Here is a 144,179-nt window from a genome sequence, read left to right on the forward strand (position 1 = left end):
AACACACGTTCACAAATCAGCTTTGTCAAACCTGTTTGAAGCATTGTGGTTTCGAAAGAACAATATTTCAAGAATGAAGTCCACAATTTGTGGATGCATATTTTATACCGTTTTGCAAATAACCATGTTTAAATACTGATTGATAAAGTAATTAAATGCGCTGTGAAATCCTTCGTTATTCGGGGTTGAGCAAAAATTATGTTTTTCAGTTTATGCAGCCAAACTTTAGACTTTCTAAGCACATATTTCTGCTATCAAGTTGTAAAACGCTAATTTATACGTCCTCCAAATTAGTTTTTAAAAGTTCAATAAATACGTTACCCCAGACTTTCTATACACAAGTATTAACTGTGATTCGACAATACATACTGTTAACATCTTTGAGTATATCATATTATGAATATTTTTATTTTATCATATAATAAACACTTATGAACATATATCATAACATGAACATCTCGGAGTATGTCACACTTTTAACATATAAATCTATGTTATACTGTAAACCTCTTTGAGAATGTCGGTTTCACTCACCTCTGTAATTTTAAGCGTTACCCAGACCTTGTTGTTGTTCAGTTTCTCCACATTTTCTCCATCCCTTTTCAGGGTAGCGGAAACTACCATACTATTGACCTGGTACGTACTGTTCTCCTCGACAAATAATACTGGATTGGTGTGGACGACAAACGAGAGTTTTGTTGTGTAATCTGCACAGGAAAACGCTTGATTTTTTAAAAAACATAATGTAAAAGGACATAGACAAAATTATAGCCCAAACAGATCAAATATACAGTTTGGAATAATTAAATTATGTTGCCTACTTAGTAGTTAATTGGGTTATGTCGGTAAAAAACTGTTTGGTTATTTTTACTTTAAAATTGTATGATATAAAGACAACATACTGACAACAAGAGCCGCATCCAGTTTAATGCCGACGTCAACGTCCGAGTTGTCTTCAGCGGCGAAAGCTCTGACAGTGACAAGGGCGTCGGGGGAAACCTCAGACGCCGATGTCATTCGAATACCAACCACGGAGTTAATACTTCCGGCTTGCTCAACGACGGCAGCAGCCATGGTTTTAGTGGTAATTTTAACCACGTCATTATTCCCAGAAACGTTCAACTGGTCTAAAAGAGTATCTATAACTTGAATTACCCTGTAACAGAAACGAATAAGTAATGTAACGGTCATACTATCTTTGGGGATAAGACCAACAACGTGTGTTGCTCGATGTTCAAGGGATTGTATCAATAAAATCCAAAACATCGCGATGTAAAGCGAGTGAATTAACAACCTGACATAAACAAACGTCGAAACAGTCGTTAGATCACGTATACGCACCTGTTTGATGTTCGTTCCGCCGACTGTGCGGCGGATATAGCTTCTTTCCCGGAATCGAGTACGTTCTCCACAATTGAAAACGCATCTGTTATTGCCTGTAAGACGTGAATAAAAGTAAAATTTGAAAGACGTGAATTATACCAAAAATTGTAAGACGTTTATTACAAGGTATATCAAAATTTGCTAGACATGCATTATATTAAGATTTGTAAGACGGGCATTATATCAAAATGTGTAAGACATGCATTAAATCAAAATTTGCAAGACGAGCCTTATATCAAAATTTGTAAGACCTGCATTACATAATTTTTAAGACATGCATTATATTAATATTTGAACGACATGTATTATATCAAAATTTCTAAGGCCGGGCATGATATCAACATTTGTAAGACGGGCAATATTACAAAACTTGTAAGACGGGCATTATATTTAAAAACATTTAGACATGAATTATATCAATATTTTTAAGACGTGCATTATATCAAAATTTGTCAGACGGGCATAATTTCAAAATTTGTCAGACGGGCATAATTTCAAAATTTGTCAGACGGGCATTATATCAAAATTTGTCAGACGGGCATAATATCATAATTTGTAAAACGGGCATAATATCATAATTTGTAAAACGGGCATAATATCAAAATTGTAAGACATGCATAATATCAAAATTTGTAAGACATGCATAATATCAAAATTGTAAGACATGCATAATATCAAAATTTGTAAGACGGGCATGATATCAAAATTTGTAAGACATGCATAATATCAAAATTGTAAGACATGCATAATATCAAAATTTGTAAGACGTGCATAATATCAAAATTTGTAAGACGGGCATGATAGCAAAATTGTAAGACATGCATAATATCAAAATTTGTAAGACGGGCATGATATCAAAATTTGTTAGACATGTATAATATCAAAATTTGTAAGACGGGCATGATAGCAAAATTGTAAGACATGCATAATATCAAAATTTGTAAGACGGGCATGATATCAAAATTTGTTAGACATGTATAATATCAAAATTTGTAAGACGGGCATGATAGCAAAATTTGTAAGACGGGCATGATAGCAAAATTTGTTAGACATGTATTATATCAAAATAATTTAAAGTTTGCAAGACGAGCCTTCTTTCAAAATTTATCACAACTTGTAAAAAATAAGATGCGCTTTCTATAAAAAAATTACCGTTCAATAACAGTTCCATGTTCAGAAATCTGCGATAATTCTGCGATAACAAATCGGTCAACACAATCCAAAGAATTGGTCTAAAACGTAAAGTAAGCAATATGTTTTGCAGCTTTATTTGTTTAAGGAGTATCATGTTGTCGGTTTGCACAACACTGACTACCATGTAAACACATCCAACATTTGTCTTTACCTCTGTGGTCCATGGAACGCTCAAACTAGCTATAGTTTGCAATATTTCGATAGCAAAAATGATGTCTGCATCTGTCGGCGTTACATCTGATCTTGTCCAATTCTCCGTCTGCTTCAGAACCATGTTGTAGTTCCCGGCGTCGACGATCTGACATCGGATACAATGCGTTTAAGGTAAATGTATGACAGGGCATACTTTTTAAACGCAACCATATTCCATGAAGCGTGTCAAATTTTGAATAAAGATAAAAATTATGATATGAAATAATACGGACACCCTTCATGTAATTTCCATAACACATACTACACGTTTTTCCCCTAATATGTTTTATTAACATTTATTTTCATTTTCAATTTAAATAATTTCTTTTGTGTCTTTTGACGGAACTATTACCTCTTATACTCGCTAACCACTCAATAGTTGTGCTCTTTCGATATGGATTAAACGCACGGTAAATAGTGGATACAACCAAACAGAACAAAAGACCGACATACTATTTCCTAATGATACAAATGCTTGCCAATGAACTAAGCAAAGCGTGCTTGTTAATTAACGTCACTTTCAAACGAAAGACAGTAGATTTGTACCGCCTAAAAGGCTATTTGGAACAATAAGTTTTTGGCACTTCAAAGATATTCGATTGTAACCGTGCAGCTATTGTGAGCGTTATTTTAAATCTACGATTTAATTGACTGGTTGGTGTAGAAACAATGCAAACTGCCATTTCATGGCTGTTCACGACGGTATGAGCTCGCCTCTTTAGAAATCAGTTCATGGTTATACGTGAAAGTATATGCAAAATCGCTGAAGACTGCAGTTTGTGTCCTTTTGATGATGGAAGTCCATTGGCTATAGATGTTGATTTGAAATTCGATTTAAAGGAAGGCCATGGTCAATCAATGCATCAAATTCTTGACATACCAAGTTCTTTCACAAACAGTAGAACGAAATCCTACACTAGTGTTATTACATAGAAGTCAAATGCCAATGAATGAAGAACAAACCTGGGTCAGGTTTTTGAGTGCCTCACTACTGGAAGAATTCGTCAGAGCTGAAACACGAGGAAACATATAAAAGCGTTTGGCATATTAACAGAAAAAAAGATAAATCTAAATAGGTTCACTGGCAGAAAGATTAAACTAAAACGTCTATCGGGTTATAGGCTTGCAGTTGGCGCCTGCGAAAAGCACCGGGCATGTGCACGAGGACACTGGGCTTTATATTGAAAATATATATAAGTCATAAGAAAAAAGATACACCTAATTTATTCCAGTAGCAGAAAGAATAAACTAAACAAACGGCTAAAGGGTTACCGTACCAGCCTGGCAGTTGACGCCAGCGAAAAGCTCCGGGCAGGTGCATATGTAATGATTAATGAAGTCATTGCAAGATGCGCCGTTCTTGCACGGATCTGAGGCGCATTCGTCAATAGCGTTGCCGTCCTGACAATACGTCCCTATGAAGCCCTCTGCACACGCGCATGTGTAGCCGTCAACCTGGTCCATACACGTGGCTCCATTCAGGCATTGGTGGTCAACACATTCGTCTATGTCTGTTTTTAGTATTAAAATTCGGAACAGTATTTTTTTTTAAACATTGCGCAATAATTAATAAGAAATCATTGTCGAAATACTAATAAGCTTGATACATCGATCCTATTATAAAACAATGTTAAATGCCTAGTTTAAGGAAGCTTTGCAAGATAATTTCCTGCTGTGCATCCCTTTTTTATTGAACTAATGTCACAGCAGGGCTCGATTTGTCTGTATATTTGTTTATAGTCTAAATGCCATTTAGAAGTCGACTCTTTTAGAGTTTATATTTCATTACATCATTAATACATAAACAGTTTAATCAATATGCATAGCCTATGTATTTATTAACTTGGTCGATTTGAAACAAATAATAAAGAAACAACAAAAGTAAAAACCGTTTTCCTAGTTATGCTTCAATCCATTCTAAATACATGGTCACTATTGTTATATCCGAATTTCGAAACATCATGATTTCATGAACATTCATTTCCACGTGTGGCCCATGTACGTTTTATTTTTACTTTTATTCTTATCGAAAACATTGTAATAAGTAATTTTTAATATTTTTTTGAAAAAGTAAACAAATTAAAACTATTAGATTGGATGTTTTTGTTCATTTTGATAAAACATCTAGTATACTGTATGGCAGGACGCTCAGATCTGAGATCTGATAGATAGCAAAGGAAAATACAGATTAAGGTCAATACACAAAAGTTGTGTACTATACACGGATTGGGGGAGAAGGGGGGATGGCTTACTAGGCCTTAAATGTACAAAGAAAGCTTACTTATTTCGCACTTTAATCCCTCAAAGCCCTGGACACACGTGCATGTGTAATTATTGACTAAATCTACACACGAGGCACCGTTTAGGCACGGGGAGGAGGCACAATCGTCCTTATCTGTGGTGATAACAGGCGAAGATAATGCATCAATTTAGCAACCGTTAATGTTTAAAGCTGCACCTTCACAGATTGAACGTTTTGGCAACTTTTTTATTTTTTGTCTTGGAATAAGCCATTTTTTTGCAAAAATGCACAGAAACTAGTTATATAAGACTGCTGACAAAAAATTACATCGCATATATATATATATATATGCTTTTAAGTTCAAAAATTGATGTTTTATGCATTTTTCTTAAACCGCTAGTAACGTTTTAAGCTATAAACCATTTATTTTCGAACAGAAATATGAAAATCTGCGATCTGGTCTTTTGTCAGCAATCTTTTATCATTGGTTTGCAGATATTTACGCAAAAATTTGCTCTTTCCAAGACAAAAAATAAAAAAGTTGTAGAAACGGTAAATCTGCGAGAGTTCAGCTTTGAAACACACCCACAATAAATCAAAAAGTCAATATAAATATATGAGAAGTTCATGAAACAAACTTTATTTTAACCTGATTTTGTTTTTTGCTAGAAAAGGAATGTCAATTACTCGATCGAGTTTAGAATATAGTTGTTTACAATTTATAAAACGTACATGTCATTTTCTTTGAAAAAAAAACGACAGGTGTTTCTATCCTGAATGTCAGATGTGTAGCAAACGATAAAAGACATGATTAAAATGACAAAAGCATGTTGCGGGAATAATTCATGATTACCTATATCACAATTTGTCCCCTCGTATCCTGATTCACACGTGCACAAGTATTTACCGATTTCGTTGATGCACGTGCCATGTTGGCATGGAGACGACAAACATTCGTCGATCTCTGAAAAGCAACGAAATTAAACCAGTCAATAGAGTTTATGATAGTGGATGAATAAGTTCTGTAAAAGTTTTTACTTCTATTTCACGAAATATCCGTTGTTGTCACTTCCAAATCGTGGTTATATTTACCGAAAGATTGGGTGAGATTTAGCTTTATAAAATTAAGATCTGCCAAAAATGGAGCAGTCTTCAACAAGGGAGATAATTACAATGTGATGACCATTAAAAAGGAGTTCCATACGGGTATTTTATCTTCACCCGTGGGCAAGATAAGAATTTCTAGCATGATTAAATTATTGGATCTACTTATCTGAGGTGTGAGAAAACTATTATCTAATCAGCACCTTTAAAGCACAAATGCGCAAAGTTGTTATCATAAGCGTACTTTACCTTGTTTGCTATTAACCTAGCTTGCTATTTAGATCATTTGAAAGTACTTTTGAAATTAATGGGTTGCTAAGGTGTTATCTTCGACATACTACTAACCGAATCCAGAGGCCTTATTTACAGAAGCATCTTAAGTTAAAATTGTACATTTTTCTTAAAATAAATTCAAATATTTAAAATATACACTGAATTTAAAATGTGTTTAAATTTAAGATGGTTCTGTTTATAATAGGATGTGATGGATATAAGTCTGGTTTATTTTATGGCGATTACGGTGTGGAATTTAGTCTTTAGAAAATGAGCAATAACAGAACCAGCCAGCAACAAGTTAGGTTACGATTATCTGACCATTTTCACAGTGTGTCCCTTGGTACCCAGGCATACACGTGCACGAGTACCCCGCTATGACGTCATTGCACGTGCCACCGTTTGAACAGGGGTTTGACGAACACTCGTAAACTTCTGAAAACAGAATTAATCAGTCCTTATTTCAGGTGACAGTGCCGATTTACTTAAATGACATCGGCATTTCTCACTTGTAAATTACCGCTTAGATCAGACGTATACTTACAAATCCATTCAGAATTAAATTTGAAGATGCTATACAAAATATTTTTTTTTTTTAAATAATTGAAATAAACTCTACAAGTACGAAATAGTAAAACATATATATGACATTAATAAGCCAGTATACAACTTTATTTTACCAAATTGATTTTTTGGACACCTTACGAGTGTGCCTTGTATGAATATGCATTAATCTTTCTATTTCAAGAATGGCGAACCGATCTCGCAGTTGACGCCATGGTAACCGGCTTTACACGTGCAGGTATACTTGTTGACATTATCAACACACGTGGCCTCGTTCTGGCATGGTGCAGACGAGCACTCGTCGATGTCTGAAAGGCGAAGATAACATGTACACAGATGTACAAAGATCTCAGAAAAGGTTTCAATATGACCTATCTAATTGGCTTCTACAAGACTGACCTGTTTGGCAAGTCTCTCCAGAGTACCCAGAGGAACAGACGCACGTGTAGCCTTCGGTCTGATCCACGCATGTCGCGCCATTCTGACAAGGACTGGATGCACACGTGTCTGAATTAGAGATATAACTATGTGTTGTCTGATTCAATGGAAAGGGTTTTGAATGTCGATTTCATTCTCATAAAACAAAATAAAAATGATAAGTTTAATTACGTGGTATTCTTCTCATAGTGGTAAACATTCCTGTAAAGTCTTGTGACTCTGTTTCAAACACTTTGGGAGATGCGCGCAACACAAGATTGTATTCTCTTTAGGCTAACGTACTATGGAGATACGCTCGACAAAATAATGCATGCTCTATACGCTTCTTTTAACTAAATCAAGGGCCATAACTCTGCACTTATATGGCGAAGCAACACAAAATTAAACAGACGCACAATGTACCATCCAGGTGGACATTCCCGCAAAGCTTTGTGACTCTGGTTCATAGTCTTTTGGAGATAAGCACAACACAAGAGTGCATTCCCTGTATGTTTTTTTTACTTTTAAGGGCTATAACTCTGTAAATATTCCGTGCCCGACATATTGTTTAATGACGGACAGACATACGGACGGACGGACGGATGGACGGACAGACGGAGTGGATGGTCGAACGGCCAACCACGCCAAAGCAATATGTCTCTGTTTAGTTAAGGGGGGGGATAATCATGTTAGATACTTTGACTGAAATTAAAAACTATAACAAATCATTATAATACTCATGACCTGAAGAAAACTCATACTCATGAGCTTTGGATAAAAGACAGAAAAACAGATGTGTCGTTGGTGCATCGAAAGTCAGTGGTGCGACAGTCGTGGGACCATCGTGAGTTGTCTTGCATTTTGCAAGGGGCTGTTTTTCACGTGATCAGCTCGTGCGTGCGAATGTCGCGCAACAGCTATGGGTTACTCGTGTGGTGCTCGCACGTTCGTCTCCCGACTTTAAAACGTGGCCAGTGCCATTTGCCCTCGAGATTTTTTCTGTTGGAACATCGAAGTTCTGTCCTGTTTCTTAAGATTTGTCACACTATTTTATTAGAACCAGCGCCGACAGACAATATTTATTTCGCGCGAGCAGCTTTATACCCCTCAGAAAAAAATATATTGCAAGATTTACGCGCGACAGATTGCAATGTTGTGCGAGGCTCTTACGAAATTTAATCTTCGTGAGACAATCGCTCTCAACTGTCTGACGACTGTCCTGCGACAGTCGTAGGACAGTGGTGCGGCAGTCGTAACACTATTTTACTAAAAATATTCTTCAGGTACCCATAACAAAAGAATTAACGCTCGTCAGTCGCAATGGTGTCGTGAGATATACTCGCAACAGCCACAAGACAAAGAAACGACAAAAACAGTGTGTGCATACTACGTCATAAATTGCGTCATAAATGCTACCTCGGAAGGAAACATTTTGCTTCGAATGAAGACTTTAAATAAAGATATCTTTCCTATTTCTTCACCATTTTAAATGAAACAAAGCGCAGTCTACGCCTCTTACGGAGCCACGCCTTCGGTCTTTACCAGGGTTTGATTGAGTGTTTAGTTTCTTAAAACACTTCGACAAACCATTTCACAATACGGCCGTCTGACGGAGCATGTCAAAACATTACTTTGGAAACAGGTTTGTCGAAGTGTTTGATAAAACTAATCACCTTATCAAACTCCAGTAATAAAACGAAGGTGGGGCTCTTCAAACGGCATAAACTGCCCTTTGTTTCATTTAAATGGTATAGTAAAAGAAAAGTTATCTTTGATTTAAGGCTTCATTTTAAGCAAACTTTTGCCTCCGACGTAGCATATATGACGTAATTTATCACATGGTGTACACACACTGAAAAACGAGGAACAAAAAAGGTGCATGTCCAATTTTTGACTCACTACGGCAATTCGATGCAACGTTGCTTAAAATCTGGTAGTACTGTCTAGCGACGACCTCCAATGACTCAAGACTTTCCCAAATTTTCTGTCGTGTTGTTGCACAGTTGCGTTGTCGATTCGATGAGACCAGACCTTTTTAGTTTACATATACAATACATTTACGTTTAAAAAGAGATTAATATAGCAGCTTACCATCTCCTACAGCGGTTGAAACATCCCGAAAACAAAATATAAAGCACAGAAATGCGAGTCTTAAGTCCATTTCATAAAAGTTAAATATATAAAAAGGTTTACTAGTATGCCTTTTGAGGCATTCAGAATAAAATTGGCATCTACCGCAGTCACTGGAAAATTGCCACTTATCATTTACATTATAAATATTGTCTTCGATAATTCAATATGATAGATAAATCATACGCACTTGTTCTTAAAACAATACATTTGAATAACGCTTATACGTATAACAGCTGATTAAAGATTAATCAACAATGCCAGCGTGTCTGTGGTAACAATGAAAAGGTCGAGTTCGATCTTCAGATGAATCGTCGCAGTGACACCAGATGTATGCCTCATATGTATACATTGGTTTATTTTGTGAAGACTAGTATGCATTAATTACGCACTTAGGAAATAAATGTCTGTAAGAATTATACTTTAATACATGCAAAATTATAGTCGCACTAGCTACTTCTTAAATATTTTTTTTTCTATTAATAATTTGATATACAGTCGTATCCCGTTGGCTCGAACTCGCTTGGCTCGAATTAAGCGTTGGCTCGAACTAGATGTAAGGGACTGATTTCTTTATACTGAAGGTAAACATTCCCGCTTATTATGTCGGTTAAAAGCTAAATATAGCTTATGTTTTAAATGTTACATGGAGTCCGACAATAAACAAATATTGACTTGACTTGCTTGGCTCGAATTTTCTGATGGTCACCTTAATTTACACAACTCGAGAGCACATCGCGGGGTGATGAAGGGGAACAAGAAAAGGGACCAGACAAATCGGGGCTGACTGGATGTTTAAACCTTATTGAAGCAGGTCGCGTGCATGCAGTCACAGATGTTTAAATGAAGAATGCAAACTCTGGACCCTGCTGGGTATAGTACTGTCAAATTCATGTGTGTCTTAAAAAAAATTTTTTAAATGAAGAACCACATTTTATTTGCTGTTTATCATACTATAAGTCAAAATAGAGGCGCGTAGCTGACTGTATACAAATACGCAGTAGCGTAATGACATTTCGACAGGTCGAAGTTTTTGTCATACCAAAGTCCCCGAATTCGAAATAAAAACCGAAGGGGTTAATATGTTGTCCGTCATCGTTCTGCGTATTCCCAAATTGGCCCTAGCTACGCGCCTGAAATACAGCGATATATCACCATACTTTTACAATAATTACACACGCTCACAAAGTTAAATATCCTCTAGGGCTACACCCGAGTATTCCCGCAGGAGTTTGGTTGTCCTGATAGCGCAGTGGTAAACGCACTCTCTTCTCACCTAGGCGACCCGGGTTTGATTCCCGGCTTGGGCCCACGAGAGTAATTAATATAATGTTGTAAAAACTTGTTTCACAATCGTTGTAAAAAGAAATATGTTCAAACTAAAGGAGTTTGACTCCGACAACCGTAACATATCGGCCATCTCCGGCAAGCTTCAATTCTGTTGCATCGGAACACCTTGGCCATTTTCCATCGAAAACAACCTCGGATATATGCCGGTACATCAGTAGAAGTAGTGCGTAAAATTCTAAATGATAGTATTAATGAATTGCAATGTTTTAACGTGTATTTTGTATTAATAAAGTTAAATTGATTGCAACTGAAGTGTATTATTGCATTAATAATTAAGATTCCCAAGAGTAAAGTCATTAAGTTTAGCCGCTATATTGATATTACTACGCGATCTTCTTGCAGCGTAGTTGAATGAAAAGAATTCTGACATAAGTTAACCGTCCATGTACATCCGAGGTTGTTTTCTATAGGAAATGGCAGAGGAGTTCCGATTGTACTATACCCAGCAGAGGCCACAATCAACTCGTGACACAGTATTTAAAGTGAGCAAGGGACAGCTACATGTATAGGGGAAGCTGATCTGCATCATATAGTCATGTGTGGGTTCATGCAGTCCGTCCTGAGAAATCAGACTTCTATATGTTTATTTAAAGCAGAAAACCGTCCATGCTGAAAACAGTCAAAAAGAACGTTTATTTACGTGCACAGCCGGTTCAAGTGTATATTAGCTAGGAGTTTCTAAAAATAAATGCTTTAATATTATGGCTTTTACTAAATTGCTCAAAAGTTGCAATATGACAACAGTGACGTGTAAATTATATAGCTACAGCTATGGTTTGTGTCTTAAGTACTTTTGCTGAGAGTACAGCTTTGACGGCAACTAGTAAGTCATGTTATGGGAGTAAGTGTTGTTGAGCCCCTTACGATCTCAGTTAATGGTGAACATTATTTTTTTATATTTTGAACGAAGGAAAAACAACATAAATTGAAACAAATAGAAAATTGCGTGCGTGTGTGTGTTATAATCATGTATCATCATTTTTTATTGAAACATATGTCATAGCATTACTTGAAAGTAAACAACAGAAAAATAGCAACAGTTCAATGTAACATTGCCTACATGTACGTTCATATAAAAAGGTGATGCACATAGCATATCATATAACTTGTTTATTCTACATGTACCAGGTATATTGTGTATTCACATTACTTTATCTATATGTCTGTGTATGCTATGAAAATTGTTTTATATCTAAATAAATGCTCTGTCCTGTTCTGTAAGCGTCAGGCTTTATAGTTTTGCGTCCACGCTCTGAAACAATCTCACTTAAATAATATCATGACGTTCACTTCATTTCAGTACGTTGTGTATATCGTTTTCCACGTCGTGATAAAGCGAGTCTTTGGGATAGGATTCTAATGCGATTTAAATACATCTGAGTCATTCGGAACTCCTCGGCCATTTTTTCAAAAACAACCTCGGATGTATGCCGGTACATCTGTTGAAGTTGTCCGTATTTTTTGGAATAAAAGCATTAATTAAAGGTAGTGTTTAAGAGTTGTATTCATTGCTCTCAGTTTAAATTGATTGCCAGTGAAGTGTATTATTGCAAACATAATTACGATTCCCAAGAGTTAAGTCATAAATTTTAACTACTAAATAAGATTACTACGCGATCTATTTGCAGCGGACTTAAACGTACCACTTTTTAAGTATGTAAACCGTCCATATACATCCGAGGTTGTTTTTGAAAAAAAATGGCCGAGGAGCTCCGAATGCATCTGAGTTAGACAAACAATATCGGTACTCAAGTGTAAAGGTGACCGTTTCCAGTGTACCGTTTTGATTAAGTCTTTTGATTACATGGACGTGGCAATGAATCGTGTACTAGTTGTTTCCGTGCAGTTTTTGCTCATTGTAAGTGCTGTCATGTGTTTTAAACGCATATTATTAGATTTCCAGTATGTTTTGAATATTTTGCAATTTCATTCGAAAGAATTTCATTTATCTTTCTATGATAACTTTGCAAGCTATTGGCTATGGAAAGTGGGTGGGGTTCTGGAATTTGAGTATTTTTTTAGTAAACAAAAAGTAAACAATTGAGTAAACAATGCTTTTCAGTAGTTTGTTTCTGGTTTATTGCCACTAAATTTAAGGTACTCATTTTACACTAGATAAAAATTGATTACTTTGTTCTGGTTGTCTTAAAGATGCACAATTGATTAGGATTGAAAATCAATCAAACATCATACAGCTTATTTGAAATCAAAACACAAGACTACTACTACTATTCACAGCTTCAGATAAGATGCATAAGTGTGTTAAAACACATTGAAAATAATAAAATCCCCAATTATCTTTAACATGGATTCTGTCTAAATATCTTTATAATCGGCCGAAGTACATGTATGTAACAAGTACAAGCTTGAAACCAATTTTATTCGGCCGAGTGGATGGTAACCATATACAACACAGTACTCGCTTCCTTTTGAAGAATAGTTCTATTTACTTTCATTTTATACTGATGTCATTTATGACTTAAACTGGTTTAGATCATTTTTATGCCCATCAAACGTGAAATAACAAAGATGAAAACTTAGAAAAATAGCCATTGATGTTAATTCTAATGTTTCAATAAGAATCAGGTGGGCCATTATGGACAGCGGGCACACCTATGCAATTTTTTAACCTTTTTTGTGCGCATATTTTAGCAAGAAAACAATGATACTGCCATTTAAATTACCTATCTATTGGTTAAGTATGAAGGTGAAGGGAAACCACTGCGTAGGATTAGGAGATTGAATATGTCTATAAAAAAAAAACAGTTGCCCGAGTTTAAAATGTAGATTCAAAGAGATTTCCTTTGTTGAAAAAAATTGTTGTTTTGTTGCTGACAGTTTCATACAGTGAAACTGGTCTGTTTCCGATACAAGTGAACTTTATCAGAAGTATGGATTTTTTGCACACAAGCTGGTGTGCCGACTATTGATAATTGGCACACCTGGAATTACGGCAGAGAATCAAAGCCAGTATTGCTGGATTAAAAGCATTAAATGTTACTACATTTAGCACCATTTGTAATAATTTTAAGACATTCATAAAAATGCTTAAAATGTTATTTTAGTATAAATGCAATTTGAATCTCACTAACTTGCGATTAATCAAGCAGTAAAATGCTGTCGATTATTAAAAAAAACACTAGAAAATGCTGGTAATCAGTAAAAGTAGAATATCTTCTTAACGTCTTGTAGGTAGCCCTTGAATTGATCTATAAGCTGACCAAGTGTACTTGTAACAGTATGGTGTCAAAATGGTGAATTTACGGTGTTGTAATTTTTCAGCTTTGTGCTCTGTCAGTGGCAAAGAAGGGCAAATCTCTGATCGATGAGGTGGATGATTTGAAGGAGTTTAAAAAGCTTCTTCGTACCAAGACCAACCTGCTTGTTATATACGCCAAATCAGGTACTGTCAGTTTTTGTGTGTGTGTAATTTCACTGTAATTTGGCTCATTTCCCTTCCTGATAATTTATCCCCTACCCAAGTAAACAGAAATTATTATTTGTTTAAAAGCATTGACCTTAATACAGTTAGCATTGATATAGCAATTTAGTGCCATTCATGAATAAGTCAATATATTTGTTGAAGAAAAGGTTTGACAATAAGATAAACATGATATGAATTACAATTGTATGCTAGTCTGAGTCAACTTTTCCCCATTTTGCCTAAACAACGCTATTTTCCCCCTATCAAAGGGCCCTGCCACCATTCCCTTTAAAATGAAAAATAAATAAACACTGTATAATTACTGGTAATTGTGCTTATCACTACCAATAATAGCTAACGATAACTGTTACAAATTTAATCAATCATAGTTACAACACTAGTTGAGAGGATATTAGTAGCTTGCTTTGACTAAGTCCCATCAACACAGAAAACTAAAATATTGTATGGAATTTTCAATATATCATTGTGCTTATGTATTCTAAATTTCTTTTGCAGGCAATGCAGCTTCTAAGTCAATGTCGCTGTTTGAAAGTGTGGCTGAGGAAGTCAAGGGTAAAGGCACGCTCGCGTTTGTAGACTGCAGGTAAGTGTGAGACGGTTAAGGATTGAATGTTTTAGTATTGCTGTTCATAGGTGTATTAAAATATATTGGGGAATGCAAAATAAGTAATACGTCTGAATTATCTCTTCAGTGACCAAGCGTTTTCATACACAGATGAACTGCAATTCTCAAATGTTCAATGTTTATATTAAAATTTATTGTTTTCAAAATTACTTTTTTCTTTATGGTTTATGTAATGGAAGAATGCACTCCTAATTTTCAATTTATTTTTATTATTTATAAATGCATTGTTTTGCTTATTATTTTTTTCAGTGACGCAAAGAAGCTGTGTAAGAATTTGAAAGCCACCCCATCTCCATTAGAACTCCGGCATTACAAGTAAGAACTATCCCATCTTTTTATAAGAACTGGGCATTACGATGAAAAACTGTCCTATCTCCCAAACTATTAAAACTCCGGCATTAGAAGAAAGAACTGTCCCATCTCCATAAAAAATCAAGGCATCACAATTAAGAAATGCCCCATCTCCATTAGGACATGACCTCAGGCATAACAAGTAAGATATGGGCCCAACTCTGTAAGAACTTAAAAGAAAGAAATCGCTTCATTTCTTACTTTGTCTATATTTCAAATAAAGAAAGTTGAGGTATTGTCACAGCTTTGATGTAGAGTCATTGATGGTTGCACTGGCGTTGTTATGCAAAAATCGTTAACCTTTGCCATAACTAAAATACCTTTCAAGATAATCAAATGAAACTTGGTACACATGTTGCTTGAGACAATGCTCACATGTACATCTATAACAAGGTCCAATAAATATGGCTTTTATGATGGCGGACAGTCATTGGCTTTCAATCAGCTGTGCTCTTGTTATTTTGTATTTATATCTTACTTTCACTGTAGGCATTTGTGTATTTGATCATAACTTTACTATCATTAACTTTGGCATTGATATATCAAGTTACGTTCTTACATTCCTAAGTAAAGCTGTCTTGATGTCTGAAAAGAAAAAGCTTAAGAGTTCGACATTAAAGATAGGGTCAACAAAAGTCTTGCTGCTTCAATGGAAATGAAATAGATAAGAAGAGATATAGATTGCAGCAGGACAAGAATGTACAATACACGTCTTCACTTACCTGATGGCTTAAAATTGACCTAATGTGTTTGGTGACTCTCTTTCAGAGATGGGGATTTCAACAAAAACTATGATAGAAAAATGGTGCAGAAGGTAAGAAGCAATTGTCTCAGGCATCTGATACACAAATATGAGAAGTTTGGATTCCTCAGGTGACCCCATTTTAACTTGAATCATTTGAAGGGCTTAATTTTTAAGATTAAAATATTGGTAACATTGCTACCGATTTTAATTGAAATAAAAATAAATAAATCCATAACTGATAGATTTTGTTGGGACAGCAGTAGAGGGGAAGAAGGGTCTCAGACGCGGTAGATTTCGTCTACCGCTGGTAGAGTTCACATGTCTGAAAATATAAACTTAAATAATTTTATCTATAATGTACTTTTAATAACTTTTAATAACTTATTTTACATATTATTAATCAGCAACCAATATTTATTTAAATGATATCACTATAATAAGGGGTCATTAGACATCTGAATGTTACATTTTCCAATTGGCTTGATGAAATGACGAGCCTATTTGCACATCAAAAACCTTTAAGAGAGTTTAAGAAAAGCATGGGAAATATATGCCTGAAAAGATGAGTAATGAAATACACACACGGATAGTACCGGGTGTTGTGACTTGTAAGGATTTTAAAATATTTACTTCGCAAAAAATAAACTTATTTGTTAAACACCACTTTTACTAGTAGCAGATATATTGATTTGCATGCACATGATTTACAAAAAAAATGAATTCATGTTATAAATTTGCTAAACTGATAGTTCCCACTTAAATCTAAGATGGTAACCTATTTAGTTCCCACTTAAATCTAAGATGGTAACCTATTTAGTTCCCACTTAAATCTAAGATGGTAACCTATTTAGTTCCCACTTAAATCTAAGATGGTAACCTATTTAATTAACCCACCAAATGCCCCTTTTTGGATAAAGGGACCCTTTTATCAACAGCCTTTTTTTATAACCGAATTTTTCGAATCAGATATCCCAAGTTGTAATTTGATTTAAAAAAGAAAGAAAAAAGAATGGTCACGTAAGACACAGCTAATTTGCAAATAAGTAACACTTTAAAATCAATTTGTTACTTTAAATCAATCTTGAATTATTATTTTTATGATCTTAAGATATTTTGTCAAACACTATTTGATAGGATTTTTACCACAATATGGTTGTACAGTGGTTGCATTTAATAAAACTTTTTGCATTTTTGTTTAGTCACTGGTCAACTTCATGCTGGATCCGACTGGAGACATCCCGTGGGAGGAGGAGCCAGACGCAGGAGATGTCCTTCATTTTGACAGCCCTCAGGTACGTACACGGATATATACATGTACAGTAGTGTTATAGCATGTAGATGGAGGAAGGGAGCCAGGGAGGTGTCTCATCAAAACCCTTCAGTAGATAACAACAATAATCATATGAAGGAAGTGACATCACTGTCATACAATGTCTAATGACCAGTGATCGAACTTAACACAAGTCCACAAGCCATGCACTGGTATAGTGACTCCTGGGCTTGCTCAAATTCTGAATTTTATATAGCAGGGCTTGTTGACATATTTGATGCCAAGCAAAAGTATAAGATTTTGGGCTTGTTAATTCAAAAGTCTAATTTCAATGACTGAATGACGGCATGTTGTAAGCGGCAAAACCAATGAAGTTTATAGAAACAGAAATATGACATAGACACATATCAACATAAAATTATTACGGATCATATTAAGAGATTAAAAGAAAAATGTAAATTTATTTGTTCAGTTACATATATATATTTTATTTTCCAGGCATTCCAGAAAACTCTTAGAAAAGATAAGAAGCCCATGCTGGTCATGTTTTATGCCCCTTGTAAGTATGGCTTACTTAAGAATTTATTAAAGGGGCACAGTACAGGTTGATGAAAAAAAAATTGAGTTTTTAATTAAGATGCATTATTATGTTTAAATCATTTGACTTTAACGATCAAAACAAAAAAAACATACGATGGAAAAATATTAGGCCTAAAAAAATAATTGTTTGGTTAGGGTTACCGGTACATCCTTTTCAAAAATAGGTAAGGTAGGTAGGCTTTTTTTATTTTTTTATTTTTTTTTTTTATTAGGCTTTATATAAGAATATCATTTTCATCATTGGAGAATGGTGTTAAATCTTCTGTATAAGCATTTAAGGTTTAAACTACATATTGAAAAGCAACTTAAAAAAAAAACAAAAAAAATAAAAAAAAAATATTTTTTTTAGTTTTTCAATTTTTTTTCAAACTGACTATAAAAACGGTAGGGTTGGCACCTATTCCGTAGGTAGGGTCGGGTAACCCGAACCAAATGTATTTTTTTTAGGCCTTAGCGCTACTTTTGGCCTTTTTTTAACTTGGAAATGTGTGTCCACTTAGCTTTCAATTGAAAAAAACAACAATATTTATATCAATAGCAGCAGATATTTTTTATCTGTTACAGTAAACATTTCATATGCTTTTGGGGGTTTTGATTAAAGGCAATTGAAATAAACATTGAAATGATTTAAAAAAATAATTTAAATTTGGGCTTTAACCTGTTTTGTGCCCCCTTAACCTTTAGCAAAATGACAGTGAATATTTGATAGTGTCCTTTGTAAACAGAACTTTAATTGAGAATCGGTTCACCTTTAGAAAATTGCAATTGATTTTTTTTTCTTAATAAAAGACCATGGCATGAATTATTTATTACTAAGACTGATTTAAGTTCTATATTTGATCTTCTTTAAATTCATTCTTCCAGCTTTGTTAAAGTGTATTGATCATTCAGAAAAATACTTTTTGCATACCTACAATGTAATAATGTATTGTCACTGTAAATAGTGCAATTATCTCACAAATGTCTAATATATACCTTAACTGTGACATGCAGAAATAAATTTGATGGTTGATTTTTTATACGCCCATCTTACGATGGCCATATTATGGGAACACCCATGGCAGGCGGGCGGCGGGCGGGCGGGCGGCTCTACAATGTTGTCCGCTCTCTAACTTGAACATTTCTCATCCAATTTCCACCAAACTTCATGAAAGTGTTTGTTGGTGAAATATCTAGGTCAAGTTCGATAACCAGCCAAATCGCTCTAGGCACTCCAGAGTTATGGCCCCCTGAATTTGTCAAAATTGGGCGGGCGGCGGGAGGGCGGGCGGCTCCACAATGTTGTCCGCTCTCTAACTTGAACATTTCTCATCCAATTTCCACCAAACTTCATGAAAGTGTTTGTTGGTGAAATATCTAGGTCAAGTTCGATAACCAGCCAAATCGCTTAAGGCACTCCAGAGTTATGGCCCCCTGAATTTGTCAAAATTGGCCATTTTAGCTTTGTCCGCTCTCTAACTTGATCATTTCTCATCCAATTTCCACCAAACGTCATGAAAGTGTTTGTTGGTGAAATATCTCGGTCAAGTTCAATAACCAGCCAAATCGCTTTAGGCACTCCAGAGTTATGGCCCCCTGAATTTATCAAAATTGTCCATTTTAGCTTTGTCCGCTCTCTAACTTGAACATTTCTCATCCAATTTCCACCAAACTTCATGAAAGTGTTTGTTGGTGAAATATCTAGGTCAAGTTCGATAACCAGCCTAATCGCTTTAGGCACTCCAGAGTTATGGCCCCCTGAATTTATCAAAATTGGCCATTTTAGCTTTGTCTACTCTCAAACTTGAACAGTTTTTATCCGAATTTCACCAAACTTGCTACTATAAATGTTTGTTGGTATATATTCTTGGCAAAGTTCTATAACCAGCCAGGCTCTTCAGGATTATGGCCCTTGAATTGGTCAAAATTTGCCATTTTTTCTTTGTCCACTGTCTAATTTGAACAGTTATCATCTGATCTTCACCAAACTTGCTGAAAATATTTGTTGGTAAAATAAATCGGTCAAGTATGATAATCAGCCAAATGCCCCTAAGCACTTCAGGATTACTGCCCTTGCCATTTAAGCTTTGTCTACTCTCTAACTTCAACAATTCTCATCTGACCTTCACCAAACTTGCTGAAAATGTTTGTAGCTATAAAATCTTTACCAAGAATGTTTGCCGGTATAAATGCTTTGCCAAGTACACACTGATTGTCTCTTGGGTACGATTAAGGATGAATCATCTCTTGGAGACGATTTTTACATGAATGTTGTTTTTCATATCTCGAACACGTTGATTGTCTTTGGGCATGATTTGGGATTAATCGTCTATATCTATAGACACGATTTTCAGGAGCCTTTTCTGACTTTGACAGATTAAGGTACTGAATTTGGTATCACGGAACAGTGTAAATAATGTTGTATAAAATAAAACAAGACTTTAGGTTTGATGCAATGGTATGAAGAATATTTCCTGAGACCACAGTGTGACTGAATATTTGCTGAAGTATACACCATAGTTTGACAGAACAATTGCTATAGATAACTGAAGAATGTGCCATAGTTCCCTGAAATACAGAAGTACTTGGTAAATACAATTTTGCATGAAACCCTCAGTAAATATCAAGGGCTTGGTCCCCAAAGGTTCTAAGTGCCTATGAAAATTACAGACATTTTAGCACCTTTTGACTCGAAACCCTCGAATTAAAATAAATATTTTCTACTGTTAATGCCATATTGTGCCAAATCATTTGCTTCTTGAAAAGCTTGCTTCTCAAAGGGCCAATGTGACAGTAAGTTGTCTTAGAATCCAAGAAATTATTGATGGGCGTATTTTGTGAGTGTCACTCTTGTTTAAAGATTTGTTTTTTAAACTTTTTAGCACTATGAAAAAATAAAGAAATTAAACTAGAATGTAGCCATGACTAAATACATTCCAGAACATATTCAGGCTGTTCTTTTTGAAAGGAAAGGTTGCGACGATGTCTGTTTTCCCTGTTGCATAATTTTTATACCCCTCAACAGTCTAGTTTAAAGGGGGTATATTGGAGTCACCCTGTGGTCAGTCAGTTGGTCTGCTGCAAATTTACTTGTCCGGAGAATAACTTGAAAACTACTTGCTGGAATTTATTCAAACAATGAAAGAACATTATAATAAGAGGAAGTGTAGTGTACAGGAACCATAACTCAGCTTAAGCTTATTACAGAGTTACTGCCAGTTTTTACTTTTTCTGTGTTTTTTTTTCAGACCTATTTTTGTTTTTGGGGTTTGTTTGAAAGGTTGTTAAGGTGCCTTATGTTTTGATTTGTACACAAATCACTTTTTTTGGTTTTGATCATTTAAGTTCAGTGAGTTAAACATTATACTTTAAAATAAAAAAAAAATAAAAAAAATGTTGCATCTATAAAGAGTAAACCTATCTTGTGCCTTTTTAGCAAAGGTATAAGGCTTTTTATAGACTTTTCCAGTACTTGAAAACTCCAGGGTCTCATATTATGCTGTGTCCAAAATTAATATTGTTAACACCCATTGAACATAGAGTTTGGGAGTATATGAGGGATGCAAGATTATATCAAAATGTGAGTCCCAAGCCTGAAAATTCAGTCAGGGACTCAGGTTTTCCGTTTAAAAGAAATCTGTGGGTATGGGCACTAATATTTTCATATCAAATTCAGCATACTATCATGTTTGTCTCTTCCAGGGTGTGGTTTCTGTAAGAGGCTGAAGCCGGACTATTCTGCTGCAGCCACGGAGCTGAAGGGAGAAGTGGTTCGTATTTTACAAAAGATTGGCAATTAGAAGTATTATTGTAGATACTCCGTAGTTCAAATTGTTTTGTTATTCTTTGTATTAAAACTCTTTAGTATGAAAGAAGAAAGAAGGTTTTGTTTGCAAGACTTCACTCCAGCAGTTACAGTAAAGTCCCAGTGCATTTAAAGATGAAATATAAAAAGCTCAACATTGCTAGCCCCATCTTCTGAAAAGTTCTTAAGTGTAGCAAACTTGGGAAATTGTGGTCAAATGAAAAAAACCTAACTGTTCTTTTTTCTGTACACTAATCATATGCTTTTTCCTGTTTTGATCACTGAAGTGAAATGAGTTCAACAAAATAATGTCCCTTTGATAGTTGTCAAGAAATGCCTCATTTTCTACTGTAAAGCAACAGGGGCGTAAATCACTTCATGTTGCTCCAGTTATACTTACATATTTTCCACTCCCTTACAGAACATGGTCGGTATTGACGTAGACAAGCCTCACATGATGGCTCTTAGGACCGAGTTCAATATCACCGGATTCCCCACTCTCTACTACTTTGAGTAAGTTGCTTTGCTTGTTTAGATTTTAAATGAAAGTACATGTACATGTGTATTAAATACATTTCCCCCTGATATCAACAAGTCCCTTATGATGGCCCTGAATTCAGTATTACCTGATTCCCTATTAAACCTGTACTACTTTGAGACAATTGCTTGAATTTGGCAATTTTAAAACATAATTATATATCAAGTTGATCATTATTTATTCCACTTTACAACTAACTCATGATTAAGGTAGGTTTTTGATTGATGAGTTATTTCCCTTGGACTACTCCATTTAGTGGAGGTAGGTTTTTGTCTGATGAGTTATTTCCCTTGAACTATTCCATTTGCAGGAGGAAGGTTTCTGTCATATTGCCGTTTTGTATGCATTGTTCTTCTTTTTACAGAAATGGGGAGATGAAATATAAATATGGTGGAGAAAATAATAAAGAGGGTTTAATAAAGTGGCTTAGAAAGTAAGTGCTTGACATTCTTTCTTTGAGTGATCCTAAATTAAACAATGCTCTATATAAAACAATGCTCTATATTTATGGAATATTTTTTCAGAATTTTAATTATTTATCTTTCATATGTCTTTACATAACAAGAGCTATCCTACAATGATTTATTAATAAAAGTATGTTTGTGTGGTAAATATTACTTTAACAAAGTTATTGCAATAGTAAAAAATTAAAAACTGATACGCCCTGCCTACAGCCCAGGTCCACCGGAGGAACCCAAGCCGGAGTCAACGTGGGAGGATGAAGCTCCGGAGATTACTCATCTCCATGACGACACGTTTGCCAACTTCCTCGCAACACATTCTTCCGTTTTAGTAATGTTTTATGCTCCGTGTAAGTTTGATATTTTTTATCAATAAATCAATCACTTATTGAATTTATAGTGCTTTGTGAATAAAAACAAAGCAATATGTAAAAAAGTAAACAACTTGAATTGATGTGGAATGAATTGGATAACAGTTAACAGCACTAAACCATCGGATGTTTTCTTACCATCTTTTGAAGGACTGATGGATGCACAGTTTCCTTTTTTTGCTGATACATAATAATATGAGACTGTGTGTATTGAATGTATGATGTATTCACAGGGTGTGGACATTGTAAGAAAATGAAGCCAGAGTACCAGGAGGCTGCACAGACTTTACAAACAGAAAATGTGAGTTTGTTGAAAAAGGTTTAAAAATTATTTTTAGACGTTCACAAAAGTTTTATTTGTATCTGGTGGGGTTTGAACCCATGACCCCTTGCTCTGAAAGATGCTCACTGTAAAATTTAGATCAATCTTAGCTTGACAACTTAAAGTGCCGCTATAAATCCAATGATATGCTGTTATGTCCCTTTGTGCAAGATTCATGAAATTTGCAAAACAAAAATGAAACTGCATATATTCTATCTGTGTTTTTAATGTGCCAGGTTTTAAAGGGACTAGAAACCAGATGAAACAATTGAAGACAAAAGAAAAACTGTCAAAAACTTACATAAAATTGATAATGTGTGTACAATGCATTGGATCTTACTTACTGATGTATCACATCGCTAACAACACATGCATCTTTTGCTCAGTTTTCCAATTCAAAATAAACTTGGGTTGTCTACCACATAAATCCCAGTATGTTTAAAAATAGCATCCATATATTTATCTGTACTCATAAACAGATAAGATTTAAAATGAGAAACCATTATGCGCAATTTAAAACATGGAAACACAGATGGGACAGCAACATGATTGTTGTGTTTATTTTGTTTAAAAAATGTAAAATGATTGATGTATTATCGGCCTCCTACTAGTTTGCATTGACAATTCTTAGCTTGTTTGTATTTACTGATTTTTGGACCATCTGGTGTCTAGTCCCTTTAATGTGGCTTTTAGTCAAAGAATATATTTTGTTATGAAGAAACAGTATCTTTAAGATTTGTTATGAGTTTTGAGCTTGTCTGCTTCTCAAACGAAAAATATGTCGCATCCTTTGTGTTGTTTTGTTGCACTGCCGTGCATAAGCTTTTCCTTCCCCATAACTCAGAACCGTTTTTGATATTCAAAACGAGGCTTGGTACACATGTTGCGATGTATAACCCATGTACAGCCAGGCCCATTACTCTGGCTTTAATAGTTGTTGAGTTATGCCCCTTGTTTGACTGAAAAAAGAACAGACGGGTGATGGCTTCTCTCTGCAGTACTCTTATTCATACAATTTGAAACTTGTTTTTTTCCTGTAGATTGATGGAGTTTTAGCAGCTGTTGATTCCACAGTAGACAAACAGCTGGGAGATGAGTTTAAAGTTCAGGGCTTTCCAACAGGTAACATTCCCTTAGAAATGATTTGTTATTGAATAGGGGATCAGTTTAAAGTTCAGTGATTTCCAACAGGTTAAGTTATCACATGGAAATGATTAGTTATAGAACTTGGGGTCTGAGTTTAAAGTTCAGTGATTTCCAACAGGTAACATTCCCCTATATATGTGATTAGTTTTTGAAGTTGGGATCTAGGTAGCATTCTCCCTTAGAAATGTTTTATTGAATCCTTTTGATCACTAATCAAATTTCACAAAGTCAAGCAAGTTACATTAAATTAGTGTTCATTTCTTAGGATTAAAAAGGTAAAAAAAACATCAGAATTCATATGTTAGTGTAGAATGATTCAATACTTTTACCAATTTTCACTTCGGACTTATATTATTTTTACTTCTTTTTCAGTTAAATATTTCAAGTAAGTACAAAACTTATCAAGTTTAAGTTAATGTATTTTTGATGACACCAAAGGTGGCATATAGTAATCGGACCAACTGTCTGTCAGTCAGTCAGTCTCCATTGGTTCGGATCAATAACTTAGGAACACTTCATCATAGGAACTTGAAACTTGGCATATGACATCTCATGATGTTGACGTCAAAGGTTAAGGTTGTTGTGACCTTGGTTGCGATATTTATTGTAAATCAAAATTGATAATTTCTGACTCTGAAAGGAAATGATTAATTTTCAACAATACTTCATCATCGCTTAGTTCATAAAATTTACTATGACTAGCTTACAATATAGATTGAAGTTTAAAGGTTGGTATTTTTATTTTAATATCAATTTTCTATTATAGAGATGGAGAGTTCCAGTTTGACTTCAACGAAAGGACAGCAGATAAAATTGTAGAATTTATGAAGGAGTAAGTATTGACATGCCAACTAAAACATGTTATATTTAACACAGGTATCAATATAGAGTATGTAGCAATGGAGAAACAGTTATAATCGATATTTCAAGGAAATTTGCTGGGATCTTAATTTAGTTTTGTCCCACTCCATGTGAAGCCATTATCTTTTTTACAAGGAAAGAAGTCTGGCTATTGTGATAGCCTTTGTCATTATTGTAGGCGGTGTGCAATAAGTTTAACCTTGGCCATTATTCAAAAACCTTTCAGGATATTGTACTGCAACTTGGTACACATGTCTCCAGAGACAATACGTCCATGAAGGTCAAGGCACAACTCTGTGTTTTTCAATAATAAGAGTATAACCATTTTGTATCTATGTATCTACCTCGTGTTAAGCAGGGTAAAATGAGCGGCTAAATGAATTTATTAAGTTATCAAAGTAGCAGTGTCAGATTTCAAAGCATATACATGTATAAAGTTGGAATTTACACGCATGTACCGGTATTCAGAAATAAGAATGTTTCTAGCCTGATTTTACATGTAAACAGTCAAATTGTACATACAGATTATAAATTATACAGTCAGAATGTACATGTATACAGTCAGATTATACATGTGCTCAGTCAGATTGTACATGGCTATACAGTCAGATAACATGCGTATACGATCATATTATTCATTGATACAATCAGATTATAAGTGCAAGTCCTCACTGATCATTTTTTTCCCTTTCTTCTGACCAGTGAATGTATAATATTATATAAAGAGTCACTACTCTTTTTTGCACTGGGCACCAATAATAAAAACATGTTCTACCCTCAGTCCTAAGGAACCCCCACCGCCCCCACCCCCAGAGGCATCATGGGAAGACATGCCCAGCGAAGTGACCCACCTTACAGACGAGACATTTAAGTCATTCCTGAAAAAGAAGAAACATGCACTCATTATGTTTTACGCCCCTTGTAAGTACTATTGATTTACACATTGTCCTGGCACCTGTTTCAATAAATATATTAGTCATAAAATGAAAGTACCACGGTGTCATGTTAATATTGTTTAAGAAATCTTGGCCGGAAGTTTGCTGTTTTATTCTTCCGAAAAAACACATGTTGAATGAAATACATCAGTTACAGTGTTCTTGTATGCAGATTTTGTATAAATTTACAAATAAGTCATGTGTTATTGAATATTGAAATTATAAACAAAGTATTATGTTATTATGTATGTTATACTTAACCAGGGTGCGGACATTGCAAGAAAGCCAAACCAGAGTTTATGCAAGCAGCTGAAAAATTAAAAGATGATACCAAAGTAAGTATATAAGTCACACAGTGACATCAATATTAAATGTGTATAAATCCCAATAAGAAGGGGGGAAAATCTCAAAATTTGGTTTCAAAATTCACATTCCTTAACAAGTAAAACTTGTACAGAAAGTAAATCTCAACCAGAAGGTAAATCTCAAACAGATAGGCTGAAATGCAGTCTAATTCTCTTAAAAACTTGACTTGGAGGTTGGGCCTGGCCAGAAGATGGTCCCTATTGATTTTAGGGGTCATTGGGCTAAAGGTCAAGGTCACAGTGACCTGGAATGGTAAAAGGTTATCCGAGTGATAACTCGACAATGCCTGCACCCATGGCCCTCAAACTTGACTTGGAGGTTGGGCCTGGCCAGAAGATGGTCCCTATTGATTTTAGGGGTCAAAGGTCAAGGTCACAGTGACCTTGAAAGCGAACTCGACAATTCCTGGACCTATGGTCATCAAACTTGACATGAAGGTTGGGCCTGCCCAGTAGATGACCCCTATCGACTTTGGGGGTCATCAGGCCAAGGTCAATGTCACAGTAACCTTTAACGCAAAAAAGTTAACAAATCTTCTCCCACTGATATCTTAACAATGCCTGAACCTATGATCATTAAACTTGACATGGATGTTAAGCCTGACCAGTAGATCACCCTTATTGATTTTAGGATTCATAGAGCCAAAGGTCAAGGTCACAGTGATCTTGAATGGTAAAAGGTTGTCCGAGTGATAACTCAACAATGCCTGAACCCATGGCCTTCAAACTTGACTTGGAGTTGCATCTGACTTGTAGATGACCCCTTATGATTTAAGGGGTCATTGAGTCAAAGGTCAAGGTCACAGTGACCTTGAATGAAAAAAACTTGTCTGTGTGATAACTTGACAATGCCTGCACCCATGGCCCTCGAACTTGACATTTAGGTTTCTGGTGACCAGCTGATGACTCTGGATTTTGAGTTCATAGAGTCAAAGGTCATGGTCATAACACACTCTATCCTTACACTTTAATGGTCATAATCTTAAAACTGCCTTAACGGCAACAAATCAGCTGTCATTTCGGTCCATGCATATTTCATTCAATTGTCCATATAATCCTGACAACATGGCGCTCAGGGGGTGGCATAATGTTTGACAAACATCTCTTGTTGTGATAGACTTAATCAGTTCATAAACTATTAATCAATTTTTTCAGGTTGCCCTTTGTGCCATAGACTGCACCGTCCAGAAGGCTAGTTGTGCCGCCCACGATGTCAATGGTTACCCTACATTCAAATACTTCAATTACGGCAAAAACTCACAGAAATATATGGGCGGTAGAGAGGTAAATACATAGTTTAGTTTATATTAATTTCTTGAATCAAATAGTCCTCCTGTATTTGAATAATTAGTAAATAGTCCTGTTGTGTAAGAATATTGAGTAATTAGTCTTGCTGTGTATGAATATTGAGTAAATAGTCTTGCTGTGTATGAATATTGAGTAAATAGTCTTGCTGTGTATGAATAATGAGTAAATAGTCTTGCTGTGTATGAATAATGAGCAAATAGTCCTGCTGTGTGTATGAATAGTGGGTAAATAGTCCTGCTGTGTATATGAATAATGAGTAAACAGTCCAAAGTGTATGCATAATGAGTAAATAGTCCTGCTGTGTGTATGAATAATGAGTAAATAGTCTTGCTGTGTATGAATATTGAGTAAATAGTCTTGCTGTGTATGAATAATGAGTAAATAGTCCTGCTGTGTGTATGAATAATAAGTTAATAGTCTTGCTGTGTATGAATAATGAGAAAATAGTCCTGCTATATGTATGAATATTGAGTAAATAGTCCTGCTGTGTATGAATAATGGTTGAACAGTCCAAAGTGTATGAATAATGAGTTAATATTCCAAAGGGTATTGATAATGAGTAAATAGTGCAAAGTGGACAAGTAGAAACTTTCTTTAAGCTGAATTGTGACAAAATAAAAGGCTGATAGTTTGTAGAAACCCAGTCAAATCTGTTTCCTGGGAACAAACCAGTACATATGGTGTCCATAAGATAGTTTACATGGTGAGGTTTAAACTCTAAACCGGTCAGGTAAGAGGCAGACACCTTTACCACAAGACCTCTCTGACCCTGCTGGGGATTGAACCCTCACCCCCTTTGATGAGAGGCGGACAGCTGTATCACACGCACCTTCACTATTTGTAAATCTGGGTGAATACTTAACGATGAAGTTGAACCCAAAACCTCTTTGACGAGAGGCTGACACATATCACACTCACCTATTTATAAATGATGTTTTTTCTACATCATAAGTGCATAACACAAATAATCACACTTCTTATGTTTTATTTACCAGGAGGCAGATTTTATCAAGTTCATGAGGGACCCTCTGAACACTGACCCTGAGCCCAGCAAACCTCCAGCTCCCAGCCAAGAAGAACACTGGAATGATGTTGCTGGCTATGAGAATATTCACTTCCTCGGAGAGGCTACATTTGACACGTTTATTCAGGAACATAGCTCAGTTTTGGTTATGTTTTATGCACCATGTAAGTTGTCTTTACGAGTACTGTAAATTTAGGACTTAACACAATTGAGACAGGGAGTTGTATTACAGTCTTGCATTTAGCCCTCAAATTTTTTTATTGTTTAATATTGCTTTTGTTAAGCAAAAAGGTTATATCTTTATTTTTGGTCTCAATATCTGTTGATTCGTAACAGGTAGCTGCGAAGGTCAGATATTCTCGATTTTTACATTGGTAATATATATTTTTACATGGTGTTAATGACACATGTATCTTTTTTGGTGTATTTTTCCAATACAAAGTTTACCGGGATTGTCTCCCATGTAAATAATATTTAATTTAAAAAAAAAGATTCGGTTTATATATCTGTACCAATCACAGGTCTTAAACAAGCTAAAAATTTTGATATACTTACTAATCACTGGGAAACCAATATGCGCTATTTTTAAACGGGAAAACTCTACTGAGACAGTGACAAATTATTCTTTGAATGTAAATTGATTTATTCTTGACCTTTTACTAGCTTACATTGACAATTCTAGGCTGGTTTTAAGGAAATACTGTATTTGCTAATTTTGGGACCATCTGATATCTAGTCTCTTTAAGGCCAAAAAACCTTGCTTGAAAATAACAAAAAAATAACATTTACTTAAAAAAACACTTTCAAACCATTCAAAATAATATGTGGTCACCAGGCATAAAATAATCCCATTGTACTTGATTGAAGTTCAGAGTCCCTGACTTTTGACCTGTATTTTCTGCCTTCAGGGTGCGGCCATTGTAAGGCTATGAAACCAGCCTACAGTGAGGCGGCTACTAAACTGAAGGAAGAAGGAGTAAGTTTTGTATAAATATTCCATGTACAATAGTCATATCAACTGTTCTTTGATTGGCTGGCATATGCAAGTCGCAAAATATTGTACTTTTAAAGTGATACTCGTATTTAAAATCAATATAACAAACATCAATTTTGAGTGATCAACTTTTCACTAATTACTAAATAATGCATTTATGGAAAATATCAATTACTGATAACAAAATTGTAACTGTGTGTTTAATAGCTGAAAACACACAAATATTAGATTACTGGTTGGTTCTAAAAGATTTACTGAAATCAACGTTCACTTATAAGATGGAAATACCGTGTTTTATGAACCCTTCTTTCAAATTAAACACTTTTATAATCTTCATAAGAACCACTTTGATATTCATTCATCCCTTTTGGTAAATTAAACAATTGTATTAAATTAATTGTGGCACTGTTTATTTGGGAGTAAGAGAGAATCTTTAAAAAGCAGTTTTTAATATAAAAAAAACAGTTGTACATTTTGATTTTTGATATCATCTTTAAGGAGAAAATGGTAGTTTATATTAGAAAATGACATGTTCTCGAATGAAGCCATCTAATATCAATAAAGATCAAGAATTTTAGGTCCATGTTCTCAATTGAAGTATTACATTGAATGTATCATGTGTATATTACAAAATATTACAAAATGCTGTACTGCAATCTGATGTCTGATATATATATATATATAAATTAAAAATATGTTTTGAAAGTTTAACTTGCAAAATCAATTGGCCCTAAACTGGCTTCGAAATAGGTATCTAAACTACAATCAAAACCAGTTGGATCGATATCCCTTGGCCTGATTTCCTCGTTGGCTCGAACTTGATGTAAAGGACCAATTTTTTTTTTATCTAAGTAAGCATTCCCACTTTGCTTGATAAATGTGAAGGCCTTAAGTATTTTGGCTGGTCCCTGCACTATTGTTCCAACAGGTTTTGACTGGACTCAACAATATCGATTCTCAAAAGTGATTTTACGATACGTGAGTTGGTAAGATGACACTTACATGTTTCTACATTATTTTCAGTTCCCTGGAGTTATAGCGGCCGTTGATGCTACAGTAGATAATGCTGTGTCTTCCAAGTATGAAGTTAGAGGCTTTCCTACATGTAAGTCAACTTGTCTATTAAAATATTTTAATCTCATAACCATACTTTCATATAGGCCAAGCAAAAGTATTTCTGCGGTTCCGGTTACCTGAACGACCCTATTATTAAGCCCTGGGGTGGTATTCAATAAACAACTTCAGCAATCCTTAGGGTCATACATCCTTGACTTAGTTAACTCCATTAGTCTGTTATAAATAACAAGTTATCCGATGATGTACATTGTTCTTAGTTTCAATTAAGATCAGTTTTGACCAGCCCTGACAGCCCTGACTTTTTTTCTTTTCTTTTTTTCATTTTTATATAAAATAAGTCATGTGTTACTATTATTTGTGCAAGAGGATACAGGTCACTTGTATTGGTTTACTTTCTCCGAAAAATTCATGTCAGAATATGTATGCATGTATGTAAACAATACAACTACACATACTTTGTACATAATCAAATAATTTTCTGAGATTAAATGATTTCCCTAGACCTTCCAAAGCCTGTTTTATTTTGTCAGCATGTAACAGGAACCACAACATTATTTTCGTTCTAGCCTTTATAATGCTGGGTGGAATAAATGTAAGGGAATTAGATCTTTATAATGAAGAAGTTTTTACCATGTTAACGTATAACAATTTGTTAATACAGTCAAACACCGTTGACTCAAACTCTCTTGGCTCGAATTCCTCATACATTTTTGGCTCAAACTTGATGTAAAGGACTGATTTATTAAACTGAATGTAAGCATTACTACTTGGCTGGAATTTTCCGAGGCTTGAGGTATTTTTGCGCATCCCTGGTAGTTTGAGCCAGCGGGGTTTGACTGTAGTTTTCACAATATTGTCATCACATCTCAATTTTGGACAATGAGTTCCAGGAAAAAAAACAGTAAAATTTATTTCAAGAAATACAAATGCAGCATTAGTTTTAAGCCCTTAAAGCAACTTGACATGGTCAATAGAGTTTCCACAGTTATGAAAATATCATGTATTAGTTTAAACATATTTATTTTACAACGATTGTGAAACAAGTTATTACAACATTATATTAATCACTCTCGTTGGCACGATTTAACGCGAGAGTGTGGTCTTGTGTTGTGGGGGAAACCGGAGAACCCGGAGGAAACCCACTTGTCCGGCTTGGTGACCACAAACCAAACTCACATGCGCCCAGGCCGGGAATCGAACCCGGGTCGCCTAGGTGAGAAGCGAGTGCGCTAACCACTGCGCTAACCGGACAACCAAATATCATGTATGGACCCTTTCAAGTTATTTTTATGCTTCTGGATATAAATAAAATAATTATTTCTTTATTTTCTTTTTCAGTAAAGTATTTCAAGTAAGTATAATATATTATTTTAAATATTAAAGCATATTATGGATTCACAACAATAAATTTCTTTTTAAATAATAACATAGCTGTGGGAGACAGTCAGCTTTTTGTAGGCCCTTTAATAATGTGAAAAACATACCAATTTCTGAGTATTTAAACCATTTTTTTTTTTAAATCTGAAGATTTAAACAATAGCAGTAGATAGTGTCTGGACAGCAATAGGGCAGGAGAAGGATCTATAAAGCAGTAGATTTTGTCCACCACTGGTAGAGTTCACATGTCTGCCCAAGGTCATGATGAATTACTAGAAAAATGAAGAGGGCTCCAGACAGGCATCGGCAGAATTCTAGTTACAGTGTATTATTACCAGCTTTATAGCTTAATATATAAATATTTGTAGATGAAGAGAATTATTGAAGTAAAAATTAGCTAAACATAAGGCTTGCATATTTTACTTGTAGGGATGGCAAGTTAGCCTTCGACTATGGTTTTCCCAGGACTACCGAAGCACTCATTGCATTTATGAAAGAGTAAGTACAGGGTTTTGTGTTTTTCTCGTCCATTTGTTTGATTCTTTCCCCAATTGTTTTTCTTCCACAAATATTAAATAAAAATTTCCAATCAGAATTACAAAGAAAAAAGAACTAAGGGTATATTTCATTTTTCCCAAAATACCGTAAAAAACACATCTGATTTATGTCAGGTGGAAATTAACACAAGCCCACAAGATCGGCACTGGTAAAATGTCATCTGGGCTTGCTAAAATTCTGAATTTTATATATCAGGGCTTGTTCAAAATTCGATGCTAAGCAAATGTAAAAGAATTCAGGCTTGTTCATACAAAAGTCTCAATGACTGTTAAGTAACTAGCAAAATAAAACAATTCAAAAAGAGAATTAGAAATAATGTTTGAGTGACTATTATAACTATATACTAGTAGAAGTCTTAACATTCCTTGCACCATGTCATTTGGTGTATACTACATATGCAATTAAAAATCGGTTCGCATACAAACGATAGCTCATTACCCAATGTATAACTGGTTACGCATGACTACAAATCAAAGAAATTAGTGATGTTATCCCTGACTGTAACAAGAAATATGTGTAATTAATCTTTCAGTTTACAGAAAAAAAATCCTTAAAGATATCTACATGTAGTTTTGCTGAAAAAGTCTTGACAGTCAAGTAAATGTTCAAACTTTTTTAAATCATAACTGTTAAATAGAATACAACCAATGTTAATTCCGCCCTCATTTTTCAAGTCCCAAGGAACCCCCACCGCCACCTAAACCGGAGGCGGCCTGGAGCACAGTACAAAGTAACGTGAAGCACCTCACAGGGACCGATTTCTCTGATTTTACGGCCGCCAAGCAGGCGGTCCTGGTCATGTTTTATGCCCCTTGGTGTGGGCATTGTAAGAAGTCGAAGCCCGCATACCAGGCTGCTGCCGACAAACTTGCTGATGACTCAAAGGCATTTGCTGCTGTTGATTGCACTGGGACTGAAAATAAGGGTAATGCTTCAAAAATGCTTTCTATATAAGATGGTGAATCAAGACACATTCGGCATTATAGTGTCAAAAAAGCTCGTAACATTATCATTCCCTATGCTGATTGCCTTACTAAGATCTAACATGTGGTAGAGGGTGAGAGTGGTGTAGTGATTCATGTGTCTGCCTCTCACCTGAGAGGACGTGGGTTTGATCCAACCAGTGAGGGAAGTGTTCCAGTTATATAGATGTCTGCCTCTCACCTGAGAGGACGTGGGTTTGATCCAACCAGTGAGGGAAGTGGTCCAGTTATATAGATGTCTGCCTCTCACCTGAGAGGACGTGGGTTTGATCCAACCAGTGAGGGAAGTGGTCCAGTTATATAGATGTCTGCCTCTCACCTGAGAGGACCTGGGTTTCATCCCCATCAGGGTGAGAGTGGTCTAGTAATATAGTTGTCCGCCTCATACCAAAGAGGTTGTGGATTTGATCCCTACTTGGGGTTCTTTCTCATGCTTCTTAAATAGGACATCAGGTCTGCCTCTGACCTGAGACTATGTGGGTTTGATGCTCACCAGTGTGAGAGTGGTCTAGTGGTTTAGGTGTTGGACTCTAACCCAAGAGGTTGTGGGTTTTATCCCAACGAGGGTTCTAGTGGTTTAGTTGTCCGCCTCACACCCAAGAGGTTGTGGGTTTGATCCCTACCAGGGGTTCTTTCTTGTGGCCTGACTTCTGATTTCTTCTTAGGAAACGGACTTGAGTGAAAATGAAAATAATGCCAATGATGTATTTTACTAAGTGAATTTGATTACTTAGATTTAATAAAAATAAAAAAAAGATAAAATAAAAATTAAATCTAAAACTTTTCAATTTCAGAACTATGCGAAAAGGAAGGAGTTCAGGGATTTCCAACAATAAAACTTTACGTGAAGGGGAAGTTCCTTACAGAATACAACGGCGATAGAACGGAAGAAGAATTTTACAAATTTGTATTAAATGCACCCGCTCCAAAGGAAGAATTATAATAGATTATACAATTCTAGGTTTATTAAAATTGGGTGAAAGATATATAGCAATAATATGGGGATATTATAGCATGTATACTATCTTTGTGTCAACTACCAATCTTCTTTTAATTTGTCCATAGTTTTTAATAAAAAAAAAATCTTATTAATATAACCACCCAAAATTATTAATTGGGAAGATTATTCTGTTGTTGTTTTTCATTATTATAATGACCGGTTTATTATAAGCATTGTTATTTAATTTTTCAAAACGGCAGACACCTTATTGACATGTACCTCAGTAATCTCATTATTTAATTTGCCATTTTTCTGAAAGTTGTTAGCTGTTTAATTCTGAAATTTCTGTGTCTTTAAAATAGTGCTTTGTATAAGTCTTACAAATGTTAAGTGAGGCATAAAATACCATAATGTACAAACTGAAAATATTTTGTATTTTTTTTATTGGTGTTGGGGAGACCCTTTTGTGATGAATACTATGATTATGCAATTATTTTTTGTGTCTGATTATATATTTTATGACAGTTATTCAATTTATTTCAATACATGAATCCATTCCAACATTTTTTCAAATATTTTATAATAAAATAATACATAAATCGTTCATTTTTTTAATGTTGTAAAAATAAAAATGATAAGTTTCAAATTATAAGACAGAAGGTTCGCTTAACTTGCATAATTTAAGAAAAAATGTTAAAAAATAAAAGGATATGTGTATTTTTTTAAAAATGAATTACCCTGATATATCAAAAGGGAAATGCTGGTTTATTTGGGTTCTAAAGGGATTTTTTTGGATCACAAAAATGTTTGAAATCCAGGTCAGGGGTCATATTTAAATTGTAGATTTTTTTTGGTTTATTTAGAAATATGGTAGATGGTTTAATTATGTTGTATAATATGCTGATGGTTTTGTAAGAAGGTGAACGTAAAATTACCTACAACTTACATGTACAATGCATATTTATGATTGTTAGTGTGTTAGAATTGTTCTAACAAGCAAAAACATGCCTTATTAATGATTTTTAGTTTGTTAGAACCATAACAAGCAAAAACATGCCTTATTAATGTTTTTTTAGTGTGTTAGAGCAATATCAAGCGAAATCAGGTATTATTATAGCAACTTTATGAAGAGTCAATTTTTAGAATCATATCAAGTACATGTGTTTTTTACAAAAAAGAAATGTCAATCATCTTAAAAATTCCCATGACCTTTGATCTCATCAGAGCGTGGAAACTGCAATTCTATTTTTAGTAAATAGAAACTATGATGTCATAGTGTTGCGTATGTCATGGCTATTAGTAACACCAATTGATACACATCTAAACATGGGAACCGCAGTTCTATTTTTAGTAACAATAAACTAAGATGTCATATTATTGCTGATGACATATTTACTAGTAATATTTATTAATACACATCTCACCATGGAAACCGCAGTTTTATTTTTAGTAACAAAAAATGATGATGTAATATAATTTACTTAACAAAATGAGATAATGGACCATATTCAACATCAAACCAAGATTGAACTGAAATTTGAGATCAGAATCCAAGTGCTTTGCGGACAGTAAAAATAGTCCATAAATAGATTGCATGAAATCAATGAGCCATGTCTTAGGGTAATTAGGCTTAGAATTATATTGAATACAGGCTCAGCTGTTGTTTTTTTGTTATAGAATTCTCTTGCTGTGGTTCACTTTGAAAAAGAAAAAAAACATGTTAATGTTTCTTTTTAAGTTTAAATTTTTGTCCGAAATAGTTTTTTTGTAGACTTTGCACAGTTTTTGATGTTAGTTTTCTAAGACTGTTTGTTTAACCACCAAGTTACAATTTGTCACCGATTTTTCACTCATCACATTCTTATCTTAACCTTGATACTTTATATTGACACATGTATATTCTGCTTCTAAATATTTAAAGGGTACTGTACACTGTAAAATGACTAAAATAGTTCAACAGCGACTAAATATTCTTAAAGCTGCACTCTCACAGATTGAACGTTTTGACAACTTTTTTATTTTTTGTCTTGGAACGAGCCAATTTTTGTGAAAATCCATGGAAACCAATCATATAAGACTGCTGACAAAAAATTAGATCACAGATCTTTTATTTAAGTTCAAAAATTGTTTTTTATGCATTTTTCTTAAACCGTTAGTAACGGTTTAAGCCATAAAACATTAATTTTCGAACAGAAATATGAAAATCTGCGATCTGATCTTTTGTCAGCAGTCTTATATTATTGGTTAGCAGATATTCACGCAAAAATTTGCCCTTATCAAGACAAAAAATAAAAAAGTTGTAAAAATGGTAAATCTGTGAGAGTGCAGCTTTAAGTGTCCATCCAAATTGATTGTGCCATACGTTGGTTGTTAAACACTGGTGCATTTACATTAAGATAAAAACAACAACAACAAAAACATGTTACGCTTTATGAAGGAGCTGTAAATTGATTAAATTTTGCGAGGGACTTTTTTCCCCGAAATTAGCGTTTCCCTTATGTTGCGATTCCAGAATTTCATATAATGATTATCAAATAAACATTATTTATGCAAAAAATGTTACAAATCATTATAATATGGCAAAACATAACTTCCGAAAAAAGTTAATAAAAGTAAGAATTTGCAAAATAAAGACCTCGCAAATGTATATAACCTACAGCATTAAAGAAATAAAAGATACTCCTTGGAAATTTACTTCACAGTTTGCTTTATGTATGATTTATTGTTTCGTCACCAATATCTTACTATAAATATTTAAAAATGAACTTGCTTTGTTTTTTTTTTCTTCTACAAAAATTTACACGGAAGTTTTGGATGTTGAGTTCCCCTGATTTTCATGGCGAGCTTTAACTGATTGGTTGTTGTTGTCGGTTGGGTTTCAACTTTTTACTGTTGACCACTTAACAGCCCAATTTTCTAACCAATCTTCATGAAACTTGAATGTATCTCTTTATTTTTTTCATCGAGGTCAATTATTGGCCATAAATGAGGTCAAATTGTACATGAAGGTCATAAGGTCAAAGGAAAACCTTGATAGCACTAGAGGTATTATTTTTACCCTATCTTGAACTGTCGTAATGTAATTCTACATATATGATATAAGTTCAAGCATTTTATTTATAGTTTATGCAATATCAGAAGGTTTTTGTCAATTGTTTAAAAAACGTCGGATTTTTTTTACCATAAATAGGTCATACTTGCTACATTATCTTCATGAAATTTGATCTGAAAGTATGCGTCTTAAGCATCTAGTGTTTAATCAAGTGGTTTTGTCTGGTCAAAAGAGGTCACTTGGTCAATAGCCATAATGTGTACCCGTTTGCTTATGACATATATGTTCCACATGTTTAGTTTGAGAATCGAGACATACATGTACATGACATAACAAATGTCGAAATAATTTAAAAGTATCCATGAACGCTCATTATTGTGTCTTGTACGAGTCGTAGGTCAAATATGGGTTATGTCGAGTAAAAAAAAAAATTGTCAACTCTAGACAATATTTCCATTCAATGTAATATAACAACATCCAGCAACTATAGGCAAAGATCGATTATGGATCTTTTTGGAACACTGGGTCCTAAATAAGAAGGAAAAAACATTTTCTCCTAAGAGGCAACATTTTACACTCACTTTCAACATCTTAAAAGTCATTAAAAATCACTAAATAATGGCTTAATTGCGGTCGCAGTACATAGTACCACAGTACCGCAACAATATATTAACACAATTAGGGTAATGGCGGCCATATTGGATTTTGGCGGCCATATTGGATGAATCCAAAGTGGGTCCTGAGCTTTTTTAAATCATATTCACATTTTCTGCATGTATACAAAGTTTCAAGATTTTAACCCAATGTGCACAATTTTCTCACAATATGACTGGACTATATAGGCAAAGTTCGATTATGGATCTAAATAAGAAGGAAAAAACATTTTCACGTAAGAGGCAACATTTTACACTGATTGGCCAGCGTGTCTACCGTTCTGATATCTGGGTCAAACTCTGAGGATTAAGATTAATTATTCTAAAAAACCTTCACGTATGCTACAGCACAGGGCTCTCATTACCCTCTTCTTTGCGGATTTCGACCAATGACCACAAGCGTTTTTCTCCGTATTCATTAAAGGAATTAATTGTGGGGTTGATGTCATTATAGGGGTATGAACGCAATTGGGCTTGTCAAAGTGTGTGGAGTCCGAAGATGTTGCGTTCATCGGATGATAACCGCAATTGCTGAAAGGCAGTTCATTTAAGGAATGGAAGTTGAGGTGTAAATATTATGTGTTGGACGAAAAATGAAACTCCCTATTAAGATAAAGATACAGTGTTTATTAATAAACTGTTTATGTATTTTAAAACATGCAATCGTCACTTGATTCAACTAGAACATTAACAATATTGAAGGTTTACATGTCATTATTACATTTAGCCGAATAAGTTGAAGGCCTCATTTAGATGAATGGTGAACACGAGTTAATGACGTCATTGACGTAATCCTCCACTTGAAAATTGCCCCACGCGACAATGACGACACCTGGAGCGGCCTCGCCGTATGAAGGGAATCCCGCCTGGCCGACCACCACCGGAACCAGTTGTTTCTCCTCCAGCGGAACCATCAGCCTACTGAAGCCGCCGCCGCCTCCACTTCCACCATGACGGCCGCCGGCACCACCTCCGAACATGCCGGCTTTAAAGTAGCGTAAGTAGCAGTTAAAAATTGTATAACAAATATTAGAAATGTGTTTCTGAGAAACTTCCATACTATTTTAGTAGAACTTATTGATTTGCTTGAATGATTCTGAAATTCTACAAGTTTGAAGACATGCCATAAGGTTCCGTGTAGCCGAAACGTTACGCTGCTTACTGCAGACAATCAAAGTATGGATATTATTGAACTTGGTGTTCAAACAAAGCCGTTTCTAAACATATTTCTATCCAAAGCGACAAATACTGTGTAAATGACAATTTTAAATAACTCCCCACCAAAGGACATGGTGCTCTCTACTCCTCCCGGGCCGGCCAGTCTCTCCCTCGTGACGTCACTGGCAGTGCACTCGTACGAGTAGGCGCCCGACCCAGTAAACGGCTCCAGGGAGATGGAACGTGGACTTCAGATAAAACATATTTCACATGTATACCTTATATATCTAATATAGCTACAGGCAATTAAATGTTGATAACATAATTAAGAATACAATCTTATATGTTCAGCCAATGAATTTGCATTTACAATATAGACAATCATCAAGTACTAGACTTTATCATTAAGAACTTTTGCGGATATTTAAAGGTCCACCTACTATCATTCATCCGATATGTACACTTCCTGCGTCATTGACGATGCGTCAGCTAATGAGGTTATATTCTATTTCTAAGTTCGCTACGCTCACTCGGCAAATTCTTAATCATTAGGTTTTACTTAATGTCATCTAAATTCTACTTATTACAATTAATAGACGTTACTTTAAACCCATTTTGCATCCGACAAAAATCAGAGACAGACAATACGAGTATGATAATTAAGTAATAAAATAATACGCATGCATGCATACCCCGGCTGTGCCTGGCCTGCGGTTCCACCAACCCCACAGCTGCCCGTATAGTCGCTACCGTCCCCACCATTAGCGTGACCAAACCCGCCACGACCACCTGTTCATAATTCATTAAGTTGTTAGGACGTAGAAGTTCATATTATACCATAAAATTATATTATATTTATCTATATATTGTATGAACAATCTCAATTTTTGTATACAAATATATCTTGCCGTTGCGAAATCCCCAAAATACATATTTATTTCTCATAGTTTAAGTAAACAATCAAAATCACATTGAATTGAAATGCTTGATTCCCTAATATGTGAAAAATACAACACAACAGCTCCCAATTGTTTAAAATTGGATATTTTAGGAATTCAATTAGGAAAATATTGACCAATCGATAACCAATTTGATGCAACAGGCTGCAGTTGTCTTAAAGGCCTTCTATAAGTGAACCCCCCCCCCCCCCCACCCCCAAACTGTGATCTTAATCTACTTGCATTAGGTCCTCTTGTCATATTTCTGATCTGAGTATCATGCTGTGCAGTTTAGGAAGTTTTATTATAGAAATGGACCCTAAATGTCCCTGAGCCAATAAACGGAAACACAGGAAATTGGCCCCTAATGTGACACCAATGCAATTAGCAGGAGATGCACAGCAGGGGATTATCATGCTAAACATTCCTTAAACTAGGCCTTTAAGTTTGCCATTCGGCATATTCACCGTGAGTTGCACTTCCGCCTTTCCCACCGTATGCGTGCAGGTACCCGCCAAAACTACTGTTTCCGCCATCACCCGCTTTTCCCGTCACGTTCATGACGCGATGATTAGTGACGTCATATCCGCCACCGCCTCCACCGATTAACAACACCTCCACCTAACAAAGGAAAAGCTTGTACTTTTCACAATTGATAATAGTGGCTTTGTTTATGATAGTAGCAATGGTCACATCAACACATTTAATAGGGAAAAAAATGGAATAAAAAATGCGCATTAATCTGATCTGTTTGCATTAAACCTCTCTTGAAAATAATCGATTCATGGGACACCCTACATCGATGACACTATTTTTTTATTTTATTTTTTTTCAGTTTTTCAGCATGATATTAAATGACAGTGAATGAAAATGTCCAAGAATTATGCACAGGTCTTTCTCTACAAGTAGATTATCATCCAATAGTAAGCCAGCCCCACTTCCTCAACATGGTTCGACTTTTATTAAGTTGAATACTAGATACAAGAATGAAGTTGTAAGCCATTCTCGGCAAATTGCTGTAAACGTCCACGCTGAGTAATTGTTTGAAGAACGTCAAATAGATAATGAATTCCATTATAAACAAATATATTACTTTACGTACATTTTTAGGTATGCTGGATTTTATTTGAGGGAAAGAGGATGTTACCTTTGTTGTTTCCGGGTAGACGAAATACGTCCCCGTATCCCTGTATACCTTGTACCCGGTCTGCTTCGTTCCGCAAAAGGTGTAATCTGGCAAAGCAGAAATGATAATAATAATAATAATAATAATAATAATAATAATAATAATAATAATAATAATAATAACTATAACAGTTTAAAAGACATTAATATAAGATTGGACATGTTTTTAATGCCGTCTGCTTGGGGCGCCCAATATGTAACGAAGGTCAAATTTAAAGGTCTCATTGACCACAACCAAATTAAATCACAGTCATTATTTCCGCAGGAATCAGTGATTTCTCTTATTGTATTTATATCTATGTGCGTGAAGTTAGCACCGTAGCACCGTATCACCATATCACCGCGGGGATGCGGTGCTAGCACCGTATCACCATCAAAATCAATACAATAAGAGCATTAATCTCGAGGAAACATGTAAGGCTCGTTCTCGCAGAAACGAGCAAGGGGACCATAGGGACCTATGTCACTGTGTAGCCGAGACCTGGCCCTAGGTGATGGCACATGTGAATACCCTAGGATTTTAGGCAGGCTATGCGGGATAGGGACATGAACTCGATCCCCCATGCCAACTTGGCCCATATTCAGACACTGTTATGGTGCGGATGCCTTAAAAACGAGCAAGGGGACCAATGGCACTGTATCCAAGGGTTACCTGGCGGTGTGATACATTCGGGGAAACTGTTAATACTACGAGGATTTTAGTCTGGCCCCGTCCTTAGCCCAACATTGTGCGTATATGGGCAATATAAGCCCCACTGACCCCTACCATACATGTAAGGCTCGTTCTCGCAGAAACGAGCAAGGGGACCATAGGGACCTATGTCACTGTGTAGCCGAGACCTGGCCCTAGGTGATGGCACATGTGAATACCCTAGGATTTTAGGCAGGCTATGCGGGATAGGGACATGAACTCGATCCCCCATGCCAACATTGGCCCATATTCAGACACTGTTATGGTGCGGATGCCTTAAAAACGAGCAAGGGGGGACCAATGGCACTGTATCCAAGGGTTACCTGGCGGTGTGATACATTCGGGGAAACTGTTAATACTACGAGGATTTTAGTCTGGCCCCGTCCTTAGCCCAACATTGTGCGTATATGGGCAATATAAGCCCCACTGACCCCTACCATACATGTAAGGCTCGATCTCGCAGAAACGAGCAAGGGGACCATAGGGACCTATGTCACTGTGTAGCCGAGACCTGGCCCTAGGTGATGGCACATGTGAATACCCTAGGATTTTAGGCAGGCTATGCGGGATAGGGACATGAACTCGATCCCCCATGCCAACTTGGCCCATATTCAGACACTGTTATGGTGCGGATGCCTTAAAAACGAGCAAGGGGACCAATGGCACTGTATCCAAGGGTTACCTGGCGGTGTTATACATTCGGGGAAACTGTTAATACTACGAGGATTTTAGTCTGGCCCCGTCCTTAGCCCAACATTGTGCGTATATGGGCAATATAAGCCCTACTGACCCCTACCATACATGTAAGGCTCGTTCTCGCAGAAACGAGCAAGGGGACCATAGGGACCTATGTCACTGTGTAGCCGAGACCTGGCCCTAGGTGATGGCACATGTGAATACCCTAGGATGTTAGGCAGGCTATGCGGGATAGGGACATGAACTCGATCCCCCATGCCAACTTGGCCCATATTCAGACACTGTTATGGTGCGGATGCCTTAAAAACGAGCAAGGGGGGACCAATGGCACTGTATCCAAGGGTTACCTGGCGGTGTGATACATTCGGGGAAACTGTTAATACTACGAGGATTTTAGTCTGGCCCCGTCCTTAGCCCAACATTGTGCGTATATGGGCAATATAAGCCCCACTGACCCCTACCATACATGTAAGGCTCGTTCTCGCAGAAACGAGCAAGGGGACCATAGGGACCTATGTCACTGTGTAGCCGAGACCTGGCCCTAGGTGATGGCACATGTGAATACCCTAGGATTTTAGGCAGGCTATGCGGGATAGGGACATGAACTCGATCCCCCATGCCAACTTGGCCCATATTCAGACACTGTTATGGTGCGGATGCCTTAAAAACGAGCAAGGGGGGACCAATGGCACTGTATCCAAGGGTTACCTGGCGGTGTGATACATTCGGGGAAACTGTTAATACTACGAGGATTTTAGTCTGGCCCCGTCCTTAGCCCAACATTGTGCGTATATGGGCAATATAAGCCCCACTGACCCCTACCATACATGTAAGGCTCGATCTCGCAGAAACGAGCAAGGGGACCATAGGGACCTATGTCACTGTGTAGCCGAGACCTGGCCCTAGGTGATGGCACATGTGAATACCCTAGGATTTTAGGCAGGCTATGCGGGATAGGGACATGAACTCGATCCCCCATGCCAACTTGGCCCATATTCAGACACTGTTATGGTGCGGATGCCTTAAAAACGAGCAAGGGGACCAATGGCACTGTATCCAAGGGTTACCTGGCGGTGTTATACATTCGGGGAAACTGTTAATACTACGAGGATTTTAGTCTGGCCCCGTCCTTAGCCCAACATTGTGCGTATATGGGCAATATAAGCCCCACTGACCCCTACCATACATGTAAGGCTCGTTCTCGCAGAAACGAGCAAGGGGACCATAGGGACCTATGTCACTGTGTAGCCGAGACCTGGCCCTAGGTGATGGCACATGTGAATACCCTAGGATTTTAGGCAGGCTATGCGGGATAGGGACAAACTGACCCAAAAATTTTACCTAGTGGACATAACGATAAGTGTAGGGATGAACTAGGCCACGAGGCCTACTTTATGATCAATTTATTTCGCTGGAGCTGTTGTACTGAATAGCCGAAAATAGAGCTCGAAAATTGAACTTTGCTGCTGCAAACGCCATTTTTGGGACGGACTGACCCGATTATTCGACTAAGAGGTCCTTAACAGAAAGTTTAATGATAACTAGGTTCAGGGCCTATAATGTGAACTATAGATAATAATAATACTCTTTCATGGCTCATGTTCTAGGCATTGATGCGTTTGCTTAAAATTATCATGGCTTTTGCCACTATGCTAGAGTGGTCGGCATTTGGAATTTCTTCAACCTCAAATATACCATTGTATTCGGAAAAGTCTGGTTCGAGCACATTAACATGTGAGCATTGCCTTATGCCTCAATATGCTGTGATGGCTCATGTTCGAGGCATTCACGAGTTTATGTTCAATTAACATGAATATTGCCAGAGTGGTAGGAATTTGGAATCACTTCAACCTCACATAGGCCATTGATCTGGGGAATCTCTTGTCTGAGCATAATGAACGAACACATGAATATACTTCGCTAAGGTGTTTGAGCACACAACATGAAAATCCCGTTTCAATAGAAAAAAAACGTTATTTTGGTAAATGAAATGTAAATTATTGAGAACACTGCGTTGGAGATTGATTAACACCGGGTTGCAGACATCAGGTTTAAAGCTGCCCTCTCACAGATTTACCGTTTTTCCAATTTTTTTATTTTTTTTTTGTCTTGGAATTGGAAAATATTGCGTAAATATCTGCTTACCAGTGAAGACTGCTGACAAAAAATCAGATCGCAGATCTTCATATTTCCATTCCGAATTTAATGTTTTATGGCTTAAACCGTTACTAACGGTTTAAGAAAAATGCATAAAAAATAAATTTTGGGACGGAAATATATAAAGCTGCGATCTGATCTTTAGTCAGCAGTCTTTTACCATTGGTTTGCAGATATTTACGCAAAAATATTCTCGTTCCAAGACAAAAAAAGGTGTCAAAACGTTCAATCTGTGAGATTACAGCTTTAAAGCTTAGCTTCAGATTTGAAATGTAGGGTGTTTCTAGCACAGTTTCGAATTTAAATTGGCCCTATATAAGAAACAGTCGTAACATAGTACCTGTAACAAAAACAATAGCTTTATATTTTTTAGAGACATATATTGCCGAAATTTACCTTCAATGCCTTATAGAAAGAAATTTGGGATCCCCGATTCGCATCTTACGATGAACAATCGAATGATGACTAAACGATTGACTGCTACCGAACATCCGTATTCACGGAGGGTACACAGGGGTAACATTTTGGATGGTATAAGAGGTGCAGGAGAGAAAACAGTGATTACTTACAGGGGAAAAGAGGGCTTTTCGTTTAGCAGTGTTGTTGAGTATCCAATATGTTTACTTTTAGATAAAGATAAGTAGCATTATCATTATGTTTAGGTCTATAAACGTATGCTACATATATACAATATATTTCTTGAATGAATTATATTTAAAAATATGGTAACATTTTGTAAACTTATGAATGTGTTAGTATCCTTTCCTGAACGTGGCCATTTGAAGCGGTAATTTATCAAAGCCTGTCATTAATAAGCATACATCAAGTATATAAATATGCATTTATCACAAATCAGCATTGCTCTCCGGGATACGACATTATGTAACGGCAAACATCTTCACCGTATTCCGGGATAGTTCCAAGCCTCTGTCATGTGTATGTATTACAAAATGCACAGTTTTAGAATTATTTTAGCCGCGCATTTGTTTAGGTGTTAACATATTTTCAGCTAACATGGAAGACGTCACATTCCCAATGTGACGCCATAAAATTAATGTTTTATGTCCATATAAATAAACAAATATTACACCAAAGTGCACAGTTCAAGACTGAATTTAGACATAGCGATATTATAGCGTAAGAACCCTCAAATCTCCTTATTTATTTATGCCCCATATTCTATGCTTCAAGGGGAAGACGGATCAAGACTTAGTTGTGATCCCTAGGAAATATCAAATCGTGGACCGCCCCTTACTGCAATAGCGAATCTTATTAGGGTACCCTAGGCCTCAACCCCCTTTTGGCTTTATAAGTTTAACAACATATTTTGGGATTCCATGAAAGACGGTGCACACCCAAAGGTGTTATGTCAATGTTATGATCGATATGACAGTGTATTTATGTTAATTATACAGCAGAGTCCACAGTTTCGGGCTTCACACACTTTGCCAAGCCCAATTGCGTTCATACCCCGATAATGACATCAACCCAGCAATTCATTTCTTAAGTAAATACTAAAGTCCACTGTTGTTTACGGCCATCACACAATAAGGTGTAGACATCGTAATAACCCTAAATACAAATAAAAGCTGGACCTTTTTATTTATTTAATTGCCTATGACAGGCACATTTATATACACACATTAAACACGCATTAAGAACCAAATGTATTTCCCTATCTCGAATAGCCTTTCGAAAAAGTTATTCACATAAGGCCTCACCAAGAGCCAGGTCTCAGTTACACTGTGATATTGGTCGATATGGTACCCTTGTTCGTTGTAAGGATTCCGCAACATAAACGGTATGTATGTGGGTCAGGTAGGTGTTGGGAGCTTATTTCATGTCCCTATCCCGCATTATCACCCTACAATCCTAAGTGATTCACATATGCCATAAACTTAAACCAGTCTCGGCTATACAGTGGCAATGGTCCCTATGGTTCGCTTGCTTGTTTTAAGGTTATCGCACCATAACAGTTGTATATTGGATATTAGGTATTGGGAGTCTTATCATGTCCTATCCTGCATAACTTGCCTAAAATCCTAGGTTATTCAAATATATGCCATCATTTAGTGCAAGGTCTCGGCTGAACAGTGACATATGTCCATATTGTCGCAGTGCACGTTTTAATGTTTCCACACAATAATAAACAATAACGCTGCAAGAATATCGGGTAAATTACTAATATGCATAATGGGCATATTTTATGTCCCTATCCCGCATAGCATAGGATATTTTCATGTTTCAACACCGAGTATGGCCAGGTCTCGGCTAAACGGTGACATAGGTCGCTATGGTCTCCTTTCTCGTTTAAAGGTTTCCACACCATAACATGTTAGTAATGCCAGGTAGGCATTGGAAGTACTTTTCATGTCCCTATCTATCTATAAGTTGCCTAGGTTGATCCATATACCATCACTTCAAGCCAAATATTGGCTACAAAGTGCCATAGGTTACTACTCATTGTAATGTTATCGCACCATAAAAGTTTTATATTGGCTAAATAGTACTTGGGATTCCTTTAAATGCCCCTTTCCCGCAAAATCTGCCTTAAATCCTACTAATTCACATATGGAATCATCTGGGGTAAAGTCTCGGCTACACAGTGACTAAGGTCGCTATGATCTCTTTGATTGTTGAAAGGTTTTCGCACCATAACAATGCCAGAATATAAATAACTAAATATCCATTAGGAGCAAATTTCATGTCCCTATCCCGCATAGCCTGCATAAATTCCTATGATATTCATATGTTCACTCACCGTGTATGGCCAGGTCGCGATTTGGGACGCTATGGTATATGTGTTCGTGTTCATGTTTTCGCTGTTTGCTATTAATGCAATGAAGGCATTTGGAGCTTATTTCATGCCCCTTTCCCTCGAAGCCTGCCTAAAATTCTTGGTAATTCATGGATGTTATCACTTAAAGCGAGGTCTGGGCTACAAAGTGCCATAGGTCCCTTCGTGCGCTTGCTCGTGTTAAGGGTTTCGCACCGTTTTAGTTGTTTATTGTGTAAATAGGAATTGGGAGTCATGTTCATTTCCCTATCCCACATAACCTGCCTATATAATCACATAAACCATCATCTGGGAAAGGTCAAGTCTACTTAGTAACGTAAGTCACTATGTCCCCTTACTCGTTTTAAGGTTTCCGCGCAATGCCAGATTATGAGGGAAATAGACATTGGTAGCCTTTCCATGTCCCTTTCCTGCATAGCCTGCCTAGGACTAGGTCTTAGCTACACGCTGACATAGGTCGTTATGGTCCACTTGCTCGTTGTAATGTTTCCGCACCATAAATGAATATGTGGCAAATAGGCATTGGGAGCATTTTCCATGTCTCTATCTCGCATAGCATGCCTACAATACGAGGTTATTCATATAAAGTATCACATAGAACAAGATCTCGTCTATAAGGTGACATAGGTTGCTATGGTCCCGTTTGTCGTTTTAAGGTTTCTGAACCATAACATGTAACGAATATGTGTCAAATAGACATTGGGAGCCTTTTCCATGTCCCCATCACACATAGCCTAACTAAAATCCTGTTATATCACCTAAGACTAGGTTTCGGCTAAAAGATGACATAGGTCGCTTTGGTCCCGTTTCTCGTTTGTTTTAAGTTTTCTGCACCATAATATGTAATGAATATAGGTCAAAAGCCATTGGGAGCATTTTCCTAGTCCCCAACTCGCATAGCATGCCTAATATCCTAGGTTATTCATATGCACTATGTCCTAGGACTTGGTCTCGACTACATTATGGTATAGGTCGATATGGTACCCTTGATCGTTTTAATTTTTCCGCGCCATTACCAGTTAATGACTATGCCGCAAATAGGAATATGGAGCCTTTTCCATGTCCCTATCACCCATAGTCTGCCTAAAATCATAGGTTACTCATATGTTCTATCACCTACGACTAGGTCTCGTCTATGAGGTGAAATAGGTCGATATGGTCCCGTTTCTCGTTTTCAGGTTTCTGCATCATAGCATATAATGAATATGAGTCAAATAGACATTGGGAGCCTTTTCCGCGTCACCATACCACATAGCCGGCCTAAAATCCTAGGTTATTCATATCTAAGATTAGGTTTCTGCTAAACAATGACATAGGTCGCTTTGGTCCCGTTTCTTGTTTTAAGTTTTCTGCATCATAACATGTAATGAATATGAAGCAAATGAGCATTGGGACCCTTTTTCCATATCCCCATCTCGCATAGCCTGCCTAAAATCCTAGGTAATTTAAATGAATTATCACCTAGGACTAGGTCTAAGATACACGCTGACATAGGTCGGTATGGTCTCTTTGTCTGTTTCAAGGTTTCTGCACCATAACCTTTAATGAGTATGAGGTAAAATAGGCATTGTGAGCCTTTTCCATGTCCCAAACTCGCATAGCCTGCCTAAAATCCTGTGTAAATCATATGCACCAACATATAGGATTAGGTCTAAGCAACGAGCTGACATCAGTCGCTGTGGTCCCCTGGCTCGTTTTAAGGTTTCTGCATCATAACCTTTAATGAATATGAGGTAAAAATAGGCATTGGGAGACTTTTCCATGTCTCTATCTCGCACAATCTGCCTAAAATCCTAGGTAATTCATAAATACTATCACCTAGGACTAGGTCTAAGATACAAGCTGACATAGGTCGCTATGGTCCCCTTGCTCGTTTTAAAGTTTCTGCACCATAACATGTAATGAATATTAGACAAATTGAAAATGGGAGCCTTTTCCATGTCCCTATCTTGCATAGCCTGCCTAAAATCCTAGGTAATTAATATATACTATCACCTAGGACTAGGACTACGCAACGAACTGTCATAGGGCGCTATGGTCCACTTGATCGTTTTAAGGTTTTTTCACCATAACATTTAATAAATATGAGGCAAATAGGCATAAGGGGCCATTTTCCATGTCCCTATATCGCATAGCCTGCTTTAAATTATAGGTAATTCATATGTACTATCACCTAGGATTAGGTCTAATCAACAAGCTGACAAAGGTCGCTTTGGTCCCCTAGCTCGTTTGAGGTTTTTGCACAATAACATTTAATGAATTTGGCATTGAGAGCATTGACCATGTCCCTATCACGCATAGCCTGCCGAAAATCTTACGTTATTCATATGTACTATCACCTAGGACTCGGTCTCTGCTACATGGTGACATAGGTCGCTATTGTCCCCTTGCTTGTTTTAAGGTTTCTGCACCAAAACATGTATAGAATATGAATCAAATATACATTGGGAGCCTTTTCCACGTTCCTATCTCGCATAGCATACCTAAAATCCTAGGTTATTCATATGTACTATCACCTAGGACTAGGTCTTGGCTACATGATGACAAAGGGCGATATGATCCCCATGCTCTTTTAAGGTTTCCGCACCATAACATGCAATGAATATGAGACAAATAGGCGTTGGGAGCATTTTCCATGTCCCTATCTCGCATAGTCTGCCTTAAATCTTAAATATTCATATGTACTATCACCTAGGACGAGGTTTAAGATACACGCTGACATAGGTCGGTATGGTCTCCTTGCTCGTTTGAAGGTTTTTGCACCATATTATTTAATGAATATGAGGTAAAAATAGGCATCGTGAGCCTTTATCATGTCCTTATCTCGCACACCCTGCCTAAAATCCTAGGTAGTTCATATGTACTTTCACCTAGGATAAGGTTTATACACGCTGATATAGGTCGCTGTGGTCCCCTTGCTGGTTTTAAGGTTTCTGCACCATAACATGTAATGAATATGAGGCAAATAGGGATTGGGACCCTTTTCTGCCTAAAATCTTAAATATTCATATGTACTATCACCTAGGACTAGGTTTAAGATACACGCTGACATAGGTCGGTATGGTCTCCTTGCTCGTTTGTAGGTTTTTGCACCATAACATTTAATGAATATGAGGTAAAAATAGGCATCGTGAGCCTTTATCATGTCCTTATCTCGCACACCCTGCCTAAAATCCTAGGTAGTTCATATGTACTTTCACCTAGGATAAGGTCTATACACGCTGATATAGGTCGCTGTGGTTCCCTTGCTGGTTTTAAGTTTTCCGCACCATAACATGTAATGAATATGAGGCAAATAGGGATTGGGATCCTTTTCTGCCTAAAATCTTAAATATTCATAATTATGTACTATCACCTAGGACTAGGTTTAAGATACACGCTGACATAGGTCGGTATGGTCTCCTTGCTCGTTTGAAGGTTTTTGCACCATAACATTTAATTAATATGAGGTAAAAATAGGCATCGTGAGCCTTTATCATGTCCTTATCTCGCACACCCTGCCTAAAATCCTAGGTAGTTCATATGTACTTTCACCTAGGATAAGGTCTATACACGCTGATATAGGTCGCTGTGGTCCCCTTGCTGGTTTTAAGGTTTCTGCACCATAACATGTAATGAATATGAGGCAAATAGGGATTGGGACCCTTTTCCTTGTCCCTATCTCGTATTGCCTGCCTTAAATCCTAGGTAATTCATATGTACTATCACCTAGGACTAGGTCTCGGCTACACGCTGACATAGTTCGCTATGGCCCCCTTGCTTGTTTTAAGGTTAATGCATCATAACATGTAATAATATGAGGCAAATAGGGATTTGGAGCCTTTTCCATGTCCCTATCTCGCATAGCCTGCCTAAAATCCTGGTAATACATATATACTATCACATAAGACTAGGTTTATTCCACGAGCTGACATAGGTCGCTATTGTCCCTTTGCACGTTTTAAGGTTTCTGCACCGTAACATTTAATAAATATGAGTTAAAAATAGGCATTTGGGGCCTTTTCCATATCACTTTCTCGCACAATCTGCCTTAAATCCTAGGTAATTCATATGTACTATCACCTAGGACTAGGTTTAAGCAACGACCTGCCATAGATCGCTATGGTGCCTTTGCTCGTTTTAAGGTTTTTGCACCATAACATGTAATGAATATGAGGGAAATAGGCATTGGGAGTCTTTTCCATGTCCCTATCACCCATAGTCTACCTAAAATCCTAGGTAATTAATATGTACTATCACCTAGGTCTTTGTCTAAGCTACACGCCGACATAGGGCGGTATGGTCCCCTTGCTCGTTTGAAGGTTTTTGCACAATAACATGTAATGAATATTAGGACAATGGACGTTGAGAGCATTATCCATGTCCCTATCTCGCATAGACTGCCTAAAATCTAGATAATTCATATGTACTATCATCTAGTACTAGGTCTGTCCTACATGGTGACATAGGTCGCTTTGGTCACCTTGCTCGTTATAAGGTTTCCGCACCAAAACATGTATATAATATGAATCAAACATGCATTGGGAGCCTTTTCCATGTCCCGATCTTGCATAGCATGCCTAAAATCCTAGGTTATTCATATGTACTATTACCTAGGACTATGTCTCGGCTGCATGATGACAAAGGTCGATATGGTCCCGATGCTCGTTTTAAGGTTTCCGCACCATAACATGTAATGAATATTACACAATTATACATTGGGAGCCTTTTCCATGTCCCTATCTCGCGTAGCCTGCCAAAAATCTTAGGTTATACATATGTACTATCACCTAGGACTAGGTCTGAGAAACAAGCTGACATAGGTCGGTATGGTCTCCTTGCTCGTTTAAAGGTTTCTGCACCGTAACATTTAGTGAATATGAGGTAAAAATAGGCACAGCGAGCCTTTTCCATGTCCATATCTCGCATAGCCTGCCTTAAATCCTAGGTGATTCATATGTACTATCACATAGGACTAGGTCTAAGCTACATCTTGACATAGGTCACTTTGGTCCCCTTAATTGTTTTAAGGTTTTTGCACAATAACATGTAATAAATGTGAGGCAAATTGGCATTGGCAGCATTTTTCATGTCCCTATATCGCATAGCCTGCCTAAAATCCTAGGTTATTCATATGTACTATCATCTAGGACTAGGTTCAAGCAACGAGCTGACAAAGGTCGCTATGGTCCCCTTGTTTTTTTATGGGTTCTACACCATAACATTTAATAAATATGAGGTAAAAATAGGCATTTGGAGCCTTTTCCATGTCACTTTCTAGTACAATCTGCCTAAAATCCTAGGTAATCCATATGTACTATCACCTAGGACTAGGTCTAAGCAACAAACTGTCATAGGTCTCTATGGTCCCCTTGCTCGTTTTAAGTTTTATTCACCATAACATGTAATGAAAATAAGGCAAATAGGTATAGGAGGCCATTTTTCATGTCCCTATCTCGCATAGACTGCCTAATATCCTAGGTAATTTGTATGTACTATGATCTAGGACTAGGTTCAAGCAACGAGCTGACATAGGTCGCTATGGTCCCCGTGCTCGTTTTAAGGTTTCTGCACCATAACATTTAATAAATAAGAGGTAAATATAGGCATTTGGAGTCTTTTCCATGTCTTTATCTCGCACAATCTGCCTAAAATCCTTGATAATTCATATGTACTATCACCTAGGACTAGGTCCAAGCAACGAACTTACATAGGTCGCTATGGTCCCCTTACTACTGTTAAGGTTTCTTCACCATAACATTTAATGAATATGAGGTAAAAATAGGTTTTTGGTGTCTTTTCCATGTCTCTATCTCGCACAATCTGCGCTATGGTCCCTTGCTCGTTTTAAGGTTTCTGAACCATAACGTGTAATGAATATGAGGCAAATAGGAATGTGGACCCTTTTCCAAGTCCCTATCTCGTATAGCCTGCCTAAATTCCTAGGTTATTCATATGTACTATCACCTAGGACTAGGTCTAAGATACACGCTGACATAGGGCGCTATGGTCCCCTTGCTTGTTTAAAGGTTAATGCAACATAACATGTAATGCATATGAGACAAATAGGGATTGGGATCCTTTTCCATGTTCCTATATCGCATAGCATGCCCAAAATCCTAGGTAATTCATATGTACCATCACCTAGGGCTAGGTCTAAGCAACGAGTTGACATAGGTCGCTATGGTTCCCTTAATTATTTGCGCCAGAACATGTAATAAATGTGAGGCAAATTGGCATTTGGAACATTTTTCATGTCCCTATCTCGCATAGCCTACCTAATATACTAGGTAATTTGTATGTACTATGATCTAGGACTAGGTTCAAGCAACGAACTGACATAGGTCGCAATGGTCCCCGTGCTCGTTTTAAGGTTTCTGCACCATAACATTTAATGAATAAGATGTAATTATAGGCATTCAGAGTCTTTTCCATGTCCCTATCTCGCACAATCTGCCTAAAATCCTAGGTAATTTATACATACTATCACCTAGGACTAGGTCTAAGCTACACGTTGACATAAACCGCTATGGTCCCCTTGCTCGTTTTAAGGTTTTTGAACCATAACATGTAATGAATATGAGGCAAATAGGTATAAGGGGCCTTTTCCATGTCCCTATATCGCATAGCCTGCCTAAAACCCTAGATAATTCATATGTACTATCACCTAGGACTAGGTCTAAGCAACGAGCTGACATAGGTCGCTTTGGTCCCCTTGCTTGTTAAAGGTTTTTGCAACATAACATGTAATGAATATGAGGTAAAAATAGGCATTTTGAGTCTTTCCCATGTCCCTATCACGCACAATCTGCCTAAAATCCTAGATAATTCATATGTACTATCACCTAAGACTAGGTCTAAGCTACACGCTGACATAGATCGCTGTGGTCCCCTTGCTCGTTTTAAGGATTCTGAACCATAACGTGTAATGAATATGAGTCAAATAGGCATGTAGAGCATTTTCCATGTCCCTATCTCGTATAGCCTGCCTAAAATCCTTGGTTATTTATATGTACTATCACCTAGGAATAGGTCTAAGCTACACGCTGACATAGGTCGCTGTGGTCCCCTTGCTCGTTTTAAGGTTTCTGCACCATAACATGTAATGAATATGAGGCAAAAAGGGATTGGGAGCCGTTTCCATGTCCCTATCTCGTATAGCCTGCCTAAAATCCTAGGTAATTCATATGAACTATCACCTAGGACTAGGTCTAAGCCACACGCTGACATAGTTCGCTATTGTCCCCTTGCTCGTTTTAAGGTTAATGCACCATAACATGTAATAATAAGAGGCAAATAGGTATTGGGAGCCTTTTTCATGTCCCTAAATCGCATAGCCTGCCAAAAACCCTAGGTAATTCATATGTACTATCACCTAGGACTTGGTCTAAGCAACGAGCTGACAAAGGTTGCTATGGTGACGTATGGTCCCCTTAATTATTTTAAGGTTTCTGCACCGTACCATGTAAAAAATGTGAGGCAAATTGGCATTGGGGGCATTTTTTATGTCCCTATCTCACATAGCCTGCCTAAAATCCTATATAATTCATATGTACTATCATCTAGGACTAGGTTCAAGCAACGAGCTGACATAGGTCGATATGGTCCCCTTGCTCGTTCTTAGGTTTCTGCACCATAACATTTAATGAATATGAGGTAAAAATAGGCATTTGAAGCCTTTTCCATGTCACTTCCTGTCACAATCTGCCTAAAATCCTAGGTAATTCATATGTACTATCACCTAGGAATGGGTCTAAGCAACGAACTGGCATAGGTCGCTATGGTCCCCTTGCTCGTTTTAAGGTTTCTTCACCATAACATGTAATGAAAATGAGGCAAATAGGCATAAAGGGCCTTTCCCATGTGCCTATATTGCATAGCCTGCCTAAAATCCTAGATAATTCATATGTACTATCACCTAGAAAAAGATCTAAGCAACGAGCTGACATAGGTCGCTTTGGTCCCCTTGCTTGTTTCAAGGTGTTTGCACAATAACATGTAATGAATATGAGGGAAATAGCCATTGGGAGACTTTTCCATGCCCCTATCACTCATAGCCTACCTAAAATCCTAGGTAATTCATATGTACTATCACCTAGGACTAGGTCTAAGATTCACACTGATATAGTGCGCTATGGTCCCCTTGCTTTGTTTGAAGGTTTTTGCACCATAACATGTAATGGATATGAGGAAAATATACATTGGGAGCCTTTTCTAAGTCCCTATCTCGCATAGCCTGCATAAAATCCTAGGTTAGTCATATGTACTTTCACCTAGGACTAGGTCTCTGCTACATGGTGACATAGGTCGCTTTGGTCCCGTTTCTCGTTTTATGGTTTTTGCACCATAACATGTCATTTATAAGAGGCAAATACGCATTGGGAGCCTTTTCCATGTACGTATCTCGCATAGCCTGCTTAAAATCCTAGGTTATTCATATGTTCTATGAACTAGGACTAGGTCTCGGCTACATGGTGACATATGTCGATATGGTCCCCTTGCTTGTTTTAAAGTGTCCGTGCCATAACCAGTTAATGAATATGCGGCAAATAGACATTGGGGGTCTATTGTATGTTCCTCTACCGCAAAGCCTGTCTAAAATCCTAGGTTATTCACAAATACAATTACCTAGGCCTAGTCCTCGGCTACACGATGACATAGGTCGTTATGGTCTCCATGCTCATTTTGAGGTTTCCGCACCATAGTTATACCATTTTATGCGATAAATAGTCATTTGGAACCTATGTCATCTCCTTATTCCGCCTATTCAGCCTGAAATCCTAGGAAATTAACATGTTCTATCACCCATGGCCATGTTTTGGCTACACGGTGACATTGATCGCTATGGTCCCATCGCTGATTTTAAGGTTTCCCCTGTATATGAGTTACTGACTATGTGGTTAATTGAGTAACACAAAAAATAACACGCATACTTTACTTTTAATTATAAACCAACGTTTCGGCGTGTTTTTTTACTGACTATGTGGCAAATAGCCATTATGTGCCTATATTCAAATACGGCATTGCCGGCCTAAAATCCTAGGTTATTCACATGCAACTTTTACCTATGGTTAGGTCTTGCCCCACAGTGTTATAGGTGCATTATCCAGGAATAAGAGACTCTAAATACTACTAGTATACTGATCTGACAATATATGGAGATACGGTGCTAGCACCGCATCACCGCGGTGATATGGTGATACGGTGCTACGGTGCTAACTTCACGCACATTTTATATCTATTGATTTGATTGTTCTTATTTTATTTATATGTATTGATTAAATAAAAAAAAATGATAACACTCCTAATTTCCTATGAATCAATCCAAATTTCAAGTTGAAAATTAAAATCAGTATACCGAGTATACACTTTGGAATTCGTGACCATTCACCGTCACGACATGTGATGACGTCATTGGTCATCATGTGATGCGCGGGGTAGCATTCCACGTGACTTGTGAATCCATTTGGAACCACGTGACCATGTGAATTTCCAACTACGTCACCATTCTCGATCGTAGGAATTCTGCAATGGCCTGGAATTACATAATATTATAGGGAAAAGTTGCAATCAGTTAGATGTTTAAAATGACACTTTTAGTCTGCATCAATACATACACATGTATAACAAACATAATTTCTGTGTGATAAACTTTTAACTATATACTTAATAATACATTAACGGAAAATATTAATTACTGATATTAACAATATTTTACCTGTGTATTTAATAGCCGAAAACTTCGAAATATTAAATGATTGGTGAGTGCTAAAACATTAAGTGCGATCTACTATCGTCTCATAAGGTAGAAGTACGGTGTTTTCTGCACCTTTCTTTCAAATTAAACGCGGTATCGTTCAAAAGAACCATTATATTCGACATTTATTCGTTCTTTTTGGTATAGTAATGCAATTGTATTAATATTAATTGTGGTAAATGTTGTTTGAGAGTAAGAGTGCATCTTAAATGCATGCTATTCAAGGGGTATGTCTGTCAACTTTGTTTCACAATGTGGCCTGTGTCTATTAAGTAGTTTAGCTTATCAAGGCGTTTTGGTTAATTTTAACTTGTGAATGGAAAAAATGCAAACCAATTAAATAAACATGCATATGTTTAATAAAAACTTCATGTTTATTACGAGCGACTGAATTAGAAACTCGATTGGGATTTGTCTTACCAGCGTCCGTGTCGAGGGCGTGTCCGAGGGTGTCCATTGTAACGCGTTCCTCACAGATCGGACCCGACGGCGTCCGCAGACAAATCCCCTGACATGACAGCCGCGAACATGGATTGTCTGGAAAAATTTTTTAGAGCTTATTCGAAAACAATTTTCAGCAAGTTATAAAGTGACATTATGTTGAATGAAAACTCAAAATGAGAAAATTCTTGCTACAATAAGGTACATCGAAATGGTAACATTTTATATCAAAATAGCTTTCTGAATATAAAATTGTTAAATTTCAATGGGGACAAAGTCTTAATTTTTAATAAGCATTTACCGTACATTCTGGCGACATTGTTGGCAAATATGTCAGCTGGCTGGAATAACTGTCGCGCAGGGCCAACATCAATGATAGTTCCTGGACTAGATATCCGAGCCCTGTAAAGTGATCGAATAAATTACATGTTATCCTATTTCTGCCCACATCCTCGCGAACGTTTGCTTTTTCGGCCCGGCATTTAGCTTTTCAGTCACATTTTTGGACAGGCATGTAGCGAGTTTTCGTATTTTTGCCACGCCATGTGACGAGTTTTCGCATTTTCGCCACGCCATATGACGAGTTTTCGCATTATCGTCCCGCCATATGACGAGTTTTCGCATTTTAGCTCCATAATGTAGCGAGTTTTCGCATTGTCGCTCGCCAATTTGCGAGTTTGCGCATCAAGTACCAATATTACCCTTTTTTTACGAAGCCAAACATAGCATTCAAATATTTATTTTACTATTTTCGGTCATGAAATAACAACGAACATAAAAACCATGTATATACATGTATTAAGTTTCTGAACGTGAATACCTCTGAATTCCTCGATTCGTGCTGTTTGTCCAGTAAATGAAATGAGAATCTACGGTAAAGCTTGTTACGAGTCCCGTCAACGTCATCAGAACTGTGACGTTTTCCCCGTCGACGTCACTTTGTAACACTTCCGTGACTGCTTCGTTGTAGGGATATTCAGCCTCCGTTAGGTTCAGGAAATAAACGTCTGCAAGAATGATGATGGTATGAATAGAGGCTTAAAGTTTAAAAAACCCGATTATAAATACATTTGAAACCGCTAGCTCGATATCCCAGTGACCGGCCAAAATACTTCGAGCCTAGCAATTATCGAGCCAAGCGGGGATGCTTATATAGATTCACAGGCGCTAGTCACATAATAAAATATTTTACAAAATCGGCCTATATATGTATTTTTAGATATATTTTATTATAGTATATAGCCGTTTAGAACATTAAAAAAAGTGTGTGTCAAGTACCTGTGTATAGATTGAAAAAAAATATCGGTCTTTTACATAAAGTTCGAGCCAACGAGGATATCGAGCCAAGCGATATCGAGCCAACGAGTTTCGACTGTTCTAGGAAACGTTAATGTTATTAAGTAATTAAGGTAAGAAATCCATCATAAGGATGCAAAGATGTGTTAGTGCATTTAAGATATAAACATTGAGATTATTGCTACATGCTTTTTTTATTTATAATGATAAACCCATAAACACATTACTATTACGATATACTTATATAAAGGGATATGATAAATCAATATGATTCCTACAGAGAAAGTGTATGACAAAAACATGTACAGTGATATTGTACTTACATTCCCCGGCTTTTGTGACGCCGTGTGAAGTGACTCCGCGGACGATGCAGCGAGGGTCGGATCCATTACTGTCCATCCGCCAGATGTCACCTTGCTCTGTGAAGTACACGTGTCTGTAATTGGAAACGCGATGCAATTACATGGGATATATGTAAAAGACGCTGGAAACTTAGCAGATGCCGAGATGGTTGATCATGTTTTGTCACGGTTTGTCATAACATTTCCGTGGGCGATACATATATATATAAGTGGGCGGTACATACATATTTGTTGGCGATCTTGACCATACATCACAAGTTCGTGAATGGTGCAAAATACTCATTCACCAAGTTATGACGTAGAGAAGCGTGAAAAATTAAAATTGTAAATTAATCTTATCTAGATAACATATTCCGTCGTTTCATACGTGATGCAAATAAGACTTTAGGATAAACAAACCCGTTTTCCGAATCCAGCCCCAATCCCCGCGGGTCGTGTAGGCTCTTGTCTAGTATAGTCAGTCCTCGACCTGTGTCAACGTGGTACACGTGCAGCCCACCGATTGTGAACCGGTGCACGTTGTCGCGGGCACGTGTAACGTAATATAGCCCACGTGACCCCGGATCTAATTCCAAATCAGTAACGTCTGGAAATATCAAATGGTATTTTTAATAATGTGATCAACGGGGAGGGGCCAATAAATAATAACACAATCTGGATACAAGTATAAAAAAACATACTTTTAAGGGGTGTGGGGGTGCTTATAAAATATGTATGTGTGTCTATACTTAACGCGCAACGGTTCCTTGATTATTAAGCTTCATGTCGATTATTGTATTATCATACACATTTTCATATAGTAGTATTTCAAGTGTTGAACTTTCATTTATTTGAAAATCAATGGTTTTTGGCATACATGTGTCTGGATCATGGACGATGATCTCTTGTTGACTCCCGTCAAGCCGGGACCGTGATATGGTTGACCCTTCCAGGTCTGACCAGTAAACCTGAAGATTAAAGATAAATTTTCCACTGACATCGGCAAAACAATTCAATATGTTTTTTTAAAGAAAAGTGTCAAGTAACTATTCAAATGTCTTTGTTCATAAACATGTTTACTGGTAATGTCCCCCGTATTGTTTGCCATTTAATAGTCAGCAAAACCCTTTCGAGAACACACAAAGCACCTTGACATTAAATAGCGTTCAAAATAAAAGCTAAATATTTAACAACAACTTCAAAGCTGATAAACCATACCATCTGTTCAACAGGGTCGTACGTGAGGGCGAACGGCTGTTGCACTCCCTGCACAGGAATGCGAACGTACGTCATTTGAACGGCGTTGATCTGGAACAACGCTCCGTTACGCTGGTCTACCAACATCAGAAATGGAACGTATGGCTGCGCTAGCGGGAAGAAATAATGAGGGATAGAGTATCTGTTAGTTTTCTAAATGTTTGATATCTTAATGAGCTCGTCTGCAAAAAACAACAAGATTACTGGATGTGTGTCCAGTGATGTAAATGTTAAACTCGATTTAAAATAAGTTGCAATGAGGTAACCATTTCATGATTTGAGATTAATTATTTAATTGTTATTTGTGAAAAGTGCATTTTGTGTATGAAGCATTATCTCTCATTCCCCTTCCGAATTGGTTTTCGGCTATGAGTATCATCTACGTTCGTACAGTACTGTCAGTGCTTTGATTTTTGTATAAATCGTGAATGCTTTAACAAAAAAGCAACGTATCATACTATTTAAGATATCATGTGTTACAAAAGAAAAATGTCAATAGGTGTCCTTTATATTCGTCCACAATATACATGTATACTTTTATATTGTAGTTTTCTTAAAGTTAATATTGACCTGCACTTAAAAACTCCTCAACACATTGAGGTCAGGGGTGGTATTCAATATCAAACTTAAGTGAAACTTATGGTCATATATCATTGACATCATTTACTGTATTGGTCAGTTATTAATAGCAATGTAATCCGATAAGCTACATCGCTCTAAGCTTCAATTAAGATCAACATTGAAGAGCATCACACGCTTACACGTTAGCTGAACATAAAGCTGAAAGTCTGAATCATTAATTTATGTATTTAAATGGAAACAGAACAGAACTGCGAAGACTTACAAATGTTACAATGGGTCCCATCTCGAACATATCCAAGGCTGCAGGCACATGTGGGCTTTACCGGGGCGGATAGGCACAACTGGTCACATCGGTCCTTAGACATTTCGCACACACCTGGATAATAAAACAACCACTGTGTACTAGTATTCTTTGCTCGATAAAATACGAATACATATGCTGTTGAAAGTTCATTCTCATAAATAGGCTTTAACGGACTGTTATGACAAATCTGGTCGCATCGGCCCGAAGACATCTCGTTCCCCTCTGAATGATATAAAGTTATAAAATAAGGCACTTTTTGCTTGGAAGTGAAAGGTTGCGGTATCAGATGCTTGTCTTAACATTTTATTGTACATAGAGAACGCATAGTTTAGAATTCACAAGTTCACCTACTCCTTCTGTTCGGCTGCGCACTAACATGGTGATATGTGACGTCATACCAGTAGCCATAGCGATAGCCCGAATACCTGCTGCCCATGAACTGGAATTGACGCCCGTCCTGTCCCCGGTCAAACACGTGCACCCCACCAGACTGGAAGTGGGAGTCCGTCACCACCACATAGTCCTGCAGCGTTAAATTTAGACTGGTTTGAAAGTATTTTGTTGTGATATAATACACGAAATGTGTAAACTTGAGTATTCCATATATACAACACATGAGCACCACAACATGATCATTGGCACCACAGCATTCACAAAATCGAGCCTTGTTTCACTTTGTTCAAGTAAACAGCATTGTAAACGTGATCGTTTCAAATCCTTACTTCTTGGAATCTTAACGGATAAACTTGTTATCTGCTGTAGTTCGTATAGGATTTAAGCGTACTGATTAAGCTGTACTTGTTTATATTTAAATATGTAATCACATCACCAAACAGTTCAAGTTTAAAAGTTAACATCGATGTTGATAATCATGTTGTTAACTTTAACAAAGCTCTGAACAATCGGTCCCATGCATAGCAAATAAGATTTTTAATAAAATTTATAACTAGACAACCCTTTGGCAATGAAAAGCTACATTTATGTAAAAAAGTGCAAAACCTTAAGATACGATGATACTTTTGTGAAAATCCCGATATTTACGATGTCAACATTAAGCTCTAGCAGCTTATGCAAGTTCAGATTTTGAGTTGTGTTCAAAGCTTTTAAATTAAAAAATAACACTTAGTCGATCCAATGTGGATCTAAATTTCCGGATGTTTACCTCCAAATATATTAACTACGAAACCATAATCACTGTTTACGTTCGTTTTCCTCTCATTAGCACCATATACAATGGTAGAAGCGTTGGAGCATTTTTCATGTTTTAAATGCACAGGAAAATGTTTTGGCTCCAATGATTGTCCGCCATGATTTATTATATCTTTGGTTACAAATAAACTAATAATTTCTTGAACTTATTTTCTATGTTTCTTAAGTATATATGCAGTTTCTGTTTTTTGACGTAATTTCGCTTAAAATACATATATTTTTTAATTTTCTCTTCAGTACTACCAAAACCCCGTGACTCGTCACAGATGTTAAAACCTAAAGTGTCACTCTTATTCAAAATCAATACATGTATACACAAACATCAATTTAGACTGATAAACCTCTAACTACTCACTAAATAATGCATTTATGGAAAATATTAATTACTGATAACAAGATTGTAACCGTGTATTTAATAGCAGAAAGCACAAAAATATTAAATGATTGGTAAATGCTAAAAGATTTACTGTGGTCTACTATAGTCTCATAAGGTAGAAATGCCGTGTTTAATGCTCATTTACTTCAAAATAAACTCGGTATCCTTTATAGGAACCATTGTTTACAACATTTATTCATCCTTTTTGGAATATTAAAACAATGTTAGTTATTGTGGTAAATCTTATCTGGGAGTAAAAATGCATCTTTAAAATATTTAAAACAATCAAAGTACTGAACGTGCGGTGGGGTGGAGATTTTAATGATGGTTACCGGTGTAGAAAAAAATGGCAAGTGAATGTAATTACCGGTAGAAAGGCATTATAGTATTCCTCTACATAGCAAGTGAATATAAATAAGCATGATGGAATGTAGTAGTGAAAACATAGATTATATTAAGTATCTTCCATGGCCGAGAGTGTATAAAATGTTCATCCCAACCCGAGCGTAGGTTTTTTGCGGAAACGAGGTTTACAAAAGTGTCCGCAGAAGACTATACGCGACGGTCTTAAATGAGCGGCCATAGTAGATGCGAACCTTAGTAAAACAAAATAGAATTAAAAAAAAATGTGCTTGAACTATTTTGTGCGTAATGAAAAAAGAAGATCCATTCGTGTACATTTTATCTTTGCCCGTGTGCAAGATAAGAATTTCAAGCATGGCCAAATATTTGGTTACTTTTCTGGGGTGGGAGAAAAACTATACTGTGTACGTTGTGATGGCAGTCAAGACACTGGGGCACAGTTAAAGATAAGCCCGTCAGAAATGTGGACAGCTATCTTATAGTGGCTTACCTATATTGGAGGGGTACATACGTGGAATAAAGCTATGCCAGTAAAGGCCCGGGGACGACGGGCGTACACTGTTGTGAAGTTAGAACCGTCCAGTTCGCTTGTGTACACACGGACACTGTCACAAAGGTATAATCTGCAAAGTACCAAAACACGTCATTTTCCTCATTAATATGATTTCAAAGAATGTATATAAAGGCTTTTAGTATAATAATGTCATTCATATATTCGTACTTCTTTGTACAAACAAGTATTACGGGTGTATTCAATTACCAATTTATATATACATTAAGTTTTAGGGTAGATTCTAAATGTTTTATTGCATTGTAAAAATCATTACCCAATAAACTGAAAACACAGTTAGCTCTAATATTTAGAAATGTGTCTTTAAATAAAGTTAACAAAATATGTTGTTTCATATTATTTATTTTATTTTACTTAGAGAGTTTGTATTGGCGGTATCTTGGCAGAAAAATGGATACATGTGAACATATTCAAGGGCCATAACTGTGTTAAAATTGGCGAATTAAAAAACAACATAAACAAATAAATACAGTCGAATCCCGTTGGCTAGAACTACCAGATGCCGGCGAAAATACATTGAGCCTAAAAAAATCGAACCAAGCTGGAATGCTAATAGAAAAAGTAAGAAAAGATTTAAAGAAATCGGTCCTTTACATCCAGTTTGAGCCAACGAGGAATACGAGCCAAGCGAGTTCGAGCCAACGGGGTTCGACTGTAATTATTTTCTACTTTGTTATTCTACCTAGAACATACACATTGAATTTGTAGTCTACTGCAATACCCAGGATGTGATATCCCGGGGATGAGATAGCAGACTTTTCAGATCCGTCCAGGTAGGATCTGTAAACAGCCGCGCTATTAAGCTCGCTCCAAAATAACATCCGGTATCTGAAAACAAACAATAAAAAGACACATGAAATTAAAGATGATATTAAACTTGTGTTTGAAAATAAGAAAACAGCACATGAAAGTATAGCTCATGCGCTATTCTCTAAACTAATATTGCCAACAAGTACATTTCTACTCACCGTCTTACTAGTATTCGGTCCTTTTTGTGCCGAAATTCGGCCGATTCCCCTTCTTAAAATCTATATTTTTTCCCTACCCAGGGAAAGAAATCCCCTTATCATTTATTTTTTTTCAGGAGCATTGATCTGATAACTTTTAGCAGATGCAACAATAAAGTGTCATTCATAAATATGTCAATGGGTTTGTTACATAAAATGTTTGAAAATGAGTTGAACATTATATGAATCATTAGTTAGTATTTTCCCCCTTTTTTGCCAAAAAGACGCTGTTACTGTTATTTATTGATAAGGCAGAGAGTGTTTAGATTACTAGAAATATATTATGTTTTAAAATCACATACCTCCTTTTAGGATGAACAGCTAGCGCCCATGGCCGGTTGAGGTCGCTATGCAACATGTGTTGGAACGCTCCGTCCTCACTCGCCACCATGATGTGACCGTACGCCGCGTCCGTCCAGTACACGTTTCCGGTATATGCGTCAACCGCGATCGCTGGAGAAACTTAAGCGTACTTTAACCAACCCAACTGCGTTCATATCCCCGATAATGAAATCAACCACGCAACTCACTACTTATATTTACACCAATAATTCATAATTGATGTTGCGTTCATCGGATGATAATCTAAATTGTCGAAAGTCCGTTTATTTAAGGAATGGAAATTGAGGTTTCAATATTGAAATTATACGTTATGACAAGCCACGGCTGCGTTCGGAGTATTTCTGTTCTCTTACCGCATTATGAGGATGATTTTTTAAAGTGACACTCTAATTCAAAATCAATACATACACATTTAACCAACATCAGTGTAAGAGTAAGAGTGCATCTTTAATAAAAAAGTTTAATACTTCCAAGAAAAAAAATCGGCCGTTGAAATGGTAAGAAAGCAATGTGTACCTGCGATCTCTCCCACCGCTAGACTTATTGTTTCTGGAACGCTGGCGCTTTCAGTGCGGACGGATTTCAGAATCTGGGATAATAAGAACTACATGCTTAGAGTTCTCATGCATTTTGAGACACTTGACAAAAATGATTACATACAATTTGTTTTCAGATAACTCAATCATCCGAACAATACCAGATATAGCGTTTTGTAAAGTATTGATTCAGGGCTGGTATTCAATATTTGTCTTTATTAATTGGATCTAGGAACGATGTAACTAATCGGATTGTTCGATATAGATAACGGACCTATACACTGAATAGAGTAAATAATGTATGACCATAAGATTGACTTAAGTCGCATATTGAATACCACCACAGATCTAGTTTTTATTCAATAATTATTTTAGTTTAAACTTATGTATTTTACAACGACTGTAAAACATGTTATACCAACATTATATTAAACACTCTCGTTGCCACGATGATGCGCGAGAGTGTGGTTGTCGGTTTTGGGGGAATCCGGAATACTCCGCTTAAACCCAATTGTCCGGCTTAATGACCGAAAACAATTCGTTTTATAATAGTTTTTTTTTGCCCTTTTTCATCGTTTGCGTTTGTTAATTGTGTTGATATCAACTCTTGAACAACAATGCATGGATCGTAAAAGTCATTCTCTGACACTTACCTTTGCTCCTGACTCATAGAAGTATATCCTCATCTGCCGGACATTGGAGGCAAGTGCTTTAATCTTGTGGTAGCTGTGGACCAGCCTTTTGGGTGCAAGTTGACGCCACAGTTCCCTCGATTTGTATTCCATAAAGTTGGTCTTCACTGTGTAAATACCGTCACCCTTCGCAAAGAGGAGCCCATTAAATATATCAGCTCCTGAAGAAATGGATACAAAATCGTAAATCGCTATGTCGAACTCTTTTATCTCAATGTTCTTGTAATGCCTAACCTTGTTCGAATACGTTTGGTTAAGTAACACTTTTTGTATTTCGGTTAAATCGAATGCTCGTTATCTCGAAGTACCCGAGCTCCAACCGGCATCGACATAGCGAGTTTTTAGTGTAGTAAACAGAGGATTATTGTTTGTGTCAGTGTAATAACGCAATGTATTTCACCGAGTGGGCACCAAAAGCTATATTTCAAGGCCACGAGTTAGATATTCATTTTGGTGTACACGAGGTGAAATAGTTTCCGATCTTTCACTGAAATCAACATTTTTTCTGTTAATAATATGCTTACAAATAAAATGAAATGACAGCTAATTGTGTTTTAAAAAAACCGCACCAATTTGTATGCGAACGTCAAGTCATTTGGGCAATGACGTCGCTACAATTGTGGCTGAGCCGATAAATTCCTACCCCTTGCAAGATAACCTTCTCCATCTACGGCACTAACCTGGTATTTTTTTCATGATATATTTTGCACTTATCGAAACTTCAAACACCTACCGCAGAAGTTTTCCTTGATGACGTAGTTGACGCGTTCCTTTTCGATGGCGTTACAGAAGCACTGGTCCGTGAAGTTGGTCCTCGTGCACAGGCCCGGACACCGGGACGTCTGGCAAATGTCTACAACAGCCAGATTAGGTGGAATATACATGTAGCAGCAAATTGTAAGAGACGTTGATAAGTTTTCCTTAGAAAAGTTTTGGCTGGTTTGCAAATTAACATGTTTTTGTTTATAATTTGTTAATAGGAATTCTTGGATAAATATTGACCAATCAATGGACATTTTGGCTAAGTAAGCATTGATCCAGATTTCTTTAAGGCTTTGTTATTCATTTGTTTTTTTAATGCAGTCACATCTAGTAAATGAATGGTGTTGTTTCAGTTATATGACATTATATATTATGTTTTTTATGCAAAGAAAAAGATGGTGTATGGATTTATAGAGAAATGTGAGATACGCATATATTTTGTTTGAATAATGAACAAACTTTTTTAACCAGATTATGAGTTGTACTGTAGGAATCTAGGATTATTCAATTATCCAGGTACTTTTTTGCGATTTCCCCACATTTCCCTAAAATTAAGCCATATTGTAATGGCATGTACCAAAAACTATATATGGCATTAGGTTTTTATCGTTTTTTAACGGTTTTTTATATCCCGCTCTGGACATATATAAACTTTGTTGAAGGTTGCCGGCTGTCAATAACTTTGTTTTAAAACGGTTTTCAATACCTTATTTTGTAAAACGGAAATAGTTCTCATAGAAACTGCATTTTACTATAATATGTACGAGTTCCTTAAAGTTGAATGATATGATGTTTCTCTGTAGTGACTTAAGTACTGAGCTTATTTGACCATACTAGAGCGGTAGGGTTGTCGGGCACTGTCCAACACTAGAACGCTAGAGGGCGTCCCTTTAACCGGAAGTCGCAATCCTTTCTTCTTCCGCTCCACGTGGAACAATTCCAGAGAATCGGCACTCATTATTACAAGCTGTCTCTGAAAAAGATGTTTCACTCCACTCAATCATTCCACAAATCTACAACTGGTTTCTCGACAACCATATATCCGGTTTCTCTACCAAACTCAATATTTTAAAAAAATATTTACCTTCAAAAGAAATCTCAAGGTTGCCTTAGATTCCTGATAACAGTTTCAGAATAAAAAAGCAGGAGAATGTTCTAGTGGTTTAGGGTCTAACAAAAGGTGGTTGGTTCGATCCAAACCAGTATAACTTTCTCATGGCGTCTCATAATGGGGTTCAGTACTTGTTCGACATAGCAACGGAATCGAGCATGATGCTAAAAGCTATCAGCTTTCGTCAAAATCGAGCTTAAATGAATAAGAATAAAGTAACCTGTTTAGAAGGAAACCTGTTGTGACTACCATCCAACCTAATGTTTGAAAAAAAAATGATGTCTGTGAGTTCAATTGTAATTATTTTACACGCAACTGCTGTCCTACCATTCGGATAACAAACATGTTTCGTCATTACGTCCAAGGTCAAGGTAATAAGTCACACGCCAGGTCGAATTCGTATAGATGAATGGGAAAACGTAACACAAGCTTTGAAATTGAGAAAACTTATGAAAAATGACGAGCCTAACGGCCGCGCTAAGTGGCTTATCAGTGAATGGCTTTAATTATTTTTAGTAATGGCTTACCAGGCATAACGATTGGCTGTTAAGTATCACGTGAGATTATATACATATGCTCATAGGGATGTATAAACAAGGAAACAAAGACGGTTGAACTAGCCTCATACACAGCGATACCGACGGCATTGGTTGTTTCTGTAATCGTCTGCTCCAATCGGCCGTCTGTTTCCACGAAAGTGACCGCCTGTTGTCCGGTAGCGTCTTCACAGAGGATATATAATCTAAATAAACATCTATAATTAATTCTTGTTGACGATTGTGTTGATTGTTACAGTAACTGTAATCATTCCGCTTTCGTTTTATTGTGCTTGAAAGTAATTTGGTAGATTCTAAATACTTTGAGTCAATTGAAAAATACTGTACCACCCTTTCAAAGCTTCAGAGTCAAACATATTGCAAACTTTATATATATAAATAAAACATTGAATACATACCGTATGCAAACCCCAATGCAACTTTAATGAACTAATAACAGTAAAAAATAAATAGTATGTCGCATTAACTGCTTCTTGGTACTGGTGTAGTCAATAATTTTTCAAACCTTCTGACCTTATGATGTCAACTTCAATGCAAACGTAGGCAACTTATTGAAGCCAACGCTGATGCGAACCTAATGTATGCTACGTTTACACTATGTTCCCGGTGGCCACGGCAGCCCCGTTTGCCCGAAACGTATTGCGCCGTGGAATTTTGGCAATTTTTGTCTCCATAAACAAGTTGTGTTAAATTGTGCTAAGTTTCCACACGTTTTATTAAGGTAACCGTGACAAGCCGTAGTGGCGAAAAAGTGGTTCGTCCAAGGCGCACTAAGGTCCGGGTGCGGTCTACCAGGGATGCATGTTCGTTGCGTCCCGGACCGATATGTTCTGATAGGATCCCTCACGTTGATCACGTCTTCATCCAGGTCTGATGCGTTTTCCACGTTTTGTCAAGGCCTCCTATGCAACGAACGCGAACACCGCAGAGCTTTGGATAACGTTTGTGTCCACGGTATAAAGAAAATCCCACAGGCAACAGCAATCACTGTATCAGCATACTTCGACAAGTAAACATGCGTGTTTTCACCGCAAATGAAACGTAACGAAACGGATATCGTTTACCCTAGCTTGCCGTGAAAACCGTGACAAAACGAAGCACAACGTGACAAAACTAGAAAGGAACTTCAGATGCCAGGGATTACATATGATTCCCGCCCCCCTCCGGACGATTTATAAGTTGTGTAAAGGCCGATTACGTACTGTCACGTGTCATTGCGTTTACCCCGTTTTACTACGACCTACTACGTTTCTCATCCACACCGTGGCTGCCGTTGCTGCCGTGGCAATTTTTTTGACAGTTTAAAATTCTGACGGCATGCACTGCAATAACGGTCTGTCACCTTTGCATATCCCGTTCCCCCGCGCTGTCTCACGTTTATCCCGTTTTCACCACGGTTGTCTGAAACGGGGCTACCGTGGCCACCGGGAACATAGTGTAAACGTAGCATTAGTCAACATTGTAACAAACTGAAAAAAGCCGACCCATTGTAACCCTTATATAGACACCACCTATTACAACCCTAATGTAGCCAGCATCTATTGCAACCCTAATGTAGCCAGCATCTATTGCAACCCTAATGTAGCCAGCACCTATAGCAACCCTAATGTAGCCAGCATCTATTGCAACCCTAATGTAGCCAGCACCTATAGCAACCCTAATGTAGCCAGCATCTATTGCAACCCTAATGTAGCCAGCATCTATTGCAACCCTAATGTAGCAATCACCATTTCAACCCTAATGTAGCAAGCACCTATAGCAATCCTAATGTAGCCAGCACCTATAGCAACCCTAATGTAGCCAGCATCTATTGCAACCCTTATGTAGCCAGCATCTATTGCAACCCTAATGTAGCCAGCATCTATTGCAACCCTAATGCAGCAATCACCATTTAAACCCTAATGTAGCAAGCACCTATAGCAATCCTTATGTAGCCAGCATCTATTGCAACCCTAATGTAGCCAGCATCTATTGCAACCCTAATGTAGCAATCACCATTTCAACCCTAATGTAGCAAGCACCTATAGCAATCCTTATGTAGCCAGCATCTATTGCAACCCTAATGTAGCCAGCATCTATTGCAACCCTAATGTAGCAATCACCATTTTAACCCAAATGTAGCAAGCACCTATAGCAACCCTAATGTAGCCAGCATCTATTGCAACCCTAATGTAGCCAGCATCTATTGCAACCCTAATGTAGCAATCACCATTTCAACCCTAATGTAGCAAGCACCTATAGCAATCCTAATGTAGCCAGCACGTATTGCAAACCTAATGTAGCCAGCAACATTGCAACCCTAATGTAGCCAACATCTATAGCAATCCTAATGTAGCCAGCACCTATAGCAACCCTAATGTAGCGAGCACCTATAGCAATCCTAATGTAGCCAGCACCTATAGCAATCCTAATGTTGCCAGCACCATTGCAACCCTAATGTAGCAAGCACCTATAGCAACCCTAATGTAGCCAGCATCTATTGCAACCCTAATGTAGCCAGCATCTATTGCAACCCTAATGTAGCAATCACCATTTCAACCCTAATGTAGCAAGCACCTATAGCAATCCTAATGTAGCAAGCACCTATAGCAACCCTAATGTAGCCAGCATCTATTGCAACCCTAATGTAGCCAGCATCTATTGCAACCCTAATGTAGCCAGCATCTATTGCAACCCTAATGCAGCAATCACCATTTAAACCCTAATGTAGCAAGCACCTATAGCAATCCTAATGTAGCCAGCACGTATTGCAAACCTAATGTAGCCAGCACCATTGCAACCCTAATGTAGCCAACATCTATAGCAATCCTAATGTAGCCAGCACCTATAGCAATCCTAATGTAGCCAGCACCTATAGCAACCCTAATGTAGCCAGCATCTATTGCAACCCTAATGTAGCCAGCATCTATTGCAACCCTAATGTAGCAAGCACCTATAGCAACCCTAATGTAGCCAGCATCTATTGCAACCCTAATGTAGCCAGCATCTATTGCACCCCTAATGTAGCAATCACCATTTCAACCCTAATGTAGCAAGCACCTATAGCAATCGTAATGTAGCCAGCACCTATAGCAACCCTAATGTAGCCAGCATCTATTGCAACCCTAATGTAGCCAGCATCTATTGCAACCCTAATGTAGCCAGCATCTATTGCAACCCTAATGCAGCAATCACCATTTAAACCCTAATGTAGCAAGCACCTATAGCAATCCTAATGTAGCCAGCATCTATTGCAACCCTAATGTAGCCAGCATCTATTGCAACCCTAATGTAGCAATCACCATTTCAACCCTAATGTAGCAAGCACCTATAGCAATCCTTATGTAGCCAGCATCTATTGCAACCCTAATGTAGCCAGCATCTATTGCAACCCTAATGTAGCAATCACCATTTCAACCCAAATGTAGCAAGCACCTATAGCAACCCTAATGTAGCCAGCATCTATTGCAACCCTAATGTAGCCAGCATCTATTGCAACCCTAATGTAGCAATCACCATTTCAACCCTAATGTAGCAAGCACCTATAGCAATCCTAATGTAGCCAGCACGTATTGCAAACCTAATGTAGCCACAACATTGCAACCCTAATGTAGCCAACATCTATAGCAATCCTAATGTAGCCAGCACCTATAGCAACCCTAATGTAGCGAGCACCTATAGCAATCCTAATGTAGCCAGCACCTATAGCAATCCTAATGTTGCCAGCATTTATTGCAACCCTAATGTTGCCAGCACATATAGCAACCCTAATGTTGCCAGCACCATTGTAACCCTAATGTTGCCAGCACCATTGTAACCCTTATGTTGCCAGCACCATTGTAACCCTAATATAGCCAGCACATATAGCAACCCTAATGTTGCCAGCACTATTGTAACCCTAATGTTGCCAGCACCATTGTAATCCTTATGTTGCCAGCACCATTGTAACCCTAATATAGCCAGCACATATAGCAACCCTAATGTAGCCAGCACCATTGTAACCCTAATGTTGCCAGCACATATAGCAACCCTAATGTAGCCAGCACCATTGTAACCCTAATGTTGCCAGCACCATTGTAACCCTAATATAGCCAGCACATATAGCAACCCTAATGTAGCCAGCACCATTGTAACCCTAATATAGCCAGCACAACTGTAACGCTTATGTGGCCAGCACCATTGCAACCCTAATGTAGCCAGCACCATTGTAACCATTATGTTGCCAGCACCATTGTAACCCTAATGTAGCCATCACCTAAAGCAACCCTAATGTAGCCAGCATCTATTGCAACCCTAATGTTGCCAGCACAATTGTAACCCTTACGTAGCCAGCACAACTGTAGCCCTAATGTAGACAGCACCATTGTGACCATTATGTAGACAGCACCATTGTAACCCTTACGTAGCCAGCACAACTGTAGCCCTAATGTAGACAGCACCATTGTGACCATTATGTAGACAGCACCATTGTAACCCTTACGTAGCCAGCACAACTGTAGCCCTAATGTAGACAGCACCATTGTGACCATTATGTAGACAGCACCATAATAACCCTTATGTTGCCAGCACAACTGTAACGCTTATGTGGCCAGCACCATTGCAACACTAATGTAGACAGCACCATTGTAACCATTATGTAGACAGCACCATTGTAACCCTAATATAGCCAGCACATATAGCAAACCTAATGTAGCCAGCAACATTGCAGCCATTATGTAGACAGCACCATTGTAACCCTAATATAGCCAGCACATATAGCAAACCTAATGTAGCGAGCAACATTGCAACCATTATGTAGACAGCACCATTGTAATTTGTAACCCTAATATAGCCAGCACATATTGCAAACCTAATGTAGCCAGCAACATTGCAACCATTATATAGACAGCACCATTGTAACCCTAATGTTGCAATCAGCATTGCTACCCTTATGTAGCAAGCACCATTGTAACCTCTTTGAAGTAAATAGCATTGTACATAACTCTAAAATAGCCAATACTATTGTTACCCCATGCACGTTGTACTTTCGTGTTTACGGCGCATGTGATTGATAATGACATGGGTCGGCTTGTAAAGGATTTCAACTTTTAATAATAAATTCTATATTTTGTATTTTACATGTATACCCTTTATGGAAATCCCGAAAGAAGATCGCCTGCGTTAAAACAAGACAATTTGGTCGCTTTGGAATTTGATCTCAGATAGCTTTACATGAATTAATACCTCTCGGTGCTGTAGTCGATGGTAAGCGCCAGGGGACGCCTTCTGTGAAGATAGACCATTGTCTTGATGTGGCGGCCGCCGAGGGTGGCTTGCATCAGTCGGGGCCGCTGAACGTCAGCATCCGTCCAATACATGTACCTATTCAGTATAGATACCAGTTTAACTAGGTTCATATTCTAGAACGAGAACGTAGGTACGTCTGTGGAGATTGAACATCTCTCTCACATGAATGCTACTGAGTACCGCGCATGTCAGCCGGGGACATGGCACGTGAGTCTACGTTTAAAACATGTGCCTGGTCAAACGTACAGATATTTGATACTCTCATACAATTTAATATAATAAGGACCAGGGGCAGCTCCAGGATCTGGCGTAAGAGGGGCGTATCGTAGGGGCGTAAGCATTTGGCTTGCGCTTCTCCCTCGGAACCATTTTTTTTTAAAAGGTTGGCAGCGGGGTTTGGGGGTATTCCACAATTAAATTTTAGAACATGCTAGTACGAAATTGTGCATTTTGAGCGTATTTTATTATTTTGTTTTCTCCTATATTGAAATAAATGTAAGCTTGAACGATTACAAGGGGGTGTGCGAACCGGGTGTGGTAGGATTTTTTTTTGATTGGTTGGTTTGTTTGCACCACATGGTGCGTGTCTAAAAAGCTTTTGGGCTCCGAATGGCGATTATTATTTACCCTTTCTGGGGATAAACGACGATCGAAAATGGTTCGTCCAGTTCTGTATCCACAATAACCTCTGCCATGTTTGGCTTCTCCATGGACACGCCCAGTATGACGTCATAAGCGGCATCCGTCCAGTATACAACGTCCGTCGTCCAGTCAACCGCAATACCTGGAAAATATATTTTCGAGTAGCCGGTGGTAGACCCATTAAGTTGTACAAATACAGTTATTCATTTTACCGAAAAATAGAATTTGTATCGTCGGCTGGTAAGCGATTATGTGACAGCGTGTTTTTTGTACGTAAACCGCCATTCTTTTCATTTATGCGGAAAGTATTGTAAAGCACCAAATAACCTCGAAACATCATAGAATTTATCACAACTACGCCATTACTAATAAAAACATCACAATATTGTTGAAAATGCTCGGAGGGTTTGGAATATGTCTACTGTCCTTCTCTTCAATTTTTTTGCACTTCAAATATAATTTCAATGTTAGCGTACCGTTCACTCTATGAGAGATTCCTTCGTACAGTGTCCAAAACGTCGACAGTCCCATCTCGCTAAAGGTCACCGCCTGCAAGAAGTAAATTTAAAGTATTGCATCGATCACAAAGCCAACATCCCGTTATACATATCAATGTTGATGTATTATTGTAAGTTTTAAAAGAGCTCTAGTTGCTGATCAATTGCAAGATATTAAATAATCGAAGACACATTCCAAATAGGGCTTAAAGGGATAAGATGCCAGATGGTAAAAAATCGGCTAATGCAGCATTTTTTCAAAAAAATGCCTAGATTTGTCATTGCAAGCCATTAGGAGGCTGATAATACATCATTTAACATGATAAAACAAATAAACGCAACAATAATGTTGCTATATCATCTGAGTTTTCCCGTTTAGAAATAGCGAATAATGGTTTCCCAGTTAAATTAATATCTCTTTACGAGTACAGATAAATATACCGACTTCATTTTTTAAATTTACTGGGATTTACGTGGTAGACAACCCCAGTAAATTTCGAATGGGAAAAATGCACAAAAACTGTGAATGACAAGTGTGGTAAGCGATGAGATACGTCAGTAAATAAGATTCAATGCGTTGTACACAACGATGTCAATTTTACTTAAATGTTTGACAATTTTCATTTTTTCTTGCAATTATATCATCTGGTGTCTAGTCCCTCTAAGTTCCATCCAATGTTTCAATTACAAAAGCATGGAAAATTCGGTTATTTTTTACCAATTTTACATGTTAATATTGGTTATATTTTTTAACACATAGTTTGGCACTTTCTTTCTCTATGACGTACATGCTTTCAAGCGATATTAGAATTTCGTGGGTTTACCAAGTACGGTGATAATGGGCGGAATGACATGGACCTAATACTCATACAATCTGGGATGTAACTCACAATGATGGACGGAATGACATGGACCTAATACTCGTACAATCTGGGATGTAACTCACAATGATGGACGGAATGATATGGACCTAATACTCATACAATCTGGGATGTAACTCACAATGATGGACGGAATGATATGGACCTAATACTCATACAATCTGGGATGTAACTCACAATGATAAACGGAATGACATGGACCTAATACTCGTACAATCTGGGATGTAACTCACAATGATGGACGGAATGATATGGACCTAATACTCATACAATCTGGGATGTAACTCACAATGATGGACGGAATGATATGGGCCTAATACTCGTACAATCTGGGATGTAACTCACAATGATGGACGGAATGACATGGACCTAATACTCGTACAATCTGGGATGTAACTCACAATGATGGACGGAATGACATGGACCTAATACTCGTACAATCTAGGATGTGACTCACAATGATGGACGGAATGACATAGACCTAATACTCGTACAATCTGGGATGTAACTCACAATGATGGACGGAATGACATGGACCTAATACTCGTACAATCTGGGATGTAACTCACAATGATGGACGGAATGACATGGACCTAATACTCGTACAATCTGGGATGTAACTCACAATGATGGACGGAATGACATGGACCTAATACTCGTACAATCTGGGATGTAACTCACAATGATGGACGGAATGACATGGACCTAATACTCGTACAATCTGGGATGTGACTCACAATGATGGACGGAATGACATGGACCTAATACTCGTACAATCTGGGATGTAACTCACAATGATGGACGGAATGACATGGACCTAATACTCGTACAATCTGGGATGTAACTCACAGTGATGGACGGAATGACATGGACCTAATACTCGTACAATCTGGGATGTAACTCACAATGATGGGGACGGAATGACATGGACCTAATACTCGTACAATCTGGGATGTAACTCACAATGATGGGGACGGAATGACATGGACCTAATACTCATACAATCTGGGATGTAACTCACAATGATGGACGGAATGACATAGACCTAATACTCGTACTATCTGGGATGTAACTCACAATGATGGACGGAATGACATGTACCTAATACTCGTACAATCTGGGATGTAACTCACAATGATGGACGGAATGACATGTACCTAATACTCGTACAATCTGGGATGAAACTCACAATGATGGACGGAATGACATAGACCTAATACTCGTACAATCTGGGATGTAACTCACAATGATGGGGACGGAATGACATGGACCTAATACTCATACAATCTGGGATGTAACTCACAATGATGGGGACGGAATGACATGGACCTAATACTCATACAATCTGGGATGTAACTCACAATGATGGACGGAATGACATGGACCTAATACTCGTACAATCTGGGATGTAACTCACAATGATGGACGGAATGACATAGACCTAATACTCGTACAATCTGGGATGAAACTCACAATGATGGACGGAATGGCATGGACCTAATACTCGTACAATCTGGGATGTGACTCACAATGATGGACGGAATGACATGTACCTAATACTCGTACAATCTGGGATGTGACTCACAATGATGGACGGAATGACATGTACCTAATACTCGTACAATCTGGGATGTAACTCACAATGATGGACGGAATGACATGTACCTAATACTCGTACAATCTGGGATGTAACTCACAGTGATGGACGGAATGACATGGACCTAATACTCGTACAATCTTGGATGAAACTCACAGTGATGGACGGAATGACATGGACCTAATACTCGTACAATCTGGGATGTAACTCACAGTGATGGACGGAATGACATGGACCTAATACTCGTACAATCTAGGATGTAACTCACAATGATGGACGGAATGACATGGACCTAATACTCGTACAATCTGGGATGAAACTCACAGTGATGGACGGAATGACATGGACCTAATACTCGTACAATCTAGGATGTAACTTACAGTGATGGACGGAATGACATAGACCTAATACTCGTACAATCTAGGATGTAACTCACAGTGATGGACGGAATGACATGGACCTAATACTCGTACAATCTGGGATGAAACACACAGTGATGGACGGAATGACATGGTCCTAATACTCATACAATCTGGGATGTAACTCACAATGATGGGGACGGAATGACATCGACCTAATACTCGTACAATCTAGGATGTAACTCACAGTGATGGGCGGAATGACATGGACCTAATACTCGTACAATCTAGGATGTAACTCACAGTGATGGACGGAATGACATGGACCTAATACTCGTACAATCTGGGATGTAACTCACAATGATGGACGGAATGACATGGACCTAATACTCGTACAATCAGGGATGTAACTCACAATGATGGACGGAATGACATGGTCCTAATACTCGTACAATCTGGGATGAAACTCACAGTGATGGACGGAATGACATGGACCTAATACTCGTACAATCTAGGATGTAACTCACAGTGATGGACGGAATGACATGGACCTAATACTCATACAATCTGGGATGTAACTCACAATGATGGACGGAATGACATGGACCTAATACTCGTACAATCTAGGATGTAACTCACAGTGATGGACGGAATGACATGGACCTAATACTCATACAATCTGGGATGAAACTCACAGTGATGGACGGAATGACATGGACCTAATACTCGTACAATCTAGGATGTAACTCACAGTGATGGACGGAATGACATGGACCTAATACTCATACAATCTGGGATGTAACTCACAATGATGGACGGAATGACATGGACCTAATACTCGTACAATCTGGGATGAAACTCACAGTGATGGACGGAATGACATGGACCTAATACTCGTACAATCTAGGATGTAACTCACAGTGATGGACGGAATGACATGGTCCTAATACTCATACAATCTGGGATGTAACTCACAATGATGGACGGAATGACATGTGCCTAATACGCGTACAATCTGGGATGTAACTCACGGTGATGGACGGAATGACATGGACCTAATACTCATACAATCTGGGATGTAACTCACAATGATGGACGGAATGACATGGACCTAATACTCATACAATCTGGGATGTAACTCACAATGATGGTCTTTGTCCTCGGGTCTGTGGTTACAAGCGTCTGATTGTCCGAGTCCACGTGCATGTGTGTAAAGTTGTGCGCTCCATGGCGGCCCTTCGCCACCGTCACTGGTTGCTGAGGTGATATCGGTTACCGGGTAACAAAGGAATATGAGTTTACTTGAAAATTATGTTTCACTCCAAATTAAGTTTAAGTCATTCTATACACGAGTCCGAAACAATGGCTCCAGCTCTTTTCGGAGCTGTATATAAAATAGAGCCAATGACACTTCCGAGCTAGAGCAAAAGAACGGATATCATCATAAAACGTAAGTATGACTCGTTATTTTATCTAATATCACAATTCTGAGGGCTTATTTGAGGAATCGGGGAATGCAGTGCCATATAAATATGTGTAACGTGCGAGCCAAACAAACACCAGAGAGCCGAGCTTTCTGGCGTAATGAAACAAACACCAACAGATCCCTTCAGGGAAAAGCATGCTCGACCCTGACGGGGTCCACTGGTCTTTATATACACTAACTTCTCTATTCTCACATAGCCCGGGCTTTGCTAATTTGCATATTATCAACCAAGTTTACATCCGGTATTATAGCGAATATTATTATGAACGCACCTCCGCCGCTCTAGACCTCTGCCGCCTACAGGGGACCGTTACACTTCAACCATCAAGATAGAGCTTTAAAGATTGTTGAAGTTCGCATACAGCGGACCGTTACATATGTTTCATTTCGGTTAAACATATTGTTTATGGAGTTAGCTCTAAGTGCAATTTCTTTAGTCTGTTCGTGTACAAATGTTCAGAGTTTTTTTTTAACTCAATGTTACTAACCATGACTAACCATGATGTTGTCCGTTCTTTTGCTCTAGCTCGGGTGTCATTGGCTCTTTTTTATATACAGCTCCTAAAAGAGCTGGAGCCACTGTTTTGAACCCGGTTATAAGACTCTAGTTATTTGACTGTCTCCAGAGCGACTGTTGTGCCGTGCGTTTTTAACTATAAACCCGTTATTTGACACCTATGGGGAATTAGCTATTGAAGTCCAAAACAAAATCCTTTTCACGACACCAAGTTCTTTTCACGATTTTATTATGTTGTTCTTTCATTAACAAATACTTGATGTAATAACACAGTGTGTGTAGTCCAAAAATTAACACCAAATATATTGTACAACAGCGACAACGCTATAGTTTGCTGGACTGTGGTAAAACCACCTTCGAGCTCAGACAAATTTCTAGAGTCCGTTTTCTATGAAGACCTACCTTTTTTCTCCTCTCTTTCTTAACAATTAAATAAATCTGTTACCTTATATTGTGCAGCCCGGTCATGCCTACCATAAATTAAACCAATAGAAAAACAGGAAATACTTCATAAAGACTGTCAGCTCAGCTCAAACTAATTACTTCTGATTTCAAATAGTTCTCAATCAAAACATATGTCAAGGTGCTAAATTAGATACAAAGGAACAATAAAACAGTTAGCTTAAGTAAATATGGCTTCGAATGACACCTCCTTTGTTTGGCAATTAGCAACATCCTAATTCGTTGGCGTTTGCCAACCTGTTACAAACACAGTTGCATATTTCAAACAACAGGTGTAAAAAACATCTAACAAATAATTTGTAAATAACCCAACGCTGAATTTATGAAAATGGTTTCAATTAACAAAACAATTTTAACCAAAGTATGGCATGACGTACAGCATAACACGACCACGCGAGCCTTTTATTTTGTCATAAGCATTAAAATGTGGTCACAGTACATGTATCTTGGAATTTGTTTGCTTAAGTAACAAAATGTAGTAAATTATAAGTAAAACTTGCTTGTTGAAATTGCATTTGGCTATCTGGCACTAGCGCCCATGATGTTCATAAATTATATGCTTGTTGATGTATTATAATCTAATCATAAACACGTAATTGCGATGGAACGATTCTAAAAAAACACAGTGATTAACTCTGTACACAAACACTGACCTCCGGAAATGCAGAGAGCGCCCAAGTGTTTGTTGTTATTGGCACGTGCCGGAAGCACATCTCTCCTTCGAGGTTCTCGAGCCATAGCACCCCCGGAGAGTCAAACAGACGCGCGGCACGAGGATAACCGGAAGAGACGTATATCACGTGAAGAAACACGAGAATAGTCCGAAAGCACGTGAAAATTTTTATGTAGGCCATAGCGGAACGTTCTATAGGGACCTATAATGTAAACTAGGTACACAAGTTTTAACAATAACGCTATAATGAGCCATCTTTAAGAGAAAAACACTTATGCCACTTAAGATACATCAACGTTTTTATTTAAGTACTCCCTCGTGCCCTACGCTGTGCTTACATGAGGAATAACTTTAGTTGGATGACTTTTTTGTGATTAATATTACAAAATGATTTCACAAACTCTGACTGATAATATATCAGCTAAAATTATCTCTGATTAAAGTATAAAATGTTTTGGTACCTTTTGTCATTGACCCCACGAATTAGACCCTCAAAGGTGCAGTCCTTTAAAACGCACACGCGCACACGCACGCACGCACGCACGCACACACACACACTGGTTCTATGAATATTTTCACAAATTTCGAAGTCACGTGCGTCTTAGCGCACAACATTGATTCGATTGGACATCGTTTATAGAAAATGTGTTAATAATTATTTTTTTAGTTTTAAATTTATTCAGTTTTAGCTTACGTTATTCGATGTACAATTCTGTCAAACTATGATGCCTGGTTAACCCATATAAGTTTGGAACCATTTGAAAGGCTTTGAAGTATTAATGGTATAACCATGCAAATACTTCATTTTCGCTTTCATTTGAAATAGAATACCAAAAGGACAACTGTCTTAACTTTATCTACAATCGAATGATACCAAAAGTACATGGGGTCCCAAAAATTTAACGTCATTGTCATTGGCTCACTAAAGTGCAAAGCCCATTCATAATTGGCTTCTGAAGTTAGAAAACATAGCGATCAATCACACTAAGGGATGAACAGAGCATAGCATTTGTTAAATGTGGGTCCTTATGCGCATTATATTCCATCAAATTTGCAACCAATTGATTCTCAAAATTTAGTTCATAGGATGATATTCAAATGTTAGAGGAGTGTATGGTAAATGTGCGTTAAACAACCATCTTTCTCATGGACTTTGAAAAAAGAGATTTGCAAAGAAAACGAATCATTTGTTAAGGTTCAAAAGAATTCACCTGTTTTATGTACTAAGTATAAGTCTAGTTTCAATGAAATCTAATTTGGAAGCTCCATGATATATGTCTATCAAAACGTATCCTTTTCAAACGGATTCAACTCTTTTATTTATGGATCTAATTTCATTGAAATCTGATATGGAAGCTCCTTGATATCTGTTTTTCAAAAAGAATCTTATTTTTCTTGTCATCACAGACCTGAATTATTCATAATGAAGACAATAGGCTTAAAGCTGCACTCTCACATATTTACCGTTTTGACAACTTTTTAATTTTTTGTCTTGGAATGAGCAAATTTTTGCGTAAATATCAGCAAATCAGTGATATAAGACTGCTGACATAAGACCAGATAGCAGATTTTCATATTTCCATACGAAAATTAATGTTTTATGGCTTAAACCGTTACTAACGGTATAAGAAAAATGCATAACACATCATTTTTTACCTTAAATATAAAAATCTGCGAACTAATTTTTTGTCAGCAGTCGTATATAACTGGTTTCCATGCATTTTCACAAAAATTGCCTTGTTCCAAGACAAAAAATCAAAAAATTGTGAAAACGTTCAATCTGTGAGAGTTCAGCTTCTGAATAGTCAAACGTCTTTCGAAGATAGAATAGCTTTGACTTAGAGTGTTTTATAAAAACTTGTTTATCTTAGTCCAGATACGTTTTAAGATTCATAGTTAGTGAAATTGAGAATTATTTCAATTAAGTCTTATAGGTCTTTTAACTCTTCATAGTAATATACTTATACCACTTTTTCGTATAATCAATATTTACGCGTATTTATCTTTCCTGCAATTTGAATGCGTAAGTTGATACAAAACGCCATTATGTCCCTTTCTATTTGTTTCCTAGCTTGAGTATTTTTTTTCATAAGATGTAGCAATTAGACCATGCTAAAATGCGATACTGTGTCGTGTATCAATATAACGATTTATAATCGCAAACTAAATTTTAAACTACGAACCAATTTTAGACCTTTTTACTAAATCCCTATACAGCGCTTTACATCATTAACATAGCCATTCAAGTTGTAAAATTTTAAAAACGACTTTAAAAATATTTTTTAGACGCAAGTTATACAGATAATAGGAAATCCATCCAACTGCTACACAGTCGTAAACGTAATGCTAAATTACGAAGTGCTGTAAGAATCGCTAAACTGCTGTTCGCGTCGTATAAAGCAGATATGATCGATACGAAGTTCACATCAAGGTTTGTTAACCAAGTGGCAGTCAGTGGTTTCAGTAGGAGCGTATAGTAATATTTCAAGGTGAAGGAGAGGTGAGTGTTTATTTTGTGTTTTATTGTCATTATGGAACACAATGGGTCGTATTTACTATTGTCTTAACCATTCTGATTTCATAAAATGTTAAAAACGTGTACAACGTTTGAATATGATTTTTATAGACTGGCATGCATATCTACTATTATTAGACGCATTGATTACTGGGAGAGAAGCTGACAGAATTACAATTCATAAGTATTATACATGTATACAGCATTGTTAAAATATTGTGTGGTGTTAAGTTTTGATTCAGTCTTATTGACATGAATGGTATTTAACTGATTTGAATTCTAAAGCAATTGCATTGACTTGTCAATGGGTTTAACAATTATAAAAAATAACACTCATCGTTAAGAATGTGTGTCAAATTCACTTATTGTCTATGGCAGAAATGTTTGTGCGAAAGCATGCTAAATAAAACTTAAAAGTGTGAACAAAAAGGAATGGAGACATTTATAAATATAAATATCTCGCATTGTTTATTCATGATTTAATGGAGTTCGACCGCACCATGGTACGAGCTATAACTATGCAAACATGTATATGATACAACGATACTGTAAGTCGTGCAAAATTGCTAATGATGTAAAACAGTTTTCTGAACCTCAAATGTAGTGTTAATCAATCAATCATTAGAATACGATAAACTCCCGCATTAAAGCTGCCCTGTCACATATTTACCATTGTTACAACTTTTTTGCCTTAGGCCTAAAAAAAAAATACATTTGGTTCGGGTTACCCGACCCTACCTACGGAATAGGCGCCGACCCTACCGTTTTTATAGTCAGTTTGAAAAAAAAATGAAAAACTAAAAAAAAAACTAAAAAAAAAAAAATCGTTTTTTTTTTAATTGCTTTTTAATATTAAGTTTAAACCTTAAATGCTTGTACAGAAGATAGCTTTAACACCATTCTCCAATGATGAAAATTATATTCTTATATAAAACCTAACAAAAAAAATAAATAAAAAAAAAAAAAAAGCCTACCTACCCTACCTATTTTTTTTAAGGATGTAACCCTAACCAAACAATTTTTTTTTTAGGCCCTTAGATTGAACATTTTTTTGCGTAAATATCTGCAAACCAGTGATAAAAGACTGTTGACAAAAGATCAGATGATAGATTGTCATACTTCCATTCCGAAATTAATGTTTTATGGCTTAAGAAATATGCATAAAACATCGTTTTTTGAACTTAAATATAAAAATCATCGATTTAATTTTTTGTCAGCAGCCCTAAATGACTGATTTGCATGCATTTTCGAACAAATTGGGTCGTTCCACGACAAAAAAAGTTGTCAAAACGTTCAATCTGTGAGCGTGCAGCTTTAACGCGTGATAATTTTTGTTGTATATTTAAAGTTTTAAACTGGTTTTCAGCACCATAATCTTAAACTGAAGATAATATAATCAACCATATCAAATTATGATAAGAATTAACTCCAGTAAGTTACAAGTTAATTGAGTTGACCTACAACATATGTCTTAAAGCGTGGTAGTTTTATCGTATATATAAAGTTTTAAACTGATTTTCAGCTCCATAATCGCTAACTGAAGACAATTTAATCAACCATGATTGGCGACCTATATAAGCGTTACCCGTGGGTGTGTACAGTATGGGCTTTTATGGAAGTAGTCCTCTTTGCCGGGGTTCTCTTTGGCTGGGGCTCCCTCGTCTTCATACTGAAGGAAGAGGGCTTCTACTTGGAGGAATGCGCGGCCGTGTTGTCCACGGGGACCGGTGACCCGGTTCTAAACATGGATTTGACGTACAATTCCTCGTTGGTCGAAATGGCAGAAATCACGTCCGTTAATTCAACGAAAGGGACGTATCAAATTGATATGAATAACACAGACGAAGGCCCTATTAAACACTTTATAGACATGGGATGCCAGGCACAAGAATCTAAACTGAACTTGTGGTTTTCCATCGCCGTCAGCATCATGTATCTATCCTTCACTGGGATTGGCTACCTAATACGGCTCGTGGGCACGAGAATCACGCGTCTTATTTTCTTGTAAGTATACATCATAACACGTGTCAGGTACATAATGGTTCTGCAAATATCTGTGTACCTGTGTTCTAGGCTAAACGCTGGTATTCTGAAGGAGGTGGGGATGCTTATCTGCGCATCATCGATTCTGGAATATTCTTTTTCAAGGAATGTTTCTTGATGACGCAATACTCTACTCAATATGCCGCTATCAGAAATTCCATTCACGTTTGTTTCAAGCGATTAGGCTATTTATATGTGAAAACTATATATATTTAGTATTCACAATCAGTGATCGTTTAACGAGGGTTATTGAGTGTTTGCGAATACCAGCGTGATGCCACTCTCTGTAGAATTGCCATATATGCATGATGTATCGTTGAGATAAAAGGCCTAGCAAAATATTTTTGTTTCTGGTTACCCGCCCGATCGTGTGCTTTTTTAATCAGACCGATTTTATTATTATTTTTAAAAATAAAATAAAAAAATAACTAGAGGGTAAAAAAAGAAGAACTAAATTCCAACCTTCAGTTCCTTTTTTTCAGACCAGAAACAAACCGTTTTTAGGCCTAAATGCTATTATATTAAGCATGTTATTTCCAAAGGAATGGCATTTGTTGTCATTTAAGCTAAACTCGTGTTTTTAAGTAATGTTCGTATCAGATCGTCATTATATTGTAGCATATTGTGTTTAAGGTGTCACATCCATCATTATGATGCATGCAACCCGATAATAATAAAAAAAAACATTTACGAATACGCATGATAATTGACAAACAATAGTTTTATGCTATATTGCTTGGCCTTAAATAATGCGAAATGGGATATCATCACCATTGAAAACAAAAGAAATACAGTCCATCATAGGATACTAACGGTATTCAGTAATATAGGGTCAACAGTTTTTTTACATTTTAAAAAGGCCGATTAGATAGATTTTTTCTCACATCCCCGTAAAGTTGATCCGAATCTTTGGCCATAAAGATAAAAAAAAACTATCGTACAGAACTACAGTCAATTGATAGGAATTAACTCCTGCTTTGGTGACATGTGACCTGAAATACATTTAGTGACATTTAACCTAAACTTATTTATTTTTTAAATGTCACTTAACGCAGGAGTTCATACCTATCAAGTGATTGTGTACAGAACCACCTTTTTAACTACACGTATATTTTGTTAAACTAAGTTGGGAAACAACGTTTACCGATCTTTCTCTCTCGGCCAAGGAAGCTACTTCATTCTTATGAGGGGCGAAATAGCTCACATTTTACCGAAACCTTATAAATGAAATTACGGCACTACAGAAGGTTGCATATTTGTAATAAAACTCACAAATGCATGACAAACTCTGAGATTGCATATTAAAATTATATCATTTGCTGTTCAAGCATTACCATTTTCGAGAATGTCTTTGGCTTATTTGAACTTTCAAGTGTTTATTTTCGCTGTTTGTTTATCATTTTCATCTGTAAATTATACCTAGTTCAGCCATCTTGTCACACTGGCCACTTTTTATAAGTAAATTTATGACGCTTTAATACATATCCCTCTGAGGCAATACCATCTCTTTTCTTATTTAAATGTTAAAAGTAATGTGAGAATATAATAATGGTAAACATAGTCCAAATGTATTTTGCACTGGCAGACTAGGTGGAGGGGACCAGCGCCCAACCCCCACCACAACCTTATTTTGTCCGAGCGAACATTTCATGTCAATATGATAAAGAATTTATGCACACATTACACCAAATTGAATCATTTTAGACTTTTCTTGAGGAAAGACCCCCAATCCCCATTGTCGTGCTAAGAGGGTTCCTTGCTTAAACCAGGGCTGTTTTTCAATATTTATTTTAACGTACTTTTATGGTCATACGTCATTTACGTCATTCACGGTAATGGTTAGTTATTGATAACAAGCAATCCGATTAGCTACATCATACTTAGAACCAATTAATACACCCCAGTATTTGTTTCGTACCGAAGTGTATGTATCATAAGCATTGAAAATGCTAAATTACCGAAGTTAATAACATATAGTGAATTCCAAATATAATAAATAATAATGATAACAATAATATACATTGTACAGAATTGAGAAGTAATCCGACCAATTGATAGTCCCAAGTCTCTCTTCCGGGGGTTCCTTGGGAAGGGATGCACCAGGCACCCCGAGGAGAGTTCGTCTCCTTTAACGGCAAACCTCGGGCCGCCCCGTAGCATGTGTCTCGTTATACTAAATTAAACAAGGCTTTAAGTTACATGTGGTATTATTCTCAAGGCCGTTAATTGAATAAACGAGTTACCATAAATAGAATTTGCAAACTGAAGTAGCAAAAACTGTAAATGCACGAAGATGAAATGAAACTGCATACTGTATATCTAATGCAGCGGAATTATTACAGAAGTTAATTTGTGCCTTGTATTAAAATGCTGTCTATTCTTACATACTTCTTTATTTTATTACAAGCAAGTAACAATTATATAACCTGTAAACCATCTAATTGATGCCTTTGCGAGTTGTAATCAAATGGATAGCCGCCACGTTCTTGGGGGATAGACTGATAAGCACAGTCATTGTTGACCTCCAGACGAGAGATGCCAGAACTCATTTGGAAATGGTTAATTCAAGTTTATTTAAATGCCAAAAAAACGTCGAACAAATCAGATGACAGAAAGTTATTTTCCGGTTACCGTAATTTTTATTCACCAAGATGTCAGAACCCGGCCTGAAATATTTAAACGTATGGTTACTTATGAAGTATTTAAAAAAGGGTAAACAATTGAGCTATTGGCTAGAACACTTGCACTCAACATTTAAACAGCACAATAAGAACATGTTATGCACCAGTCATTTGTAACCACGCCCCCCCCCCCCCAGGTCCGGGGAATAGCGTGGACTTTGACTTTCGGTCCAGCCAAGCCCGGGCAAAGTCTCCGCCCTGCGGGGACTATCTGCTGTTAAAACCCCCGCCAAAATTTCCCCGCACCCAAGGGACCCTAGATAAGGCCAATTTCATGCTAAATTTGGCGTGAAGACAAAACCACCGCAGTCACCCGGCACTGCGGGGCCACCTGAAAAGTAAAAACACGGCCCATTTCCCCGGCTATCCCCGGTATACCACCGGACCTGGGGGCCGTGGTTACAATTGACTGGTGCATATTTCATTGAAAATATCAAAACTGTTTGACCAACTTTTGTTAACCTCATAGTTCCTCAAGCGTGATAGCTTCAGATGTGACCTACATTTTGAACTACTTAACCAAATGATAAAGCCTTAAAATTAAGAATTTATAGTATAAACGTGACCAAACAGTTTTTGAGAGTTTTGTTATGTTCAAATGTTAATGAAAAAAATGTTTGAAAAGTTTAGTCACATTGAGCAACATGTTTAGTTCCATGTTTATCGATTGTCGGCTTCCCTTTAACTGGTTTTAGGCGGAACTCTCGTTTCTGTAAGTATTATCGGAAACGATAGCACTTGTAAATTCCCACGCCGCAAGACCAAATGTTAATGCACTACGGATTAAATAAGAACCATAAGAATAACTAAATAAACACCTATAAGCCATTTAAATACTTTCCCTATTATCATTTTCTATTTCATATTGATACCATTTTACCATGATCAACCATTGCAAACATGTTTCATAATTGTATTTATATATATGAACATTAACTAATCTTTAGACTTATGTTTGTCTTTTAAACAGTGTTATATACTTGACTGGAACAATGTGTTTAGCCTTCGCCACCCCAGGTAACTTTTCTTTTTTCCATATTTCTCATTACAGAAAAAAATGTATAAAACATGCATTACTCAGTAGTGTGTGTAAGTTTTAAGGCTAGAATAAATACATTTAGTGTTGAGTATAACAGCGCTGTAAACGAAAATGTGTGCTTACTTAACCAGTTTTTCGATTTGTTTAACATTATCGTATGTATTAATACGTTTACAGCTAGGTTTATTATATGCATTTTATAGATGCAGTGTCTTTTCAGTTTATGAGTAATGACATTACTGTTAGTAAACGCAAATAATTTTTAAAGCATACTGATATTTATCTCTGACTAATTGCCAAATTCTAGATTTTTTACATATTGTCAATACATTTATCTAGGGACTAGACACCAGATGATACCATTGTAAGAAAAAACGAAAATTGTCAAAAAATTACGCAAAATTGATATCATTGTACACAACGCATTTAATCTAACCAACTGATGTATAATATCGCTCACTACACATATAGCTTCCGCAGTTTTTGCGTATTTTCCAATTCGAAATTTACTGTTAAGCTGTTAGGTGTTTTCTAATCGACGTCTTAATAATGTAAATATTAGTATAGGATGCACTTTTATCACCTTTAAATGTCATGACCAGAAATATTGGAGTGTTTTAATGGCTTTTAGTTGAGTGCTTACTTAACAAGCACCACTCTATGAAAACTTGCAATTTGCTAGTGTTTACTAATGCAGTAACGCTTTAAAGCATTTTTATGTGAAATACACTATACATATATACATATTTCAAGAAATCTCCATACCATTTAAAATTTGGTTTGTTCATTATTATACACGACAATATAAATACGCTTCAATAATAGTTCAATATAAGATTCTCAAAATGTTATGCACGATCAATGTTTTGACCAACTGGGGGGAGAAAAGCCCACCTATTTGAGGTATAATAGAATATAAAAAAAACTACCTACCCTATCTAGTAATATTTGGGATGACCACCTCCTCCCTCCCGCACACACACACACACACGCGCGCACGCACGCACGCACGCACGCACGCACGCACGCACGCACGCACGCACGCACACACACACACACACACACACAAAAAAGAAGTATTTTTCTGGAGTTGCGGCCTCACTGGGTCTGTCAACATCCCACCTGCTGGGTTTCACCCACTGTCTAATGTTCCCCACCCATATCCCGGCGGGACAAAACATTGAACGGTGCATTATTTGGTTGTCTATTCTATCTCCCACTGTTCGCTTGCAGCTATTCCGTGGCTGATATTTCCTGGTCTCGCCTGCATCGGCACCGGAGGATTGACCCTACTGGCAACCAATATGCAGGTAGACTACTTTCAAACTACCTTATTTTTTCAACATGAGAGAGTAGCAAAGCTGATAAGATTCAGTTACATTGTAATATAAAATATCGGTGAGAAAATGTTGTAATTCTTATCGTAGAGTTACATGTAAGCGATCTTGGTCCTATATATTTGACATTTCGGGTTTCCAAGATGTTTTCACTTAACTTGGCAAGAGGTACATACGCAGTATTAAGATTACCATTTAAGGTTACCATTTCTTACATTATTTTCCATACAAAAGCTGTAAACGCTTGTTGCCATATATTTAGTCGCTGATTTCCACCTAGATTCCTGAAGGGTGATACGTTGGCGTCAGAGCAAATAGCAGAGCCAAAAAAATACCTCATGGACCTCTAGCAACACCACAAAACAAAATATCACAACCCACAAACACGATATGATGACATTTCAGAAATAAGTCAAATAACGACTTATTCATCACTGCCAATATGATACAGGACATCAATGGATGTGTGAGTGTGGGTGTCTCACTGCCAATATGATACAGGCCACCAATGGGTGTGTGAGTGTGGGTGTCTCACTGCCAATATGATACAGGCCATCAATGGGGATGTGAGTGTGGGTGTCTCACTGCCAATATGATACAGGCCACCAATGGTTGTGTGAGTGTGGGTGTCTCACTGCCAATATGATACAGGCCACCAATGGGTGTGTGAGTGTGGGTGTCTCACTGCCAATATGATACAGGCCACCAATGGGATTGTGAGTGTGGGTGTCTCACTGCCAATATGATACAGGCCATCAATGGGGATGTGAGTTTGGGTGTCTCACTGCCAATATGATACAGGCCACCAATGGGATTGTGAGTGTGGGTGTCTCACTGCCAATATGATACAGGCCACCAACGGGATTGTGAGTGTGGGTGTCTCACTGCCAATATGATACAGGCCACCAATGGGTGTGTGAGTGTGGGTGTCTCACTGCCAATATGATACAGGCCACCAATGGGTGTGTGAGTGTGGGTGTCTCACTGCCAATATGATACAGGCCACCAATGGGTGTGTGAGTGTGGGTGTCTCACTGCCAATATGATACAGGCCATCAATGGATGTGTGAGTGTGGGTGTCTCACTGCCAATATGATACAGGCCATCAATGGGTGTGTGAGTGTGGGTGTCTCACTGCCAATATGATACAGGCCACCAATGGGGGTGTGAGTGTGGGTGTCTCACTGCCAATATGATACAGGCCACCAATGGGATTGTGAGTGTGGGTGTCTCACTGCCAATATGATACAGGCCACCAATGGGTGTGTGAGTGTGGGTGTCTCACTGCCAATATGATACAGGCCACCAATGGCTGTGTGAGTGTGGGTGTCTCACTGCCAATATGATACAGGCCATCAATGGGTGTGTGAGTGTGGGTGTCTCACTGCCAATATGATACAGGCCATCAATGGGTGTGTGAGTGTGGGTGTCTCACTGCCAATATGATACAGGCCACCAATGGGATTGTGAGTGTGGGTGTCTCACTGCCAATATGATACAGGCCACCAATGGGATTGTGAGTGTGGGTGTCTCACTGCCAATATGATACAGGCCACCAATGGGATTGTGAGTGTGGGTGTCTCACTGCCAATATGATACAGGCCACCAATGGCTGTGTGAGTGTGGGTGTTTTACTGCCAATATGATACAGGCCACCAATGGGGGTGTGAGTGTCTCGCTGCCAATATGATACAGGCCACCAATGGGGGTGTGAGTGTGGGTGTCTCACTGCCAATATGATACAGGCCACCAATGGGATTGTGAGTGTGGGTGTCTCACTGCCAATATGATACAGGCCATCAATGGGATTGTGAGTGTGGGTGTCTCACTGCCAATATGATACAGGCCACCAATGGGATTGTGAGTGTGGGTGTCTCACTACCAATATGATACAGGCCATCAATGGGGATGTGAGTGTGGGTCTCTCACTGCCAATATGATACAGGCCATCAATGGGGATGTGAGTGTGGGTGTCTCACTGCCAATATGATACAGGCCACCAATGGGATTGTGAGTGTGGGTGTCTCACTGCCAATATGATACAGGCCATCAATGGGGATGTGAGTGTGGGTGTCTCACTGCCAATATGATACAGGCCACCAATGGGTGTGTGAGTGTGGGTGTCTCACTGCCAATATGATACAGGCCACCAATGGGTGTGTGAGTGTGGGTGTCTCACTGCCAATATGATACAGGCCACCAATGGGTGTGTGAGTGTGGGTGTCTCACTGCCAATATGATACAGGCCACCAATGGGGGTGTGAGTGTGAGTGTCTCGCTGCCAATATGATACAGGCCACCAATGGGGGTGTGAGTGTGGGTGTCTCACTGCCAATATGATACAGGCCACCAATGGGTGTGTGAGTGTGGGTGTCTCACTGCCAATATGATACAGGCCACCAATGGGTGTGTGAGTGTGGGTGTCTCACTGCCAATATGATACAGGCCACCAATGGGTGTGTGAGTGTGGGTGTCTCACTGCCAATATGATACAGGCCACCAATGGGTGTGTGAGTGTGGGTGTCTCACTGCCAATATGATACAGGCCACCAATGGGGATGTGAGTGTGGGTGTCTCACTGCCAATATGATACAGGCCACCAATGGGTGTGTGAGTGTGGGTGTCTCACTGCCAATATGATACAGGCCACCAATGGGTGTGTGAGTGTGGGTGTCAGATTATATATACTCGCACTCGGGCATTCGGCGAGTGCTGCGATACTTTTTAAGTGGTTCGGCGGGAAATCGAATCTGATGAGTTATAACATTGAATGCAATTAAAGTATAAAAAAACCTGGTTTAAGTGGAGACCAAACCCACGACGGTAACGTCCAGAAAAAAAACCGGCAACAAAACCGCTCACCCACAAGGACTCTTATGAAGGCTGAGGGATCATATTACCTTCAAGCCTTTTATTTAAACGTGGACAATATTTGAGAATATATCAACATTTGTCGAAGGGTTCCAGCCGCCAGTTTCTTAGGTTTTTAGACTCCTTATGAAATGCCATACCTCTATTTCGTCATAAAAGGTGCAATTTACAAAACATGAGCGAGCCCCTTTAATGATCTTGAAAAATAAACCTTTACACATAGGCCTTAAAATTTTGAATAATTCTTATGCATGTTGTATCATTTTGAATAACTCCAATTTCACGTTTTTACATTTTACATCTCCATCCCTCGTGCTGTTCCAGGTAGCCGACCTCCACCCGCACCTTCGCTCAACCATTGTGGCCATCTTTACGGGTTTCTTTGATTTCTCCTCCATCAACAAACAACTCATCCGGGTACGTGCCTTTAAAGTGTCGGTCTTTTAGTGCTGGTTAAGGATTGTAATTATGTTCTTACAAATATATGGTTTGATGTTACGCAGTCGCATAACCATTTATTTTGTTTAAATACTTACTTACTATCTTAAAGTTTTTTAGAGGTCTACATTATCTTGTGGATACTACCCACTAACTGGACTAGCCACTGGTTTATATTTACCGCTTCACCTGATTAAAATCAATAACGTCTGATTGCTGATTTACTTGAATAATTGAATATTGGCAAATTTGAATTATACTGCCGGACAAAAGATATTGACCACTGAATTTTATCCAATTGAAGTATTGAAAACTGTATATGATCAGTATTAAAATCAGTCAAAACATTCACACAACGTTGAAATGTATTGAATCCAAGATTTTAGAAAAAATCTAACACTGGTTAATTATTTAAAGAAACTTAGTACCTTGAGATGGTAAAGAAAAAGTTTGCCATTATATACCAACTCTGAATGTTCCAGAGAATTGTTACGATCATGTTCGTGGTTCGTCTAAAATCAAATTAATATGGTCCCTTATGCAACATGAAAGAACACATACTCATCTTCAATGGTGAAACCGTCGTCTTATAAAAAATCGCAACCCCGCCCCCATTAAAATGGATGAAAATCTAGCAATTAATACCCTAAAGATATTGTAAGAGGAACATAGTTTATATTAACGAATCAATATGTCACTGTGCACAGGAAACTAGATTATTGAACAACTTAGTGCTGAATTCAAAATACATATACATGTAACGCTTTCAGTATCTTAGATATAAACAGTTGTATTGTGTTTCAGATTGCATTTGAGGGCGGAATACCTCGGCGTTCCTCGTACATCTTCTATGCCCTGCTTTACGCTGTTATTGTTTCCATAAGTACGTGGTTTTTCCTGCCAAAAAAGAACATGGACGAGGACCACATTGAAAACATCAAAACATATAGAGAGAGTATTCGAAGGAAGTCCCATTTTCAAAAAGGGGATATTGAGACATTCACCCCTCCGACGAGTAATGGATTGGTCCATTCTGAGAAGGACGAGGTTTACCAAAAAGAGGCTTCAGCGAAACTGCTCACTCCCGAGGATCTGCTGAACGGAAATTTAAAAGAGAAGGGGTTGGAAAATGTCGGTAAGAATTGACCGGGCTTGGTTTTACGATTGTATCCATAGTATTTTTCTGCACATATTTATATTGTACTGTATACGCACATATTGAATTTTTCTTTTATACTGTTCTGTGTGTATTTACGTATCTTAATGATTAACAAGGGCTGGGCGAGCGTACTAAGCGGGCCCCTTCTTAGTCATTAGGTTTTCGCTTCTCATGTTTTAAATGTCTTAGAATATAGCTTGTTAACAGCAGGCGAGAAACCGAATAATGACGTCATGTCTGTTAAAGATGTACTCCTACTCCCAAAAAGCATTTACCACATTTGATACAAATGTTTTAACGTACCAGAAAGGATTAAACAGTGTCGAAAACCAATGGTTCTTATAAAAGACACTGAAATTAATTTGAAAAAACGGTGCACAAAACAAGATATTTCTACCTTATGATACGATAGTAGATCACAGTAAATCTTTTAGCACTCTCCAATCATTTAATATTTTTGCGTTTTCAGCTTTAAAATACACGTTTTCAATAAGATTTTTTTCCATAAATGCATTATTTAGTAAGTAATTAAAGGTTTATCAATAAAAATTTATGTTTGTTATACATGTGTATGTATTTATTTTTAATAAGAGTGTCAATTTTTAATGTAAAACTATAACATCTTAAAGATTAGGCCTAAAACGAAAAGAAATAACAACTAGCTTTTCTGTTGCGACCTAATTTTAAAAGTTCTTTACAAAGTAACTAATGCATCTAATTTGTTGCAAATATGTTTTTACAGATTTAAAATAATTAAATGCGTCGGAGCATATTGCTTCAAATAATTATCAGTGCAAATAGCAGAACAGAGTATGTTTTATTGCACATAAACTACACAATTATTGTATGTATTATATATACATATATTATCATTACAATGATACGATATAGCGAGCGACATTAAATAAATAATATTATAATTAACGTATAAAGGATGAATGAACTAGTACCATCTTTAAACTATAAATAATATACTAATTAGACAGTTAGTATTTATTATTATCAAATGCATGTTGGATCAATCGAATTTCAATACATGAATTACTAAAATAAACATAGATAATGTAGAATAACCAATATTGAAAGTTAAATATAAATTTAATATTCTTAATATGATGTAATAATCAACTAAAACAATACTGGTACATGAATGTATGGCATGGCTTATGTATTCAAAACTATTCATCAATCAAGTTGAGCCTGCCTTAAATGCTTCCACTATATATTTGCAAACGTTTCAGATTAGATTTGTGTATTAAAGCTGCGCTCTCATAGATTTACCGTTTTGACAATTTTTTTTGTCTTGTAATGAGCAATTGTTGGTGTAAATGTATGGAAACCAGTGATATATATGACTGCAGATCGCATTTTCATATTACGTTTGAAAATTGATGTTTTATAAAAGCGTTATTACGCTTTATGAAAAATAAAATTTTCAGCAGTTTACCAAACAATTGAGATCTGTTCTATTGTGAGTTATATTGTAAGTTGTAGTATATGAATTGAAGTCTGAACTGAGGTCTGAATCTAGAACAACTTCTAGTATAGGTTGTTTTCCTCTCAGCTGAAAAAGTGGTGTATTCTGACATCATACATTAGTTAAAGGTCGTTGCCCGACTCACTCTATACACACTCATTAAATAAATCTCAAGGCTATCCATTGAGTCGATGCTCTACACTGAACTATATAAACTCAGCTTTGACTGTATTTTATTTTAAGGATTGATATTTTTTTGATCGTTCTAAAAATATTAACACTTTAAAAGTTGGTCCCTTGTTAATATTTCGAAACATGTTCTTATTTGCCTCTTATTAAAGTGAGACTTATTTAAAACCAATACATACACATGTATAACAAACATACATTTTGAGTGATAATCCTTTAATTACTGACTAGGTATATTCTTATTCATCAGAGGATTGATAATGATAAATCCATGGTACGCATAGCATCATCACTCCGGTGAACGAGAATGACTGAATAATGCATTTATGGAAAATAGTTATTACTGATATTTAATAAACAAGATACACAGTGCACAGTGTATTTAATAGCTGAAAACGAACAAATACTAAATTTCTTGTGTGCCGTAAAGATTTACAGTGATCAACTATCGTCTCATAGGGTAGAAATACCGTGTGTGTTTCCCCCTTTATTTCAAATAAAACACGGTATCCTTCATAAGAACCATTGTTTTCGATATTTGTTCCTAATTTTTGGTAAATAAAAACAATTGTATTGTTTGTGGTGCATCTTATTTAGGAGTAAATGTGCACCTTTAAATGTCCATTCGTCGATAACCTACACTTTAAAGGTTTCAAAGGATTCTAAAAGCCATAAAGTTCTTGAAAAGTTTGTCGTAAAAAACCTTAGTTTGATATACTAGTATGCTACTTATACGTAAATGTATATTTTGATCTTAAAGTTCCTGTCTTCAACAGTGCTTATACATATTATCTTAGCCAGTCTGCAATAAAACACATGGTTGAAACCAATGGTATGTTATTCTGATAACTCTATAGAAATCGGCTAGCAAAATTTCGTTAAATAATTAAATATTTGAAAATGAATATTCAATCGTTACTTCTCGGCTATTTCCGTATTGCATGAGGTGTGTCTCAGGCGTCCAACCAAACGTCTAGATTTCTCCTCATTTAATACATTCGGAACTCCTCGGCCATTTTATCAAAAACAACCTCGGATGTATTTGGACGGTTTACACACTCAAAAAGTGGTACGTTTAAGTCCGCTGCAAGTAGATCGCGTAGTAATTTTATTTAGCAGTTAAACTTTGTGACTTAACTCTTGGGATTCTTCATTATGTTTGCTATAATACAATTCAATGACAATAAATTTAAACTTAGATCAATAAATACAACTCTAAAACACTACATTTAACTAATGATATAATTCAAAATTTTACGAACTACTTCAGCAGATGTACCTGCATACATCCGAGGTTGTTTTCGATAAAATGGCCGAGGAGCTCCGAATGCATTTAATATTAATGAGAACTATGCCCAGGGCCAGTAATCAATATTGAGCTTATCCTTATCCTTAGACATGCCTCAGTGATTCCATTCAGCCTATTTTGGTCAGTTAAATATACAGGCCAATCCAACACTTATTTTCTAATCTAAAATTTAAGTTCAAGTTAAGTTGCTTATTGGATACGGTCACTGCAGACACATTGCACAGGGAAATCGACGGAGTTATGAGTTAGGAAAGGAATGGATAAGGAGGATCAATACAGCATGTTACATCACTTTCTTGAAATTGATTTCTTGAAAGGACGATACTGTCTTGTTTAAGAGACCCGACTGAGCCTTTTTTTATTGGCGTCTTATTTCTTAATTTCATATTTTATGGTTAAAAGGGAAGACTAGAGTAGCATTAAATGTTCAAATATTCTACAAGCTTTGATAAAACGTAGCTAATCGTTGGTGTTATTTTCCTCACCAGGTTTGAGCAACAACGCCATCAACGCTGAAATACGAGACGTGCGGCTGGCCAAGGAGAAAAAGCCCGGACTCGCGTCTTCAATCTGCAACTTCACGTTTCTCATGCACCTGTTCTGGCTGCACGTGCACGCGCTCAGATTCGTCACCTTCATCGGCCTGCTCAACGTTTGGCTCGAGAAAATATTCCAGGAGAATGAACACAGAGGTAGGTCACGCCTCGAAGCACATTTGGGGGTTATTTATCCATTCGGAACACCTCTGCCATTTTCCATCGGGAAAAAACTCGGATGTATATATGGACAATTTACAATGTCAGAATTCTTTACATTTGACTACACTGCAAGTAGATCGCGAAGTGATTTCAATGATGTTAAACTTCATGACTTTACTTTTGGGAATCTTTATTAAATTTAAAGTTAGATAACAAATTATACACTTTAAAACACTACAATCAATCAATACTATTATTAAAAAAATACGAACTACTTCTATTGATGTACCGGCATACATCCGACTTTTTTCGATGGGAAATGGCCGATGTGTTTCGAATGAGTATTCATTTTGCTATTAAGTTTGGGGCCGAGTTTGATATAAAAAATGTTTTGCCAATGATAATTATTTATGTTTTAACGTCTTCCAAAGTTCTGAAGGTACTTTGAAACAATCGCATATTCAACGTGATTTCGAAGTACTGTTTTCCGACTGCTACATTGTAAGTATGAACCATGTTGATGTTGAGTTACAGAAGTGGCATTCCAATCACAAGTGTATTGTTTTAAGACTGGTACCCACGTTAATTTTTTGGTAAAAATCTAACGACTCTTTTTTGAGAAAAGTAAATGAGAGTACCAGTCTAATTGTATTCCATCGGAAAACGGCATTAGTCATAACGGCATTTAAAATGATGGAACATATGTTTTGATTTTACAGTTGGTGAGATGTTGTCCACCTTCTCTTATATGACGATGGGGGCAATAGGAACAGCGCTCTTCTGTGGATTCGTCTACGATTATCTTAGAACCAAATACGCAGGTAATATATGTGTTCTAAGCCCATGACTAAATAGCAAGAACTGGACTAAACATATAAATGCCATATATATTTATCCTGGGAGGAGTTTAATTTTAGTTAACGCTTTTTTAATGTTTTGTTATCAGGGATTCGAAGCTTGAATGGGAATTCGATTTCTAAAAACATGACATTAAATGGTATGAATTTACCTAAGTGCTGAAATTAAAATACACTATCATATAAAAAATACAGCTTACAAGACCTACAGTCGAACACCGTTGGCTCGAACTCCTATAACCAGCGAAAATACTTCTAGCCTCGGTAAATTCGAGCCAAGCAGGAATGTCTACCTTCAGTGTAAAAAAAGTTTGACCTTGACATAGAGTTCGAGCCAACGAGGAATTCGAGCCAAGCGAGTTCGAGCCAACGGGGCTAGACTGTAGTAAAAAATCAACAAATTTGCCCAACTGCTTTGTAGCCGTGTATATTACTTTTGTTGGTATTGCTACTTTGTATATCACGCATCAAGTTATCTGTCGGGTTTGGGAGATAGACACACATAGTCATACTACTCAGTAGTAACTCTATGTATCAATTCAAACATGTTGCTCTCATAGATTTATATATGTAATCGTTGTCAAATTTCAATGGAATTTGTTAAACGTGCCGAGGTAAGTAACTTGACACGCAAACGGTCAATCGCCCATTACTGTTGTATAATGCACTTTGCGACTATATTCAACAATAAATTCAGAATACACATGATATAGATTATCATATCATACACTTCATGAGTTTGAGTTCGTCTTTTTATTTGGATAAAAAAAAATCGAGGTATTCTCAAAGCGTTGATGTCGTTGTCGTCGGCGTCGGTGTGCAACACCCGTTTACATTGACCATTACTCAAGACCGTTCGAGCCATTCATTCAGTAGAATGAAACATTGTAAAATTGTTGCTAAAGACAATACGCACCTATATAAAAGTAGCCATTACTCTGGCCTTAGAATTGTCGAGTTATCGACCTTTGCCGACTGTTAAATAACAGACGAGCGTTGGCGTTCGCTCCGCGGCGCTCTTCTTGAAGGTAATGGTTTTGTATGAAACAAAATTGATGCAAATGACTTTCATGCCAAACTCAATTGTTGGCACAAGAATTCTGTCAACCCTTGTCTGGATATAATAGCAATAACACATCGTATTTATATACAAAAGATGAAATGTTTTACATTTATAGAGCAGAAATATACCTCATAAAGGGTTTTAAAAAGCTGTGTATTACCAGAAATGTTCTAACTGACATATTTATTTGACATTGTGGGTATTTGCAGTTTTTTTCTTTCTTTTTCTTAAGACGTATCATGAGTTTGTTTTATATAAGACTTGTCGAACAAGCATAACCGGTAAACCGGTAATATATTAACCGGTCGTCTTGTAAGCCAATAAGTTTCGTTTTTTTGTATTTGTACGTAATATTAACTATCCTTATATCAATGCTTAAAGGGACTAGACACCAGATGGTCCAAACATCGGCAAATCCAGTATTACCTTAAAATAAGCCTAGAATTGTTTATTGTAGGTCGTTAATACATAATTTTACATGGTTAAACAAATAAACGCAACAATTATGTTGCTGTCTTGTCCGAGTTTGCCCGTTTAAAAAAGCACTTATGGTTTCTCAGTTAAAGTCATGTTATGCATATTTTAAACAATTTTATATTTATTCTTGCAATTGTATCATCTGGTGTCTAAGTCCCTTAAAGAATCGAGTATTGATAAATTGTTACCGAAACTTTGTTTAAATTTCAATATCATATCAAGTGCATTTATTGTATTTTATATTTGTTTCATATTTGTTTGATAGTTTAATGGATTTTGCGGCTGTAAGAAAACGGATTGAAATATTAAGTTTTTGAACAAAATACCCACAATATCAATTTTGCTTTAGTAAATAAACCTTTGCTTTTCAGTTTATGATGCAGATTCTTTAATATTTGGGCACATTTGATGCTGTAAAAGTTACTAGTGTCGTACATTGCAGTAATCAAAAGTCTAAATGTTTGTGAATCTCGCAACAAAAACTTAAACTTGTAATTATGGTGGCAAAACAACAAATTTTGAAGTATGTAGCCCAGTTTCATTTGTTTCAGGACGTTTTTTTTTCAATTTGGATTTTTTTTAATTTTTTTTTCAAATGGTTTTAACTAGTTTTTGGCGAGTGTTTGTTTTTCACCTTATTAAAATGCTAATCTTCTCTATACATCGTTGAAAATAAAACCTAACGAAGTGAAAAAAAATTATCTCCACAAAATCTTTTTTGTAGGAACTCTTTTGCTATCATTTCACCCTTGTTTGTACAATGTTTTTGAACATTGGAAAATGCCAAACTACATTTTGCAGAAAGTTCACCGACACAGATTACAGATCGGGCTAGTCAACTCATGGTATTTAAAACATAGCAGAATAGTATATTACTTGTTTACAAAATGGTTTTAAATATTGCCAGGTCTGGCAATAACATGTTATGACATCTATTTTGTCTTTAGTTCTGCATGTTTTTTTTATAACGCGTCTTTAAATGTCAGCTATTTAAACTATCGCGATATTTAAATATTTAAACAGCGTCTGGAGTAGCGCCTTGCCAACGGCTTTAGTTATAACGGCAATTTAAAAGCGGTAGTAAGTAACCGCTAGCACGCAGTAACACTGATGAACAGGAAGTATGTATAAGTATGTCGTTCTTAACGACATTCATCATGTCTCAAAGGAGAAAAAAAGTAAATTTAAAAAAAAAATCATACCATAAATCATATTTATCATATGTGAACTTAATCCGTAACCAGCCTCTTACCACGCCCCTTTTCTTGCTTCTCTTGTAGACTGCAGCCACATCCGACGTGTATATCTTCCCGTGGTGCTCCCTATGGTGCTGGTGATTTTCTACTCCATGGGAACCACAGCCTCGTGCCTCATAGAACACCCGATCGCTCCTTACTTTGCGTTCGGTTTCTTCACGTTCTTTAGATCATCGCTGTTCACGGTCGCAGTGGCGTTCGTTGGCGATGCGTGAGTATACCAGTTTTCTTGTTTCAAAACATATCTGATCATCAACAAAATAATGCTTATACTTTACCAAATCTTTCAGTTCGAACCGTCATAAAAATATATATTAAACCTCTCGACCTTCTGTCGGAATCCGGTTTTGTCAGTGTTCTAGTCTGATCCATTGCTTGATCATTAAATTAAATTATTTTAAATGTTCCATTAATAATGCTTGGTGGGTGTTCATGTAGCTTACGTAATACATCATTTGTACAAAATTCGCTACCCTGAATGGCCAAAACGCCTTATTTAGTCAAAACGTCCCTATTGTGATAGCCATAACGTCCCCGAATTGTTTCTCTCCAAATAACCGAAGGACTTCTTCGATGTTGCATTATGTTCGACCTTCTTCAGTTCTTGGTGCGTGCCGTGCATGATTTTTGGCCGGTGTTTTTATCATCCTTATATGTTAAATTTTAATTATTCATGCGAGACTACACTTAACTTGCAATCAATTTGAACTTAGTAATATAAAACACGTTAAAACACTTCAATTATTTATACTTTTATTTTAATTTTTACGAACTACTTACTACTTTTGATGTAACGGCATAAAGCCGAGGTTGTATTCGATGGAAACTGGCCAAGATGTTCCAAATAGCTCTGCGAGTGCCCAGGTGTTAATTCAGTACCCGCTACATACCTTTACTTGAGCAATGCTCTTTTTACAGATATCCGATGGACCATTTTGCTGTGATGTTCGGGTTTATTCAGTGCTCAGCGGGTGTCGCGGGGCTTATTCAGTACCCAATATTCCAGTGGTACGCGGCGTCCTTGGGCAGTTCCGTCCATGTAAGTGTGTTTGAGTCAATTAATTGAAAGCAAAAAACGGATGGTATTAGTTAGTATTTGGGGCCAAATGGCTGAATGGTTTGTAATATGAAAACCACATAGAACACAAATGGTGTATATATTTGTAATGACATTTCATTAAATGCCCAGATACAAACATAATCGGTATTGTGTTGATTAAGAGATGATCATATTTTAAATATGAAACTGTATGTGCATCGAACATCAATAATCAATCATTGGTTTTTTTTTTAAAGTTGCGATTAATGCACTTTTAACCATAAGAAAATGAAAAGTTGCAACAGTCTTGCATAAGCGTGTCAAGATGGATTGCCTGTGCTGATAAGCCCGTTCAACTTCGTTCGAATAGAAATTCAATTTGTACTATAAAATACACTTTTATATAATTGACATAAAAGCACTCACGTGTTCATACACAATGGGCCGATTGTTCAGAGCTTTGTTTAAGTTAACAACGTGATTAATGTTTAAGTTAACAACGTGATTAATGTTTAAGTTAACAACGTGATTAATGACACCGTTGTTAACTTTTAAACGTGAATAATATGATGATGAACTCAACGTATATTTTAATAAAAACAATTACAGATCAAACCATTGTCTTAAACATCGTTAGAAACACAGCAGATCATAAGTGTATTCATTAAACTTCCAGAGCAGTAACAGTTTGAAAGTTAACAACGATTTCGTTAACGACGTTGTTAACTTTAACGAGGCTCTAAACAATCGGCCCATTTGTTCATATAATGAACACACGTGTTAATACAATTTATACGTTGGCTTACACAATTCAAGCATACAACTTTACTCAATCTTCTTCTAGGTAAACGTGTTCCTGTTGGTTCTTCAAGCGGTGACCCTGATCCATCCTTTTCTGCTATTCTACAAGGGCCGACGGGCCTCCGAGGTGAATAAGGAAGGCGTGTTCCGTTTGGAACTCGTTGTGCCCTCGACTGCTTGAGCGTGTGCGGGCCTCCATAGCAAACTTGAGTGGAAATTTTCCGCAAGGAACTTGTTGTACCCTCGATCGATTTAAACTGTTGCCAGAAAAGGACACTATTTGGACTTGTGAGACATGACCATGACATAACTTGCCACTTCGGCCGACATCTGAGTTCGATCAGTCTGTGACAAGGCTGAGGTCGGTGGCATATATCTGAGTATAGAGACGTGTTTTAATTGTTCCTTTTTAAAGCCATTTTTGTTACTCTGCGCGTTGAGACCATGTCCTGCACTAACTCTGTGCTGGTACATGAAATTGTAAATCCAGGAACAATGTGATATGTAATGCTTTAATTTTTGTGATATGATCGTTACAAACAAAACGCAGTCAGGTTTCAGAAAGGTTCATTTCAATACTAGTAAGATCGTACATGGATTTCAAATGACAAACACATGTCTTGTTTTTGTGTGAGCAGTCATTCCTGCAACGTATCGTTGCTTAAGTAGTTATATACAGTCGTCCCCCCCAGAAAATCGAGCCAAGCGAGTTCGAGCCAACGGGGTTTTATTGTACAAACTCGTGGTAAGTTAATGCATTTTTACATGAATAGATTTGTTTCCGATGAACACGGTTATTAAAACGAGAACTTCATTCCATGTACAATAAACTCAGTGTGTAACAGAAGTTAAAGGGGCTAGACACCAGATGGTCCCAAAATCGGCAAATACATAAATTCCACAAGGCAAGACTAGAATTGTCAATACAGACTAGTATGAGGCCATCATGTTTCATGATTAAAAGAATATTTTGTCGCTGTGTTAGCCGAGTTAACCCGTTTAAAATTAGCGCATAATGGTTTAGCATGTGAAAGTCACGTGATTTGCACAGATACATATACAGACGCTATTTTTAATTAAATAGGAATTTTCATGGTAGACAACCCCAGCATGGCCATAATAGTCTTATTTGACGGTTAGCCATTAACGAAGAAGAAGAAGTAAAAATACGCAAACACTGCTTAAGATGCATGTCTCCTTAGCGATGTGATACATCAGCAAGTAGGATTCAATGCGTTGTACACAAAGATATCAATTTTATTTAAGTGTTTGACATTTTTCAATATATTGTATCATCCGGCCCCAATTTCTCGAAACTTCTTAAGTCCCTTATAACAGGATTAAGCTAATCTCACTATTTTTGTTGTTCTATAAAATGTGTTATATTTACTTCTTCAAGAATTTTTTGAAATTATGTAGGAAAAATCTGTATGATTATCAGAATAAACCATTTTTCATTTATCCAAATCCATTTTCAGTATGTATTTTGGCTAATTGAAATAAGCGACTTAAGCTTGCTAAGCTTAAGAAGTTTCGAGAAATTGGGGCCTGGTGTTTAGTCCCTTTAAAGTCGCATACCATGTCATTTTTGAAGATGTAAGGTTGTGGGAGTGAGCTACCCCATAACGAACGGAGAAGTGAATCCACTTGTTCCGTGTATGTCCTTGTTGTGAAGTGATACATATATTTAGTAAGTTACTGATCTCAAGTAAATGATCGCTCAGATAAGCAAGCATGCACCGCACATACCGGGACTGTGATTACGGTTTGTGCTGACTCTTTTAAAGATCGTGTATATATGTAAATATATATATGTAAATATTGATACTATAACTGAATTGATTTTTATTGATTTGATGTGAATAAAGTTATGTTTTAATAACAATGATTTGTAGTCATTTTGCTGTTTAAGAACCTCTGGCAATAATGGTATGGTAATATATGCCCCGTGCCCCGTTTTCTACCTACGGTGAAATTCTTCCATTTCTGGACATCGGGGGTATTGCATCGGTTTACCACATCCATGTGTAGAGGTAAATTATTCTGCGTGGCCCGTACGGTGCCCTTTGGCGTTTTCTCGACACAGATCGCTAGACGTAAGCCGCAAGGGATGAACATATTAAAAAAACTGCGGACGCCGCATGGCGTTTTTGCGATGTCCCAGCCGCCTTTTTTACCGATGCTGACCCAACGTACCTGTTTTTGTACATTTCGAGACACTCGTACGATCACCTTAGAAATTGGATGGACGCCTTACAATGTGAGGGCCCTGAATGTGCCCAGGCTCGTATGGCATCCGTAGGAATGTTGTTGGGTCCAGGCGGTTGCCCGTGCAATGTCATCTACCTGTCTATGCACTTACGACTAGTAAATGTTTATAAGATACATTGGAAGCTAAAAGCTCCCGAAGCCACCTATGGTGAGTAGAAAACGCCAAGGCGTCCGTATAAATAACCACGGTATTCATGCGGCCGCCGTGAGATTATGCAATTTTTCACCCATATTTGGGATCGTATGATTGCCGTTTCCCAAGTCTAATGATATGTGACCAGGGTTTAAAGAAAATGAGCTCAAGATAATTCCGCGATTGCGTGAAGTTTGCCAGCATTGACAAAACGTTAAACATTTTTTTTTAAATAAAAACACCGAGGAAATGCAGAAAAAAATCTGCTTCACTGGTTGCCATGCTTACAATGTTGTACATAAAAAGTGGAGCTATGGTTTCTCAGCCATGTCTACAGTTTTAACGACAACGTTGAGTGTGCTAGCAGCATAGTTTTATTCAATGACTTTATGTGGACCTACTTCACACAATGCAAAGTACGCAGTTAAACAACAAATAATACAGTTTATACAGATAAAAATAGCTCTAGTTTAATCATGCAATGAAAACTACAGGGACAAGCACAGCAGACGAAAATTCAAAAATAAGCGGTGTTTATAGGCATACGGCAAGGGTCCAAGTGACAATGAACTAGAGACACGAGCATATAAACAGTACATGCACAAATACAAACACCACAGACCACACACGCATTAAAATAGCTTTACCGATAAATGATGGGATTGTATATCACTTTATTTGCGCTAGACAGAGAACTGGCACGTTCAACGTTGGGAGTCCTCTGCGAGAATGAGAGCCTTGTGAAGGTATTTACATGAACGACAATAAACAAAACTTAACCAAATGATATGATTACAAATCATACTTTAAACGCTACTAGTAAATGAATAAAACTGAAATAGAGAACTGTTTAACAATATTGCCATGTAGCCCGCCTGTGACGCTTTAATACTTAGCAACAATATAAATGTCACTTTTCCATGACCAGAGCTCATTTTCGTTGACGTCATCACGATCATCAATAGTAAGAATAAATAGTACTGGCAAGAAAATTTCCTAAAGTTCTTGAATCCACTCGGAATGGCGGGATAAGTATCTTCAAGCATCGAAGGGCACGACTTGTCACAATTATGTCATGTATTATAACAGTATTCAACTATCAGATATTTTCATCCTGCGGGTCCATCGCGTTGCCCTGGTTTGAACGCAGCAGCTTGTAGGATGATAAGATTGTAAAAAGCATTGCCGCTGCCATTGTCGATATCTGTAATAAAAAATAAGATATCATAACTGTAGAAAGGTGTTTTGAAATAAGTATTGTACCTGTACGAGTTACACTGTCGCCTCGGGCAGGCGCGGCGACTCTTCTATGTACTTGTACGCTCTCTCCTGGCGTTTCGCATTATTTTGCTGTATACGTCACAGCTAATACTAGTAGTTGTTGGCATGCGTTTATATTTGTCTCGATAAAGAGGAGGACTTGCAGTCAAGACTCACGCGCCACACCGTTCCTTGAGTACGAGACACCTCTATGAGAGACCCCAATGTACCAACTGATCAGGGTTTACTCCGGAATCCCTTTTTAGAGAAGGGGCATCAATATATTAACCCCCATCCCCGACCCGACCATCTTTGTTTAAGTTTTGCGTTTTTGAAAACTCGTCCAGCGGTACAGACTCACTAAAACAGTGATTAGCACAATTTGTCCAATGTGTTGGGTTAAGTTATACACTTTTTGTATTTTGGTTATAACGAGTGTTGGTTATTTCGAAGTATTTCCAGAGGTCCCAACGATTTCGACATAGCGAGTTATGACTGTATGTTTAGCGATATTACTTTTACTCATCGGTTTAAGTATAAGCTAGTTGATGTATTATTCAATATTGTTCTGTACGAATCAAAAGAAATGAACGACTGAAACACTTTTATCGAGGCTTCTTACTTTGATGAAGATCTGATGTCTGTCCCAAAAATCCAGAATCTGTACTCGCCAGAGTGCGATAGAACACGGGATAAACGCCTCGGATTGGTGAGAGTCGCGGCATCTAGAAATGGAGAAACAATCAAATATCACGCCTCCAACATGAATGACGCAACGCCATTGGTCCAGGACTGGGCCCAATTTCTCGAAACTTCTTAAGTCCCTAATAACAGGATTAAGCTAAGCTCACTATTTTTGTATTTCAATAATTTGCGTTATATTTACTTTTTAAAGTTTTTTTACACTTAAGATAGGTATCATCTTTATGATAATTACAATCAACCATTTTTCGTTAATCAAAATATAATTTAAGTATGTATTTTGGCTAATAGAAGTAAGCTACCTAAGCCTGTTAAACTTAAGAAGTTTCGTGAAATTGGGGCCTGGTTACGCGGTGACGCCATTTTTTCCATATTGGGTCACCAAATTTATATCGTACCAAAATGGCGTCTATTTCCCGATTCTGATGAAAATTTCGATGAATAAATGAAACATTTAAACAGGTTGTCGACGTGATAAATACGTTACAGGGTTAGTAGGTTCGCTCGAACCCGAATATCGGGTCACCTACTAACCCCGTAAATTATATCATGTAAACATAGCTACATGTTTAGAATTCGTTCAAAACCAGCGTGATGTTGTTGTTGCTACATCTCCACATACACTTAATTCGTGATAATCCTATTTGTGACTGTGGACAAGGCACAGAAGATGCAGAACATTATTTCTTTAAATGAAGTAGATACGGCGAAGAACGCGTGTTATTTTTTTTCGAAATACTCAAATATTTCATCTTTTATGTACATCTAAATTGTTATTTGGGATAGAAGATGCAGTCGATAAAAACAGTGTGCTTTTTATTGAAGTTCTAAAGTACATAAAATTAACGAAACGTTTCTTTTGATATCACCCTCAATTACGAAATAAACGGTCTGAGATGTTATTACATTGTACTTTCTTTTGGTAGCAACCAATTCTTTTCTACTTTTTTCTAAAGTAATTAACGTGATCTCATTTTTCTAGTTACGTTTAATCATAATTTTAAACGACATTGACAATATATTGACGCCTGGGAAGGGCTGAAACTAATGTTGTAATAACTTGTAGCCCAACCCATTTGTTCTTTTTGTTTTATTTGATTGTAAATGTACGTGTAAATTGTATGCACAATAATTCTTTACAAAAGAGCAATAAAATATGATTAAACTAAGCTACACACAACGGATCAATGCACATATCGGAGGGTGGATACCAAAAGTAAGACTCATGATCCCATTGACAAGCTCACCTCAGTTTTTGGAACGAATGCATTCAATTAAGTTATTCGTGACCTTTAGTGGGGACATTCGGAACTCCTCGACGATTTTTATGCAAAACAACCTGGTGGTGGTGTTAGTAGTTTATACTCCGGGTCCCGGGGTGAGCACATTGAAGGGTCCCAGAGTGACAGTTCAACCACCGCACACCTATCCTGGGCAGAACCAGTACTAGGTGCCTTCACCTCTGCAAGGAACTGACAACTTCTGTACATGCCAGGGGCAGTGGTACAGTGTGAATGGACGTAGAACGGATTTCATAACCAATCACAACAGAGGTGACCTGGTCCGCCGGGGAATCGAACCCGGGTTGTCCAATTCAGAGTCCAACGCTCTACCGATTGAGCTAACCGGGCGGACCACCAAAACAACCTCGGGATCCTCACCTGTTATAAAGGTATGTGAAAAGCGTCACATTTCCAACATTTGTATCTGCAGGCCTGGGGCACGAACACCGGAAGTGAGACTCACCTCTCTAACAGCAAACCCATGGATGGGACCAGCCATCCTTAATGCTGTTGAATCCTCACCTGTTATAAAGATGTGTGAGCAGCGTCACGTTGTTGCGTCTGAATGCCTGCGGTACATGCACCTCACGAAGAGCAGACGCCGAAAGTGACACACCCTCCTCTACAAGCAGACCCAGGTTGAACAGCGCCTGAGGTGGAGAAACACAATCGCACACATAAATGGCTTTTTACGTTATTCTAAAGAGACTTTTCTATCCACTCAAAATCTTGACACTGTTCTTAAGAGTAGCCAATGGTTATTTTGGCCACAACGTATTAACATGAATATATGTAAAAGGAATCATGATATTTATTAAACTTATGATATACTATTTTAATATTATTATATTTTTATCAAAACAATCAGGGCTTGGGACACACGTTGGGCACCTGCCTTGTTCCTATAACCAGGTTTTCTTTAGTTGACTTCTGCGCTTGTCCCCGTAGATTTCGTTGTGTAATTAACATTTATTGCTCAAGCTTTGTTCAAACATGTACAGTCTGTCTTGTTTCTTGTACGTTTTGTTCAGTGTCAAATAGGCCTAGGCCGTATTAAATAAGCAACTTAGATTGAACTTGAAAATAAGAATAGAAAATGTTTTGATTGGCCTGTATATTAAGCAGACCAATAGGCTGAATGTAATCACTGAGGCATGTCTAAGGATAAGGATAAGATCATTATCGAATATTGGCCCTGTGCCTAAACGAGGCTGTATGTATGTATGTATGTATTTCTTTAGACCTTGTGGTCAAGGATAACCCGTGAAAGTGGAAGCACTTATTTCCAACGGGGTCCTTTGTTTTTGCTGAAGGGACAGCACGCTGAAGAGACAGTGGTGGGATACAAGGAAGTCCGGGTGCGATACCCTAGCTCTTTTTCGAAGAGACCCCTTGGTTCTTTTACGTGCTCGGTGTAAAGCACCGATACACGAGGTACAACTTTCCTGGGTTAAACCAGTACTGAGTACACCACTTTTCCAAGCACTACCCTTTAAATGCCGAGCGCCAGGCAAGGGAGCTACTTGTACCTATTTTTAACGTCTTTTGGTATGACGCGGCCAAGGATCGAACCCACGACCTCCCGCTCCGTAGGCAGACGCTTAACCACTAGGCCACGGAGACGGAGAGGCTTATGCTTATATGTTTTGCTTCTTGGCTTGTTCCTGAAGTTTACGTCGGATAATAAATAATTATATGTTTATCTAGATATTTATTCTTTACCTGTGGATTATGCATTGTAGCGGCCTGTACGTACAAGTCCACGGCCTTAGAGGGATTCCGGTGGCCCTCACAGCCGTACCAGTAGTAGTCGCCCATCTTGACCAATGCTGAAATACATGAAACGATAAATATAAATGGCCCTTACAACAGTTGTAGTTTCCCATCTTAGTGCTAAAATAAAGAATTTGTATGACCTTTACAATTATACGACTAACACGCGCGTGCTATTCGCGTTCGCTTGCATCTCAGACGGTAGATAACGTTTGAAACCATGGGACAGGTAATCTCTCTTGACCCTCAACCCAATACTGACGGTCGAAACGGTGTAAAGATTAACCGCAAACCATTATGTCAATTTAGCCCGGAAGACCAGTCTGACAATTGACATGACGCGACCTGTCAATCAAACCAACCACCCGATAAACTATTGACCAATCAGCGTCCAGATACGACGAGGCTTATCAGCCGATGTTGCTATCCGCCATGACCTCCGACAAGCTCCGACAAAGCAGCAATAGTGAATGTTGTTTTGAACGTTAGTTTCGCTTCTATTTTTACCGTTTATTTGACGATTTAAAATGGTAAAACGATGTCAATGGGGTCTTTGTGACTCCGACAGTAGATATCCTGAAAGCCTAGCCGGGGGAGTGAAATTTATTCCATTTCCGAAACCGAAAAGTAAACTGGAAAAGTGCTTGAGATGGATAAAAGCGTGCGGGCGTCCTCACGATCAGCTGAACACAAACAAAATTAATGGAAATTATCACATGTTTGTTTGTACAAAGGTACGTTGGTACAAATTGGACATATTTCACATCCAAGAAACCGCAAACCAGGATGACTATATATGTCGCTAAAGCTTTAGGATACGTTTAAGGCATTCGAACAGGTATGACTTGCCTAAAACAAGCTTTTCAATCGAAACGGAATGAAGCAAAATCAATACATCTGCCATAACCAGTCTGACAATCAATAAAAACGGTACGGCATTTCTAAACGTTAAACCAAAATGAACATCAGTTATACTTTTAGGACAATTTATGTACTACGTCATCTACGGTCTAGGTATTTGTATAATTTACAAGCATTATTAAAGCGTCTTGCTTTCAAAAGCTACTGCACATACGATATGAGATCCACGTCATAAAGGTTTGAGCAGGATTAGGCCAAGTGAGATAAAATTAGAGCTGTCACAGGAGTGACGAATACCCCCACACGCCGACTAGACATAGAAATGGTGAACTATTTCTATTTGGAAATAATCACATGAACATAATAGTGTTCAAACACATGTACCAAACCCAAAGTCAAACTTGTGTGTAAATTATGGTGTTAAACATGTGCACCAAAACTTAGAGTCATTGTCCGGATACCATACGTTGCATAATTAACCGATTCCGCATGTTCTTGTAAGAACTAAACCAACAACGCAACATGGTGTCAGAAGTTTGTGAACTGATTCTTATGGTTTGAATTGAAATGAAATGGAATAATAAAGTTGTAATTGTGAAGCCCATTCAAAAAACTAGCGAGCGTTAACAATATGCATGGACTAACACCCAAGGTGGACTGGGACAGCAGGGATTTGTTCCAAGCATTGTAGTCGTTCAAGTAACATTCCGACTTTATGTTTAAGGGTTCTCTTAAGGAACAATCACAATAATTGAAGTGTTCCAAATTAAGTCTTCTGGAATAATTAATGAGAGTTTTTCTGGTTAAATGTTTACAGTTTAGATAATGACTAGTATCGTTATCTGAACAAAAAAAGTTATCATTAATTTTCAGCTAAACTCTACTGAAATAATTAATATTAGTTAACATTATTAAGAAAGGAAAGTATTTATTCCCGGATGAACTCTGCTGGAATAAATAATCTGTCACGAAGATTTTCTGTTCAAGGCACCGATGGCAGTAATCAGATTCCCGGCAGGAGAAAAAGAAGAGATATGTTGCATACTGAACCTAAATGTAACTAAGGGACACAACTCTTGATACACTATAACAAAGTTCCACATTGTAGTTATTTACACTGCATTATATGTTTCATATAAAGCTATGTTTGTAGTATTGTTTTTCACTTCAAATTGATGCCTCTGTATGAATAAATAAACATGTAATTCCATTTGAGAGCTTATGAATCTAACCCATTCCGCATGTTGTTGCAAGAACTAAACTAACAACGTAACACCATGTATTTCACAAAGTCTAAATTTGAAACGGGGGAATAACTCCGTCAACAATTGGCAGCATGTAGAACTTTACTTTAGTGTATGGTGTTTAACGTGTATAACAAAACATGCCTAAACCAGTCGTCCCTTTCATGAGTTATCGTCTGGACAAAACAACCGACCGACCGTCCGACAAGCTTACTCCTATACACCTCGCCTTCCAAACATCTTGTTTTGGTGAGTAGAGCGATCATTTTCTAATGGAATGGTAACATGGGAAGTGGAATTAAAACTAAATCCCTAAGAAGGCACTTTTATGATAGCAGAAAAGGTTACATAAATGTTGACTCAAACTGTGACGTCTTCTTGTCCGAGTACTTCTACTCGTACACGTAGAAGAACGGCCAGTGCGTCGTAAACTCCCGAATGTGTATTTGTTTTGTTTTTAAATGATTTTGTAAGTGACATCACATACATTAAAGAACAGCATTTACAAAATAACTTTTTTATTTTAAAAATATGATATGCTCACATTGTAGCTTTGTATAATTTTGTTTAATGAACATACATGTACTGTATAAAATTGTTGTTTTTATGAATCAACGTTTTTTGTGTTTTTTTCCAAAAAGAATAAAAAAGTGATAACTACTTGAAAAATGTTAGATAATTTGTATGGCGCACAAAGATATGTTAACTTCACCCAAACTTACCGTACGAATCCACAAACTGCTTCTCCCTCTGTATAGAGATGTTGTACTGACTCCACACACATTCCTTCTCAATGAAACTTGTCACCCCATCCTAAAAACGTAGGTTTTAGCAGTTTAATATGTCTGGATGCATTCTTAGAATGTGAGAAAAACAGTATGAATGAAAACGCTGAAAGTGTTGCAAGGCTAAAGGCGCGACAAACGCGATTTTCATTATTTTACAATTTTCTTCACAGGCAATGGGGGCTTGAATCCAAATAATATTCTGAGTGGCCCCAAACTGTAACGGATAAGCGTCTGTCGTTATCTAAACAAAGGCAATGTAAATTGATGGATTTTGAAAACAATTAGCTAGTTGCATAACTGTAGCTGATAAACCTGGATTTACTAGGATGTATGAGCATTGCTTTCATCTCGCAAGTGTATTTCTAGTGTAAATTAAATGAAACCCGATATTGGCTGAGGACGTTTTGACTATTTGTACGTCTAGTAAAGTAACGCATGTTTTTTTAGTCAACGCATTTCAATTTTGTATGTAACTATATGTAATTATCTATTCCCCTCGGTTCATCAATAAGATTTATTTCAGATACTACGACTTGCTTTTAGTTCAAATTAACGTCGCAAGCTTGTGAACGGATTTAAAATAAATCAAGTGTTGTTGTTTTTAAGTCGCACTATTTTAAACTGCATGACAACATTCGTCCCATTTTGAAACACCGGTACATTAATTCATCACATGTCAAAAAGTAGATCTGACGATATCTGATTTCGATTTGCGGTACTGAAGTCTGCAGCCTATAAAAACTCATATTCCCTGGTATTTTAAAATATAGTAGTGCTAAAAGATAAAAACCTACAAAATGGATAGCAGTGTTTAGCTATCAAAGCTTTGCTAAAGTGTGTTGAAAACCTACCCTGTTTTCTTCACAGAGCCAGGCGAGATTAAAGGCACCAATTTCTAGACCTGCGTCTGCAGCTAGCGCGTAGTAAAACAGGCTCACATCACTGAAACAAGAAAGATAGTCACATTTTAAAATTGCATTTACTGAGTGCATTCATCCTCCATTATATGTGTTAAGTTTGCTTTTGCAAAACGTCTGTCGATTTCACCTAAGTACCAATACTGAATGGAAAACGTTGCAACGTAGCCAACATGGGATTTTCACGCTCGTCTGTTACGTTTTTTCAGTTAACCAAGGGGCGTTACTCAACAATTATTGAAGCCAAACTTATCGGCCTTATACATATTGTTTCTGGCAGCATGCGTACCATGATTTATTTACATATTTAGAACGGTGTTTGAGTCATGGTCACAATTAAAGATTTTCAACAACGACGCGGACAACAACACCAAGGCTACAACGATACCTTGAATTTTGTCTTCTTGAATAATACGAGTAAACAATAAAACGAGACCCCTCTTAAACGTACACACCAATGTAGATCGTAAAAAGGGAATGCAGCAAACCCCCAAAACCCTGTGTACATACTCAGTAACATATAGGTTAGTTTAAATTTATTTAACAACGGTTGTTATTTTAACTTATATTTATCACTCTCGATGGCACGATGTTGCGCAAGAGTATGGTCCTGTGTTATGGAGGAAACTGGAGAACTCGGAGAAAACCCACTTCTCCGGCTTGGTGACCACAAACCAATCTCACATGCGCCCAGGCATCAGTAACATCTCGAGTCTGGGACTCGGACATGTTACATATTTTATTAAATATGGTTGATCTTGATGAAAAGCATTATTAAATGAATGGCACTGTCAATGTGCTTCTCATCCAGTTTCACAGTAATATCAAGAGTATTAGTTTTCAATCTTTCAGTCTTTAAAGCATACTCAAAACGTTTGTGAATATAACATCCAGGACTTACTGCTTTCCAGCCTTGAACGCTTTGATGCCCTTCCTAAGAACCATGCCAACAGCAGGCGTCTTCTCCGCTATAAAGCGCGACCATCTGTGAACACGCAATAAGAAAAAATACGACTGATAAGTTGAGTTAACAATTATAACAAACAACGGCTACAATAAATTGGCAATAACTGGAGGACACTGGGACCGCCTTAATGCTCGAGTTACCCGACGTTTCCGGTATCCCAGAGATTTGAGGAGTGAGCTTATCGGATGGTTATGTTATATACACAAATTCTTGATTTCAAAGATCCCGTGTCAATACAATTTTAGAATATCATAATAATATGTAGTATGGTTCTAAATGGTATAAATGACATTTCAAAACTGAAAGAATTGTAATAAATGCATATATCTTTCATTTATACATATAATAGTCATTATAGGTAAACGTTTTGACTATATGAAATTTCCCCCCTAAGCAAAAGTTTACTTAAGTGAAGATTATTGTAAGTTCATTATTTTCGAGTGTAAGAACTTGGTTCATATTCACCCATGTTTAAGACTACGACTGAATACAAAGAGGATAACTGCTTCAGTGTAAGAGCGTAATATTGTTGTTTTTTTTTTCATTTCGCTGTAAAATTGCTATTACTTCAGCAAAGATAGTAACAATGGCTGTATCTGTTACAAATCATCCGAACTCGCAATCGCAGGATCAAGACTTAAGTGAATATGGAACGTGATATGGAAAAGGTTAGACTTAAAATAAGCGTACTCGGCAGCGGTATAGACGTTACGTGGTTGACGCCCCGTCCCCTTGGCGCTGATAGCGGCGATGGCGACCCCGGCATCAAGGTGGTTTCTGGTGCCCGCATCGAAAAAGTATCGCAGCGCAAGGTCCTACATAAAGAGAGAGATAGAGTAAAATTTGAAGATTAACTTTATGTTTGTGCTCCAGTTGATACTAACACACCTATCCTTTTAGAGAGTATAAAATGGTTAGTTATAAGACTGATTTTGTTGAAATCGGAAACAGATAAGAGTTAATCTTTGACCAAGTACCTGGCAACTATTATAGTGTAGTTGCATAAGCGAAGCTACAGGAAAGTGAAATAAAAGTCTTCATTTTTTTAAACTATTTCTTTCAAAATTCATCGTTTCTGACAAAGGTTGTATTGCTGGAGAATATGTTACTGGTATTTGTTCATGAGATATGCTACACTTCTATTTCTTCAATCAACGAAATGGTTCACTTTTAACATTTAAATGATAATATTTGATGATAAAAATTATGATTTAATCAACAGGAAGGTAACTCACAACGTCTTTTTCCTTATATGGATATGTGCCATATAAGTGCATGTGTCCAAGATTAAACATGGCGTCCGGGTTACCAAGGCGATGCGCCCTCTCGAAATATTCCGCCGCCTTCCTGTAATTCCTCTCAAAATTCATCGCGTGCCACCCAATCGCGTTCAGAGCCGATGGGTTTTGCTTGAAAGATAATTGTCAATATTTAAATCCTCTGTTTTTAAAGCTACACTCTCACAGATGGACCGTTCTGACAACTTTTTTTTTGTCTTAGAATGAGCCAATTTTTGCGTAAATATCTGGAAAAGTTGTCAAAATGGTCAATCTGTGAGAGTGCAGCTTTAAAAGACGGTATCATAGATATATATTTTTGATTAGTTGCTGGGTTAGGTTATACAATTATTTTATCAATTTTCGGCAATGCGTAAACGCATTCATCCCCCGCTGAACGTGTGACGAAAGGAAGCGAATATAATTGTATTGTAATAACAGATAATCTTTACTTTAATAGCATCTTCTTCGGAGTCCCATGAATTCGTCGTTTGAGACGGATATAAAAGCAATAAAAAGATAATAAAGCGAATTGCATCAGTAAAGAAACGTACAATGCGAGTGAACATTAACTTTGTTATGTTATTTTTTGAAACTCATTTTGTTTGCAAATAAAAGTGCAGCATAATATTGCTGTGAATAAATTGTATTTCAAAACTATTCTACCTGTTCAGCAGCCTTATGAATTTGCTGCAGTCCGGCATCAACATCTCTCTTGGTCCCCTGGCCCTGTAAATTGATAAAACTATACAAATACAATTACCTAAAATGTAAAGATTTTAAGTATCTTCCATGGCCAAGAGTGTAAGATAGGTTCATTCCGACCAGAGCGTAGGGTGTTTTGCAGAAACGAGGTCTACCGATTTTCCCGCAAAACACCCTGCGTGAGGGTCGGGATGAACCTATCTTACACGAGCGGCTATGGTAGATGCTTTTTCTCCCACCTCAATTAAACAAAATTAAGTAAAAATGTATATTTTGCTGGAACTCTTTTGTGCTTAGTGAAAATAATTGCGTATGGATATACGTTAATTCGTGGTTGTCATGGATATGCGCGCAGTGATTCAGATTATGTTAATAGTCAAATCAGTCTTTAAATTCTAAGGAGAGTGAAGCATTATTTCTTGAAAGGTGCGTGAAAACTGTTTTATGGTGACATTTGAAGCGACAAATACTTAATTCGCGTTCTAAATATTTCTACAAGACAAGAATGCCGCTCGGTAAACCTCGTTTCCGCAAAACACCCTTCGCTCGGGACGGAATGAACCTATCTTACACTCTCGGCCATGGAAGATACTTAAAATCTTTACAATTTCTGTCGTACAAAGTGTACGGCTTTTTTTTCAAGTATGTCGGGCGTTTAGATATAACATTCAGCACTATCAATATTGAGTACAAAGTCGATTCCCTGACACAACATTAAGCGCGGCAAATTCAGTTAAAAATAACAGAACGTTATTTTGAAACGTGGTAGCTGAAGGCGCTGTTCTATTACTTATACAATCATGGACAAGACCTTCATGAGGACGACGCCGTAGTCGTACTGTGACTGGGAGTCTCCGGTCTCCGCACTCATTCGGAAGTAATCCACCGCCGCCTCCAAGTTCCGTCGCAGCCCCTGTTGACCCCAGAACAGTGCTCGACCCACGCGGTTCTGAAAATAAGTTTTATGTAGGTTTTGGGATGAAAGTCAAAACCGATTTGTTGGTTTGAAGGACGCATTAGATATATAAGAAATGAATACTGTGGTATTTTTTATTTGAAATGCCGGGCGGGATGTGTTTTGTGCAAAAACGTTCCTAACGAAATTGTATATCTGCATGAGCACATCGTCTTACTGTTGATTCATGTACGCACCAAACTTTCAGAAGTGGTGACATAATTCAACGATTAAAATGATTAAGCATACCTCCCTATTTATCATTTACAATGTAAATTGTGCGTATGTGTCTCTTTTGACTCTCTATCAGTCAATTCGTGCGTAACACACTCGACTCGTTCACTGCACACATATAAATCAAAAGTTTGTACAATTCATGAATTGTTGAGCTCCCTTCTTATCACAAAAGTGTGAAAAAATAAACTATCTACATTATAATGACGAACCTGAGCCGATAAGACGCCCTGCTTTGCCTGGTGAGACAGCCATTGGAACACGTCACCATCTTCGTCCGTCTGTTCGTGCAGTGCTCGCTCGTCCGTCAATCTTACAGACTCCGTAAATACCTACAATACAGGAAATGTGAAGCGCCTGTTTCAAAAAACGATTTTTGAGTATATTGCTGACCCTATTGTTTATATCTTTAGTGCTTTTAAAAATTCCTAAATTTCATTTCATAATTTACTTTAACAATAGAATTCCGTCGGCTTGAACTCCCAAGGACCGGCGAAAATAGTCTCGGAAAATTCAACCCAAGCGGGAATTCTTATCTTAAGTATATAAAAATCGGTTCTTTACATCCAGTTCGAGCCAAAGAGGATTTCGAGCAAAGCGAGTTCGAGCCAGTGAGGTTCGACTGTATTTTAAAAGCTTTAAAGTTTGAAGTGAGTTAAAACCGATTTGAATCACGCTCGACTCCGATTTCTCGGTTAACAAACCTAGAGTTGTGTCCTGTTTCAGAGGCCAGGACTGCAATAGAACGTGCACTCACATCTTGTGTAAGTAACGGACACCTAACCCACTGCCCTAGGGCCGTCTTAACGAATGTTGAGCTTATTTACTATCGTCATCAGGTTAGACTTGTTGGGCCAACATGCTTCCGTTAACAGTGGATTACTCTCAACCGGAATGTATTTTATTTGAATTTAAAACCAAATCCTGGCTTTTCTACTCACATCTGTATCTTTGTGTCGCTCCTTGTCCAATCTTGCAGTGTCTGCCACAAACTTGTAATAGCCTGAAATACAGAACATCTCATGTCGTACGCAGGTTCAAACCATACAATTCATGCATACTTCTTAATCTCATTAGCATAATATGATCATGCATCGATTTATTTGATAAACTAAGCGGTAAGGCATGTTTAGATTCTAACACGGGCATTTTCCAAACTATGGATCTAGACAATTTTCCTTTAAATTATCCTGTTGCAAAATTTCGTTTTCAGCACACGTCAGCGGAAAACCCATAAGTTTGGGGACTCACGGAACCACGGAACTTATCTTCCATGTCAGTGACATAGAAACGGAAGCTGTGTTTAAGGTCAGAGGAGGCGCCATGTATGCCATGTATGAGTTTGTGACTCAGAGCAAGCGCCGCTACCCGCAGATTATATATTCTCCCACCTCAGATAAGTAGATCCAATAATTTAACCATGCTAGATATTCTTATCTTGCCCACGGGCAAAGATAAAATGGAACTCCTTTTTAACTGTCACCACATTATAATAACCCCCATTGTTGAAGACTGTCGTCAGTAGCATCAAGGAAATCTTGTCTTATGGTAATATTTAGAACGCTAATTAATTATTTCTCGCTTCAAATGTCACCATAAAACAGTTTTCACGCACCATTCAAGAAATAATGCTTCATTTTCCTTAGAACTATTTAAAAAGACCGATTTGACTATTAACATTAACTGGATCACTGCGCGCGTATCCATGACAACCACGTGCCATCGCATATCCATACGCAATTATTTTCACTAAGCACAAAAGAGTTCCAGCAAAAAATACATTTTAAATTAATTTTGTTAAACTGAGGTGGGAGAAAAAGCATCTACCATAGCCGCTCGTGTAAGATAGTTTCATCCCGACCCTCACGCAGGGTGTTTTGAGGTAACTCGGTAAACCTCGTTTCCGCAAAACACCCTACGCTCGGGTCGGAATGTCGGAATGAACCTATCTTACATTCTCGGCCATGGAAGATACTTATAGGCTCACCAACATAAGGAAGGCATGAGTCAGGTACAGTAAAAACTGAGGTACTCACGGGAGCTTTGTTCAATGTCGGTGAAGGTGACATGCATGGCTATGTTTGTGGCTAAGTGCGAGAGCCGCTAAACGCTGATTTAATAGGACCTCAAACAATAAATTGACTCAAGTAAGTTATGTTCAAGGTCCGTGGGGCGGCTTGGATACCGTGCCTTTGTTTGTGACCCACGGCATGGAAGCTAGGCACGATGTTTGAAGGACGCCAACACGATACGTCTGTCTTAGTTATATATTAAAATATTATTATAATAGTAATATACTTACGGAAGCTATGCTCCAGGTCGGCGGACGCGCCATGGAGTCCGTTTCTGTGTTTGTGACCAAGAGCAAGGGCAGCTAACCGTTGGTTCTCTAGAGCCGCTAACATAAGGTACGCTTGCGACTGGAAAGGTAATATAGTCAAAATATTAAGTTCATTAGTTTTAGTCGATTGCTGTGGTTAGTTTTCGCACATTTCTAAGAAACTGAATAATGACTGAAATGTGTATACCACTATTTAAGCTCACTACTTTTTACGTAGACACAAAATAATTCCATTACATGAATGTTTAAAAGTATTTAACATGATTGACCTGTTTATGGGCGGCTGCATGATTTGACGTTCGAAGGGCGGAAACACAAAAACCTAAACACATATGGTTTAAATGTGGTAAGTGGATTATGTGGTGTTTTTTTAGCCTTAAAATGTGTATAACGGTGTAATCTTCTATTATAATTATTTTGAAACTGGTTCATTAGAAGACATTTAAGAGGCGCCGACCCGAGGGAAGCACCTTTTCTAATCCGTCTGTAATCAATTCTTACTTGTATCTCGTCAGACTTCACGTGGATCCCGTGATTGAGGAGGACGGCCACTACGTACATAGCATCCACGCTGCCAAGACACGCTGCCTGCTTGAGTACAGGAAATGCCCGCGGAACAGCATCCAGACTCACGTCCTGAAAATATTACACGTATTGGCTATATCTGAGAAAAGCATGCATCATTTAAACAAGCCGTCTGCTTGAGTACAGGAAATGCCCGCGGAACAGCATCCAGACTCACGTCCTGTAAATATAACACGTGTTACCTTTACGAAGAAAAGCATGCATAATTTAAACAAGCCGCCTGCTTGAGTACAGGAAACGCCCGCGACATGGCATCATATCTCACATCCTGCTAATGGCTGTTTTGGAAAAGGTAAGTGTACCCAGTCAGGCATGCCGACAGCTTTGAGATCGGAAATACCTGCAGTATCAGCGCTGGTGGCTTCGAAATACATGTTGCATAAGTTTTGATACTGAAAGAGTCTTAATTTAGATTCAGGTCAATAACCAGTAGTTTGTACCTACTTACATTGGCGTCTGTTGTAAATAAGCCTAATATAATATATTATAACCCCGTCTTACATGTAATTTCCGAGAAGCAAGTTGGAGAACAATATTTGAATCAAACCATTAATATGCGATAAAGCGTTACAATGTGTTATACAAAATATTCAAAATTCAAAAGATATGTTGTTCACCTACCAACCATTCCGAAGCCTTCTTGTATAAATCCTTGGCGACGGTTTTATGATGAACATATCCTCGCGTTTTGACCATTGCGCGAACCAGTTTATCCACATTTTTCCGGTGACGTCCTGTCCGCTCGGCAGGGCACGTGTCTCCAACGGAGTTAGCGTCTGGTTGCTTGGTGACGGACTTTATCAATTCAAGAAACGGCACCGGACATTTGTCTTAACAAGAAAAAAATAAAACATTTACGAGCAATTTTAGTTTACGAAACAAATGTTATAGAAGCGGGATGTCATGTTTTTTTATCTTTCTGTCGTGAAAATGGCATAAACTAAGCTTCATTGTTATTGTAACAAGAGCAGTAATGTCAGGTGCATCCAGGTTTCCTGGGTCTGCGTTTGAGGTGAAAAACGTATTCGATTCGGTGAGTATAATAATTGTTTTCTTTGTGTTAAAAGGATATTTTTAGAAACAACCTTGTGTACCGAATGAAGAGCAATTGCTAATTTTCGATGAAGTTTGTTTTAGATGAAAATCATGTCTGTATTAAAATATCTCATGAAAACAATGCACGTTCTTACTTGGCTTACCGACTCACTCAATGCACTTTATTTTTCAAAACAAAGATGGTATACCGTTCTCTTTCCTGTAATTCTCATTCGATACCGTGATTTGGTCAATGAAAGATATTATTATTTTCCGAGTGCAGATCGCCAGATTTAAAGATAGATCGGTACATTTAAAAAATGCTTATGGTTTCATTTTGGTCATTTTAAGAACCCAGGTTCATCCCAAATTTGGTAAATCTATTAGACATTAAAACGATGAAAAGTCTAAAAACTAACCTGGATGCATGACCCTAGAGGTGACCCGCTTATAGAATTCAATTCTCTTAGCAACCCAGGACAGGAAATCGCTGCATCTCTCCTCCCGCCGCGTTAGCCCCAACCGGAACATTGGCTCATCTGACCCCAACATCGACACCTACAGCGAAGAGATATTGGTACTGTACTCGGTGATGATGAAGTAATGGGCCTCAATCAATACACGATTTACTCAAAGAGTCTGACAGTCGATATATGGACATTGTTTAATGGTTGTTGTTTTTTTTAAAAACGTTGAGATAATTTACAAATCGGCAAAGTTGATTGTGTTATTGAAGTGTTGAATTGATGACCCTTGTAAATGTATCGTTACCTCTTTGTATGAAAGGGCTACATTCCTGTAAAGTGTTGCGTGCCCAATGTATCCCCGGACACTGGGTGTGGTCTCCGCACCTCCAAGTGTGAACAGCCCCTCCGTGTCGTTGTAATATACCGCCCCAAAGGGGTGTCTGAAATGGGCAAACAACAAAGTTGAATGAAGCCTAAATGTAGTAACAGATAAGGGTGCCCGACCGTCCGTATACTTTCTTTACTTAATGTTTATGCCTGAAGTTGTCTAAGTTGAAGTTAGATGACATGAAGTTAATTCTTAATGGTTAAAAATTGGCGGACTAACGCAAAATCAGTTTTTGCATTGTGTATTCAATAAAATGTTTTCATAACTGGTCATATTGACCTTAATCAAAGAAATAACCTGCATATATTTTTTTTTCGATAAATAAATGAATGACCCCTGTACGTAGTCGTTTAAGAAATACATGTTATGATATTTCAGGTTCAACATTCGAAGTAAAAAGAAACAGCTACCGAGATTTCTTGGGGAACTATCTTGGAAACTTACGTATAATCTGATATTGTCGTATCTGATATATTTCTGTTCTTTGTCACGGCTAATGTCCACTGGAAGAAGATACGATTGTTGAAATAAATAACTGAATATGTTTAGATAATAATTAATAAACTTAGAACGTTTCGATCTTTTCATCCGGATCGACCAATGATTTCATTTCAGAGGTAACGGCTCTTTAAAAAGTATTCTAACATTTTATACTCTGAAAAAGGGCGAATTCTGAGGTTTTTTGTTATATTGTATCTGGTCCAAAATTATGCTTCATAATGAATATGAGATATTTCTCGTTTATTCAATAATATATTTGGTCTATAACTGAAATCCATATGAATTTCTGGTATTGATATTCTTATAATATCACTTATTGTATCATCTTTTTACAAACCTTGTTAATTTTGAAGGAGAAGACGACTCTAAGCCACGTGTGTAACGGAACTGCGTCATTTGCGACACCTGCTGAATGCTGTCCATCTGCGTGTTCTACTTGCACATGCAATTGACCTAAAAAGAAAGCAGTGTGTATTTCATCCTCATTTATTTGACTTGAACTTTAGTTCAAGACTTTTGAAATAGACCACAAATTGAGTCAATGTGATGTTGAAAATAATTGTCAGTAATCATATGAATTATTTTGAATATGCAAAAGAAGGAATCATCGTTCATGCCGTTCAGCACTTTCAGTGCTTTGATTCTGTTATTTATTTTTTATATGTCTTGTTAAAATAAGGACATTTACTAAACAACCAGAAGTAAGAAATGTTTCAGACAAACACACATATTTTATTTCATATACTTCTACAAATATCAACGATCAATAGCTTGTTTATGAATAAAACTGCGGTAAATCGTTTTCTTTTAGTCCAACATTTGAGCATAATGATATATATGTTTGAGCAACAATCGAATTATCTCCGTGAAAAGTCAACCATTTCAATCCTTCACCGTTTGAGTTGATGAACAGTAGTGGCGACTTGTATAGAGAATCCCAGGAAAAATGGTGGAACACGGAACACAGGCGGTCATGGGCACACACATCCAACATGTACAGCCACACCACCAGCGTAAATCTGCGATATACACAGATCAACAAAAGAAACGTTAGAAGTCTCATTTGTATAAAGCTTTCTTAACCCATTGTACTGATCTATAAAGTGTACAGCCACACACATACACACACACATAGGCTGTGAAAACGATATTCAAAAATAAGGTCGATAAAAGAGTTTATTGGCTGGACATGTTGATAAGTGATTCTATCTGCATGTCTTTAAAAGACTTCACTGGCTGGAAATGTTTAATAGGTAGTATTATGTATGATGGTCAATAAGCTTTTCCACTGAAAATAAAGGTACATTGTTATATTCTGAAATATGGTCGATAAGCCATTTTATTGGCTGGAAATGTAGGTAGAATTCTAAATGATGGTCAATACGCTATTTCATTGGCTGGAAATGTAGGCAATATTCTGAATGGTTGTCTATACGCTATTTCATTGGCTGGAAATGTAGGTGGAATTCTAAATGATAGTCAACACGCTATATCATTGGCTGGAAATGTAGGCAATATTCTGAATGGTTGTCTATACGCTATTTCATTGGCTGGAAATACAGGTAGTATTCTAAATGGTGGTCAATACGCTATTTCATTGGCTGGAAATGTAGGCAATATTCTGAATGGTGGTCAATACGCTATTTCATTGGCTGGAAATGAAGGTCGTATTCTGAACGTTGGTCAATAAGCCTGTTCATTGGCTGGCAATGTAGGTAGCATTCTGAATGATGGCCAATACGCTATTTCATTGGCTAGAAATGAAGGTCGTATGCTGAATGTTGGTCAATAAGCCTGTTCATTGTCTGGTAATGTATGTAGCATTCTGAATAATTGTCAATAAGCCTTTTCATTGACTGTAAATGTAGGTCGTATTCTAAATGTTGGTCAATAAGCTTTTTCATTGGCTGTAAATGTAGGTCGTATTCTGAATGTTGGTCAATAAGCTTTTTCATTGGCTGTAAATGTAGGCAGTATTCTGAATGATTGTCAATAAACTTTTTCATTGGTTGTAAATGTAGACAGTATTCTGAATGATGGTCAATAAACTTTTTCATTGGCTGTAAATGTAGGCAGTATTCTGAATGATGGTCAATAAGCTATTTCATTGGCTGTAAATGTAGGCAGTATTCTGAATGATGGTCAATAAGCTATTTCATTGGCTGTAAATGTAGGCAGTATTCTGAATGATGGTCAATAAGCTTTTTCATTGGCTGTAAATGTGGGCAGTATTCTGAATGATTGTCAATAAGCCTGTTCATTGGCTGTAAATGTAGGCAGTATTCTAAATGTTGGTCAATAAGCTTTTTCATTGGCTGTAAATGTAGGCAGTATTCTGAATGATTGTCAATAAACTTTTTCATTGGTTGTAAATGTAGGCAGTATTCTGAATGATGGTCAATAAGCTATTTCATTGGCTGTAAATGTAGGCAGTATTCTGAATGATGGTCTATAAGCTATTTCATTGGCTGTAAATATAGGCAGTATTCTGAATGATGGTCAATAAGCTTTTTCATTGCCTGTAAATGTAGGCAGTATTCTGAATGATTGTCAATAAACTTTTTCATTGGCTGTAAATGTAGGCAGTATTCTGAATGATGGTCAATAAACTTTTTCATTGGTTGTAAATGTAGGCAGTATTCTGAATGATGGTTAATAAGCTATTTCATTGGCTGTAAATGTAGGCAGTATTCTGAATGATGGTCAATAAGCTATTTCATTGGCTGTAAATGTAGGCAGTATTCTGAATGATGGTCAATAAGCTATTTCATTGGCTGTAAATGTAGGCAGTATTCTGAATGATTGTCAATAAGTATGAAATGTAGATTGTGTTCTTAATGAACATCAATAAGACATTTCATTGGTTTTAAATGTAGGTTGTATTCTAAACGAAGGGCAGTTGACATAGAATTCGTTGTAAATGAAGGTTGTTTTCTAAATGAAGGGCAATTGAATATATCATTCGCTGTAAATGTAGTGGTATTCCAAAAGAAACGCAATTGACGATACCATTCGCTGTGAATGTAGTTGTGATCTCAATAAAGGACAATTTACGACATCATTCGCTATTAATATAGGTTGTTTTATAAAGGAAAAAAATGACGATATCATTCGCTGTAAATGTAAGTTGCATTCTAAAGGAAAAACTTTAATGATACGTTATAACTAAATACCAGGTAAACGTATGTGGTCCAGGGTACACTCTCTATATTTAAGATTGAAAATGCATCTTCAGACTGATTTTTTTTTATTTTTTAAAGGTTCAGTAATACTTTATAGTTGTTATTCTCTGAATCGAGTTCAATACCTGCAATCAGTAAGAAAAAACAACACATGACTATCTCAATGTTTTCTGCTGGACTAGAACTAAGCTTACTTCTGGCCTGATGCAAAAAGAAATCCTTGAAAAGTTTACGGTTCCTTAGTGCATTTTCTCAAAAAGAAATGTGACTTCATTTTTCATTTTTTAATGTTTTGGCTTTGAACTTAATCTTGAGGATATGTAGTGCATGACTTTAAGATGTAGTCGTTTTCTTACAAAAAAAAGCAGTTGGCAAAAACGTTCGCTCAAAATGTTGTTGCAATCTAAATAAAGGCTGATCAACTTTTTCTTCGCCTTGAGATTTAGATTTAATATCGTAATTGCGAATTCTGTCGTGTAGCCGCACTTCAAGCACTTACGGACTGGGTCGAGTTGAGTGAAGTTAAGTTGAGATGAGCTATCGGTTTGGAAGCCTGTAATGTATGTATTTTACTTTACACATTTATACATTGAGTTCTCAGACAGACACATCACCTGGGTTTGAGGATCTGTGTGAGTCGCCGGGCCTCCAGTTCCGGGTTCTTGTAGGGTTCCAGTTTACGGAATACGCCGTAAGGGTCCCCGGACAGCACAAGCGGGTAGCTCAGCAGCTCCACGACCTCTGGAAATGAGAAAATGAGCGAAATAATAAAACTGATGTGTTTTCATCATATTATTTGTAGAAATTTATTAGAAGGTAATTAAGTCAAACAAAAAAAAACGTTTACTTTCAGATGGGCATTGCAATTGCTGCGATTTACATGTATTCACCACATTTATAAACTGGTTGCTTACTGCTAAATTGCTTTATTTCAAATAAACTATGATATGAGTTAAAACTGTGAAGTAAAAAACAGTTTGTTTATATTGTAGCTATATTCTAGCAGTGTGTCATTTGATATTTTCGCATCGAAAAAAAGAAAATGCGCCATACGACGAGGCGACAAAATGAAAACGCGACAACACACGATGTGGCGGGACAAAGATACAAAAATATTATCAGTCGTATGTTCGCCACGCTTCATGGAGTATTTGCGATTCTTTTGCGGCGAAAATTCGAAATGGCAGCAGTCAGTCCCCATTCTTTTCACAAAGTGCTATGGGATACATAAAAAAAACACGAATGCATCAGCTTCCTAATGTTTGATTTAGTATCTATCTGGGAATAAGATGTGCTAAAAGAGGCTGATGGTTGCTTTGAACCATATCATAGCAATCATTATATAGCATTTAGGGCAAATTACACCAAGTCGGAAGTGTCTACTCATTGTTACATGCCTTATTTCTTTCAACTAACTAATGGCAGAGAATCAAGCATGGTTATACCATCTCAGACCATATTTATAGGTTTTAATTTCTTTTAAAGCTGTATGGTTCGTGTTTTCAAAAACAGACTGAACATGCTAAATCTACTTGGATCTAATTGTTTGTTTACATGTTCACTGCATTGTAAGTACATTGTACACCTCAACCGGATGTGGCCACTTTATCGAATACGCAGTGGTTAAGATCAACTATTTTTATAATAAGAAACGTTACTTTTACTAACATTGTTTAATGATTTGTACACATGTGGAACTTTCTCTCCATGTATAGTATTGGAGGCAGTGGAGCACTAGAAATCAGTGTTATTTCGCGTGCAAATGGGTAAATTGTCCATATAATATAAAGGGAGCTTATTTAGTAGCATGTGACCTTTATAGGTAACATTTTTAAATAGGAGGTTACATGAATTTAAGTTTCGAATTGAATGAACAAATGTGTAAACCATTAGAAAAGCATGCAGTATTATCAGTGAATGAGTGAATACTTTAAGGTTTGCAAATGTGCTGCTACTCTTGCCGCTGAGTAGATGACTACCAAAATCGGGTGTTTTAACATTCGGAGCTCCTTGGCCATTTTTTTCAGAAACAACCTCGGATGTATTTGGACGGTTTACATACTGGCAATCAATTTAAACTGAGATCAATAAATACAACTCTTAAACACTACATTTAATTAATGATATTATTAAAAAAAATACGAACTACTTCAACTGATGTACCGGCATACATCCGAGGTTGTTTTCGATAAAATGGCCGAGGAGTTCCGAATGGGTGTTTTAATAGTAACTACCAACAATACAATGGAAACTACCGGGACTAGCCCAGTTATCATAATTTGAACGAACGCTCTGTCTATGAGCACAAGGTTATGGCCTTAAAAAATCCAAAAAATCTTATGTATTGCGATTTGTGACGTTTACCAATTTTAAGATGTTTGAAGTTACGGCCCCATGGTTTCACAAGAGCTCGTCACTTATTTTTTCCAACACAAGGCATTTTTGAGCATGTTTGGTATCTAACGTTTTATACCCGTGACAGTATGCATTGTTTTAAAGTATTTTTTGTGAAGAAGAAAAAAAATGTTTGAATAAAACATTACTTTCAAACTTAATTAGACTTTTCTAGAAAAAACTTACCATTTTCAACGTCACATGTTGGTATTCGAAATGACGTTGCATAGTGCTGAATCTTTGATCTGTAAGAGATACAGCCCCGAAGAGAGCTTTTCACATCGACATAGGGCCTGGAAAACGGTGGGTCTATGCTGCTTTCATATGCCACTTTCACAAATGACCTTGTAAAACAATTGTTGTGTTTTTTACAAGAATGCCTCCACTCAGTTTCTAGTATCCACGCTCTGAGTTTAGTATTTGACGTGAACGTAACGTTCTTGTTTAGCACGTTGAAATTAAATCCAACGTAAGGTGGTAGTTTTAATTGCACTTTTTTGACTTTTGCTTGAGCTGAAATACTGTCTTTATGGCACCGGAAAACCTTCTGAAAGACTTTGACTGATGTGTCAATTTGACTTTTAAACACGCCGATGACGTCACTTAACACTTCAACACCAACGTAACGTTCGTCTCTGCAGCGGTACTCGACGTGAATGACGGTAGTATCACCGCTGAATGAAGTCGGTGGGTCAAGAATCTGTATAAAATCTGCGAGCTTGTTAGAGCGTTTGTCTATCACCATGGAAAGTGTGCTTGGATCTCCAACAGCAGTCTGTTTTGAGAGAAAATGCAAAACATGCTACACCAATGGGACACAAACTATTTCGACCAGTCTCAATATTTTAACGTATTTTACAGAAGTTGTCAGGGTTCCCCTCGTATGAATATTTATGAAGAAATAAAATTGCATTAATTTTAAGTGTCGCCATAGACTACATATATAGCTTGGGGTCATGTGACAGGAACTTGCGCACATGGTGTTATGGAAAAATCGCTTTTTATTGAAGTGCTTCCGCTTTATAAAATTATCGCTAAATCGAAATGTATACGATAAGCGATACATACTGCATTTAGAAATAACTTATTTAAGGCATTGCATTATAAACGTACCGACTAGTTTCTGTCTCTGTTACAAGAGAAAATAATCACATGGGCGGATCCATGATTTGACGTTAGAGGGGGCGTAAATTAGGGCCATAACATTTTGACATGCGCCTCTCCCTCAGAACCAAAGTTTATTTGGTTTAAAATGTTGGGGGGGGGGGGGGGGTGAAGCGTTACCCTGAGAAAAGTTTGACAATTTCTAGCCCGAAATGGTGCATTTGGGCGCACTTGTATATCATATAGTTTGTCTTCGTGTTCTGACATTTGTATCGTTCTACATTTTAAAATCATATATAAATTAAGTATACCAATAGCAATAGTAACAAAAACAAGTTATTTTTGTAGAGGAGACCTTGTTACATGTATCAACTACAAAGCAACGATAGACAAGGACGGAACGAATAACAAATACACATGAAGAAACGACGCAGTAAACACCAAGTCTATGAACGCGTTCAAGTATCATTTGGCTTGTGTAACGCCCCTTTTACATACTATCTATACATGCATACAATAAAATTTCGATACAAGGCGCGTTTGTGTTAAAGATATCTATTTAGGGATATAATCAATAATCATATTTGTTTTATATATGATTTTTTTTGTTTCAGTGTAAGAGCAAAAGCTGTATTTTACCACAAGTGAATTTTTTGCTTTGAAACCAACAATCCTTCTTTTGATAATGTGCATCCAATGGATATAAAATGACAGTTAATTTATGCGTTTGTTTTGTTTTGTGTTTTTCTTTTCAGAAAAGCTCATTAAATTGTATGAAACAGTGAAATACCATTTTTATTTCATTGATAAATCTATAAACAACCGGAAAGCAGAAAACAAGTTGCAATTAACCTTCAGTCTATGTTACAAATCAAACAGAATATGGTTATCTTGTAACTGCTTTTGGTGTTTCATATCCCATAATCTCATTGTCTAAATATTTTACCAAATCTGTTTGACCAGTATTCGAGATAAACGTTGATTTAAATATTTCTTTACAAAAACAGAAAAGTCAGATAAATAGCTAGACACCATAATTTCGTCTTAAGCAAAATAATATTACACCTATACCTTGATAATTTCAATTCCTATACACACAACTACAAAAACAAAATGACCATCCATGTTTTTATCGGACACGTATATAATCTCGTCCTCTCTGACTGTTTACAAAACGTTCCTAATAAGGCAGGTTCGATCATCCTTTCATCTTCATGGATTTTAGGTAACAGATGTGACGGATTTGAACAAACGAAATTGATCCGTTGATAAGAACAGCATCGGTATACCTAACCGATACGTGCGTTCATCGGGGCTTGCATCATGTCATTCAGAACACCTCGGCCATTTTCCATCGAAAACAACCTCGGATGTATATGGACGGTTTACAATGTCAGAAATCTTAACATTTTTAGCTGCAAGTAGATCACGTAGTAATTTCAATTTAGCAGTTAAACTTAATTACTTAACTGCAGAAAATCTTAATCATTTATGCAATAATACACTTCACTGGCAATATATAAATATATATTAAGTAATACTTTTTATTTAAACTACTCATCTACCAGCATACATCCGAAATTGTTTTCGATGGAAAATAGCCGAGGTGTTCCAAATGACTTCATGTAAATATAAATAAATCATAGATCGAAACTTTGTTTAAAATAATGTAAATTTGATTAAGCCACAATTCAGTATTTTCAAATATTACTACATGTACATATTACATGTATCAAGACTGCTTGCATTGACAAACATAAAAGAAAACGAATATTTCTGTAAAATAGTCATGATTTCTTATGACTTTAACACACATTTGCATTTACGGTTGAGCTTGATTGTGATGAAAGGTTATATTATCACGATTGAGTCCATTTCCTGGGTAGAAACCTGTACTTGTGTCCACTTTGGGAGGCCATATGAAAGTACCTAAAGTGGGGATCAAACCAACAACCTCTTAGGCGAGAGTTGGACAACAATTATTTGACCACTCTCACTTTCAATTGTTTGAACACAATTACGATAAATGCTTACTCCAACTGTTTAAAGTCCTACGATAATTCGTATGAAGACCGTTTATATTATTAAAGTAGTATTATTCGATGAATAGACTTGCAAACAAAAATTGATCTTGCACTGCTTCACTTGAGCGTATCATTTTGATAAAATGAATTGGTCTACATATATCCCAGATGTTTGCGTTTGTTGTATTCTATCGAAATAATAATTATACGATACACTAAACGCCATGGATGTTGGGCTTAAATATGCTCTGCAGTACATTTATAGAAGGATGAAGTCGATGGTTGATCCAGGATTTGGCGCAAGAGGGGCCGCAACATCGTTGATGCATCTGACGACTTGCGTTTCTCCACAGAACCAAAAAATATTTGTTTAAAATTTCATAAGGTGAGTTTCTTCATTTGGTTCTTTTATTACTAGGCCATGAATAGAACTAATGATGGTATCTCACCTAAGAGGTTGTGGGTAGTGGGCTCGATCCCAACTGGATGAATTATCACTTGGTCCCTTAAACTAAAATGACAAGTATCTATTTTAACACAAGACACCGACTCAAAAGTTACATCTGTCTTCACCAAAGAGTTAAATTGAACAAATAAAATCAACTACTACTACTGCTTGTATTGCTACTACTGCTGTTGTTACTGCTATTCTTACTGCTACTGTTTCTGACACTGCTTCTGCTGCTGCTGCCACAGATGCTACTGCAGATGCTGCTTTTGCGACGTTTTTGTGACTACTACTACTACTACTACTACTACTACTACTACTACTACTACTACTGCTACTGCTGCTGCTGCTGCTGCTGCTGCTGCTGCTGCTGCTGCTGCTGCTGCTGCTACTTAAAATGATAACAAAGTCATAATAATAATATTTCAGACACAGATTTTGGACTGAAGAAGAACTTCAGGAAATGAAGAACTTGTGTCATAGAGATGTACAAGGCTTCTTGCCTAAAGATGTGTTCAAATTATAGGACGCACGTGCGTGATTATTATGAAATTTGAGTTTGTGGCTAGTTTTTTTTTCAATATTAAGGTATTGCGATTCAGTACGTGACAATGTTCGACAAGGTCGTATGGTGGCCTGTGCGCCAAATGATACACGCAAGGAAGTCATGGTCGTAGTTTTAATATTTATTAATTACTCAGCAAATACCTCAACCAGTAAAAGTTCAATTGCATGTCAGCCATCAAGCGCTGTTTACTTGAGCATGATTTGGCTGCACTATATAACCGCATCAACCTTGCAAACGAACGTTCTCTCAATTTGTCATTGATCGTGTTTCATTTTCTTTTGCAAATTAAATTGAGCATAAGTGGGAAATTGTCTGAATACGGCTTTTACGAAACTCAGGTTTGTTAAGAACATGAAACAGAAGGCAGTGACAATTCTGGCACCGTCAGCTAATGTTATGGAAGAAGAAATGATTCTGGCACCTTCAGCTGATGTTATGGAAGAAGCAATGATTCTGGCACCGTCAGCTGATGTTATGGAAAAAGCAATGATTCTGGCACCGTCGGCTGATGTTATGGAAGAAGCAATGATTCTGGCACCGTCAGCTGATGTTATGGAAGAAGCAATGATTCTGGCACCGTCAGCTGATGTTATGGAAGAAGCAATGATTCTGGCACCTTCAGCTGATGTTATGGAAGAAGCAATGATTCTGGCACCGTCAGCTGATGTTATGGAAGAAGCAATGATTCTGGCACCGTCAGCTGATGTTATGGAAGAAGCAATGATTCTGGCACCGTCAGCTGATGTTATGGAAGAAGCAATGATTCTGGCACCGTCAGCTGATGTTATGGAAGAAGCAATGATTCTGGCACCGTCAGCTGATGTTTTCGAAAAAGCAACAAACAATTATGAAAGTGAAAGGGCATGCAAGGGACAATTTAGTTTGGACCAGGATATCATATATAAAGATCATAAGGCAGGAATATCTCTGGCACAATCAGCTGATTGTTTGGAGGAGGCCGCGGACAATTGTCTGAGTGAACGAGCATGCAAGAAACGATGTAGTTTGGACAAGGATATCATATATAAAGATCAAGAGACAGGAATATCTCTGGCACAATCAGGTGATTGTTTGGCGGAGGCCGCGGACAAAAGTCTGAGTGAAAGAGAGTGCAAGAGGCGATGTAGTTTGGATGCATTGGCCATATATAGTCGTGGAAGCGTTTCTAACGATCGGTACCATTCGAATGGCTTCGACTTCAATAAACATATTGTCCATGCTTGCGTGGTACTCAAAGTATGCAGCATGTTCTCACTGATGCTTGTGTTTGCAACCATAGTTGCGCTTTTGCGGACAATTAACAAAATGTATGATGTGAAATTTCCTGGAATGGACCCAGCGTTCTATGAGGATTGGTTTGGGTTTAATCTCAACCTTGAGACTATTAAAACAATGGTCCGGGATAACGAAGCGGACTTTGTGTGTAAATCGGTCGTTGGAACTCTTGCGAAAGATCTCAAAGTGTTTACATTGGATAAAGAACCGACCTCTTTACTGGCTATCCAGACCCCGGGAAGGCCACTTGTTGTGAACTTCGGAAGTTGTTCCTGATTACCATTCATGGCAAAATTGGCCTCCTATAACGATTTGGTGCGTCGTTATGGTGATGTCGCCGACTTTGTAACAGTATACATAGCTGAAGCTCATCCCTTAGAAGAATGGGCTTTACTCAATCACCCTAAATACACTCGCCATAGACATAAGACTCTCCAAGATCGTCTTGCAGCAGCGAAAATGCTGAGGACAGAAGGCATTTTGGGAAATATCATGATGGAATCTCTTGACAATGAATCCTCGCAATTGTACGCGGCCTTACCCGAGAGGCTGTATATAATCCAAGACGGGATCGTTAAGTTCAGAAGTGGGCTAGGACCGTTTGGTTATATGCCCGAGAAAGTGGCTTTATGGATTCAGAATAATGCTAGATAGATGGACTTCGTAGTTATCATCTACCCTCCCCACGAATTGCATGCAAGATTTGTTCATGCATTTTCAGTTGCATAATTTTCCTTGTTAAAAAACGAATTCGTTTTCAGTCCAAAAACTTCAACTTCGTTATTCTAACCGTTCGATGAACTTGGTAATTGAGATGAATGTGCGGTCTTGTATAGAATAGGTCGAGTGCGAATAAGTCTTAACGCCCAAATGATTACATTTTAATTAATAAAACCTTCCTTTGTAGTTTAATTGCTTCAGCCATGAATCAGGATATCCAGTGAAAATTGCCAGATGTTTTATATAATCAACTATAAAACTGTTTAAAGAAAATTGTAAATAACCAAGGTTTTATGATATTAAAATATAAAGTAAAATAACAAACAGAAAATTAAAAAAATAGTGAAAAGATGCTCTTAATGAGGTATATGCAACGTTTCAAAATAAAGGAAGAAAGAGAAATGCAATAATGTTTCAAAAGTGGGCGCCATATGGATGTTTTCTGTTAAATTGTATTGTTAGGCTGCATGGGAATATGTAATTATAGATAATTACGCAGAAATGAAAATGTGTAGACTAAAAAGGTCTGCCTACAATACCTACTACCAATAAATCAAAACGTCCTTAACCAAATTACGTTCTACTTAACATTAAACCAGCAGTACACTTGCGAGATGAAAGCAACGTAAATAAATCTTAGTGTATAAAGGTTTATAATTTACTGTTACAAAAGCAATGATTTTATATGAAATCGGATTCGAATTTTATTGCCTGTGAACGGAATGATCAAAAAGTAAAATTAAACCTGTCCCTCCTACAGCCTTTAAACATTTTTAATTGGTTACAGTTTTGAGTTGTTGCAATACCAATGTTAACATTTTTGTCAGCACTGTGAACACCTCGGCTATTTCACCATCGAACACAACCTCTGATGTTTATCAACGGCTTACAATGTCAGAAATAATTACATTCGTCTAAGTAATTTTAATCAGGCACTTGAACTTAATGACTTTACTCCTGGAAATCTAAATTATTTATGAGTATCTTCTGCAAACTGTTTGTTTTGTTTTGTGTCCCTGTTCTATAGTAGCACATAGACTACAAGTGGGGAACCAACTAGCTCAAGCTTATTCTCATGAGCGACTAGTTGCCATTAACTTAACACATGGAATGGGACAATTATCCGTGACAGATAATGATTGGCTCATTTATGGATTACTTTAGAAAAGTTAAGCGTTCACTTAATGTTATTTTAAATAAACCAAATGAAGATAGAGTGAAAGCGGGGACCCAACAAGCCCACGCTTACTATCATGGTCGACTGCGAGCCTTAACTGAACTCATGACATGAAACAACTACCCATCAATGTTTTCTTCATGAACAGTGAATGATTGGCCTATTGATGGGTAACTTTAGTAAAGTACAGCGTTCACTGAATGTCATTTTAAATAAACCAAATGAGAATAGGGTTTTGTTTGTATCCTAGGCTCTTCTTTAATGTTTTATATGTACTTGTATTTGTTGCTTTGTTTGTGTGTTTTGTGTATTTATTCATGCTTTGTTTTAATGATTTATGATAACATGTAGTGTTGGAATCAGCATTCCGTATGAACGGTATTCTGAAAAAAATACACCAGAAAACCATGATAATTGAATGTTGCACTAATGTTATAATAATTGAAAATAAAACAAGTATAATTATGAAAGTGTTTAATATGCCGTTCTTTCCAAATCATGTGGTAACAAAAGCATTCACCTTTTTTTCTACAAACATTGCGTCATCAAATCCGAAAACATTCTTAATTTTGATATTGATTATATACATGAACAAAAGTTGAGAAATGTTGGTTTTAACAACATTGCCATTTAGTACAATATGGTTATAAGTCTTGCATTTTGATCCGGGATGTTGTCTTGAATTTTTATCACAGAAGTATTTGAATCTAGTAAATTGGTGACGAAATCCACGAGTCTAATATATTTTGAGGACGCTTTGTTTTCTGGCGTTATTTTAAAATCGCACAATGCAAGTTATACATGTTATGAACATTCGGAACTGGACGGCCATTTTCTATCGAAACAAACTCAGAGGATGTATATGGACGGTTTAAAATGTCAGAAGTCTTGATATTTAGGGGAAAATACACCAAATCGGAATTACTTCTTTTAATTAACACATGATTATGGTTATATCATCTTAGTCCATTGGCTACCTTCCATATGTATAGGCTTTAAAGCTGCACTCTTACAGATTTACCGTTTTGACAACTTTTTTTGTCTTGGAACGAGCCAATTTTTACGAAAAACCATATATAAGACTGCTGACAAAAAATTATATCGCAGATTTTTATATTTAAGATAAAAAATTAATGTTTTATGCATTTTTCTTAAACCGTGGTAAGCCATATAACATCAATATTCGAACGGAAATATTCAAATCTGCGATCTGATCTTTTGTCTGCAATGTTTTATCATTGGTTTGCTGATATTTACGCAAATATTTGCTCTTTCCAAGACAAAAAATAAAAAAGTTGTAAAAACTGTAAATCTGTGAGAGTGCAGATTAAAAGCTTAATGGTTTGTAATTTAATCTGGATGCTGGATCTACTTGGTCTACTTTAAATTGATTACGTTTTCACCGCATTGTTTATCCTCGTACACCTGACATTGTCGTTTTTACTGAATACACAGTAGTTACGTTCAACCAATTTTATTTTTGTTAGGAGAAATGTATTTTCTTCTAGGGTTGTTTACTACACTAGTGGAGCTTTCTCCCAATATATGGTGTTAGGGTCGTGAAGCACTAGAAATTAGTATTATTTCGAGTGCAAAGTTGTCAATAGTCAATAGAATATATAGGGAATTTATTTAGAAGTCTGTGATTTAAGGGTCTACCCGGGGTTACCCAAAATACCAAATGATTAGATATGTTGTTTAACCATTTTCGCCTACCAACAGCAGATGAATGATGTTTAAAATCGTTTCCAGCGTTTAAATGTGAATAAAAATGCAGATTTTGAAAATTTTGATAAAATTCTACGGAAGGCCATGGGTGTCGTCGTGGACGAAAGTATTTTTTGCATATTTCATTGCACTCCAACTGGATAAGTGCGACATCATTTAACCAATGATTTACGACGTTACAAAATCAGCAATTATTTTGTACAAACGTATCTTGTCTGTCTGTTAAACAAATACTTAATTGCAGAAGATACAGTAATTATTATATATATATATATTTCTTTCAAAATGTAAATATTAGCATTGATCGTATTTTTTCTTGTTTTTATGCTGTATAAACGCAGTAGGGCAAGCGAGCAAATGATTAAGAAACGCTAGTGCGCTTCATCGAATTAGCTTACGTGTCGTACTGCATTCATACAGCATAAACGCAAGAAAAATTGCGATCAGTCCTTGAAAAAGTCAACTTTTATAAAAAAAAAGGTTTTACATTTAACAGTTAAACGTTATAACATTACTCTTGCCACGCTTATAATTTTTGCATTAATACACTTCATTGGCAATCAATTTAAACTATTTTTATAAGTTTTCGTTATAACACTTCACTTAATTAAAAATGCCCAAGGAGTCCGAAAGCGCGCAATACGAGTTAAAAATGTTTTGACGTGACCTTAGCAGAATGGAATACGAAAGTGTATGGCTTGCAGACTGTATGTCAGCTTATGTATGCTTATTTAAACTCGCGCTCGGGCAATGCCATTTCGGCGAATGCTCCGATAAGTTTTTTAGTCATTTAAGGTTTGAGAGCATAGTGCACAGACAACATGTAACCCTGGTTAAAGCTACCCTGATTCTTTAACGTGAACCAGTGTATATCACTGTCGGAACCCTTATTAAAAGTCCCACCCGGAAGACGATAAGGATATTTTTAGTGGTGCGGCGGGGTACGGAACTTGCGATACCTGCATTGACAGTCAAGTCTGTTACCACTAGACTACGAATTTGACACGGGCTTGCAGATAAGTAATGCCTTTATAAGAAAATAAATACGTATTGTTTATATTCGACTAGAAACAATGCGGCCTTGTCCGAAAGGACATTAGGGGTTTAGCCACGCTTTAAAAATGACAGGGTGCTGAAAAGGGACGGAGAACTAAGGAAACAAAAGGACACATTATGTGAGGAACTTGAATATCATAAGTTTGCCAAAAATGTTGGAATTCTGATTAACATAGGTAATTTTAGGTTTTAACTGCCAGTTATAATTATTAAGTCTTTACATATTTATTATCATACAATGAGCTTTTAAACATAACAAGGCAAATATATGATTAATCCATTCAAATCTTAAACAAGCGGAAGGGTTCCCATGCGAATTACCACGAAAACACAATAGTGCTACCAAAAAGGGTGGTGTGCAGTACCCTTCTATAATCCTTTCGCTAAATTCCTAAATATATATACTTACCAAAGATTGTATTATCAGATAATCATGGCCTGTTTATACGGGGTTCTGTGCCTCGCTTGGTGACGATTTACTACTTGAATCAATGCCAAGAACTTGGCTTAGTCGAAGTGCTATGTAAACCGTGGATAATGAAATCTGCTTTTTGACCAATCCTCTTATTTGCCTATATCAACGACCCAACTGCTGAAACTTCCTCAGAGACCAGGCTTTTGCTGACAACTGTTTCTTGCATATCCGAGGAACAGAGGAACTTAGGAAGCTCCTAGACGATAATGATGTGGCTGGGAGGTGGCGGTGGCGGATGACATTTAAAATCTCAATAAGTTTCAAGTCCTGTGAATCTGCACCAACAGCCGGTACAAGCACAATACCATGTACAAGTAAATTTAAAAAACCGTACCAATCTTTGGATATCTGTTAAATGTACATAAAGTAAGAAAGTTGTCTCATTTAAGAAAAAGAAGAAGACGAAAAAATATAATGACCATGTGATCATATATATATATATATAAGGTATGGTGAAAATTAAGGATGAATATCTTACCTTTGAGGGTAGCAACTGGACGCTTTAATGGAGAACCACTTGTTCAGAGCATATGCAGCTTAAACCAAATAGATGATATTGAAAACGAAACGCAGTTTCTATTTGAATGAAATCGCAACAATGAATTTTGATTTTTGTACTCATGAAAATACATGTACATTTTCTAGGAAATCTTAATCATATATGCAATGATACACTTCACTGGGATTCAATTTATACTTAGTAATGCATATTTTATAAGTTAGGATATTACATTTAATTAACACTAGTATTTAAAATGTTACGATTTACATGTGTACTTCCACTGATGCGCCATAAATACGAGGTGGTTTTCGATGGTAAATGATCGAGTTGCTCCGAATGACCTTATGTAGATACAAATAAATCATGGATGTTAAAATTTGGTTTAAAACATTATTGATTGACTTATGGTGTTTTCAAATATTACTACATGTATATATTACATGCATCCGGTCAGTTCGCATCGACATACATAAAAGTATGCGACCAATTATAAAAAAATAGAAATCATTTCCTATGACGCACATTTCCTTTTACGGTTGAGCTTGATTGTGACGAAAGCTGATAGCTTATAGAATCACGATTGAGTCCATTTCCTAGGTATAGAAACCAGTACTAGTGTCCACTTCGAGAGACCATATACGAACGTATCCCATGCGGGGATCAAAATAACAACCTCTTGAGCGAGAGTTGGACACCAATCATAAAACCTCTCTCACTTTATAGTGTTCGGTTTGAAGCCAATTACGGAAATGCTTACCCCTAACTTTTAAAAGTTAATTTTTATTATTATATGTGAACAGTCCTATATCGAAAATACATGCGAGGACCGTTTATATGATAAAAGTAATGGTATGCGATGAAAACACTTTCTTGCTAGTCAACTCAACTCAACTCAACTCAACTTAGTTCAGTACATAAAGGCCTCCGGCCCAAAATACATACTACTATACATGTATATACATCATTAATTACAATACAGTGGTGTCATTGCTTGATACAAATTATATACAAATTTCAATATAATAGCAATTATAAATCACTTCTTCACTAGAGCATATCACTTTCATAAAACAAATTGGCCTACATATATCCAAGATGTTATATGTTGTGTTCCATCTTAATCATTATTATACGAAACACTTAACACCATCGCTGTTAGGTTCAAAGATGCTCTACTTTTTAAAAGTACGTTTATTAAAGGTTTAAGTCAAGGGTGGATCCCGGATTTGGCGCTTGAGGGGTGTGATGCATCTTTAGATGTGCCCCATTCAAAAGATACGATCTTCTTTTACTAGAATTTAGATAGGGGAATTTGTTTATAACCACTACCGCTACTACTACAACTACTGTTACTGCTACTACTACAACTACAACTACAGCCTCTACTACTACAGCCACTACTACTACTACTACTACTACTACTACTACTACTACTACTACTACTACTACTACTACTACTACTACGACCACCA

General features: G+C 37.2%; 5 protein-coding genes across 7 annotated transcripts in view; 2 read left to right on the top strand and 3 right to left on the bottom strand.

The window, feature by feature from the left end:
* The window catches only part of LOC128234027 (adhesion G protein-coupled receptor E2-like), a 15,855-nt gene extending 6,267 nt beyond the window's left edge, over positions 1–9,588 (bottom strand). Inside the window, exons 1-12 of one of the 2 annotated variants that reach the window (XM_052947972.1) lie at positions 9,461–9,588; positions 7,352–7,459; positions 7,147–7,260; positions 6,710–6,823; positions 5,865–5,975; positions 5,051–5,164; positions 4,047–4,280; positions 3,733–3,779; positions 2,729–2,875; positions 1,342–1,436; positions 903–1,156; positions 535–707 (exon numbers count right to left, since the gene is read on the bottom strand). In XM_052947972.1, the coding sequence (XP_052803932.1) occupies positions 535–707; positions 903–1,156; positions 1,342–1,436; positions 2,729–2,875; positions 3,733–3,779; positions 4,047–4,280; positions 5,051–5,164; positions 5,865–5,975; positions 6,710–6,823; positions 7,147–7,260; positions 7,352–7,459; positions 9,461–9,530 (1,581 nt within the window). In that variant the 5' untranslated portion in view covers positions 9,531–9,588. The remainder of the gene's footprint in view (positions 1–534; positions 708–902; positions 1,157–1,341; positions 1,437–2,728; positions 2,876–3,732; positions 3,780–4,046; positions 4,281–5,050; positions 5,165–5,864; positions 5,976–6,709; positions 6,824–7,146; positions 7,261–7,351; positions 7,460–9,460) is intronic. The other variant, XM_052947973.1, reaches the window with a different exon arrangement.
* A 3,038-nt stretch (positions 9,589–12,626) lies between these two features.
* LOC128234753 (protein disulfide-isomerase A5-like) lies at positions 12,627–37,694 on the top strand. The gene is made up of 25 exons (XM_052949234.1): positions 12,627–12,707; positions 14,132–14,252; positions 14,790–14,877; positions 15,169–15,234; positions 16,039–16,084; positions 17,215–17,307; positions 17,784–17,844; positions 21,567–21,634; positions 22,091–22,182; positions 22,572–22,640; positions 22,882–23,018; positions 23,273–23,340; positions 24,402–24,483; positions 24,880–24,892; positions 25,274–25,339; positions 26,150–26,289; positions 26,568–26,638; positions 27,824–27,952; positions 28,972–29,164; positions 29,909–29,976; positions 31,018–31,099; positions 32,410–32,422; positions 32,878–32,946; positions 33,681–33,931; positions 34,784–37,694. The coding sequence occupies exons 1-25, from the start codon at positions 12,654–12,656 to the stop codon at positions 34,930–34,932; spliced, it is 2,289 nt and encodes a 762-aa protein (XP_052805194.1). The 5' UTR covers positions 12,627–12,653; the 3' UTR covers positions 34,933–37,694.
* A 1,568-nt stretch (positions 37,695–39,262) lies between these two features.
* On the bottom strand, positions 39,263–82,346 carry LOC128233744 (low-density lipoprotein receptor-related protein 1-like). The gene is made up of 28 exons (XM_052947568.1): positions 82,099–82,346; positions 80,124–80,237; positions 76,123–76,195; positions 75,632–75,788; positions 74,942–75,079; positions 69,804–69,924; positions 68,906–69,044; positions 68,043–68,162; positions 67,271–67,470; positions 66,598–66,670; positions 66,042–66,192; positions 65,426–65,560; positions 64,673–64,784; positions 62,565–62,736; positions 62,172–62,285; positions 61,289–61,437; positions 60,948–61,038; positions 60,491–60,677; positions 60,053–60,165; positions 59,254–59,440; positions 58,735–58,835; positions 58,413–58,529; positions 57,594–57,770; positions 41,878–41,963; positions 41,198–41,351; positions 40,485–40,581; positions 39,916–40,040; positions 39,263–39,619 (listed from the first exon to the last, which is right to left on the bottom strand). The coding sequence occupies exons 1-28, from the start codon at positions 82,297–82,299 to the stop codon at positions 39,384–39,386; spliced, it is 3,840 nt and encodes a 1,279-aa protein (XP_052803528.1). The 5' UTR covers positions 82,300–82,346; the 3' UTR covers positions 39,263–39,383.
* Positions 82,347–84,510: 2,164 nt separating this feature from the next.
* On the top strand, positions 84,511–105,983 carry LOC128234204 (equilibrative nucleobase transporter 1-like). 2 transcript variants are annotated; one of them, XM_052948284.1, is made up of 11 exons: positions 84,511–84,618; positions 86,156–86,637; positions 90,328–90,374; positions 91,630–91,706; positions 94,929–95,021; positions 95,847–96,177; positions 99,665–99,868; positions 100,594–100,695; positions 103,552–103,738; positions 104,446–104,566; positions 105,411–105,983. In XM_052948284.1, the coding sequence occupies exons 2-11, from the start codon at positions 86,192–86,194 to the stop codon at positions 105,546–105,548; spliced, it is 1,746 nt and encodes a 581-aa protein (XP_052804244.1). In that variant the 5' UTR covers positions 84,511–84,618; positions 86,156–86,191; the 3' UTR covers positions 105,549–105,983. The 2 variants fall into 2 exon arrangements, with proteins under 2 accessions (XP_052804244.1, XP_052804245.1); XM_052948285.1 differs by lacking the exons at positions 104,446–104,566; positions 105,411–105,983 and adding an exon at positions 103,073–103,116 and having other exon boundaries at positions 103,552–103,732.
* A 2,139-nt stretch (positions 105,984–108,122) lies between these two features.
* On the bottom strand, positions 108,123–133,931 carry LOC128233851 (protein sel-1 homolog 3-like). The gene is made up of 24 exons (XM_052947710.1): positions 133,806–133,931; positions 131,817–132,405; positions 129,851–129,977; positions 126,949–127,073; positions 126,392–126,507; positions 125,998–126,056; positions 125,470–125,605; positions 125,118–125,256; positions 124,285–124,493; positions 123,580–123,714; positions 123,040–123,157; positions 121,679–121,740; positions 120,950–121,069; positions 120,360–120,497; positions 119,510–119,572; positions 118,802–118,975; positions 118,257–118,381; positions 117,501–117,584; positions 116,534–116,624; positions 115,617–115,707; positions 112,739–112,845; positions 111,539–111,666; positions 109,654–109,756; positions 108,123–108,975 (listed from the first exon to the last, which is right to left on the bottom strand). Exons 1-24 carry the CDS (start codon positions 133,857–133,859, stop codon positions 108,871–108,873), a joined length of 3,198 nt encoding a protein of 1,065 aa, XP_052803670.1. The 5' UTR covers positions 133,860–133,931; the 3' UTR covers positions 108,123–108,870.
* Positions 133,932–144,179: the final 10,248 nt, after the last annotated feature.

Source organism: Mya arenaria, chromosome 5 (assembly GCF_026914265.1).
Source record: "Mya arenaria isolate MELC-2E11 chromosome 5, ASM2691426v1".
Classification (NCBI taxonomy): domain Eukaryota; kingdom Metazoa; phylum Mollusca; class Bivalvia; order Myida; family Myidae; genus Mya; species Mya arenaria.

Excerpts from the sequence above, each read along its gene's own strand:
- LOC128233851 (XM_052947710.1), bottom strand. The coding sequence starts at position 133,859 with ATGGATGGTCATTTTGTTTTTGTAGTTGTGTGTATAGGAATTGAAATT. Across the intron at positions 124,494-125,117 it reads CTCTAGGGTCATGCATCCAG|ACAAATGTCCGGTGCCGTTT; the intron begins GTTAGTTTTTAG and ends TTTCTTGTTAAG. Across the intron at positions 117,585-118,256 it reads AACGTCTATACCGCTGCCGA|ATGGTCGCGCTTTATAGCGG; the intron begins GTACGCTTATTT and ends GCGTGTTCACAG.
- LOC128234204 (XM_052948284.1), top strand. The coding sequence starts at position 86,192 with ATGATTGGCGACCTATATAAGCGTTACCCGTGGGTGTGTACAGTATGG. Across the intron at positions 86,638-90,327 it reads ATCACGCGTCTTATTTTCTT|TGTTATATACTTGACTGGAA; the intron begins GTAAGTATACAT and ends TCTTTTAAACAG. Across the intron at positions 95,022-95,846 it reads TCAACAAACAACTCATCCGG|ATTGCATTTGAGGGCGGAAT; the intron begins GTACGTGCCTTT and ends ATTGTGTTTCAG.
- LOC128233744 (XM_052947568.1), bottom strand. The coding sequence starts at position 82,299 with ATGGCCTACATAAAAATTTTCACGTGCTTTCGGACTATTCTCGTGTTT. Across the intron at positions 68,163-68,905 it reads CCGACAACCCTACCGCTCTA|ACATTTGCCAGACGTCCCGG; the intron begins GTATGGTCAAAT and ends TGGCTGTTGTAG. Across the intron at positions 62,737-64,672 it reads CTGGCATAGCTTTATTCCAC|GACTATGTGGTGGTGACGGA; the intron begins GTATGTACCCCT and ends TTAACGCTGCAG.
- LOC128234753 (XM_052949234.1), top strand. The coding sequence starts at position 12,654 with ATGGACGTGGCAATGAATCGTGTACTAGTTGTTTCCGTGCAGTTTTTG. Across the intron at positions 14,253-14,789 it reads TGTTATATACGCCAAATCAG|GCAATGCAGCTTCTAAGTCA; the intron begins GTACTGTCAGTT and ends TTTCTTTTGCAG. Across the intron at positions 22,641-22,881 it reads TTAATAAAGTGGCTTAGAAA|CCCAGGTCCACCGGAGGAAC; the intron begins GTAAGTGCTTGA and ends CCCTGCCTACAG.